At 45.8% G+C, this 142,196-nt stretch overlaps 5 protein-coding genes across 8 annotated transcripts; 3 read left to right on the top strand and 2 right to left on the bottom strand.

Annotated features, from left to right (window-relative positions):
- Positions 1-3,074: 3,074 nt before the first annotated feature.
- CTNNBIP1 (catenin beta interacting protein 1) lies at positions 3,075-53,023 on the bottom strand. 2 transcript variants are annotated; one of them, XM_061187119.1, is made up of 6 exons: positions 52,838-53,023; positions 29,688-29,918; positions 29,043-29,127; positions 19,750-19,868; positions 19,082-19,172; positions 3,075-3,244 (listed from the first exon to the last, which is right to left on the bottom strand). In XM_061187119.1, the coding sequence occupies exons 4-6, from the start codon at positions 19,843-19,845 to the stop codon at positions 3,186-3,188; spliced, it is 246 nt and encodes an 81-aa protein (XP_061043102.1). In that variant the 5' UTR covers positions 19,846-19,868; positions 29,043-29,127; positions 29,688-29,918; positions 52,838-53,023; the 3' UTR covers positions 3,075-3,185. The 2 variants fall into 2 exon arrangements, with proteins under 2 accessions (XP_061043102.1, XP_061043101.1); XM_061187118.1 differs by lacking the exon at positions 29,688-29,918.
- On the top strand, positions 46,202-46,803 carry LOC133088963 (large ribosomal subunit protein uL22-like). Its single transcript, XM_061187116.1, has one exon. It carries the CDS (start codon positions 46,231-46,233, stop codon positions 46,783-46,785), a length of 555 nt encoding a protein of 184 aa, XP_061043099.1. The 5' UTR covers positions 46,202-46,230; the 3' UTR covers positions 46,786-46,803.
- A 15,715-nt stretch (positions 53,024-68,738) lies between the features above and the next one.
- On the bottom strand, positions 68,739-78,339 carry LZIC (leucine zipper and CTNNBIP1 domain containing). The gene is made up of 8 exons (XM_061187115.1): positions 78,044-78,339; positions 77,570-77,729; positions 74,058-74,166; positions 72,853-72,988; positions 72,420-72,518; positions 70,674-70,769; positions 70,418-70,499; positions 68,739-69,920 (listed from the first exon to the last, which is right to left on the bottom strand). The coding sequence occupies exons 3-8, from the start codon at positions 74,156-74,158 to the stop codon at positions 69,862-69,864; spliced, it is 573 nt and encodes a 190-aa protein (XP_061043098.1). The 5' UTR covers positions 74,159-74,166; positions 77,570-77,729; positions 78,044-78,339; the 3' UTR covers positions 68,739-69,861.
- Positions 78,340-78,477: 138 nt separating this feature from the next.
- Positions 78,478-105,304, top strand: NMNAT1 (nicotinamide nucleotide adenylyltransferase 1). Of its 2 annotated transcripts, XM_061185000.1 has the most exons (6): positions 78,478-78,716; positions 89,535-89,667; positions 97,136-97,306; positions 99,381-99,564; positions 101,228-101,373; positions 102,103-105,304. In XM_061185000.1, exons 2-6 carry the CDS (start codon positions 89,658-89,660, stop codon positions 102,501-102,503), a joined length of 912 nt encoding a protein of 303 aa, XP_061040983.1. In that variant the 5' UTR covers positions 78,478-78,716; positions 89,535-89,657; the 3' UTR covers positions 102,504-105,304. The 2 variants fall into 2 exon arrangements, with proteins under 2 accessions (XP_061040983.1, XP_061040985.1); XM_061185002.1 differs by lacking the exon at positions 89,535-89,667.
- Positions 105,305-114,617: 9,313 nt separating this feature from the next.
- Positions 114,618-141,127, top strand: RBP7 (retinol binding protein 7). Of its 2 annotated transcripts, none has more exons than XM_061187113.1 (4): positions 114,618-114,748; positions 125,369-125,547; positions 125,667-125,768; positions 140,836-141,127. In XM_061187113.1, exons 1-4 carry the CDS (start codon positions 114,676-114,678, stop codon positions 140,923-140,925), a joined length of 444 nt encoding a protein of 147 aa, XP_061043096.1. In that variant the 5' UTR covers positions 114,618-114,675; the 3' UTR covers positions 140,926-141,127. The 2 variants fall into 2 exon arrangements, with proteins under 2 accessions (XP_061043096.1, XP_061043097.1); XM_061187114.1 differs by lacking the exon at positions 140,836-141,127 and adding an exon at positions 131,791-132,036 and having other exon boundaries at positions 114,623-114,748.
- The last annotated feature ends 1,069 nt before the right edge of the window (positions 141,128-142,196 follow it).

Raw genomic sequence — 142,196 nt, 5'->3', positions numbered from 1 at the left:
AGTGAGTTCCCCAGTCCTAGAGGGTATTCAAGCAAAGGCCAGACAAGCCCTTTCTGAGATGTTTCAGAGGGGACTCACACATCTGGCTACTACATGGACTGCCAGACAACCTCCAACATCTCTTCCAACCCTAAGATTTAATTTTGTCGATCGTGCCATCAGTCCCCATGTTCTATAAACCTCATAGCATTCAGCACCCAGTGAAACTCTTTGAAAAGGAAATAGAAGCAGTGAGTCCATGTAAGCAGAAAAAAAAAAATAAAGACCTAAAATGGGACGATGAAGGGTGGAGATGAAAAATTCTAGAAAATGCTTCCAAAGCAAAAATTCCTCAAGCAGAAATGACTTTAGCTTCCGAATTTGAATATACAGCCGAACACCAACGGATCTTGTTTCTGGGACGATGGACGGGACGGATGCTCTGTTTGGACTTTTGTTACAAGCATTCTAAGACCACTGCCATCACACAGGATGTTGGGGTGTCTAGGATGGACGGGGTGCTCAGTGTCTGCTTAGGAGCATGGAGGGAGGAGGCCACGTCTGAGGATTACTGACCTCAGCCCAACTAGGACAATACTGGGAACCTCCAGGTCAAAAATGGGGCTCATCCTTCCTATAGACGTGTCAGCTGGGGTGGGTAGATCTGGGAATTCTCCCAAACCCCCAGCTCCACTCGAGGTCATAGACAATTCAACTAGCAAACATGGTGTTTTCGCCCCTCCTTGGGGAGGGCGGGCCCCAGCAGCAGTGTCCACGTGATGTGGGGAAATCAGCTCACGAGCCAAACTATTAAAAATCTTTATTGTTAATTATTTTCTTCAACAGAAATATTTTTAGTTGAAATACGAAGCCAGAGCAACATTTCCACTTTTCTTCTGCAGAAGATGAGACAGATCAGGGCCATCGCAGTTACAAGAGGGAGGCCCATGACCCTGACAAGGACAGACTGAGGCAGGAACACACCATCAGCCAGGACTCGGACCCTTGACGGGAGCTACAGGTACAGGGAGGGGGCAGCCGGCAACACTGGCAATGACAGCTGATAACAGACGTTACCACCTGGGTGGTGGGGGGGAGACTGAACAAAACCCACCTTCCCCCAGGGGCTCAGCTGGAGCTGCAGGCCGCTGAGCTGGGAATGAGTACAGTCACACGTGTGTGCGTACACGCCCTGCCCCTCCTGGAGGAAGATGCTCTGGGGCCCCTGCTGGGGTCCACACAGTCCTCGTCCCCTGGGGATCAACGGCCTTTTCAGACTAATGGCCAGCTAACCAGGGCGGGGGGCCCGTGTGTGCAGGAGGATGGGGTGTCTGGGTCGTGTCAAGTCCTCCGCTGGGGCAAGGCTCAGAGGAAGCTCAGAGCACAGTGTGAACGGCCACGGGGCCATGGGGCTCCCGGGGGCTGGGGCCCGGGACACGCTGGCGTTCAGCTCCCTTGCTCCACAACAGCCCCCAGCCCTGAGAAGGGGGAAGTTTGGCTCTGGGCGTCTTCTCCTGGCTCTGGGCACCTGGGGCGAGAAGGAGGTCTCAGCCCTCTACTACCTCCGGGGTGGGGGTGGGAGGTCGCGGCGGGGCCATGGGGAGGCTTCCCCTCCCCAGGCCCGCATCTTCCTCCAACTCCCCACCCAGATTCCACTCCTGCGAGAGATGCAGGGAGCAGGACGGGCCACCTCCAGGGGGAAGAGGGCAGGTGGGAAGACTTGGGGCTCCTGCAGCCCTTCAAAGACCACTGCTCTGCAATGTCTTTCTGGGGGCGGGGTTGAGGGCCAGCCTGGTGGGACTCGCTCATTGAAGACCCAGCCAGCGGTCCCAGTGGGCACTTCATAAATAATGACACCGTCCCTTCCAGGCTGCCGTGGAGAGAGACCCTTCTGAAGGCAGTGCAGTGAAGGGCACGGCCTCGGATGAGAGAGCTCCCAGGGCTGGTCAGGACCCGCTGCGCTGGCAGCACACACCTCGGGAGGAGGCTGGGGGAGGTGGGAGGGTGCGTTTGGCGCCAAAGGCCTCCTGGGCCTTGTGAGCCAAGCTGGGGCCTTTGTGTGGGTTCTGGGCTCTCGCGCAGAGACCTCTGCTGTGTTTTGGGGTCTCAAAGCTGGGAGCAGCTCCTGCGCCTTATAGGAGGAGCCCTCCCTGATGAGGCCTCAGGAAGTAGAATGTGGAGGGAATGGCTCAGCGCGGGCAGGCTGGAGAGGCCCGGATGGCGCGTGTGAGCGATACCATTCTCACCAAGGGATGCTGGCTGCTTGCCAGCTCATGAAGCAATGCATGTAAATCCTGGCTAATGGTCACCTCTAAGCTCTGGGCTGCTCCTTCAGGACAACACAAACCTCCTTGGGGCCCTGTTTTCCGGCTGTGGGCCCTGCTTGGCGTCCTAGGGGTTCCCTTGCTGATGGAGCCTGGTGTGGTCATTAAAGCAAAAGCACTCTCTAGGTGGACCCCCGGGCTGGAGAGGGCCTGCACGCCGCAGGGGGGTGGGCAGCCCATGGCAACGGGAGTCAGGGGTGAGCCAATGGGAAACCAAACACACATATCGAAAGCCAATCAAATGCAAACACAAACAAAAACACGTCAAAGCAGCAGCAGCAAGCTCTTTGTGTAATAAATATTGCGAAGCGCACTTGGTTTCTTTCTTTCTTTCTTTTTTCAAGTCAAATGTAACAACCAACGTCCCAAACCCTGTTTTCAACATTCAAAAGAGAGGGGCTGTTGCCATCAGCAGAACACCTGCAGCCAATCAAAGAAAAAAAACCGTTTCCCATTAGCCAGCCAATCAAAATCCTTTTCCAGTTTAAGCAGCCAATCGGACCGCTTCACATTCCTAAAACGTGACCGAAATAAAGCACCAGAGCTCGGAGAGCTTCCTGAGAAGCCATACACCGAGGCGCAATTTTTTTTTTTTTTTTTTTAAATAAGAGTCAGAAATAAAAATAAAAAGGTTTGCGTTGGTCGAGATTTAAAAATAAAAAGGTTTCTTCCCGCAGCCAATCATGAGTCCGTCCCTTTAAGCCAATCGTAACTGCACCACTGGTCTCTCCCTCGAGGATGCTGAGTGGCCGTGGGGCGGGACGGGAAAGGGTGGGGTGGGGGGTCGGGGTAGGGAAGGTGACCCTCTGCCACTCAGCCGGTGAGGTCCACACAGATCTCCTGGCCTTTGCCAGCCTCCGGGGTATTCCAAGGGGTTTGCAGCTACTGCCTCCGGTCCTCCGTCTCCGACCTGGAAAACGCCATCACCACATCCTCTGCACCTGCAGACCAGGGCGAAAGAATTGCTGCTGGATGGTCCTCTGGCCCCGGGCTGCAACCTGGGACAAGGCGAGGAGGCTGCGGCCCCCGACGCAGTGTCAGTCAGTCCACTGTAGCGGGGTGCTTTCCGAGAACAAAATGCTTCTGGGGAAGCCCACCTCCCCTCTGGGCCTGGGCCTCCCCTACAGCCTGGCCAGGGTAGGCCAGCACCCCTGCTGCACGGCTGTGGGCTGCAGGCTGCAGGGGTGAGGCTCAGAGGCTTGCTCAAGGCTACACGGTGAAGACGTGAGCACGCCAAGAACCCAGGCTGCTGTCCTGGAGCAGGGCTCTGCTTGTGACCCTTGCTCCAAGGTCGCCAAAGCCGGGGGCCCTTGGGAACCTCTCTCTTCCTTCTTAAGACTCTTGTTTCGATCCCTTTGGAGGATCTTGCTCATAATTTCTAACAGCCAGTCCTCTTCGCCCAAACCCAACACCTGCTCAGGGGAGCGTGGCCAGGCCCATTTCCAGCCCGTGGTCGGCCCGGCTCCCATGGAGACAGATAATGGCCATAATCTTTTCGTTGTTATTTTTAATGGTGGATTTGAGGATTCTGGTCCAGGCACTCATGAAATCACTTCCTTTGTCTTGTTTTCCATAAGACAGGCTCTGACATGCAGCCAGAAAAGGCAGGAAGGAGGAGGGAAACAGCCTGAAATGCTGACCTGCCTCCCCCACCTGAAGCTGCTGGGCAGGAAGGACTGAGTGGCAGACCCTGCAGGGCAGGTGAGGTGACCCGCAGGTCCCACCCCACCTCCTGGGCCCGGACCCTGCCTGGGCCCTGCCACTTTCTCCCCTTTCCCCCTGGGGATCAAACCCGTGCCCCCTGCAGTGGAAACGCGGAGTCTTAACCACTGGACCACCAGGGAAGTCCCGCTCTCCCCTTTTTCTAAAGGATGGTTCTTGGTGGCACCCTGAACGTTAAGTAACAGTCAGTTGCCCATGGCCTTTCAGACAAGCTTCTCTTCTGTTCTGCTGGAGGAATTCTTCCCGGGGGGGTGGAGGGTCGGAGCAGCAGAAACAGGAAAGGCCACTGAGGGGGGCGCGGGCAGCGGGGCGAGGTGGAGCTGCTGACACGTGAAACGGAGTCAGGGAGAGGGCAGGGGTCCACCACGGCCGGCCCCCACCCCTGGGCGTGGTGTCGGCCACCTCCGTCCACGCCACAGGGAGTCACCCCTTCCCACTGGCAGCCTCGTCCTGACCTCCTTCCTAACTGCCCTGCCACACGGAGGAGGCATGCAGCCATGGGTGCTGTAGAAGGAGGGCCCGTCCACAAGGATGTAACATTACAGACGTGTCCTTCAGTTTGGCACCAGAGGGCCAAGGTACTACCCAGGGGAGTAACCCTGCCACACATGCCCCATCTGCCTTGACGGGGTTCTGCTGTAACCAGCACAACCTCTATTCCTGCAAAGGGGAACGAGCTTCTAGAAAGGAGCTCAAATCGTCCGACTTCTCGGGATTGGGCTCCTTTGCTTGGGAAGCCCTACCAATCCTTCCCCTGTCGTCCCGGGAACATTCTGTTCTCGCCTCAGTCCTCGGACCACGCAATATCACTGCAGGCAGAATTTTCCTAGCAACCACAGAATCCAAGGTTACATCATACCCTGCATGGCAGCTGAGCTGGTTACCTAACAGATGCCGGCTTTTCCCGAGTGCCGCCTCTCCAGCTCGCTAAGCAGGAGGGGGCTGGAGAGAGACCACGAAAGGGGACTTGTGAGCAAAAGATGCAATGAACAGGGACAGCCCACTCACTTCTCTCCTTGCCTGTCTCGTGGGCTTTCTCGAAGGGACCTTGGGCCTCTGTGCTGAGCTGCAGGCACAAAAATAGCACCAGCTGCCCCAGGAGGGAAGAGTGAGTATGCAGAGGGAATGGCCACTGGCTCCTTGGAGGAGCCCAGACTCAGGGGCTGCCCAGTGTGTGTAGCTGGGCTACACCCTGAGAGGTGGAGAAAGAAGTCACCTCCTCAAGGTCATGCAGGGACTCCAACGACTATTTAGCAAGACACCTGAGGCAGTGCTACACCACCAGCTGGTGGCCCCATCCCTGGCTGGGGTGGGGAAGGCTAGGAATCTGCAGCTCCCATTTATAGAGCCTCCCACTCTGCTGCTAGCTGGGTGCGGAAAGGGCCCACAGAGCTGCTGCCCATCCGTGCTCTGTTCTGTTCCTAAAGGACTTGCTGTTTTCCAGGCCTCACCAGCAGGGATCTGCTTTCCTTTGGGGCCCAAGAGGGGGCAGGCTCTTCCAGAGCATTGTCTGACCTGTCCTCATCACTGGTTGGCCTGGTACTCATCATTCAACAAGGGCCTGACCTGAGCCCCACAGGCCTCTAGGCGAGGATGCTGCACTTCCCTTTCCTCTTTTCCACGGAACTTGGGCCAGTTACCTAAGAGGGAGGGTGAGCTGCTTAGTTAGTTATTAAGATTCAAGCTCTTAGAGCTTGAGAGCCAGGAGGGGTCTCCAAGGTTAACCCTCATGGTCCCTCCTCCCTTAAAGGCTAGGATGTGGGGGCTCCCTCAGATGCTCACACTGTCCTGGAAACGCAGGGCTCACAACAGGAAGATGCTACAAGGAAGCCAGCAGGCCAAGCCCACTGCCTCTGTGCCGTCAGCTAGGTTTACTATCCCGTTTTACCAACAAGGCTGGTCCACCCCACTGGTACCTCTGCTGACGCTGTATGGACTTGGGTTCAGAGTTTGTCCTTTCTGTTTGTCCTTTCCCACCAGATGCCGTGAGCACAGCAGGGGAAAAGATGATCAGTCTCTCCTGTTCCACACTCTCTGACCCATTAAAAGATAAAGAAAGCCAAAAGCAGATGAAGACATTGCAAGGAAAAAGAACTACAGACCAGTCTCTCTTATGAATATAGATATTCATAATACCTATGATATGCAAAAATACTCACAAAATACTAGCAAACAGAATACATCAACATATAAAAAGGATTATATACTCTGACCAAGTGACATTTATCCAAGGAATGCAAGGTTGGTTTAATATCCAAAAATCAATTAATGTAATATATCCTATCAATAGAAAAAATGACAAAAACCATATAATCATCTGAATAGACACAAAAAACACATCTGACAAAATTCAATACCCCTTCATGATAAAAACATCCAACACACTAGGAATAAAAGGGAACTTCCTCAATCTGATAAAGGGCATTTATTAAAAACCCACAGTTATTATCATACTTAATGGTGAAAGATTGAAAGCTCTCCCCCTTCAAGATTAGGAACAAGAAAACAATGTCCACTCTCACCATTTCTATTCAATACTGTGTTGAAGGTTCTATCCAGGGCAATTTGGCAAGAAAAAGAAATAAAAGGCATCCAAATTGGAAAGAAAGAAGTATTGATAAAACTGTATTTGTAGATGACATGGATCTTACATATAGAAAATCCTAAGGAATCCACTAAAAGACTATTAGAACTAATAAACAAGTTAAAGTTGCAGGATATAAGGTCAATGTACAAAAATCATTTGTATTTCTATAAACTAGAAATGAATAATCGGAAAATGAAATTAAGAAAACAATTTCATTTACAGTAGCAGCAAAAATAATAAAATACTTAGGAATAAATTTAACAAATGAAGTATGAAATTTGTACTCTAAAGAGAACAAAACATCCATGTCTAAAACATCGCTGAACGAAATTCAACACAACTTCTATCAAATCCCCGCTGCCTTTCTTGCAGAAATTGACAACCTGCTCCTAAAATTCATATGGAAACGCAAAGGATCCAGAATAGCCAAAACAATCTTGAGAAAAAAGAACAAGGTTGGACCCACACTTTTGAATTTCAAAACTTACTACAAAGCTACAGTAAACAAGTTTGGGTGGAATTGGCATAGCTCAATGGAATAGAATTGAGAAGCCGGAAATAAACCCTCCCATTTATGGTCAATTAAGTTTTGACAAAGGTGCCGAGGGTTCAATGGGAAAGAACTGAACAAATGGTGCTGGGACAACTGGATATACTCACATGTAAAAGATGAAGTTGAACCCTTACCTTGCTTGCACCATAGACAAAAATTAACTCAAAATGGAGCAATGACCTAAATATAAGAGCTGAAATTATGAAACTCTTAGAAGAAAACACAGGAGTAAATCTTCATAGTCTTGGGTTAGGAAATGGTTTCTTAGATATGACACCCAAAGCGCCATCAACAAAAGAAAAAAATAAATAAATTGGGCTTTATCAAAGTTAAAAGCCTTTTTTTCTTTTTCTCTTTTTCTTCACAATTTGGCCACGCCACATGTGGGATCTTAGTTCCCCAACCAGGGATCAAACCCGCACCCCCTTCATTGGAAGTGCGGAGTCTTAACCACTGGACTGCCAGGGAAGCCCCCAAAGTTAAAAGCTTTTATGCTTTGAAAAACACTATCAAAAAAATTGAAAAGACAACCTACAGAATGGGAGAAAATATCTGCAAATCATATATCTGGTAAGGGACTCCTATCTAGAATATATAAATAACACAACTCAATAATAATAAAAAGTCTAACAACTCAATTTTTAAAATGGGCAAAGAACTCAAATAGACATTTCTCCAGAAAAGATATATGAATGGTCAACAAGGGCATGAAAAGATGCTCAACATCATTAGTCATTATGGAAATGCAAATCAAAACCACAGTGAGACACCACTTCATACCTAATGGACAGCTGGAATCAAAAAGACAGACCATAACAAGCATTAGCAAGGATGTGGAGAAATTTGAACCCTCAGACTTTGCTGGTGGAATGTCAAACGGTGCAGCCCCAAGCCTGCTCCACCTGCAGCCTTCCCCATCTCAGCCGATGGCACCTCCATCCCCTGGTTGCTCAGGTCAAAAACCCTGGGGTCTTCCCAATTCCCACTCTCACACACACACTCCACGTATAACACATCAGCAAATCCTGCTGACTATACTTTTAAAATGTATCCTGAATACATTACCATTTCCTCTACTACCACCCTGGTCCAAGCCACCACTGCCCCTCTCACTAGCCTCCTGTACCCTCTTTTCCTGGATCTCCCCTCTCTGGACCCCGAGGGTCCATTCTCCACATAGCAGTCAGAAGGAAGTTCTTAAAAATATGAGTCAGATCCTGCCACTCCTTTGCTCAAAACTCTCCAAAGGTGGTTTATTATAAGATTTCTCATCATACTCAAGGGAAACTCCAAACTCTACACCGTGGCTTCAAGACCCAACACGATCTGGCCCCTCACTGTCTTTTCACCCCTTTTTATATGCCTCCTCCCACCCCTCACTCCGCTCCAGCCACATGGGCTCCTGGCTGTCCTTCAGGCACAGGAACCTGCAACCCAGGACCTTTGCACCGGCGGCTTCCTTTGCCTCAATGCTCTTCCCCCCAAGTCTATCTCACAGCTCTCACACTTCATGCCAGTCTGTGTAAAATCACCTCCCCAGGCCCTCCCTGACCACAGCATCTAACATAGTGATACAGGACGAATCGTTATAGGTGAGGAGCCTGAAGCTCCTCAGAGAGATGAGGCAACTCGGTGAATCAGAGGCAGAGGGAGGACCCGACACAGACTCCGAAGACCACGCTACGCTACAAGTTTTGTGGTTTTCTATTAGGAAAAGGCGGTAACGGTCCTGCTCCAGTTACCCTGAGCACTGAGGCTGCGCAGCCCTCCCGCCAGAGACGGCAGTAATTCATCTGCTCCCATTAGAATGGAACCCAGACCCAGGACTTACAACGCAACACCAGAGCAGCCCTGGGGTATCTTGGAGAAAATTCAACATGGCATCCGGAAGGCCAACCTGGGAGGAGCCCAGACGCCCACCCCCTGCCCCCGCCTACTGTTCTGCCAGGTGCCCCCCTAGTCCCATGGCTCCCCTGCCATGGGGAGCAGGGCCAAGGCGCTGGCGAGGGCACAGCTCTCTGAACCAGGGCAGGGCACCGAGGGGGCCATCCCACCCCATGGCCCGTGCCAGCTCTGCCCCTTTAATGGAGTCCAGTCAAGTGACTGGGGAGAGAAAAATGACAAATATTCAGGAGCTTAGAAGAGGGAGGCTGGCCCCTAGCTGGGGGCGGGAGACAGACAATGGGGTCACTGGTCTGTTTGCAAGCTCAGGATGAATTCACACCAGCAGAATCACAAGCCCAGCCCAGGCTCCACACACCAGCACCACCCTCAGCCCATGTCCTGCTCACCGAAGGGAGCCAGCACGCTGCCATCGGGAAGCCAGCTCACTACAGGGTGCTGGGGCACAGGGGGCAGGGAGCAGTGTGGTCTGGAGAAAGGCCCAGGAATGAGAAAGAACAGGAAAGAGGAACAGGGAGATGGCTGCAGCCCTAAGGTGATGGACGGAGTCAGGGTACACCCGGCCTCTATTTCTCAGACCTGGCCGGGGACATCCTAGTGGAGCCCTTTGCCCTTTTCCAGGAAAGGCACAGACCCTGGAGCTCACGTGGAGCTGGGCCCGGTTCCAGGGCGGATGAGGACTGCTCCAGACACCACCACCTCTCCCTCTCCAGGAGGGACCCTGCGGAGAGAGAGACCAGGCAGCGGAAGGAAGGGATGAGGCCTCCTCGGGCAGCAGGGATGTGCTAAGCGTGCTGGTCCAGCCTACGTCCCAGCAAAGCGCCTGGCTGCGGGGCAACAGGCTGCGGAGAGCTCTTCCAGCTCCTGCAAAGTCCAGCCGGGAGGACTGGATGCTCATAGGTGGCTGGAGAGAGGCAACAGCCCTGAGAGTAAGCCCTCCCCAGGAAACCAACACAAGGTACAAAAGCCTGGGCCAGCTTCCAAAGCCGGCCAGCCCCAGTGCCCCACAGTTCAGGACACAGCCCGGCACAGAGGTCACCAGAGAAAAGGGGGGGACTCCCAGCACCAGCATCGGCCGCAGGTGGGGACACCCACGTCACCCGACTCAGGGTCATGGGCTCCTCCAAGGGCATCAGCCCCCCAGCCCCTCTGAAACCCTCACGCCCATCCCTGGCCGGAGCTGACCAGAACTACTTCATTCTGGGCTCAGGGATCTCATGACCTCCTGACCTAATGGGCCTAACACCTTCCCAATGAGGGTAAATGACTGGGGGCCTGGAAAACTCCGAAATATGACCCTGACACCCCAGAGTCTCCCAATTCCTGCTGGAGGTTAACTTTGGAAGTTAACTCTGGCAAAGTTAACTTCGCATAGGGACTTAACTTTGGCGAAAGTTCTTCAAAACCGTCCAGGGAACCCGACCTGCCAAGCCCGGGTTGTCCTCCACACACACGGCTGACCGGCTGGAGAGGAAACATGGCCACACGCACCAAAGCGTCCAGGGTGATTCCCATTCCCGACGTCTGCCCCTTGTCTGACCACATGATTTTCGGCTTTGATACTTCCTCTTTGCCCCCTGAGCTCACTATCTTGCCGTCCATACCAACCAGCATCTGCTACTCGGCTACCCGCCTACCCGAAAACTGCGTGGCTCAGCTACCGGCTCTGGGGAGATGAGCCAGGCAGCAAGGCTCCTGGAAAAACAGGTCCCAGACACTCCTGCAAGGGCAAAAGGCTCCACGGGGGTGAGACTCGGGCACCAACCTGGACTAGGTCTCCCCCCAGACAAGCCCAAACCTGCTTGGTGGCATGTGCTGCTTTTAGCAGCCGTGGCCTAGGAGCCCAGGGGTTCTATACAGCTCAGCTCTGCCGCCCAGAGTTCCCAGAGGATGGCTTTTACCCAGAGACAGCACGACACTGGTCGCCATGGGGACAGCACCCCGGATCCACCAAGGTCTCAGCAGCCAAAGCAGGCTCCACGCTTGGTGGCACCTACTGGGCTCCAGGCTGGCAACCACATCACCAGGCATTCCAGCTGCCAGAAGTGGAGGCATGTGGGCCCAGGGGTGAGGGGGCTCCTGGCAGAGGTCCTGGGCCTCCTGACAGACCAACGAGGGCCTCCCCAGGCTTGGGCTCCCTTGGTGGATCACGGTACCTGGGCCTGGGTCTGACCACTGCCTACCCGCGCGATACTGGGCAAGTCCCTGCACATCCACCTCCGTTTCCTCACCTGCAAAACACGTATCCTGCCCATCTGACTGACCCGGATAATGTCCGCAGCATAAAGCATCACAAACAGCGTCTTGTGGGGTCACCCCTCAGGGTTCTAGTACACCTGCTCTGCTCTAGTCCCACATGCCCCAAACCCACCTCACCCCCCATACCCCACTGAGCCCAGCACACACATCCTACCTCTGGGGCTTTCTAGGGGGGTTCCCTTCCCTCAGGGTCACTCATCCTGTGATCTGCACCCAAAATTCTTTACGTGTTTGCTCCTGTTTCCGTCTGCCCTGCTGGGCTGGCAGCTCGAGGCTGGGGGCAGTCGCCTGGCATCCAGATCAATGGGCTACTGTGACCGGGACTGTGCCATCGCTGGCCCAACTGGCCCTTGATGCTCTTCTCCGGGACAGAGGTCTGCCTCTTCTGGGTGTCAGGAGGTGGGAGCAGAGGTGCACAAGGGCTTGGAGGCCCCTGCTCTCAGCTCTCCACAATAGAACGCATCACGCTGGTGAAGGAGGGTCAAGGCAGCCCTTCACAGGCCAGAGCCCGAGGCCGAACTGAGCAACCGGCCCTGCTCTTCAGCTCTTACCCTTTCTTGGGGTTATTTTTTTAAATTAATTTTTATTGGAGTATAGTTGCTTTACAATGTTGTGTTAGTTTCTGCTGTACAGCAAAGTGAATCAGCCCTACGTATATATATCTCCCTTCTTTTTTAGATTTCCTTCCCATTTAGGTCACCGAAGAGTACGAGTAGAGTTCCCTGTGCTGTACAGTAGGTTCTCATTAGTTACCTGTTTTATACATGGTATCAATAGCGTATATATAGTGGTATATATGGTATCAGTAGTGTATATCCCAATCTCCCAATTCATCCCCCTCAACACGGGGTATTTTTTTTCTTTTCCTGTGACACAAGTTATCACGTACCAAGTCCTTCTGGTTGATTTTTCAGTCAGATTCAATGTATATGAGATTTTTGGGTTCAATTTTATTATTATTAGGTTACAGGTAATTCTCATGAAAGTGTTGATTAAAGTTTAAAAAGATTAGCTTCCCATCCCACTGACTGGAATTCTCCCGGGGCCTGACAGTAATTTCAGTCCAGAGTTGGTTACCACCTGGAGCCTCTGGGAGACGCCTCAGAGCCGCACGTGAGCAGATGGGGGTCCCGGGACCCCGGCAGCCGGTCCGCACAGAGGGGGAGCCTCGGTCTACACGGGGATCTGACAGACCCCACTCTGTGCCAGAGCTGGACCACGGGGAAACGTGAGACTGCGAGCACAGCACGGGCGCTGGCCCCTCGGGGCTCCTGACCTGACGTGATAACCAATACACGGAAGGAAAGATCCGCAGGCAGTTCAGGAGCCAGAGGAGGAAAGCGGGCCGACCCCGGAAGGGCAGAGAGGGCGACAGAGGAAGTGAAAGAGCAGAGGCCAGATGGTGTGGGAAAGGATTCCAGGAAGAATGCTGGCTGTGAAACGGAGATGGTGCCAGCACCCCACCCGAGGGCCGCTGAGAGGGTCAAGTGGGGTGACGAGCAGCGGGGTGAGCTTGCTTGGTCCCTGGAAGAGCAGTGCACTGGGTGGGCCCTCCCCTTGGGCCGCTGGCTCCCTGCTGGGTTGCCCATGACCACAGCTATTTTAACAAGGTTCTCAGTGTAACCCTGAGACCAAATGACCTATTTTAGGCTCGCTGGCAGCGGACCCGGAGCCCGCAGCCTTGGCTTCCGCAGGGGAAAGCCAGCAGAGCCCTGGGACCGCCCAGCTGGCTCAGGCTGGGGACCTTCCCTGGAAAGTCTCTTCGAGAAAGAGTGTGATCAGACGGAGGCTGGAACAGGCCTGGGGAGCCAGCGTGCCAGCACCGCAGCTCCAGGGCCAGGAGGAGGGGAAGAGAAAGGACGAGGGCTTCCTTAACAAAATGCGCCACATCAAGACAGGGTCCCTCCAGCCCCGGGACAGCTGGACAAGGGTCTATACGAAGCATGACTCGAGGATGGTAGTTCTGCAGGCGACTGGCCACAAGGAGGCCTTTGCCAAGTGCGCACCAGGGGCCTGGAACTGGCACTTGCCGCATCCGTCCCCGGTGTGGTGCTGGGGCAGGGAGAGACCTGGAGCTCAAACAGAACCAGCACGTTCAAAGGCATGTGGAGGTGAAAGGCCCAGAAAAAGAAGGCAGCAGGAAACCCTTCCAATTTTCTCATGCCCTCCTGAAATACCATGCTAACTGCCTACATCACACCTGCTCCTCGGGTAAAACACTGCTCTGCTTAAAAATGCACATGGCCTGTAAGCCACTCCTAGACGGTCTTTGTTTACCACACCCTGGACCCACATGACCCGTTCTATGACCTTGAGCATCTTACTCAACCTCTCAGGGCCTGTTTTCTCATCGTGAAAGTGGGTCTGTGACAGTGGCTGCCTCACAGGGCTGTCGTGAGGATTCTCTGGGATAACTTTATATGCTACTTGACATGGAACCTGGCACACAGGAGGAGCTCAATAAATTAAATTAATTATAATTAATAGCAAAAATGAAAAACAAATGTCGAGTAGTAAAGGATCAGGGGACTTCCCTGGTGGTCCAGTGGGTAAGACTCCTCACTCCCAATGCAGGGGGCCTGGGTTTGATCCCTGGTCGGGGAACTAGATCCCACATTCATGCTGCAACTAAGAGTTCGTGCACCACAACTAAAGATCCCGTGTGCCGCAACTAAGATTCCGTGTGCCGCAACTAAGACCCAGCGCAGCCACAAAAAAAAAAAGGTAAAGGATCGGTCAAAAAATGATAGCACAGCCACATGGCTGCATATCACACGACTGCTAAAATGTTTTCTTGAAAATCGTTTGAGGACATCGTAAAATTATCATAAGTAAAAAAATGGATGTTAAAATGGATATTACAACGTTTACACTGTATGGTCTCAACTCTGTAATGAAAATACATGCATATATTTTTTTAAAAAGCTGCTGGGAAATTAACGCAAGGGAATAGTGATTCTAGCTACACGGTAGGAGTCAATCCTCTAAGCTTTTCTGCTGTTTCTGTCTTTCCCAATGACTTTCCACAATGACTATGCATTCTTTTATAACCAGGAAAAACGATCGACATATGTTATGGAGAGAACAGCACTGACGACAAGAAAGGCACGAACTCAGCATTCTGTTGAGCCTGCTTTGGAAGCTACGGCTCTCCGCCCCCGAGCCTACAGCTGGGGCTTCTCAGCAAGGCGACCTTCCCAGAGAAGCACTGATTGCCTTTGGTTCAAAGTCAGTCCAGCGAGGATGTCGGGTCTGCTCGGCCACCCTGGGGACCAGGAGACAGCGCTCCACGTTCCTGCCTTTCCGGGGGACTATGGGCTCCCAGACCCAGAGCCTGGTCCACTCATTCACCCAAGAACACGCTAGCACTCTGGGGGGCCCAGCCCCACAAATACAAAGAGGGAAGCCACAATAAGGGCTCAGAGTTGGTCAAGAGATGGACCAGGAGACAGTGTGGGGAGTAGCAGGGCCGAGGTACACGTGTGCGGTGGGGATCACAGGAGGGCCTGGCCCTGCCTGTGGGAGGCAGGGGAGGGGGTGGGCTCAGGGCTGGGCTCCTGGCAGCCGAGAGGCAAATGCAGGGACGGAAAGGCGTGAACACACGAGGCCTGAGACGGGAGCTGAAAGCCATTCACTGTGGCTGTTTGTGGAGCATGAAGTCCTGGTGTCGGGTGGGCAGGGGTCCTGCTCATCAGGCTAAGGGGTTCGGATTTTATCCTCAAAGCAGTAGAGAGCCACTGAAAGACTTTAAGTCGGGGAGAGACCCGCTGATGTAGCCTTCGATATTCACTCTGGGTACAGGGTAGAAAGTGCACGGAGAGGGCAAGACGAGAAGTCGAGATGCCAGTTAGGGGCTGTTTGTGGTGATCGAGACAAGAATTAACACGGGCTCAGACCAAAATGGGGGTTCAAACCAAGATGGAGAAGACAAAGCAGATGTGAGGAGCATTAAGGCGGGAGAATCAAGAGGACTCGGTAACCTCCTAGATACCTGGGGAAGACAGGAGTCGGTGGTCGGTCCCCAGGACACTGGGTTCACGGGTGGCACATCCTCACGACAGAGAATACAGGCGGGAGCACAGATCCCGGGGCGGGGAGAGGTTACGACCCTGGACCTGCTGAATGTGGGGCGTGTGCAGCCAGACGGCCAGTAGAGAGCGCACATCAATCTGGGGGTCAGCAGGGGGTCTGGGCTGAGGGGGTGTATCTGGAAGGCGTCGACCAGAGCTCTGTTGGAGTCACGGGAGTATGTGTGACCTCCCAGGGAGAGTGTGTGACACTGAGAGGAGAGGACAGAATATGGAGAACACCAGCATGACCATGATGAGGGGAAAGGAGGCGCTGGGGGGGGAGGGCGGGAGGCAGTGAGCAGAGAGGCAGAAAATGGGGGAGGGGGGGAGAGAGAGAGAGGGGTCTCATGGAAGACAAGGGAGGGACAGGAGGGCTTCCAGAAGGAGGCTTTCGAGGGTGGTCTTGGAGGAGCACAGGCCAGGCAGGTCTACCCACTGTCCAGTGCAGTACTGGGGGGCCTCTGGGGCCCTCTCCTGGAACCATTTGGTGAGGCGCTATGGTGCAGGCCCGTGCACCAGGGTCTCCAGCACCTACCTGGACCCAGCAGATACTGAACACGTGTTCACCGAGGGAAGAATGGGATGCGGGGCGGCCGGGAGGCGTGGGTTGAGGGATGCCCAGCCTGCTGCTCTCCTACCTGGGTCTGGGGTGGGCAAGCAGTGCTCCCGGTACCAGACCCCTCCAGCCCCAGAGGGGAAGCGTGTGCCAGTCCAAGGTGGTGGGCAGGACCCCAGGACGGATGGCCAAGCACTGACCCATTGGTGGGGCGGCCTCAGGCCCCCTACTGAGGGCAGCTGGAACAGCATAGGTCAGAGTTGCGGGATCCAGCGGAGCAGAGCACAGGCATTTGCTGAGAGACAGTGCCGCCTAGTGGCAGGAGGCGCTCACATCAGCCTTCTATGGGACGGTCCTGCCCATCACCCCGAATGCTCGTAGGCCTTTCTGGGCCTTTCATGCTGGGGTCCTGAGCACTGGAAGCAATGATCCAGGGCTCTTGCCATCTGGGTGGCACCTGAGACTCTGACAGCAACATGCCCTGTGGCATCAGCTGAGGTCGGCTCTGCCAACGGGGAAGGTGGGCAGGCTAGAATTTTATCAAAGCCCCATTTGGCCCCATGGCGTGGGCAGAAATGTACGGTCCTGCTCTCAGGCTTGAACCTCCATAGTGGGAGAGACTGGACTGCTTGCTGTTTTGTTGGCACAAAGAAAATACTGTATGCCTGTGAGGCTTGTCGCTGGAGGTGACTGTGGGGCGAGGGGCAGACTGAAGGGCAGCCCAGCAGCAGAGAACCATCTCCCCAGAGATTCTCACCCGGCTCCAGGTTCACTCCCAGGAGCCTGCTTCCCGGAGAGAGAAGTACCCAAGGCCAGCCTGTCTGTCTGTGGACGCCCCACACCCAGGAGTGCCCGGATTCCAGGGCCACGAAATCACACCCACATGCCCACGGCTCACTCCTGACTGCTCAGCAGTTTCAGGCCAGGTGAGGTCACCGTGACCGCCTTAAATAACTCAGCAGAGCTCATTTTTATTTTCAGTTGTTGGTTTAGCTGAGCAAGACAAAAACAGTTCTCTTAAAAACACTTTTTAAAACTTCCCCTTTAAACAACAAAGTCCTACTGTATAGCACAGAGAACTATATTCAATATCCTATGATAAACCATAATGGAAAAGAATATTTTAAAAAAGAATGTATATATATGTATAACTAAATCACTTTGCTGTACAGTAGAAATTAACACAACATTGTAAATCAACTATACTTCAATTTAAAAAAAAAGAAAAAGAAAAATAGGAAACCAACACCTAAAACGAACACAACATTGTTAATCAACTATACTCCAATATAAAATAAAAAGTTAAAAAAAAAGAAAAAGGAAAAGAAAAATAGGAAACCAAAAAAACGTTCAGAATCTTAAAAAAACCTTCCCTTATTGTAAAAGAAATGTATGTGCAATGTTAAAAAAATTAGTTTTACAAAAAAATGTGTGACTTGGAAAGTCAAAGTCCCTTACGCGGTTCCACCCTCTATCAACATTTTCTATAAACAACCTGGTAAATATTTTTTCAGCTTCTTTTGTTCTATACACATACATTCGTGAGTGTGTGTATATGGGCGGGGGGTGGGGAGTGTATGTGGTGGTGTTTTCTATACTGACATACAGTTCTATAGCTTCTTTTGATTTTTTCCCACTAACAGCTTTCTACTTAGAGGCATTCTTACCCCTGCAGCTCAAATTCAGGGTAACCCAGTGACCCAAGACCAGGCTGGGAGAAAAGGTGATGCCCCAGGGACTCAGAAGCCTGAGGGTTTCAAGTGAATACGGTTCGGGAGCAGGGGAGAGGGACCCACACTAAAACCCAGATCAGCCCTGGAGGAGAAAAGACCTCTCCCAGAAGAAATATCCCAGGACGGGGTTGCGGGGGGGCAGACTCCACACCCCTCATCTCCTCCCCAGCGGTGGCTGACAGCACAGCTGGCGCAGACAGGCTGCGGCACGAGGGTGGCCCGGGCGAGTGGCTGTCCCCGGGAGCTGCTGGGGCCACGGGAACACCCTGCACATTTCTGCTGACTTGGGCGCACAGGCCGGGTCACGCCCAGCGTCAGAGCTCGGGAACCTGGCCCTGCGCCAGGGCAGAGCCCTGCGTGTGACATCCAGGAGAACAAGGGCAGCCTCAGGAAAAGCAGTCCCGTGTGCCAGGTCTGCTCGCCTCCCTGGCCTCAGGGGTCAGCAAACACGCCCATCAGCACTCTGCTTCTGGGGGCCCGCTCACACCAGACAGGCCACCGGCGGCACGATTTAACGGCCAAGAATTCCAAGCAACTGGAAATTGGTGGTCAGGGTCCTGGGCTACAGGGTCAGGATAAGGCTTCCAGAAAGGGAGAGCCCATTAAGTGCCCAGCAGCTTCCTGCGGCTCCAGGACAGACAGAGACAAACCCAGCCCTGCAATCGGGCTGCAGGTTTGCATCCTGGCCCCCCAGTAACTGGCTGCAGTGGCTTATTGCTTCTGAACCCCAGTTTCCTTGCCTGCTAAGTAGAAGTAATACAGCTGGCAGCTCGAGCCTGCTAGACAGTAAACACTCAGTGTTACCATTATTACAACTGGCTGAGGGTACTCAAAAGAGAAATAACTCCCTTGGGCACACGGAGACCTCCAGGGCCACTGGGGCCACCTCCCTGGGCACAGCCAGGAACACAGCAGCCACCGTGCAGCCCGCACCTAGACCCCTGCACACAAGGGTGGTTTCCTTGTCCTGAACAGGGTACTGGCTGGGGTGGGGGGGGCAGGGGGCAGGCAAAGGTTAAAGAAATGCAACCACCAGAGCCTCTGCAGCTATGGGGCCCCCAGACACCTCCATTTCTTCCTCTTCCTCCCCCGGGCCTAGAAAGGGATCCCCCCCATTACCTGGTTGGGTCCTTGGCTCCCAGCTGGGGAAGGAGAAGGGACCGCCTGGAGGCTCTGGAGGCTCCGCAGGCTCCACGTCTAGACGCTGCCGCCACCCGGGGCTCAGCTCTGTGGGTGAGGGAGCCGCAGCCCCGAAATCTCTCTCTCACGGACCACTCATCTGGAAGGGCTGGAGCTACGCTTTCTAAAGGAACCACAGCTTGCTGTCGCTGGCCACGCGGGCCCTCGACTCTGGACTCACCCTGGCCGATGGACTCACCCTGGCCGATGGACTCACCCTGGTCGATGGAGTGCTGGGGCAGCTGGCTGAGCTGGCTACTGACCACCCCCGCGTAGGTGCGCAGGAACTCCTCCTCGCTGGCCGTCAGCTGCAAGGGCGAGAGGGCCGGGTGAAGGGTGGCCCGCACCCGCTCCCTGGGCCTCTACTGTTGAGAACTGACCTTTTAGTTCCAGGGTGAGCACCTTCTCCCCTCTGCTCCCACCCCTGAAACTCGGTCCATGGGGCCCACAGGCCTTGCCACCGGGATCAGATCGGGGACGGGGATTCCAGCGTAGGGCAGGCCCTGCTTGGGGAGCCCCTCCCTCTCCTGCTGAGAAGGGCCACTGCACATCTGCTGCCCTCTCGGTGGCTGTCCTGCCGCCCGGTCACCCCTGGAAGAGAAGACTCTTGGGAGAGGGGAGGAAAGGAAGGTCAGGGCCTTTAGAACCCTCACCCACTTGGCCCAAACTTGGCACAGGGGGTGGGAAGACTGCCCCAGCAGGGCCTGCCGAACGGACATGCTGGTGTCTGTGCCTGGGAGCCTGAATTAGCCACAGCCAAGCCAGAGGCCTGGCATCCCCTTCCCCAGACCACAGCTGCTACAGAAGGGGGTTACAGCCCCTCTGCCCGCCTGCATCAGGCACCCTCCCTGGGGGGCCTGCTGCTCGACACCCCAAGGCACTCACGTTGGAGCCCATCTTCCTCAGCGTGAGCAGCACTCGGACCTTCTGCTGGATGTACGTCTCCTCCGGACTCTTCCCGGGGGCCCCCTCGCGGTTCATCCCCTGGCCAGCTCTGGGGGCTCCTGCAGGGCGAGGAGAAGCATGGGGTGGGGCGGTGTCAGGACGAGACATACCCGCACACAGGCACGAGTTGTCAGGCCGCCCATGTTGCATCAGGGGCTCGTTTCTGAGAGCCCAGAGCAGGTGGCGAGTTGCCCGTTCCTCCCTCGCGCCTGCTGGCCCGACAGCCAGACTGAGCAGGGGTCTCCCCGGAGCAGGCGCTGGTGGCCAGCCCCCTGTGTGTGTGGAGCTGTCAGGCCCAGGGGGCTGAGCTGACCCAGACTTCTGGCCAGCTATACCTTCCAGCCACCCCTCAGCAAGGCTCCTGCTATGAGCCCAGGAGATGTGCTGCATGAAACCCAAAGTGTCCCCGTCTTTCAAAGCCAGCAACTTCCATAAGGAGCAAAGTGACGTGATCAGAGGCAGCCGGCTGGGGCCTGTAGCTGCAGAAGCCATGGGATCAGTACCCAGCCCCCAAACACCAAGAAGCTCCCTCTGCAAAAGTCCCTGACGAGTTCAAGAGGCTGCCTCCTGGGCTGGGCTCCAAGGAGTCCCTCGATGGGGACAGCGAGCCCGGGGCTGCGGGCACAGACACCCGCCCGGGCTCACTGCCGCCACCCTCACAAGCCCACCCACCTGTCACAGGGTGGCTCCTGCACGCGGCAGCTGCGTCCAGGTGCAGCAGGGACCCGACCTGCAGAAAGGTCCCAGGAGAGAAGTCCCAGGGTTTCCTCCCTCCAGGAGGAGCTGGGGGGGGAGAAAGCCGGGCGTGGAGGGGTTTGGGTTACAAACTTGTAACTCCTGGATGAGTCAGAAATAACGCAGCAGCTGGTGGGGGTGGAGCCCTGGCAGCCCTGGTGCCAAGGAGCTGCGCTCGGAGGACCAAGGGAGCCGGGCTTGCGGGCCAAGGACACTCCTCACACCGTCCATCCCTCAGGGGCCAGCAAGCCTTGGACCAGCAGGCTCTCCCAGGTGAAGAGCAGACTCAGAAAGGTGCCAGAGCCCTGGGCAGCAGCCTCCCTGGAGGCTCCTGTCAACCGCTCAGTCCCCAGAAGCTAACAGGGGCTCCGGCCCTAAAAGCCTGCACAATAGGGCAAAACGCATATTGCGTAGCAATACGTAGCTGCAAAAAACGTAGCAGCTGTGCACTCAATGCAGTGCCGTCTCCTTACAGGGCCTTCCTTTCCACCACCAAAGCCCAGGCTCCCTCTTCTACTGTCTGCTCCCCTGCCACCTCCTCCTGGCTCAGAAAAGGGTCTAATTAACAACTAGTAACTCCACACCCTCTCCAGTATTTGTTGTTTGTAGATTTTCTGATGATGCCCATTCTACCTGGTGTGAGGTGATACCTCATTGTAGTTTTGATTTGCATTTCTCTAATAATTAGTGATGTTGAGCAGCTTTTCATGTGCTTCTTGCCCATCTGTATGTCTTCTTTGGAGAAATGTCTATTTAGGTCTTCTGCCCATTTTTGGATTGGGTTGTTTGTTTCTTTAATATTGAGCTGCATGAGCTGTTTATATATTTTGAAGATTAATCCTTTGTCTGTTGATTCGTTTGCAAATATTTTCTCCCATTCTGAGGGTTCTCTTTTCGTCTTGTTTATGGTTTCCTTTGCTATGCAAAAGCTTTTAAGTTTCGTTAGGTCCCATTTGTTTATTTTTGTTTTTATTTCCATTATTCTAGGAGGTGGATCAAAAAAGATCTTGCTGTGATTTATGTCAAAGAGTGTTCTTCTTATGTTTTCCTCTAAGAGTTTTATAGTGTCCGGTCTTACATTTAGGTCTCGAATCCATTTTGAGTTTATTTTTGTGTATGGTGTTAGGGAGTGTTCTAATTTCATTCTTTTACATGTAGCTGTCCAGTTCTCCCAGCACCACTTATTGAAGAGACTGTCTTTTCTCCATTGTATATATATCCTTGCCTCCTTTGTCATAGATTAGTTGACCATAGGTGCGTGGGTTTATCTCTGGGCTTTCTATCTTGTTCCATTGATCTATGTTTCTGTTTTTGTGCCAGTACCATATTGTCTTGATTACTGTAGCTTTGTAGTATAGTCTGAAGTCAGGGAGTCTGATTCCTCCAGCTCCGTTTTTTTCCCTCAAGACCGCTTTGGCTATTAGGGGTCTTTTGTGTCTCCATACAAATTTTAAGATTTTTTGTTCTAGTTCCGTAAAAAATGCCATTGGTAATTTGATAGGGATTGCATTGAATCTGTAGATTGCTTTGGGTAGTATAGTCATTTTCACAATACTGATTCTTCCATTCCAAGAACATGGTATATCTCTCCACCTGTTGATATCATCTTTAATTTCTTTCATCAGTGTCTTATAGTTTTCTGCATACAGGTCTTTTGTCTCCCTAGATAGGTTTATTCCTAGGTATTTTATTCTTTTTGTTGCAATGGTAAATGGGAGTGTTTCCTTAACTTCTCTTTCAGACTTTTCATCATTAGTGTATAGGAATGCAAGAGATTTCTGCGCATTAATTTTGTATCCTGCAACTTCACCAAATTCATTGATTAGCTCTAGTACTTTTCTGGTGGCATTTTTAGGATTCTCTACGTATAGTATCATGTCATCTGCAAACAGTGACAGTTTTACTTCTTCTTTTCCAATTTGTATTCCTTTTATTTATTTTTCTTCTCTGATTGCCGTGGCTAGGACTTCCAAAACTATGTTGAATAACAGTGGTGAGAGTGGACATCCTTGTCTTGCTCCTGATCTTAGAGGAAATGCTTTCAGTTTTTCACCATTGAGAATGATGTTTGCTGTGGGTTTGTCGTATATGGCCTTTATTATGTGGCGGTAGGTTCCCTCTATGCCCACTTTCTGGAGAGTTTTTATCATAAATGGGTGTTGAATTTTGTCAAAAGCTTTTTCTGCATCTATTGAGATGATCATATGGTTTTTATTCTTCAATTTGTTAATATGGTGTATCACACTGATTGATTTGCATATATTGAAGAATCCTTGCATCCCTGGGATAAATTCCACTTGATCATGGTGTATGATCCTTTGGATTCTGTTTGCTAGTATTTTGTTGAGGATTTTTGCATCTATATTTATCAGTGATATTGGTCTGTAATTTTCTTTTTTTGTAGTATCTTTGTCTGGTTTTGGTATCAGGGTGATGGTGGCCTCATAGAATGAGTTTGGGAGTGTTCCTTCCTCTGCAATTTTTTGGAAGAGTTTGAGAAGGATGGGTGTTAGCTCTTCTCTAAATGTTTGATAGAATTCACCTGTGAAGCCATCTGGTCCTGGACTTTTGTTTGTTGGAAGATTTTTAATCACAGTTTCAATTTCACTACTTGTGATTTGTCTGTTCATATTTTCTATTTCTTCCTGGTTCAGTCTTTGAAGGTTATACCTTTCTAAGAATTTGTCCATTTCTTCCAGGTTGTCCAATTTATTGTCATAGAGTTGCTTGTAATAGTCTCTTAGGATGCTTTGTATTTCTGCGGTGTCTGTTGTAACTTCTCCTTTTTCATTTCTAATTTTATTGATTTGAGTCCTCTCCCTCTTTTTCCTGATGAGTCTGGCTAATGATTTATCAATTTTGTTTATCTTCTCAAAGAACCAGCTTTTAGTTTTATTGATCTTTGCTATTGTTTTCTTTGTTTCTATTTCATTTATTTCTGCTCTGATCTTTGATTTCTTTCCTTCTGCTAACTTTGGGTTTTGTTTGTTCTTCTTTAGTTCTTTTAGGTGTAAGGTTAGATTGTTTACTTGAGATTTTTCTTGTTTCTTGAGGTAGAAACAAGGCTTGTAGAGCTATAAACTTCCCTCTTAGAACTGCTTTTGCTGCATCCCATAGGTTTTGTTTGGATCATCGTGTTTTCATTGTCATTTGTCTCTAGGTATTTTTTGATTTCCTCTTTGATTTCTTCAGTGATCTCTTGGTTATTTAGTAACGTATTGTTTAGCCTCCATGTGTTTGTGTTTTTTACGGTTTTTCCCCTGTAATTGATTTCTAATCTCATAGCGTTGTGGTCAGAAAAGATGCTTGATATGATTTCAATTTTCTTAAATTTACTGAGGCTTGATTTGTGACCCAAGATGTGATCTATCCTGGAGAATGTTCCGTGCACACTTGAGAAGAAAGTGTAATCTGCTGTTTTTGGATGGAATGTCCTATAAATATCAATTATATCTATCTGGTCTGTTGTGTCATTTAAAGCTTGTGTTTCCTTATTTATTTTCATTTTGGATGATCTGTCCATTGGTGTAAGTGAGGTGTTAAAGTCCCCCACTATTATTGTGTTACTGTCGATTTCCTCTTTTAGAGCTGTTAGCAGTTGCCTTATGTATTGAGGTGCTCCTATGTTGGGTGCATATATATTTATAATTGTTATATCTTCTTCTTGGATTGATCCCTTGATCATTATGTAGTGCCCTTCCTTGTCTCTTGTAGCATTCTTTATTTTAAAGTCTATTTTATCTGATATGACTATTGTTACTCCAGTTTTCTTTTGATTTCCATTTGCATGGAATATCTTTTTCCATCCCCTCACTTTCAGTCTGTATGTGTCCCTAGGTCTGAAGTGGGTCTCTTGTAGGCAGCATATAGATGGGTCTTGTTTTTGTATCCATTCAGCCAGCCTGTGTCTTTTGGTTGGAGCATTTAATCCATTCACGTTTAAGGTAATTATTGATATGTATGTTCCTATGACCATTGTCTTAATTGTTTTGGGTTTGTTTTTGTAGGTCCTTTTCTTCTCTTGTGTTTCCCACTTAGAGAAGTTCCTTTAGCATTTGTTGTAGAGCTGGTTTGGTGGTGCTGAATTCTCTTAGCTTTTGCTTGTCTGTAAAGCTTTTGATTTCTCCATCGAATCTGGATGAGATCCTTGCCGGGTAATCTTGGTTGTAGGTTCTTCCCTTTCATCACTTTAAGTATATCATGCCACTCCCTTCTGGCCTGTAGAGTTTCTGCTGAGAAATCAGCTGTTAACCTTATGGGAGTTCCCTTGTATGTTATTTGTCATTTTTCCCTTGCTACTTTCAATAATTTTTCTTTGTCTTTAATTTTTGCCAATTTGATGACTATGTGTCTCGGCGTGTTTCTCCTTGGGTTTATCCTGTATGGGACTCGCTGTGCTTCCTGGACTTGGGTGGCTATTTCCTTTCCCATGTTAGGGAAGTTTTCGACTATAATCTCTTCAAATATTTTCTCTGGTCGTTTCTCTCTCTCTTCTCCTTCTGGGACCCCTATAATGCGAATGTTGTTGCGGTTAATGTTGTCCCAGAGGTCTCTTAGGCTGTCTTCATTTCTTTTCATTCTTTTTTCTTTAGTCTGTTCCGCAGCAGTGAATTCCACCATTCTGTCTTCCAGGTCACTTATCCGTTCTTCTGCCTCAGTTATTCTGCTATTGATTCCTTCTAGTGTAGTTTTCATTTCAGTTATTGTATTGCTCATCTCTGTTTGTTTGTTCTTTAATTCTTCTAGGTCTTTGTTAAACATTTCGTGCATCTTCTCGATCTTTGCCTCCATTCTTTTTCCGAGGTCCTGGATCATCTTCACTATCATTATTCTGAATTCTTTTTCTGGAAGGTTGCCTATCTCCACTTCATTTAGTTGTTTTTCTGGGGTTTTATCTTGTTCCTTCATCTGGTACATAGCCCTCTGCCTTTTCATCTTGTCTATCTTTCTGTGAATGTGGTTTTTGTTCCACAGGCTGCAGGATTGTAGTTCTTCTTGCTTCTGCTGTCTGCCCTCCGGTGGATGAGGCTATCTAACCGGAATGATCTTTTTAAAAGCCAGAACGGATGACATTTCTCCCCACTCCAACCTACCCCAGGATATGCTTCACGCCCTTGCCAGGACCCCACACGGCCAGCCCTGCCTCTTGCTCCCACTCCTCCCCTCTGTCTCGCTGGCCCCCGGTCTGTTTCTAGGACCTGCCAAGAAGCTCCTCCCCAGCAGCTTTTGCACTGGGGTCCCCAGGCCTGGAACTGGCTTCTTTTCTGCTCGCTTAGATGCCTTCCTGGGGAGCCTTTCCTGACTGCATGACCGAAGCAGGTTGTGCGCCCCACCCAGGCCCTCTTGGGCACGTGGTCCGGTCACGTCCCAGTTTCTTTTTCTTTTGTTTTATTTTTAGGCCGCACCATGAGGCATGCAAATCTTAGTTCCCCAACCAGGGACTGAAACCGTGCCCCCTGCATTGGGAGCATGGAATCTTAACCACTGGACCACCAGGGAAGTCCCTCGTCCGCTTCCTAGAGCACCTGCCGGGGTGCTCGCTCACTGTCTTCCTGTGCCTGTTGGAGGGCCGGGGCCGTGGCTCCTTCTCTTGCCCCGTCTACCCGCAGCCCTGGCCCAGTTGGCTGAAGAGAGAACCCAGACAGCCTGTGGGGTCTGGGCTTCCACCCCCTACCATCTCCACATCACTTATGGTCAAATGCAAGTCCCTAATCCAGTCTCCATAACCAAATTTAGCTTTTCCAAAGACTCTCATTCCTGACTATTTTGTATGCCTTGGGCTGTCGTGTTCTCCAAGGCCATCTGAAATGCTCCATGAAGCCTTCAAACTGGGAATTAGGGCTTCCAGGGGTAAAAGTCTTCCGATTCTGTCCTGTGTCCAAGGGCTAATGGTCAGTTGGCCCTCTCCTTGTGGAAGACAAGGGACTGGCCACTAGGTGTCGCCACACACAAAAGAAACAGAGCTCCAGGGCCACACCCACCCGCTCCCCTACCCCCCCCCCGCTACTTCCCCCTCACCCCCACCCCCTCGGCCCCCAACACAAGCCCCCAAAAGGCCCTTCTGGTTCAAGGCTTCGTAGTGGTCCTACTGTCACAAACCACCCCCAGTCCTGGGTCCCAGAGCAAGCTCTATCCCCCCACTTAGGGGCCAGCTCTACCCAGGCAAGGATATGTCTCTGGTTTTGCTGTGCGTCCCAGGACCTCGGGATGCTGGCTTCACAGAGGTTGAGAGCCCCTTCCTCACTGTCCTTTCCTGACCAGCCAAGCTTCCTCCAACAGGGGTATGAGGGCTCAGAACCCACAGGAGTGAGTGTGTGTGGGTGCCCGTGTCAATCATTTTGCACGAGGTCTATTTCACAGAACTTTGCTCCTCCCAACAATCCTACCCTTGGCGCCCCGTACAGACCGGTGCTGTTCCACTGTAGCTCCACTATCCCCAGGGACCCACCACACTCACACTGTGATTACCAGGGTCCCTCACACACCCAGCCATGGGCCTGGGGTGTCGTTGGTGCCTGAATGGGTCTTTGGGGCCAGGTCACTCCCTGTTCACACTTCCCTGGCAGAGACCAGTTCTTAAACTGTTTCTCCTTGCCTTGGGAGGACTCCTGCCATTCCTAAAAATTCTAGTCTTCTAGGATTCTTCGAGCTCTAGTTTGAGCTGACTCCACCCTGCTGCTTGACAGAAAGAACACCCAGGGATGGGTCAGGACCGACTGCGGCGTAAACACGTGTTCCTGCCCTCCACACTCCAATCCTGATGGACGAGAACATCAGGACCTGTTTACATAATTCCGTCCTAAACAGAAGCTGCATCAAGGGTGCCAATGTGAAGGAAATAATTGAAGAGAATAAATCACAATCAACCCAAACAACAACGACCTTTCAGTCGCTGGTATGCTGCAAGTGTATTACAGTGTGTTTGAGTTTGGTGCCTATCCAAGTGAACATGCGGTTAAGTTTTCATCACAGTTTTGACACACATCAGATTAACTTCACTTGAGAATTCTTATTCTTCCCTGTAGGGATCAAGAACTGATCTCCACTAAAATGTGTTTAAATTACCTAAGTCCAAACTGCAAAGAATTTGGACACAATAATTATTCATTCAGTCCTCAGCTGTGAGAGCCGAAGGTAAGGTAACGCTGCTTCTCAGTTATGGCCTCCTGGCGACCCCATAAGATGGTGGCGCTTCCATCCTAAATCCTAAGAAAATCTCTCAGTGTTAACTGCCCAAGTCAGAGACAGACCTGCTTCCTCTCTTAAGATATAACATTCTGGAAGCTAAACAGGGAAAGGCATACATGAGCCAAAAAATGGAAAATGAAAAGAAACAGGCAACTATCAACTATGCAAACGAAAGGCGAGGGGAGAGGCTTGTGGCTAAGTGGATGTTGTGCCACAGATATCCACGGCTTACGCGAAAGTGGGCGTGATTCCAGAAAATTACACCTGATTGGGACAAATGCACTTCAGAGAAACTGAGGTCCATACATTCACTGCAGACACACAGATGCATTCACCCCCCCACACCCCTTCCACACACTTCTGTTGGTTCTGAGCTTGCATCTCTGTTGAAGGAAGGTTGGTAGGTAAAAGACAGTGAGGAAGGGGTTCCCAACCACTGGGAAGGATGCATACCAAGTTTCAAATGTGGCTCGTGGCCTGGGAGGCTGCACCGCATTTTCTGGGAGGCATCGAGGTCGTCGGTAAGATACCACGTTCCTGCCCAGAGATTAGAGGGACCTAATCTCTATGCACATGAGCTCCAGCTTGGAAACAGCTGATCTCACTTTGGAAGAACTGGGAGGTAGTGCAGGAAAGACCCAGAGAGCAGGACATGCAGAAGTCAGACCCATTCTGATAAACGACTTTGAAAGCTGGCCTCCCTTTGACAGGCGGGGGGCCGGGGTGGGGGGAACCCAAATACAGACACAGCCACCTGCACTCCTTTTTATTTATAAACTTAAAGCTAATGCTGTTTAACACCCACACTTATGTAAATTGGAATATACATTTATACCCAGGGTGGTCTACCACCTGCTTGTAAATGCTGCCTGACCTCAGGCTTGGCCAGACAACAGGGGGGGCCTATAGGTACACAAGCCACCCCATGGGTCCCAGCACTTGACTTTTGTCCATTTAAAAAAAAAAAAGTGATATATTTTAAATGTTCATGTTTTAAAGTGTTCATTTTCATCTGTACAATGTTTACATTGCATGAAAATACAATGCCATATAATTGTGTGATTCACAGAGCTTATATAAAATATTAATTCAGACCTTACACATCTTAACAGCCTAGAAGACATCAGCAGAAACACGACGCTCACTCTAAGAACCCACACAGCTGAAGCAATGAGCGTTATCAGGGACGATGAAGAAAGGATATGAGATGTGCTAGCTTCACGGTCAGCCCTAGAGCCGGTCCCCAAGGCCCTCTCCTCAACGCCGTGCTATGGCCACTGTACCAGACGTCCTTCCCCTGGGGTCCTTACCTGCTTCTGGAAATCACCTTCAGGAAAACACGTGCTCAACTGTGACGGGCAGGTTGTGGCCGGGGAGAAGGAGGAAGGTGCAGCCCTGTGGAAACACAGAACCCAGGTCACGGGAGGAGCCAGCAGGAGCCCACGGCCAGTGCTGTGGGATACAGGCGGATGGCAGGAAGCTCGTGGCCAAGGGCCCTGCACGGTCCAGAAATATCTGTATGTCTGGCCAGCCCAGGAACTTGCACCAGCACCCTGGGATAAGGTGCCGACTGCAGCTATGCACTGTCATTTCCAGCCAAAGCAGGTCACCACACACCCTCCTCCCCTTGGGTTAGTCACCGAGGCCGACTGAGAGCCATGCTGGGAGACGTCGAGGACCAGAGTGAATCACTTCCGGGCAGCTGATGGGCAAGTCCTGCACCTGCCCGAGAAGGCGTCCCACCCACCAAACAGCAGGACGAGCCAGGCCCAGCTACCTCGGCGCTCCGCCCACTTTGTGCTCAGACTTGCATGGTGTTTGTGTGCTTAGGGAACATCTGTAGTTGTATATGGAAACATAAGTTTACACACACACACACACACACACACACAACACAGATGCAGATAATTTACAACCTACTAGTCTGGCCACAGGTCTGCTTGCCCCAAACACACCTCTTCTAGGAATCAAAGAACATTCTCTTCTCTTCTTTGGCCTTCTACACACACCCTCGTCGTTTGGGTCCTCTGCAGGTTGACCGGGCAGGAGGGAGGCTGCTGATGGCGGGTGGAGGTGCCAGCGGGGGGGTCGGAGTCTCGCCTGCCCGTGGCAGCCCGGCCACCCCTCCACTGCGGCGCGTGGGCCTCGGAGCACTTGGTTTACAGGTGGACTCCTGGCTCTCAGCCCTGCGGTAAGGACAGATGTCTTTGGATAGTTGAGAAACCTATTCTAGGGGACCAAGGGGAGCTCTGCAACCCATCTGTCTTCAGCAATCTCTGCTACTCACTCACCCAAGAGGCTGAGGCAAATGTGCTTTCCAGAGGAAGTGAGATTTAGAAGCCTCCCCTACAGGGAGATGCTGCTCTGGCCCTGGGTCTCTGGTCTGCAGAGCCCTTTGACCAGTGATGGTCCTGGGATGGAAGAGCAGTCACCCGCCACTGCCACTCCCCCACCCTCAGCCTACCCTACGGGAAAGACATTTATAGCGATTAATTGCTCTTTTATTCCTCTAGACATCAAAGCACTGAAATACCAAGGATCCCTGGGGAACCTTCTACCCAAGTCCCCACATTCCTTCAAAAAGAGATGAAAAGAGACAACCTTCTCCCACTTCTGAGGGGGTTTAATCTCTCCAACTATCACAACAGCCAATTAGCCTCCTACTGTCTACAGGGCTCGGACTGTCCAAGAAGCAGAGAGGAACCTTGGCTTCATGACTTGAAGGAGAGGGCGCCTATGGTATGTGGTGGCTCCTGATGGGACCATCTGGGGACTCACACCAGCTGTTCCATTTGCCACCCGATGATCAGGTCAATGTTCCCTATTTACAGAGGAGGAAACCGAGGACCAAAGCTCCTGGGGCCCCAGAGCCGGTGGAGACAGTGAGCACGCTCCCGGAGCTGGACCCTGTTTCCAGTTCTACTCTGTCGATGGTCAGCTGTGCAACCTGAGGTCAGTCACTGCCCTCTGAGCCCTCCAGTTTGCCACTGGTCAAAAGGAAATCAGGACCTCTACCGTGTCCTCCCTCGGAGGATGCAAGGAGATGAGGGCTGGCTTCATGAGCATGAGGCCCGGGCCCCAGCACAGGTCCGAGCATTCATAAGGGCCCTACTCTTGGTTTAATGCTCTCCTGTCGCCGTCTTACAATTCTGAATAATTTTTTAACAAGGGGTCCTGCATCGGGTGCCACAAACTATCTAGCCAGTCCAGAATGAGGGAAAGGATGTCAAGCGCTCTCAACTGCCAAGGGGCCCGTAACCTCAAGTAGACATGACATGGACTCAAGAAAGATTTACTAAAATAAAACCTCTCTAGGTGAACACAGCCCTGTGTCAGGCTCAGGGAGCAGGAGATACAAAGGTGGGGCTGTGACACTAAGCCTGCCTTCCAGTAGGTACCAGAATGGCTGAGGAAACCACACTGCACAAGGCAAATGGAAAACAACACAAATTATACATAACAACGAACCAAAAAGATAGGTCAGGTTAAAAACACAAACACTTCCAAGAGTGCCAACTGCATGTAACGTGCCATGCCCAGCACCTCCCCCTGCACAGCTCAGAGGTGAGAGGAAAAAACCCAGGGCCTCGACCCAGTGTAGTAAGTGGCAGAGTAAGGGGATGTGCAAAGCTCTGTGACAACACAGAGGAAGGGGAGGGACCAGCTCCCAGCAGAAGACCCTGAAACTGGGTCTTGAAGGATGAATAGGAGTTTGCTGGTAGAGAAGATGGGGAAGGGCACTGCAGGCAGAGGGAACAGACATTCTTTGAACAAACAATTACTGAGCATCTTTTATTATATGCCAGCTTATTATATGCCAGGCCCTGTGCTGGGCATTGAGGATACACAGGCGAGCATGGGAAGGTCTGCTTGTGATGATGGCTCCCAGTGAGCAGGGGAGACAGGCATGAATCAAGTCACACCCAGGTAAACGGAGCCTCAGATGGTGATAAATGATGGGGGTCGGGGGTGGTAAGTGCAAGGTGCCCTAGGACGCGCAGCTGGGAATCTGACCTTGCCCTGTGGGCAGGCACCCTTGGAGGTGACTTCTGAGCTGTTACCCAGGTCAGGAGGAGCTGGGTTGGGACACACACACACACACACACACACACACACACACACACGTGTAAAGGTCCTCAAACAGGAAGAGACTGGGCCTTTGGGAAAACTGGAGGAAGAAGGTGTAGCTGAGGCCAGGGAGGCAGGTGAGGGGGCTCAAGGTGCTGGACCACATGGGTCTCAGGGGGGTGAGGAGAGGTTCAAGCGGGAGAGTAGGGTAACGCCTGAGACCCCTGTGGCTGTGGCGTGGAGGAGAGATGGGGAGGAGCTGGAGGGAAGGTCCCTGCTGGGCCAGGTGAGGGCCGGGGCTTGGGCTGCGGGGTGACGGAGAAGGGACGGTGAGGATGGGAGGGCTTGGGACACTTCGGCAGGTGGAACTGCGGGACAGGAGTAGTGTCGGAGCCTGGACTGCCACTGCGGCTGCGGGAGGGGGTGTGGGTGTGATGTGCCAGCTGCCGGTCTGCTGGTGACGGCCCTGAGGACAGGCCAATAGCTGGGGCTGGGCTCCCAGGGCCACAGAGAAGCCCCTGACTGGAAACAGGGCAGGCTCATCCTTCAGATGAAGTCGGTACCACCGTGCACATCCACAAAGTGTTCTGGAGACAGAGTCAGATCGTGGTGACTGACCAGATCCAGGAAACATCTGGAGCACTTCTAGGAGACGCTGCGCTGGATGGGGCCGGGGGCTGGGAGGGCACTTTGGGAAGAAGGAGCGACATGGGTGACGGCGAAGAACTGACATCCTGGCATGTCACGTACCAGCCGTGTGGCCTTGGGGAATGCATTCATTCATTCAATCAACAGACGTTCTGAGCACTTACTGGAACTGGGATACAGCAGTGCAAAAACAGGCAAAAGTCCCTACGTACATTCTAGGGAGAAGGGAGAACAGACAAAACGAAATAAACAAGAAGTAATCAGTGGGTAAATACCCTAGTAAGGAGGAAGGAGATAGGTACTGTGATAAAAAACCCGAGCTGGGTGAGGGGAAAAGGAGGTGTCAGTGGTCAGGTGAGCGGGTGAGCCAGGGGAAGCCTGGGGGAGCTGGACTGGGGCCCTGGGCGCAGCGGGAGGGACACCAGCGAGGGGAGGAGGGGGAGGGGAGCGGATCAAAGGAAGGATAAGGGTGGGGGTGGTGAGGAACAGGACCTCCTTCCATGTTCCACGTGCTGCCCGGAATCCTTGGTTTCTCAACCTCAGCACTAGTGACGTTCTGGACTGGATAGTTCTCTGTTGCGGTGACTGTGCCACCCATGGGAGGTTATTTAGCAGCATCCCTGGGCTCTACCAGCCAAAAGCACCTCCCCCTTGGTTGTGACAACAAAGAATGTCTCCAGACTTTGCCATGTGCTCCCTGGGGGGTAAAATCCCCCCCCCCAGGTGAGAACACTGCTTTAAAGAAACAGCTGACATATATTCTGGCTTGCTGCTGGCCGGGCGCTGTTCTGAACCCTCCACGTACATGAATCATTCAGTCTTTGCAACAAGCATCCCTATAAGGTTTTACAAATGAGGGCGCTAGTCTATGCTCACCCAGCTAGTCTGTCCTAGTCTGTTCTGGGGCAGGATTCGAACCCAGAATGTCCAGGCTCCCGCCCATGCTGCACTGCTCTCCAGTAAACAAGTAAGTGGACAGAAACGCGCTCAGCAGAGGGAGGCAGCCCTGAGCCTCATCTGCAGCCCGGGCTGCGAGTCCCACTTGGGGCAGCACCTCAGGTCCCCCAGCGACATCAAAGCTGGGGCACCAGAGAGAACTTCCACGAGCTCCACTCCCAGTAATTAAACCGCAACCTCCCAGACTCTAGGGCCTCGTGAGCAACCACCTTAATTAATAAATTCCACATTTCGGCCTCCTCCACCCAGAGCCAGGCTCGGCGTTCTTGAACCGCACTCCACCAGCAGGAGCAAAACAGGTGTAATGACGGCTCTGCCGCTCAGGCAGTTTGCAGGACGCAGCACCATTCTTAGGTGATGAGCTTGGGATAAGGAATTTGTCCTGAGGTCACCAACCCAAATTCCAACCTGCCCCAAAGCTCCTTCTTGCTCTGTGAAGCCAGGCGAAGTTGCAGAACAACAGTGATAATTACTGTGGTTGCTGGAGCATTCCTAGGGGCCAGGCACAATGTCAGGCCTGTTCAGCACACGGGGTCCTCACGACAAGCCTGCGAGGCAGGAATTAGTCCCATTTTATAGATGAGACAACCAAGGCTCAGAGAAGGTAAGTAACCTGCTCAAGGCTACGGAGCTAAAAGGTGACAAGCCTGGATTTGAAAATCCACGCTTTCTCTCCATCCTATCAGCCCCGTCCAGTTCAGAAGCTGATAGAAACATTAGCCATTTTAGTTTATTTTTTTGGCCACGCCCCATGGCATGTGGGATCTTAGTTCCCCAACTAGGGATCGAACCTGTGCCCCCTGCACTGGAAGCACGGAGTCCTAACCACTGGACCGCCGGGGAAGTCCCATCAGCCATTTTAACTGAAACTGAAATGAAAACCCACTTTACAGGGAAAAGGCAAGCCAGAGCCCAAAATAACTGCTAATCAGAAAATGAAATAAGGCAGTATAAGAACTAAATACAGGGAATGGTTCTTGATGGAATCCAGGGAGGGGAGAGGTGAGGGAGTCATAGGCCGCTATTGGGCAACTGGAGAAAATTTAATAGGGAGTATTTATTAGATATTAGTATTGTATCAATGTTATATGTGTTGAATGTGATGAATATATTGTGGTTACGTTGGAAAATATCCTGGTTCTTGAGAGATACAGGCTGAGTATTTAAGGGTGAAATGTCTCAATGCTTGCAACTTACTCTGAAATGGTTCTGGAAAAAAAGTGTGTGTATGAGTGTGTGTGTATATGTATGCATGTGTGTGAGTATATGTATGTGTATATGTGCGAGCATGTATATGTGTGTGTGTGTATATGTCAGTGCTGTATGTGTATATGTGTGTATGTGTATATATGTGTGTGTGTATTAGTGTGCATGTGTATATGTGTGTATGTGCGTGTGTGTATGTTTATATGTGTGTGAGCATGTATGTGTATATGTATGTGTTTGTGTTATTGTGTATGTGTATGTATATGTGTGTGTGTTTACGTATGTGTGTATATGCATGTGTGTGTTTATGTGTGTGTGTGTATATATGTGTATGTGTATATGTGTGTGTGTACGTGTGAGTGTGTATATGTGTTTGTGTTAGTATGTGTATATGCGTGTATGTGTTTATGTGTGTATGTGTATATGTGTGTGAGCGTGAATGTGTATATGCATGTGTTTGTGTTAGAGTGTGTGTCTGTGAGTGTTTATGTGTGCGTATGTGTATATATGTGTATGTGTGTATGTGTAAATGTGTGTGAGCGTGTATGTGTATATGCATGTGTTTGTGTTAGAGTGTGTGTGTGTGTTTATGTGCGTGTATGTGTATATGTGTATGTGTGTATGTGTATATGTGTGTGAGCGTGTGTGTATATGTGTGTGAGCATGTATGTGTATATGCATGTGTTTGTGTTAGAGTGTGTGTGTGAGTGTGTTTATGTGTGTCTGTGTGAGTCTGTCTGTGTGTGTGTGTGTGTATGCGGAAATGTGTGAGTATGTGTGAGTGTGAGTGTGAGTATGAACAGAGACACAGTGCGTGAGCAAATACGGCAAAGGTTAACACTGGTGAATCCAGGTAAAGGGCACAGGTGTGTTCACTGCACTATTCCAAGTTTTCTGTAGATTTGAAATCAAAATTAAAGGTCAGGAAAACGTTAAAAAGCCCCTGGGAAGTGGGGTCGCAGCAGGAGAGGCTGCAGTTGCTCTGGAGGCCCCAGGGCGGCCCTCATCCGGGGCGGAGCAGCTGGGAAGCCCAGACACCAACAGGCCCTCCTCCCCGGCCACAGGTCTGCTGCACAGGAGATTCTGGAACTCTCAACACCCACCCTCCCAACACCTCCTACCTCAGAGCTGCCACCTGCCCCTTCACAGCAACAGGGCACCTTCTCTTCCAGGTGTGAGCCGCTCTGATGAAGGCCCTTCGGTGAACTTCTCGAAGCATTAAAATCAAATCCACATGACATCATTCAAAACAGCCCAACATCCAGAGCACAGCCACCCTGCCTGGCTGCCCAGACAACAGGGGGAAAGGCATCAACACAGAAAACCACAGTCAGCCTGGGAAGGGGGCTTCGGGATGCACCCTTCTTTCCACGGCCTGACTCCCCTCGGAGAGAGCCTGGCAGCCACTCTTGCACATGGAGCGTCACACAAACCAGAGGACACAGGGGCAGGCACAGACCTGCACGCTGGACAGGAAGGGGCTCCCTCCACTGCACCCTCGGGCAGGGGCGGGCAGGCAGCCCCTGGCCATATACCACGGTCCCTGCTTGGCGCTGGTTCTCAGATGGGGGCATTTGGCAATGTCTGGAGAAAGGAGGATTTTTGATTGTCACAACTGGGAGGATGCTCCTGGGAAGAACTACCTACAGTGCACAGGACGCGCCCCATCCCCCCAGCCCCACGCCCATAGCGCCGAGGATGAGGAGCCCTGCCGGGTGGTCACCTTCGTTACCACTTGCACCAGGCTCCTTCAGCACCTCCGGCCTTCACATCTGCTGTACCCTCAGCCTAGAATGTTCCTCCCTATTTACTGTTCACTGTTCGATCGTTACCTTTTTGAAGCCTGTGTTTGCACATTCACCCAAATTTCCTCTACTCAAAGCACTGCCCAAGCACTGCACCTGGGTGTCTGTGCCTCTATCTCCACCTCCAAACTGGAAGCTCTCTGAGGGCAGGCCACAGGGTGGTTTAAGTCCTTTGTGGGCCCAGGCAGCCTTATTCTCACAGACATATTAAAATGGACCCAGGGACCTCCCTGGCAGTCCAGTGGTTAAGACTCCGAGCGCTCCCAATGCAGGGGGCCCGGGTGCGGTCCCTGGTCAGGGAACTAGATCCCGCATGCCGCAACTAAAGATCCTGCATGTCACAGCTAAGACCCGGTGCAGCCAAATAAATAAATAAATAAATAAATAATAAAATGGACCCATATCTCTCATTAAATAGAATTCTCATATAACTCCTATGAGTAGAGGGAGCGGATACTTTTTTTTTCAGGTCTCCAGTATTTTTGTGGACCCTCGAAAAGCTTGAAGACCGTAGGCTCTGTGCTGAGGAATCTGGTGGGTTCCTGCTGCTGTCAGTCACATCTGGAGTCCCATGCACAGTTAAATGAATGACCAGATTTCAGATTCACCTGGGAACCACGAAGGAAGCCCCCAGCCTCAGAATGTCCTCACCTCAGAGAACCTAAGACATCAAGGAACTGAAGGAGCCTGCATGTACAGACTATAAATGTTGATGTAACTGGATTGGTAAAAGCTGTCTGTTTAAAACTTCTGGGGACTTCCCTGGTGGTCCAGTGGTTAAGACTCTGCGCTTCCACTGCAGGGGGCCCGGGTTCGATCCCGGGTCAGGGAACTAAGATCCCGCATGCGGCGCGGCCAATAATAATAATAATAATAAAAACAAAAACTTCTGGTTAAAAAAAAATTTTATCCTGTGATTTTGGCCTGATTGGTAGAAAAGGTTACCCAGATCTCACTGTCTCTTCAAGTCCTTTTTACAGCTAAGCCAGAGTACCTGGCAGGCCTGCTCTGACAGCCTCTGCGGTTCAGCCAGCACAAGGCAAACAGGAAGGGAACGCAGAGCCGGGGGAAGTTTCCTCGGCTGCACTGGGACACTCCGATCCCGGGCGAAGTCCTAAAGCTCTGTAGTTCTAACCAAGGGACGTGCAGGTGGTGGTTTTATCCCTGCACAGTAGGGGGACAAGGACAGAAGGAAAGAAAGGCATCTTCTGACCTAATTTAAAAAGAGATTCTTTTTTCCTTCACAGAGAACAGCTGGAGCCCTGGAATCTGGCCAAGCCGGAGCCTGAGACCTGAAATCAGGAACCAGTGCGCCTACAAAATCCGGCTCCGGATTTTCCTCTGATTCAGTCTGACCTTTGGCCTCTTGCAGGTTCCAAGGGGGTGGGTAATGCAGACTCCAGAGCCCTTGTCTATTTATGAGTGGATGTAAGGGCAGGCACTCTCGGCTCTCGGCTCTCGAGCGGGTGCAAGCACCGCCTCCCACTCCTGGGCAGGCTCTCTCAAGCTGGACGACCTTCACCGCGGGCTGAGCACCTGCCAGTGTCAAAAGCTCACCTGTGCAGGCTGGTGGCAGAAGGACACTTTTTCTCTCCTGTGACCTAGATCAACATCTGAGATGCCCCCAGTGTGCTGACAACCTACCACCGCCCCCCCCCCAAAGGGAAAACTCAATTTGCATTGCTGGTCAGTCTTCTTAGGGATCGGGCTGAAGTCAAATTTGGGCCGGAAGGACCAGTTCCAAGCCTAATAATCCCAGGGAAGGAGCCTGGCCAGGTTTCACAGACCTTGGGTCACCTCCAGAGAAAGAGGCCAGAATGGAAATTTCAACCCACGGAAGCTCCATCAACCCCACTGCCCACAGCTATGCCAACTCTTGCAGGGTCACCATTTAAAACGTTAATTAAATTGGGAAATTTAAAAGTTGTTGTTTTTTGGTGGCGGGGCTGTTTTTTTTTTTTTAAAGAGGAAGGGGAAAAACTGGCACAGTGCTATTTATTTATCAGGAGCTACATAAGGTCCCTTCACTCAGAGCCACATGGGCTCGTTCACACCAGCCTCCTGCCGAAGGGGACAAGCCTTGTTCTCAGGAGCAGGCCCAGACAAGGCGGCCCAGGTCTTTTGATGCCTGCCAGCAGGCTGGGCTGCTCAAGAACCACCGCCCTCTCCAGCCCTTCTGCCTTTGCCCCCACTCTCCCTCCAACCCTTCCCTCCGTTGAAGTCTCCTATAATCGGTTCAAATAAAAAAGTTTCCCGGACCAGGCTCACTGCATCCCCTCAGAATGGGGCCAGAAAGACCTCCAGCTTCCTGTTGCGAGAATTAGGTCATGAAACCAATTGGGTTGCTTGCAGGGCGAGGGCTCAGTCTCCCTGGGGTGGCCTCCAAAGCCAGCCCCCTCCTCACTGCCCAGCTCTGGGGATGGCTGTCCTCAGGACCCAGCTGAGAGGCCCCAGGCCTGGCCTCCTGGGTGAAACGTCTTATAAACTCTTAAGAACATAAGTTTTAGAATTACTGCCTCCTCTTTCCTATAGGCTTTCAGCATACAGGTATGTGCTAATTTGCATAAAAATAAAGCTATGTTTGTTTACCTCGAAAACATCCATACTACTGTAATACACTGCAAGCATTCATTACACCCTCATGTCACATAAGCCACACTGTTTGTTTGTTTGGATAACTGCTTCTGCTCCGGGACACAGGCCGTGACCTTCCCTCTCCTTCCCCTCCAGCCACCTCAGAACAAAAAATAATCCAAGGAAGAAGGAAACCTCCCCCTAAGAGGCTGCTGAACACTCAGTTTCCTTCCTCCCTAAATGTTTAACAAGCTAATAATCAAAATAAAAAAGATTTTCAACAGAGGCAACTTCAGAATCTACATGTGTTCATTCCATTAACTTGCTGGGGAAGTAGCATGAAGATGAGAACTTCTGATGGGTCACAAAACTCATCCAGTCTGGAGACAAGGATGCCAGAGGCTGGAGGGGAAGGGAGGGATGATCAGGGAAAATGCACAGGCTCTGAGGAGATGGGAAAACACAGCGCCCCAAACAGCAGGAATCCACCCACAGTCACCTGCTCAGGGCCAGGGCCACTGTGGAAAAGCTCAGGAGAGTGGACAGAAATGGATGGGAGGCCTTAGGGGCCTGTGTGAAAGCTCTAAGAAAGAAACTACCCCCAATCCCAATGGGCTGGACACAAACACCCAGACCAGTGTAGGGGAGGAAAACTTTTCCCTTCTTCCCTTTAAGGTCTTTGGTTGGTCTAATAATTAAATTGACAGGAGACATTAACAAGAGAAAAACAAATTTAATTTCATACGTATGAGAGCCCCAAAGATATGTGGCTTGAAGAAGTGACCAGAGCAGGCATCTTTTATATCTTTTAGACAAAAAAACAATAAATTTGTGAAGAATTGACAAGACAAAGAAGTTTGGGCTTGGGGTAGTAAATTAGTGAGGAAGTAACAAGGTTTGTTTATACAGCCTTCTCAGCCTTGAATCTCCTGTCTCTGGTGATAAGGATGCCTTCTACCCCCTGGTACAGGGAAGGTACCTTTCACATGGGAGATTTATTTCCTGCTTTCAGGGAGATAAAGGAGGGTCAGAGCGCCCTTCTTGCACTGGTTGTTTCTCAAGAAACTATAATTCAAAATAATCAATATGCCAAAGTGGTATATTTTGGGGTGGCATATTCTGCTCCCCACCCACTCAGCACGCCCAGATAATCCAGTGCAGAAGCCAAAGCCCCATCATCCATTTGTAATGACATCCTCCACCCCCAAAGCCACGAAACCATTAGTCACCAAGTCACAGAGAGGGAGAAGAAGCTCCCAGCAAAACTGGCCTGTGAGCGCTCCCCTGGCAAAAAGACTTCTGGTTTTACAGGCCAGCTATTCAAATCCCCAGACTGTCAAATTTCATAAAATGAAACCCAGGACCTTTCACAAGCCCATATCCACAGAATGCAAGCAAAATCTGACCTCTTGCAAAAACTCTCAGCTGAGAGGAAAAAGCTTATATGGAGGTTAGGGAGAGAGAGAGGTTAGTTACACTACACATTAGTTTGATGGTATTCCTGAGGATTAAGACTTTAAGTCTCAGAGAACTAAACTTCCTTGCAAATTTACTTGGAGCACATGACACAATGTTAAAACAAAACAAAAACAGAAAATATAGGCACCAATGCACACTGGTTCTTACCTGCTTCTAGAAAAGTCATGTAAGTCTGCCAGAAAGATAGTCATAAGACTTCCAAGTCCAAAATAGAATAACTCACCCAAAAAAGAAGTTCCAGGACTTCCCTGGTGGCACAGTGGTTAAGAATCCGCATGCCAATGCAGGGGACACGGGTTCGATCCGGTCCGGAAGATCCCACATACCGCGGAGCAACTAAGCCCGTGCGCCACAACTACCGAGCCTGCACTCTAGAGCCCACGAGCCACAACTACTGAGCCCGTGCGCCACAACTACTGAAGCCTGTGCGCCTAGAGCCCGTGCTCCGCAGCAAGAGAGGCCACCGCAATGAGAAGCCTGCGCACCGCAATGAAGAGTAGCTCCCGCTTGCCACAACTAGAGAAAGCCCGCGCGCAGCAATGAAGACCCAATGCAGCCAAAAAAAAGAAGAAGAAGAAGTTCCTACGAGAAAGGGAAACAGAGAACTGTGCATGCTGTACAGAAGGAGAAAGAAACCGGGAATCAGGACAGTACCCCAGGAGAGCCAGGCAAAGCCAAGGGAACTGCAACCCAAACAAACTGCAGATGGAACAAAGCTGTTGTTGCTCTTTTCTCCTCACCTTCTTATTCCGAAAATTTTCAAAGTCACAGAAAAGCTGAAAGAACAGTGCAAGGAACATCCCAATACCCTGCCCCTAGAGTCACCAGCTGTTAACATTTTGTCACATTTGTCTCATGCCTCCCCGCACTGTGGGTAGATGTAGGTTTGTCTGCTGCTTCTTTTCCTGAGCGATTTGAAAGCAAGTTGTGGGCTTCCCTGGTGGTGTAGTGGTTAAGAATCCGCCTGCCAATGCAGGGGACACTGGTTTGAGCCCTGGTCCGGGAAGATCCCACATGCCACGGAGCAACTAAGCCCATGCGCCACAACTACTGAGCCTGCGCTCTAGAGCCGCAAGCCACAACTACTGAGCCCACATGCCACAACTACTGAAGCCCGTGCTCCTAGAGCCTCTGCTCCGCGACAAGAGAGGCCGCCGCAATAAGGAGGCCGCCGCAATGAGAAGCCCGCGCACCGCAATGAAGAGTAGCCCCCGCTCGCCGCAACTAGAGAAAGCCCGCGCACAGCAACGAAGACCCAATGCAGCCAAAAATAAATTTTTTTTAAAATTTTATTTATTTATTTATTTATGGCTGTGTTGGGTCTTCGTTGCTGTGCGAGGGCTTTCTCTAGTTGCGGCAAGTGGGGGCGACTCTTCATCGCGGTGCGCGGGCCTCTCACTATCGCGGCCTCTCTTGTTGCGGAGCACAGGCTCCAGACGCGCAGGCTCAGCAATTGTGGCTCACGGGCCTAGTCGCTCCGCGGCATGTGGGATCTTCCCAGACCAGGGCTCGAACCCGTGTCCCCTGCATTGGCAGGCAGATTCTCAACCACTGCGCCACCAGGGAAGCCCCAAAAATAAATTTATTAAAAAAAAAAAAAAAAGCAAGTTGCAGGTATCAAATACTTTGCATCTCCTAAGGCCATGCTCCGACATTATCCCAATACTATTTTCAGCCCCAAGGAATTTACTAGTGACCCAGCAGTGTTCTCTGATGTACAGCCCACATCCAAATTTCCCAACCACGCCCCTCACTTTGGCCTGCACCAGTTTTTAATCTAGGATCCAACTGAAGATCTCAACTTCACTAGGTTCCCAAGCTCTTTCCTCTCCCTTAGCCTAGAGTGTTCACTAGCTTTTCTTTGTCTATCACGACATTAACATTTTTTTAGAGTCCAGGACCATTGACTATTAGTCTGGTTGTCCTTAGAATTGGAGTTAAGGGTAAACATTTTGGTGAGAAACGATTGTAGCTGACGTTGTCCACGTCCCACTGGAGGCACACAATGCCAACCTGCCCCGCTTCTGGTGAGGCTGGGTTTGTGGATCACTCAGTTATGGAGCAAAGTTTTAAAAGTACAAAATAGTAAGTATATTAAAAGAAAACAGTGGGAGAAGGAAATAATACAAAATGAAATCTGTAAGTTACAAAATAAAAGATGTTAAAATCTGATTACATAAAAATCAAAACTCTACATGGATAAAACAATATAATCGAAAGAACAATGACAAATTGGGGAAATACGTGTAACAAATATCACAGCCATAGGACAAACTGCCTTAATATATAAAGAACACCTGTAGATCAACAAGAAGAAGACTGCCAACCCAAGAAAGAAATGGGCAAATGACATAACAGATTGCCCTTAATGATCTGAAATGATGCTCTATTTCCTTATCAGGAAATGCAAATTAAAACTATGATATACCACTTCTCACCTATCAGATTAGCAACAACTCAACTTCTGCCAAGGTAGGGGGGAAAACAGGTGTTCTTGCACAATTTTGGTGGGCACATAAAAGGTCACCATGTCCATGGAGGGCAACCTGGCAAAATACTAAACATTTACACACATGCACCCTTTGCTGTAGCAACTAAGACTGTAGGGATTTATCCTATAGACAGACAAAAGCATAAAGATACATGTAGGAAAATACTGCTTCTTAATAGCAATGAAAGAGAGGGAGTTCCCTGGTGCTCTAGTGGTTAAGATTCGGCACTTTCGGGACTTCCCTGGCGGTTCAGTGGCCAAGACTCCATGCTCCCAATGCAGGGAGCCTGAGTTCGATTCCTGGTCAGGGAACTAAGATCCTGCATGCATGTCGCAACTAAAGATCCCACATGCCACAACTAAGACCTGGAGCAGCCAAATAAACAAATTAAAAAAAAAAAGATTCGGTACTTTCACTGCTGTGGCCCAGGTTCAATCCCTGGTCGGGGAACTGAGCTCCTGCAGCCAGGAAAAAAAAAAAAAAATTGGGCTTCCTTGGTGGCGCAGTGGTTAAGAATCTGCCGGCCGGGGCTTCCCTGGTGGCGGAGTGGTTAAGAATCTGCCTGCCAATGCAGGGGACACGGGTTCGAGCCCTGGTCTGGGAAGATCCCACATGCCGTGGAGCAACTAGGCCCGTGAGCCACAACTGCTGAGCCTGCGCGTCTGGAGCCTGTGCTCCGCAACAAGACAGGCCACGACAGTGAGAGGCCCGCGCACCACGATGAAGAGTGGCCCCCGCTCGCCGCAACTAGAGAAAGCCCTCGCACAGAAACGAAGACCCAACACAGCCAAAAATAAATAAATAAAAATTAAAAAAAAAAATCATCCCCAGATTATCTTGGCAGCACCCACAGGCTCGTGTATTTAAACTGTCTTCCTCCACCCCCCGCTCCCCCCAGCCCCGCCGCATGAGAAACATAAAATTATAAATGGAAAATCATTCAAATGTCCTCTACCTGGAGAGAATGGAAGAAACCTAGAGGGTCCGAAACACATTTTAGTTCATATTCCTGCAGCAGAAGGACATACTGTGAGGACAAGGGTCAGGATGGATCGGTCAGAAGCCAGGGCTGCCTGGGGCAGGGGGCGGGGAGGCCTTGGTCTGGGCAGGGAGGTCAAGGCTAACCCATCTCTTTGGAAACTGGGCCCCTGGTTTGCCAGGTGATTTAGCCGGAAGAACAAGGGTGGGGCCCACACTGTGGAAGGTGTCTGAATCCAAAAGGGACCCTGACCCCTGAAGGAAGCCCCGCAGGACACACAGAACTGCAGAACGACAAGGCGGTAACTTCATCTGTTTTGGAGTTGTTATTCAGTTCAGGGACACGGACCACAGGATTCCAGCAGCAGGAAACATGTGGGTTGGATACTCAGGAGATACTCTGGCTGAAAAAGCCTTAATTGGAGCTGATCTCCAAAAGCCTCCCACCCAGCTCTCCACGTGGGAGAGGAGATGGAAGTGGGTCACATTCTCCCAGCTGAACCGGCATCACCGTGGGCTCCAACCACACATGAACAAGTCCAGGGGCACTGAGTGACCTGGTCTCCTCGCCAGGCCGGCCTTTTCCTCCTGATTAGATGCTGGATGGTTCTGAGGCCCTCCACACTGAAGGGGCAGCTGGTCAGCACCAGGAAGGCAGTGACACTGCAGCGGCTGGTGAAAGTAACATTGCCCGGGAGCGGAGCCCTGTCCTGGCACCTTCCTCTCACTCTGGATGTGGGCAGGCACCTCTGCCAGCCCTGTGCCCTCTCCACCCCAGCCCTGGCCTGAGGGCGAGTGGAAGAACACTGGGTGCTTTTGTAGAAACTGCTGGGCCTCCCTGACCGCGCTCTTTGGAGGGATCCCGAGGCCTGTGGCTGGGCAGACCTGGGGAAGAAAGAACCCTCCCCCACCACACTCTGCATAAACTGACCCCAACGGGGGCTCACAGACACAGGTGTCCCTGGCATCATGCCGAGAGCACTGATGCAGCCAGCCCCACAGCCTGCCTACTGCCGTATGCCTGCTTTCCAAAGTTGGCCAAGGGAGACCTGTCAGGCAGGGAGGGAACTCCGGAGAGACAAGCGCTGATGGTCTTCTCATAAGAAAGGCACTGGATTGATGGCATAACTTCAGAAAGCTGTGGGGACTTCCCTGGTGGCGCAGTGGTTAAGAATCCACCTGCCAATGCAGGGGACACGGGTTCGAGCCCTGCTCCGGGAAGATCCCACATGCCGCAGAGCAACTAAGCCCGTGCGCCACAACTACGGAGCCCACGTGCCACAACTACTGAAACCCGCGAACCTAGAGCCCATGCTCCGCAACAAGAGAAGCCACTGCAACAAGAAGCCCACGCACCGCAACGAAGAGTAGCCCCCGCTTGCCGCAACTAGAGAAAGCCCGCGCGCGGCAACGAAGACCCAACACAGCCAAAAATAAATAAATAAATAAATAAAATTTATTTTTTAAAAAAAACTGTGGAAAGAGCTCAATGCCATGATCATTCTTCCCTGACTTGAACTCGGGTAACAAAGGGTTCATAAGCCTTTAAGTGGAAACGTAGTTCTTACTAACTGGGACTGCCAAGGTGCTAATTGTTTCTACAGATGCCCACACTAGCACAGCTTTTGTTAAGTGTGACACACAAGGGCTCTAATCTACTAACTCTTCCCCTGCTCTTCTGGGAAGCCACACACAACCCTCCACCGTAATGTCCGTCCAGGGCAGGTACCCACGCGGCTGACGTGGACATCTGGAAATTATATCCTGACTCTCCTCCTGAGAGTTCAGAACACTCACCAACATGTTCTTGCTTTATTCACATGACTCCAACTAGATAATAAGCCTCTTGGCCCTAGCCTATAAGTTTTGTATGATAAGAGCTAATTCTACCCTGCTCACCACAGTATTCCCAGGGCCTACCATGGGGCCCAGATCCTAATAAAAGTTCAGTAAATATTTATTACTTCAATCAGTGAGTCATTAGAAGGAAGGAGGAAAGGAAGGACGAATGGAAGATAGTCATCACTTCTTGTTATCTCTGTGTTCTTGGTTTACATTACAAAGACATCACAGCCGGGATTAAAACCAAGCCCTATAACCCGCCTCTCTGCCCTGCCATCAATGGTCCTCGAACCTGTTAGGATGCACAGTTTACACGCCTGCTTCCAGAAGCTTCTACAGAACAACACGAACATGAAAAATGGAGAAACTTTCATGACCTTCAATCCTTAAGAAACTTCAGAAGGAAGGAAACGCTTTTTCCGGTCAGCGGCCTGAGGTGACCTCTCAAAATGGTTCGCTATTCACTTGACCCAGAAAACCCCACAAAATCATGCAAGTCGAGAGGTTCAAATCTTCGTGTTCACTTTAAGGACACTCGTGAAACAGCCCAGGCCATTAAGGGTATGCATATCCGAAAAGCCACCAGGTATCTGAAGGATGTCACTTTAAAGAAGCAGTGTGTGCCGTTCCGTCGGTACAGTGGTGGAGTTGGTAGGTGTGCCCAGGCCAAACAGTGGGGCTGGACGCAGGGTCGGTGGCCCAAAAAGAGTGCTGAATTTTTACTGCACATGCTCAAAAATGCAGAGAGTAATGCTGAACTTAAGGGCTTAGATGTAGATTCTCTGGTCATTGAGCACATCCAGGTGAACAAAGCCCCCAAGATGCGGCGCAGGACATACAGAGCTCACAGTCGGATCAACCCATACATGAGCTCTCCCTGCCACATTGAGATGATCCTTACTGAAAAAGAACAGATTGTTCCTAAACCAGAAGAGGAGGTTGCCCAGAAGAAAAAGATATCCCAGAAGAAATTGAAGAAACAAAAACTTATGGCCCGGGAATAAATGCTGCAAAAAATAAATGCTGCAAAAAATAAATGCAAATAAAAGTTTAAAAAAAAAAGAAGGAAGGAAACGATGTTTGTTCCAGCTATGCCCACCACAGAAGGACACCTTTCCCTCTGGGGACTGTTGTCGTCCCCCTGTAACAAGGCTCTGTGGAGGATCAGGACATAATAGGTCTTTAATAACAGACTATAACAGCAGTTGGGGCTCAGTGCCCTTTCATAAAAGAAGTTCAAAAGCACTTTGGCCCAAACATCATAATGCCCCTGGGAGCTATTAAGGCACAAGGATCATTATCCCCATTTACAATTGAGAAAAGTAAGGCAGAGGGAGGTTACTTAGTTTGCCCAAGGTCAGATGAGACAGGGAAAAGGCATAGGATTCAAACTCTTTGCAGCAGCCAGTGCGCTAACTCTGGCCACCCTCACAATGTCACCCACGCTGGGCTTAAGGGAGATGTCTTTTCTTCTCTGTTGTTTCTGCTGAAAGGCAGCATCTAATATGGTGCCCAGAACTCACACACAGGAGTCCCACCGACTGTGTCTGAATCTTGACTTTGTTCCCAACTATCTTCACTTCAAACAGCTTATTGTACTTAACCTTTCCAGGCCTCAGCTTCTGAATATGCAAAATGGTAATAATGCTACTTATCTCAGAAACTACAGTGAAGACTAAATGAGAAAAAGTATAGAAAATGTCATCATTCATTTTCTCATTTTCTAAATGAGTACATATCACTCTCTTAATTTAAAAAAAAAAAAAAAAAACAATAACAAGAGAAAAAGGTTGCATCCACTTTGGGTTTAGTTTTTGCAAGGAGACAGGCGACACCTAAAAAGCATTTCCGATTCGGCCACCGAAATGCACCAGAACCCTGAGAGTGACTTGCAGCACAAAAGTCCCATTTGATTCCTACCAACTCTCACTGGCCTCTCAAGGTTAGCAGAGCAGGTTGGCATCACGGACACTGACAGACAAGGGGACGCCTGAGTGAGGATGTGAAAGGCTGGCCAACTGCCCTCAGTCTGAAGGGGCCAACTTTGGATTCCTGGTGAGTTGAACTCCTGGGTTTGAAACGCCATTTCTGCTGAGCTTCCCAACTCCACTCAGCCCAGACTAAAGACAGCCAATGTTTTCTAGGTACCACCATACTTGGATCAAGTGATGTGCAGCAGTGTAGATCAAATAATGATACAGGAAGTGTTCAGAGGTGACAGTGTGGCCTGGTGGTACTCAGCAGGGGGCTGGAGGAGAAATGGGGATGGGGTCGGGGGGGAGGAAAGCTGCCCAGTCAATCTTGGTACACTTCCAACAAAGACACTGTGACAAATAACCTGAGAAAACCATCATTCAAAAAGAGTCATGTACCAGAATGTTCACTGCAGCTCTATTTACAGTAGCCAGGACGTGGAAGCAACCTAAGTGTCCATCATCGGATGAATGGATAAAGAAGATGTGGCACATATATACAATGGAATATTACTCAGCCATAAAAAGAAATGAAATGGAGTTATTTGTAGTGAGGTGGATGGAGTTAGAGTCTGTCATACAGAGTGAAGTAAGTCAGAAAGAGAAAAACAAATACAGTATGCTAACACATATATATGGAATCTAAAGAAAAAAAAAAAAAGGTCATGAAGAACCTAGCGGCAAGACGGGAATAAAGACACAGACCTACTAGAGAATGGACTTGAGGATATGGGGAGGGGGAGGGGTGAGATGTGACAGGGTGAGAGAGTGGCATGGACATATATACACTACCAAATGTAAAATAGATAGCTAGTGGGAAGCAACCGCATAGCACAGGGAGATCAGCTCGGTGCTTTGTGACCACCTAGAGGGGTGGGATAGGGAGGGTGGGAGGGAGGGAGATGCAAGAGGGAAGAGATATGGGAACATATGTATATGTATAACTGATACACTTTGTTATAAAGCAGAAACTAACACACCATTGTAAAGCAATTATACTCCAATAAAGATGTTAAAAAAAAAAAAAAAAAGACACTGTGACAGGAAATTCCCTGGCGGTCCAGCGGTTAGGACTCTTGTGCTCTCACTGCCGGGGGCCTGGTTCAATCCCTGGTCAGGGGACTAAGACCCTGAAAGCCGAGCGGTGCAGCCAAAAAAAACAAAACAAAACAAAATACTGTGAAGACACTGTGACGTACAGGTGTGTGGAGGTCCTTGATGCACATAAGAACAGCAGCAAAACTCCAAGGTTATGCCAGAGTCACTACCATGACAAGAAGATTTCCTTATGCAGAGAACATAGGACAAGCCGCTGTACAGGACAAGATTCTAAGAGCTGGTGATGCTCATTCATTCAGCTCAAGAAACACTGACCGATTACTTACATACTCAGGGGAGAAAGATGGCTTGATGGAATCTGCAGGACACACAGACACACACACCTGGACCTTCCTCAAGCTAGCCAATGGCTCCCATATCTCCTGGGCACCTAGGCCAGAGACATGAGAAACCTGAGGGGAACAAATGCAACACTGCTGCCCTCCAAAAGCCTTCCCAGGACAAGGAGAGCCTGCTCACTGCTCTTCCAAGTGTCCGGGTCTTTCTCCTAGGATGGACCCCCCCCAGGAAAGGTTCCTGTGCAGTGACTTCCCACTGTTCAGAATTGAAGAGTAAAATCTAAACTCCTCACCATGGCCACAGATCCAACTCCTACCAGCTCCTCACTCAGCAACTCCAGCCGCCATAGGCTTCTTGCTTCTACTGTCCTCTCTGCCCATCAGCTGGGTCTCCATTCAAAGTTACATCCTCAGAGCTCGCTAAAGTTATGACCCAGGCACTCTCCATCTCATTGCCTTGTTTTATTCTCCCTGCATCTCTTTTCACCATTCTACATTATTTTGTTCACTTGTATACTTGTTTACCATCTGTCTCTCCCACTAGAATGTAAACTTCATTAGATCACGCAACTTGGTGATCTTGTTCTTGGCTATAGCCCCAGCATCTACAACAGTGCCTGGCACACAGTAGGTGTTCAATAAGCCATTCAATTTAAGAAATATTTATTGAGTGCCTACAAAGTCTAACTGTAGACCAAAAAAAAAAAAAAAAAAGACAAAATCTCTGCCCTAAAAGAGCTTAAATTTTGATGGGAGATAAAAAGCAGATAAATAAATAATGGTGAAATAACAGCTACGACTTCAACCAAGCCATACCAAGGTGCTCAGTGCTGTTCTAAGCATCTAATAGGTATTACTTAATTTAAGCCTTCCAACAACTCCATGGAGGAAGTATTAATATTTATAGATGGGGAAACTGAGGCACAGAGAGGTTAAGTTACTTGCTGAAGGTCACAAAGCTCATGATGGCAGAACCATGATCCAAACCCAGATAGTCTTGGTAGGAAGTCCATGCTCTGATTAAGAGCTATGCTTCCTATCTGCCGAGTGTCGAGTAACTACTTGGTCAGCACCCTCAGCAGCTGTTCCTTGTAGGCAGAGCTGGAGAGAGAGGAGACCCATCAAGGAAGGGCTGTGAGCTCAGTGACACGGAGTCTGCTGGGTTGACCCCCATGGTGCACTCTGGTTGAGGAGGAATCTAATGAAAAGACATGGACAGGGTCAGGATTCCTGGGCTCTATTTCTAGGTGCTGTGAGACACCCAGGCAAGTCAACCGGTACTTGATGAGTGTACTTTCGGGGCAGGATCTAGATGCTGTGAGGGATGGAAAAGCTGAATCCAATAGAGACCCTGGCCTCAGAAAGCTTAGGGTCATGCAAGTGCACATGAAGCTGAAAGAGAGGTAGAAAGTGACGGGTGCCATCAGCAAATGTACAAACTGCTACGGGATTTCAAGAGAGTTACTCACTCTCTAGGGACCACAGGTGCCCAACTGTAAGAGGGGCCCGGCCCCACGGTCCTTTAGCTCGGACATGTTCTGACAGCACAGACTTGGAGCAGCGTGGAGATCAAGTTTTATTCTGGTTAATGGTTCAAGTTCATGGCCACTGAGCTGTTCTCCCACCCACCATGAGATCAGTCCCGATATCTTTGGGCAACATCTTACAGCAGAGGCAGGGCAATAACGCTCTCATTTAAATAATGCAGCCGGATGTGGGAATGAAGCCCAGTGTGTTCTGCCCTCCTCCACCTCGAACTGATTTTTAAGCCTACAAACCCTCTTCCCTCAAGGAGGTGGTGGGTGACGTTTCTGTGAGCACCTTGTTAGAACGTGGAGACGGCTCCCTATTCACCCTGTTCACATCAGTATCTCTAGAGTTTAGCACAGTACCTGGCCCACAGCAGGTGCTGAGCAAGGTTTGCTGAGCTAAACCTGAGCATGGTCAGGTCTAGAAATTCTCTGCCAGACGTATAAATCGAAGTCGGTGTTCCCTGAAGTTTTGCTTTAAAGCTCTCAGCCTCTCTCAGGGGGAGCAAACTGGTTTTACCTCTTCACTTCTGCTACCCCTACTCTGGTCCAAGCCACCATCATCTCTTGCCCGGCAGCGGCAATAGTCTGTCTCCCAATTAGTATCCCTGCTCTTACCCCTGCTCCTTACAATCCAGCCTCAATATAGTAGCCAGAATGATCTTTGAAAACAAATCAGATCTTATCACCTCTTTACTTAAAATCCTCCAGTGGTTTCTAACTGCACTTGGAATAAAATCCAAACTGGCTCTTCCCACCTTCACAGCACTTACCATGACTAAAATTATTTTGTCCACTTAACTTGTTTAATCCCTCCTCTTCAGAAGGTCAGCTACAGGAGGGCAGGGGCTGTGTCTCTCTTCACCACTGTAGCCCCCGGTGCTTGGAATGCTGCCTGACACATATACAAGGACCACTCACTCCACCAGGAAACCATGAATGACACACTGGCATTTAACAGCCAGCACCTTTATTTATAATTCAAAGTCCTGCTTTAAATCAAAGGAAACTTGGTCTCTCTGGACACTTTAATGGCCCAAGAGATCAGTATCACTTAGAGTCTAAAGCCAGGAACCAGAGCCCAGTAGTTGTAGCAGGAAGCTAAGAGCCAAGACACTTGGTAGCAGAACCACAGGACAAACTCTGACTTGCCTCCAGGTCCCTTGCCCACACACCCTGTGCCTCAATTTACCCAGCCGTCGGCCAGGCACACTTCCCTAAGTAGTGTGAGTGCCAGGAGACAAAGTAATTAACAGCTATAGTGTACTTAGATCCTCAGATAGGAGGTGCTGCCAGCCTCACATCTCATTATTCATAAAACTCTTCATCTGCGGCCAACACAGGCCTCCTGGGCCTTCCCAGGGGCTAACCTGACAGCAGGTACTGCTCAGACAAGTTCAGCACACACGAGAGAGGCAGGCATGTGGGGCCTAACAGAGGTTGGGTATCAGACCTAAGTGTCTCGGTTACCAGGTTCAAGAAAAAGGAAAGTGGTCGGGGTGGGGATGATGGGAAGGGGGCGAGAAGTGCAGTCTGGGGCTCTGAGTGGTTAATCTTGCAGGTTCACATACACACGCCTGCCATACAGGTGAGACCTATGCCTACAATGTGCACCGTCTAGGAACACTCACTAGGAGAAGTGGGATGGGGACACGACAGTTCAACCAGACTAGGGAGAGGAACCGTGGCCCAGTGACCAGACCTTGGCAGCATTTAGTTTGGGAAAATATGGGAGGGCTCTATACAGAGGGTCAGGATGCTGAGAGCAGGGCGCAGGTGAGGGAAGAGACAAGAGGGCACGGGCCCTGGACTGCCGATAGACGGTGACAACCCCGCCGACGCGGTGGGGTGAGCAACAGAGTGCATGGCTCGGACACCTGTGGAGGCGACCCCCGGGGTAAGGGGGGTTGAGGACCGCTGGATGGTGGTCTGCCGCGGGGGCGGGGGCGGCGAGCGGCAGGAGCAGCGAGGGCCAGGTGGGGCAGGAGGCCCGGCCCAGACCAGGGCGCCGTGCCGGGGGTCCGGCCGGTGGGTCCGAGCGGGGTCGGGGGCGCCCTCCACGGCCCCTCCCCGAGAGACAAAGGGCCGGCGGCTCCCCCGAGCCCCGGCGCGACGCGGGCCCAGGCGCTGCGGGCGAGGGCCGGCCTCGGCGCTTACCTGGGCCGCCCGACCCGGGCGGGCGGGCGGGCGGGGGCTGCGGGTCCGAGAGCGGCGCGCGGCGGCCTGTTCCGGGGCGCGCACAGCCCGAGCAGCCGCGGCGGCAGCAGCAGCAGCAGCAGCAACAGCAGCAGCAGCGGGAGCGACCGCCTCAACCTCCGCCTCCCGCTCAGTGAGTCACCGCGGCGGGGAGGGAGGGAGGCGCCAGGCCGCCGGGGGAGGGACCGGCGGAGGGGGCGGCATCTGGCTCCGCTCGGGCGGCGGAGGCGCGGCCACGGCAACGCCCCGGAGGGGGCCGCGCGCCGGGGGCGTGACCTGATGATGTGGCGGGCGTGGCCATGAACACCCTGCGGCTGTCATTGGTTAACTCAGCCAGAAGGCGGGGATTCCAGTTGAGTGGGGGGCTGCGGAGTGCTCGGGCACGCTCATCGGGTCCCTCGGAAGGGGGCGGGACCAGTGACCCCGGGGCGGAGCCACGAGATGGGCGGGTGGAACCCGGTCGCCGGTAGTGGCCGAGCGGCTCTCAGAGCAAAGGGGTGGAGCGGGTCGGGGGTTGGCAGGGGAGGAGGGGCGGGGGCTCGGATGCGGAGGCGGCCTGAGGGCGGAGCCCGGGCTAAGGATGGACCCGGCGTTGCGGTAAAGCAACTCTGCCTGTCCCTAGCTGCTCCAGAATCACAGTGATCCCGTAAAAATAATGGCCTCTCCCACGCACGGGTCTGTGTTTAAAAATGGGAGCAGCCAGATGAGGCGGAATCCTTGGTGAGACCGATTTACCCAGGACCCCTGAAAAATCTGAAATGGACGAGGTTGCAAAACATTTAGAGGCGTGGTCTTCCTGAGTCTTGGAGCTGGGAGTATTGCTACCTTTGAAGCAGTTAGGCCCACTCTTGAACTGGGGCCTAACCTGGATCCACCGAGCCCAGAGAGCCCAGGGATGGTCCTCTGTGGGTTAAACTTAGAATACCGTTTGTACTGGTAGTGAGTGCATTTTTCTGGGGAGAAGGGTGCCCTTGATTAAAATGTTTCTATAGAAAGGCTGACTATGTCTGCTAATCTGGCTCTGTCTGGAGAGAATATAGAGAGAAAAAGCCCCTTTTAGGCAAAATGAGAATTGCTCTGAACACCCACCTTCCCTTTTAAAGGGACGCGTGTCTTCAAGTGTGGTCTCACTTTCAACATTTAACTTAACAATTGCATGGGGTGACACTAACCACAGTTTAGAGGCCTTACTGCCCCGCTTTCCCCAGCCTTTTCACTCCTTTTCTGTCCCATCCTCTTCCAATCCCCTCACTTTTCTTTCCCTTCCCTATGCAAGGATACAAGATACTTTTTTTTTACTGTGTTTATATCCTCTAATGTCCATATTGCTCTTTTGATTTAATAACTGTTTTTAGTTACAATTGAGGAATACTTTAATTTTATCAAAAGTCACGAGATTATGAACTTTTAAAGGCCAGAAATAGATTTTAATGATGTCTGTATCTCCATCAGCTTCCAGACTACCATGCCCATAACAAGAGCTCGAGCAGTATTTCTCAATACAGTTACTAGCTTGTCCCTCAAGTTTCCCAGCGCATACCAATACAACAAACTTACATATTCAAGTTATTTTCATGTAAATATTGATGTTTAAACAAATGAATTGGGACTTCCCTGGTGGCACAGTGGTTGGGACTCCGAGCTCCCAGTGTAGGGGGCCAGAGGTTGGATCCCTGGTCGGGGAGCTAGATCCCACGTGCGTGCCGCAACTAAGAGTTCGCATGCCACAGCTAGGGAGCCGGCAAGCCGCAACTAAGGAGCCGCCTGCCACAACTAAGACCCAGCGCAACCAAAATAAATAAATAAATAAATATTTTTAAAAATAATAAACAAATGAATTAAGAGACTTCCCTGGTGGTCCAGCGGTTAAGACTCCGTGCTTCCACTGCAGGGAGCACGGGTTTGATCCCTCGTTGGGGAACTGAGACCAGGGAACTGAGATTCCCGCATGCGAGGAGGGAAAAAAGAAAGGTATATGCTTAAGGATAAATGTGGGAAAGGAATGCATAAAATGAAAAGGTGTCAGTGTGAAATAGTGGATGCTTTTCCTTTTTTCAAAATTTTCATAAATATATTGTTTTTATAGTTCAAAATTACAATAAGTTCATCAACATAGCCAGGCCCTTAACTACCCCATCAGCTCAGAGTTGGAAAATTCTGCATTTCTAGATAGCAGTATTACTGCAGGATTAACGCAGAATGAAACACTGAAGGCTTAGGAGGCAGGAAACATCTGTTAGTTCTGACAGCCCAGCACTGTCTCTGCCCTTTGGGGAACTGCTCCTCCCCACCCTCTAACCACCAGAGGTGCTGATGAGGTTACCAATTATAGTATTCTACCCTTTCCCCTCCACAAAAAAACAAACAAACAGGGGAGACATGAACCCAAGCTTGATCAATTTAAGTGCTGCGTTCTCTTGACCATTGGCTAAGAAGAGGATGTGACCTGAGCTGAGCCAACTGGAGTCCTTCTCTGAAACTTTCTGAATTGGAAATGAAGGTAGCTCTTTCTTTCCTGTTGGATCAAGAGCTGTAAGGATGTGACCTCAAAAATGTTAGCATCATCCTCCACCCATCCCATGGAAAATTCTGAAGGAATGAGGCAATGTTACTGGACAGACACAGAGACCAAGATTCGGAGGGAGGGAAAGTGAAAGGGAGAGAAACTATCATGGTGTGTTCCATGGTTTCAGTAGACCTTGCACCAATTCTGCACAAACCATCTCACACTTAATAGGTCCCGAAATCTGCCTTTCCTCTGTCAATAGCTGGCACCTCGCCACCAAGTTGCTTATACCAGAAACTTAAAAGAGTATCCTTGACACCACGCTCTCCTTTATCCCTCACGTTCAGTCCATGTTGTTTCCACCCTCAGACCATACCTTGAATCTCCCCACTTCCCACCCTCTCCACTATTCTGCTCCAGTTTAGCCCATCATCAGCCCTCACCATGACTCCAGCACTAACTTCCAGGCGTGCTCTCATTCAGGCTTTCCCTACCACCGTCAATCCATTGCCCACACAGCAGCTAGAGGGATCTTCTTAAAATGTACTGATCTTGTCACACCTCTGCTACTCAATGACTCCTCTTTGTTTTCCTGATGAAGTTCAAAATCTTTAGCATGGCTACAAGGCCTTGCATGATCTGGCTCCAGCCTGACCTTGAACTACCTTTGCCAACTGAGCTTCCACCACACACAGGCCCTCTCCCTATTCCTTGATCACAGGATACTTCTTTGTGCTTTGGTACATATGAGTACCATTTCTCTTCCTTTTACTGAAGTGTAGTTGATTTACAATGTTGTGTTAGTTTCTGGTGTACAGCACAATGATTCAGTTTTAACATATATATACATATTCTTTTCCATATTCTTTTCTTTTATGGTTTATTACAGCATATTGAATATCGTTCCCTGTGCTATACAGTAGGACCTTGTTGTTTATCTATTTTATATATAGTAGTTTGTATCTGCTAATCCCAAACTCAAGGAGACTTTTCTTGACCTATGCTAGGCCAGCCCCAGTCCCAACATGGCCATAAATTCCAGGAGGGCAAGGAGGTCACTGTGAACCACTCCCACCTAGCATAGTAGCTGGCATATGTAGATGCTCAACAAATACTGCATGAATAAATAAATGTGTAAAGACTGAACCCAGAACTTTCCCTCCCATTGATAGCCACTCCTATTTCCCCATCTCCACCCGCAACTCCAATGCTACCAACCCTCTTCTCACTCTTCACTCAATTAATTTATGATTCTATATTTTACCCTTTCAGCTTTGGGGAAGGCCTCTCTGTGCTCCCAGACATATATGTATCTTTAAATAGTTGCTTTCTGGAGGAAAAAAAAATCTCTATCCTCTGTACCAAAGGGATAACTCTAACAGTAAAATATTCAGGCCAAGTATGAAACAACAGTGGAGCCACAGCAGGCTGCAGGGAAGGAAAGCTATTTTGAAGTAGTTATGGCAACAGTGGTCCTCAAATTTTACCCTATAAGAGGGCCTCCTGCCTACAAGTTGAGCAGGTACAAGGTGAGAATGGGAGAGAAAGGAAAAGACTTTGTACTGAATAAAGAAGAGATTTTTTTTAGTAAAGAAAAAATAAGAACCAATTCTTTTTGTGTTTTGAAAACCAAATTTTAAACACTAATAACTTCCAATAATATAGAAAGTTCGAAAAATTGTCTTTTGCATCGGTACCTATGTTTGTCATCCTGTTTACATGTGATACAACTCTAACTTCTCTGAGGATAGACAGCGACGCGGAGGCTAAGCGCACAGCAGACAAAGCATGCCGCGGTCGTGTGCCATTCTCCTCTTTCGCCTTGGCAAGTGACTTGTCATTTAAGTTTACTTTGGAGATAATAAGGAATTATTAAACACAATGATGAAAGCATTTTGTAGAGCAGTGGATATACATATTTTGTGTCATGAGTGGGGTATGTGCAGCTTTGAACATCTGGCTCGCTGCCAACCTGTCCCTAGAGTGTTGGTTTCTGCAGCATCTGATACGTACATGCTCCCTACATCACGGAACCTTGTTTGTACTGTGCTTGGGAACAACATAAAGAAATAATTATTCATTTCTTTGGCTGAGTGTTTTGACAGACCAACATGTCTTTTTTTTTTTTTATGTATTTTTGGCTGCGTTGGGTCTTCATTGCTACGTGCAGGCTTTCTCTAGTTGCAGCGAGCGGGGGCTACTCTTCATTGCGGTGTGCGGGCTTCTCATTGCGGTGGCTTGTCTCATTGCGGAGCACAGGCTCTAGGCGCGTGGGCTTCAGGAGTTGTGGCTCGCAGGCTCTAGAGCGCAGGCTCAGTAGTTGTGGCGCACGGGCTTAGTTGTTCCGCAGCATGTGGGATCTTCCCAGACCAGGGCTCGAACCCTGTGTCCCCTGCCTTGGCAGGCGGATTCTTAACCACTGCGCCCGCAGGGAAGCCTGACCAACATGCCTAATAAGTGTACTTTGTGAGCCTCAAATGCTCACCTAGTAAAGACAAACCAACATAGGCCTCAATTTAGATCCAAATGTTCAGCCTATTAGCCTTTAAGCACAGTAGTCTGTTTATCACCTTTTTTTTCCCGGCTGGTTATCGTCTAATTAAGCATAAAAAATTACCATCCCTAAAAGCAAAGAGCCTCTACTCTCTGGGAATAAATGACAGAACAGCTATCTTTCCCCCCTGCACAAACCAATGCATTTCGTATCTGTAGATATTGAAATGTTACCAGTGTATTTAGGTGAGACTGAAAAGACCGTTCCTGACAAGCAATTCCTTCCTCACCCTACTGACGGACAGACTGCCCACCAGCTTACTGTTGCTAACAAGTAGCGGGGCCTGTTATTAAATATTTGTAGCTTTGCTCCTACCCTTCACTGTTCTAAGAGTAGAAATTTTCAAACCTACCTGAGAGTATAAACCCTCCTGTTCCACATTTATATGTTTAGCTATTTGCTATTTGTAAGACTGAGGTCGGGCTTTGCAGTAATGTGACAGACACTTAGATTTTGCATTTTGGTCCAGCAGAGGTTGCTCAATCTAAATGAACTTTGTGGCTTTGTTTTCTGCCCCCAGCTGGTTGTAAATAAGATGGGGCTCTTTTTTTATAGTTAATAAACACTAAAGGCTGAGGGCAGCAAATCTACACCCTGGTGCCAGCTAATGAAGAGCCTCACATGAAAGCTTATGCAAAGGGGACAGGCATAGTGCAAATGTCCTGGGATCCCAGATTATCCGCTATTCTCCCACATGCTGCATAACAGATACTAATGATTATTAATTATTTAAGCAAAGAACATGAGAGCCAACACAGGCGGCAAAAGGAAAAAAAAAGAAGCTGCACTCTAGAATCCTCTAGAGTCTGTTGAAATCATTTTAATTCACACAAGCTACAGAGCCAAGGGAAATAGACCAAGATACTTAACAGCTAAAGAATTTTTTAAAATCCTCTACCACTTTTTTCCCTTAAAAAAAAAAAAGGCAACTTAGGCTATATTTGTATACATTGCTGAAAAACTGGAATATGAAAATGAAATGGCTTCCACAGGCTGCCCTCTGTGACGGCATGTGCAGGCCAGGGAGTGACAGGAGGAGGCTCAGCCAGGTCTTCTTCGTAGGCTCCAATGAACCCTGAGGTTGTGAGTCCCAAGTCTCCCCTCGAGATGCATCTTTCTTGCTCATACACACTAAGGGCACTGGAAGTCTAACGCTTGAAGCTCCATCCACCTTGATTTTCTTTTCTTTGTGCTTTGTACTAAAACCTTTGTGAGATTTTCACTTCAAATTTCAAACGTCGTGTCATTCCTGGTAGGCTTTACTTTTTCTTTGTATATATCAGGATACCTAGAACGGTTTCTTCCTATTACATAAGCTGTGACACTATTTTAAAAAGTTAAGTGCTCAAAAAAGGCACAGTTTGATCTTATTTTTAAATTCTTAGACAATCTCCACTTGTTTGAAACTAATTGGTAGTTCTACAGTGCAACCTTTCCAAATTGTCAATCCCCTGGCAGCTAACGACATTTCCTCTTACAATCGGAGTTTTCATTTCTAATTCAGTAACATTTAGAGATCTAACGCTCATTATTACTGTAACTAACCTGGCTCTGTGACTAACAAGAGACTGTGTTTTCTTTGCAGGTGTCTTTTTCTGACCTTGTTCCAATATTCACACTACCTTCCTCTAAGTTCTTACAGGACCTTTCATTTGAACTGATTCAGAACTTCATCAACGTTTCACACGTGAACTATTATGTATCCCCTGGCTTTTGTTCAAGCATAGTCTCTTTAGCCAATCGCATGTCACTGTGCTAGGCAGGGGATAAAGCAGCAAATCAGACACATATTGTCCTTGCCCTCATGATGGATAAGACATACACCAATGAATTATACACCTGAATAATTCATTGCAATTATAGTTAAGTGCTAAAAGCTGAAACACAACGGACTCTGAGACCATATAATTGGGAACCCAACCTTGCATTAGAGTCAGGGAGAGTTTCCCTGGGAAAGTAATATTTAAGCTCACACTTAAGGTATAAGTAGGTGTTAACTAAGCAAAGAGTGGGGAGAAGAGGATAGCACACAGTGGGACCAGCCCATAAAAAGGCCACGAGGAAGAAAGAGAGGATGGTGAGATCAAACTATGGAGAGAGAAGGCTGGGTGGCTAGAGTGCAGAGTGATGGGGAAAGAGGTCAGGCCCCTATCATACAGGACTTCATAGGTCATGCTAAACATTCAGTATTTATCCCCAAAAGTAATGAGAACCACCAAAAGGTTTAAACAAGGATATGACATCGTTGGATTTGTATTTAAATAGATGACTATGGCTTTTGCAAGGAGAATGGACTAAAGTGGGATAAGAACGGCGTACTAGCAAGTGATTGCTGCATAAAAAAACCACCTCGAAACTCAGTGGCTTAACAAGCATTTGTGGTTTTTGTTCAGGGGTCTGCAAATTGCCTGGTGTGGGTATACTTCAGGCTGTGGGTTGACTGTGACTCTGTTGGGTTAGGCCGGGATCAACAGGGTTTAGCTGTAGATTGGGATTAAGTCTGCTCCATGTGTCCTCATTCTCCTTGAACCAGAGGCCACGAAGGGCACATTCCTCTTATGATGAATGGCAGAAGAGCAAGAGCACCGAGACAAACTGTGGAAGCACACTGAAGACCCCTCCAGGAATCATATCCATAAACATCCCATTTGTCAAATTCAGTGTAATTGCCAGGCCCAAAACAGCAGGATAAGGAAGTATAAAGTATATTCCACCTCAAGGGAGGAAGGTCTGAATAAATAATTGTTGAGTAATACTCCCATATATCAAAGCAGCTACCATCAAGGCATATTCCATTCTTGATGGAGAATAAATACATGGTAGAGTCTGTTGCTTTCTTCGTCCTAATCCATCTTGCTTTAGCCCCCAAACAATTGCTTTAATTTTCCCAAAGCCTTTACCGGATAGAATATAAAACTATAATATTATCAGCTTAGAATTATCAGCTTAGAATGGCACAGTAGGCATTCAATTTATGATGGATGAGTCTGGCACAGTGCTATGTACTCTCATCAATTTTTAGATTTAATTTATTGTTTTGGGGGGTGGGGGTTTTTGCATTTTTTTTTCTTTTCTTTTTTTAAAAATTTATTATTTGGGAGGAAAACAAATCTGTTTTCCCCCCAAAGTCCTGATTTATCTCACATTCTTGGGCTTAGCTTTAACTGGGATTCATTCTTTTCTTCCATTCTTGCAGTTATGAATGCATTCTCAGCCATAGTCCTGGGTCTTTAATAAGAAGCTAGTCTTGCTGTGGAGATCAATATTTTTGGTGGGTTGTGAGGCTGAGGGGAGAGTTCATGTAACTTGGAAGTAGCCCTGGGGAGTGAAAGTGAACTATTTCTAGCTGAATTCGAGTGGAGGCAATGCACTTGAAGAATCCAAAGGCTTTAGCAATATCTTAGATTGACTTTAATGAGTAGTTAGACTGAAATAGCTACAGGCTCCAGGGGGCAGACCAAACCTATTGAGAACCTCTCCTGGGAGAGAAAAAGGCGCTCCTATAGCTCACATCATGAAGTAGCGTCAGCCTCTTCCTTGCCCCCAGCACGGTGCTCAGCATGGGAGCATTTTTGCTCATCTTACTAATTGGTGGCTAAGTACAGACAGAACAGAAAGGGACACTTATTTTACTAATAAGTAGAAAAGCTTTCTCAGGAAAGCAGAAGGCATGCTCACAGAGAAAAGGAGGCAGGGAGTCCTTAAGCAAGCATACAGGTGACACTTGTGACTTTAAAAGAACTTTGAGCAGGCATTTCCATTTAATTTCTTTTCAGAGAAGACATATAGAAACAGCATGCTAAAGGGGCTGCAGTGTCTGCAAAAGATAAAGGGACTAGTTTTAATTTGCCTTCCATTTCTGCTGCTAATGACATCCTGCTGAGACAGACTATAATATTAACACACAAATTCCCACAAACCCAATAACATCCTTTCACTAGGATGTCTTGGGTTATTATCAGATCTCTTTAGCACAAGTTATGTCATTAAAGGAAATTTAAAAGTAAACTAATCTCACATCCAGGAAACGAAAAGACAGGAGAAACAGAATTGTAGGCTTTTCCCCACATTAGGTACTCCTAGTTAATATATTTTATGATCTTAATTTCCTGTTATTTCAAATATCTAGATATGAACACAAGCTTCCCTTTGTCAAACCAAACACAATGCCTCCATTTTATTTAGTATTCTTAAAATGTTTATTTTAAGATTTTAAATATTTTAATGAAATTGGCATTATTTAATTTTATACAGTTCCTTAAACTGTAGTTTCAAAGCCATTTAACCATTTAATAACTATTCTTCACAAAATATCTACATGAATATTTGGAAGGTGACTTGACAAAATGAGACCAAAATTAAGTATAAAAGAGTGGCACAATTAGGATTAGAAATGTAGTGACAGGGTTCAGGGGACACACCATCCCACGATATGGCACCTTGGCATATTGACTATTTTAAGCCGATGGAACTTGAGAAATGGCATGAGTAGTAAGGACTTTCAACCTTCCCTTGAAGCAGGTCACAAAACCCTCATGTGAGAGGTGCCCTCCCCAATACCTGGAAGGAAGGAACATCCTTACATTCGAAGAAGAGACAGAGAGGAATGGGAACAAACGGATCTGGCTGAGTTTCCCTCAGTTTCTTACACTTAGCTCACCTTTGTTCTATCTCATTTTCCCACAACTTTCCACCCTTCATCAAATCTAGCATACAAGCACTCAGATTTAACAGTTTCTCTGGGTCTTCATTTCCTTATGAAGGTTCCCATGTCACATAACACTTACACTAAATAAATGTGTATGCTCTTCTCTTGTTAATCTGCCTCTGTTATAGGGGTCCCAGTTAAGAACACAAAAAGAGGAAAGATATCTTTCCTCCTCTACAGGAGTATTCCCACTTTCTTTCCATTTAATATTCTCCAAAATGACTTAACAATATAAATATAGATGACTCTTGAACAACATGGGTTTGCATGTGTGGGTCAATTTATACCCAGATTTCTTTCACTAAATACATACTACAGTACTACACAACCTGTGGTTGTTTGAATCCATGGATGTGGAACCACAGATACCAAGGGCTGTCAAATTGTACGTGGATTTTCAACTGCACAGAGGGTGGGCACCCCCAACCCCCTTGTTGTTCAAGGGTCAACTGTATTTTAGTGAGATATGCATTTTACAATATTGATTTTATTTATTTTTTTATTTTTTGGCCACTTTGCGTGGCTTGAAGGATCTTAGTTCCCCGACCAGAGACTGAACCCAGGCACACAGCAGTGAAAGCACCAAGTCCTAACCACTGGACTGCCAGGGAATTTCCTACAAGATTGATTTTAAAATGAGGTAAAAAATTATAGATGAAAGAGATCATTTAGATCAAATTGTACAGATCAGAATTATTTCCAAGTGTAATCTTCCTTATAATATGTGAATACACATCTGAAATAATGTTTCTAAGGATCCAGCTAACTATGATGGAGTGACAGATTTGGAGGGAGAGGTAGGTCTATTTAAAACACAATTTTATCATTGTGAGATAAACCTCTTGGTGATGCAGCCAGATATCTAAACTTCTATTAACCATATAAACACTTAAGAGTCTTATTTTTTTAATAAAAGTACTCTATTCAATATCCATTTTAGAAAATTTAACCAAAAAGAGCCAAGTAATGTGTCTGGCGTATCTCAGCACTCAATAAATGCCTGATGAAAGAATAAATGACATCACAATCAGAAGAGGTAGCAGATAGAAGCTTTCCTTGCTTCCACATAGTAATTGTTGTTAAGATTTTTCTAAAACCCATTCTCTTCACTTTCAAGACCTAATCCCCACCAGGGAAAGTACATTTTGAGTTTTTCAAAGTAAAAGGGTCTAGTGTACACAATTTGTCCAGTGCCTTCATTGTAACAAAATTAACCTGGCACAATCAACCTCCCTCTCTGGCAAGAGCAGCACAGTGGGAGGTCGTAAGAGTACTGTGGGAGCAGTCAGGCTCCCAGAAGAGAGGCACACACATGAATGAGCACACACTCACATCCCTCATTTCTGCTCCAGGCTCACAAGTTAAAGACAGAGTTCACATTTTCCTTCCTGAGAATGGAAAGTAGATTTAGGTATGTCTCATGTACTCTTTTATTTGGACTCTTGCTCATGGTATTTTCTTGCAGAGGAATAAACCACTCATAGTTCTGGAAGACAGGATGAAAAGAAATGCCACGAGGCTGAGGTTAAGGGGCTGAGATTTTGCCTGTTTGCTCGAAAATTACAAATGGTCCTCTCCTGAGTAAATATGAAACAAAATATTTAAGCAAATGAGTATAAGCTCAGAGGTCTTGTTTGTTTTGGTGGTTCAAACGCAATGGAAGTTTATTTCTTGCTTCTATGAGTTTAAAGTGGACTTTCCTGATTGGTGGGTGACTCTCTTCCAAGCATTGATATAGGGTGCCAGATTTATTGCCTCCTACAGGCTGCTATCTTTTTTCTTAAATTTTATTTATTTTTATTGAAGTATAGTTGATTTACAAGCTCAGAGCTTTAAAAACCAAATCTAAGGTATAATTTACCAAGACCTAGAATAAACTTGATGTAAAATTTGAGGTGCTAACAAAGTTAAAAAAAAATTTTTTTTTAAGGGACTTCCATGGTGGTCCAGTGGTTAGGACTGGGCACTTCCACTGCAGGGGGGCACGGGTTTGATCCCTGGACGGGGAACTAAGATCCTGCATGCCGAGTGGTGTGGCCAAAAAAAAAAATTGTTTTTAAAGATGAAGTAATAAACACCACATTTTCTAAGAACATGGTCAACCATAGGATTAAGACAATCACTTACAACCTAATCCAGGCCAAATATTTACTTTTACCTAAATTACCTATTTTTTTTATTATCATCGAGGGTCACTGCCTCAGTTTTCAACTTGGCCTGGTTTACGAGTATTGCAGGAATAAGGCCAGGCCTAAAAGAATCAGGTTTTCATACAAGCCAAAAAAATCACTGAACTCTTCTTATAAGAAAGAAAAGCTCCATGTATATATATGACAATTTAGCAGCAACAAAAAAATAGTACTTGAACTACTAAGACATTTTAGAGTGAACAGACATAATTACGATAACAAACTCTTAAACCATGTATTGAAATTATGACTGAAACACAAAATCAGAGGTTTTTGTGGGAAGGCTTCAGAAGTTGTCACAGTTGCCAGAAGCTGAGGGCAGAGGACCTGTGACTGATGCATAATCTTAGAAAGGACTCTTACTAGCATTATCTTCCTCTTTTTTTTCTTTAATTAATTAATTTTTGGCTGCGTTGGGTCTCCGTTGCTGTGCACAGGCTTTCTCCAGTTGCAGCAAGCGGGGGCTACTCTTCTTTGTGGTGTGCGGGCTTCCCATTGCAGTGGCTTCTCTTGTTGCGGAGCACAGGCTCTAAGCACGCGGGCTTCAGTAGTTGTGGCACGTGGGCTCAGTAGTTGTGGCTCGCGGGCTCTAGAGCGCAGGCTCAGTATTTGTGGCGCGTGGGCTTAGTTGCTCTGCAGCATGTGGGATCTTCCCGGACCAGGGATCGAACCCGTGTCCCCTGCATTGGCAGGCAGACTTAAGCACTGAGCCACCAGGGAAGTCCCTGTCTTCCTCTTTCTTAACTCAAAAGAAAATTGGTGGCTCTCCTTGACCTCCTTTATAGAAAATATTTTTTACTTGTTTATTTTTAATTGTAGTCCATTGTCTGAGGCTGTAAGGAATGTGATGCTCTCAGAGGAAAACAACCAAGTGTTAGGAAGCTACCAACTGACAGCCTCAAACTGCTCAACTTTCCTGGTCCTCTGCTTGGAACAGCATGGACTTTGCATTGTAAGCTCTTAAGAATGTCAGTAACCCCTTGTGTCTGAGGTCCTTTCAGCGTTACAGTCTTTCCACCTTGCTATTTGTGTGAGCAGGGAGAAGGGCTTTCAAAAAGAAAATGAGTGAGGATGTCTAAAGGCCATATTCTAGGGTGATAGCTAGTAGAGCCATATTTCTAACCTGCTTTTTGCAACGTAATGAAAATATTAAGTACTAGTTTCCCCAGTTTCTAAATCTTTTTAATTCCAGGGCCACACAGACTGGAAGCAATTACAGCTTGTTCACGGGGGGTCTGTGGGAATGCTGACAGTTTTAATTTACATATTAATGCTGAAAAACAATTTGAGAGGCAAAGAAGAGTATTCTTTGGTCTTAGTAATGAAAAGACAAGAAAAAAAAAGTGGACAGGAAAGTGATTGAAAAGCTCTAGGCAAAAAAAAAAAGCTCTAGGCAAAATGGTCTGGGTTTATTTTTTCTGTAATAATTTCAAACTATCCACCAGTCACTGTAATAAGATACTATTCCAATGGTGGATTTGCACAGTCTTTTATTTTGCCTAAGATGACCATTCTTTGGCTGAGTGTCTTCAATAAAAGGCCTATCGACCAAAGTTAACAACCCATCTGTCCCAACTCCAACTCGTTCCTGGGAACAACTCATTCTATTGCTTGATTTCTTCCTCTACCTAACTTAACACTCACAGGATAAAAACAAAGCAAAACACTGAAAGAGAAATTGTTTTAAATTATTAGATTTCATTAAACAGCCAGGTTGGACACTGGATCATTGGAATTTATTTCTGCGGCAAACCCCAGTTCTTTGAAAAATGCAGGAATTCTTTTCATTAAAATATTAGCTTGACCCAAGGATGTCAAAAAGCTGCCTTAGCATTAGTTATTGCAGTTTGAGACCTCCCAAGAGGTCTAAAAAACTAGAAGATTAAATATAGCAAAATATGAACATAAACATAGTTTACAAGTCATTTAATAACTATAGTTGTATAGACTTTTCAAATTATTTTTCTAAATTACCAAATTTGTGAAAAATATATCATATGGCCCTTGAAAAAACTATTAAATGGTGGATTACCTCCAATGTAAAGCTTTCTACATAAAGAAAGAGAGGGGAATGCACGGTAATCCTATGTCATAGTTAGCTCCTGTGATCCCCACTGAACAGATGAGGAAAATGAGGCTCAAAAATATTGTCACTGGGGCTTCCCTGCTGGCGCAGTGGTTGAGAGTCTGCCTGCCGGTGCAGGGGACACGGGTTCGAGCCCTGGTCTGGGAGGCTCCCACATGCCGCGGAGCAACTAGGCCCGTGAGCCACAACTGCTGAGCCTGCGCGTCTGGAGCCTGTGCCCCGCAACAAGAGAGGCCGCGATAGCGAGAGGCCCGCGCACCGCGATGAGGAGTGGCGCCCGCTTGCCGCAACTGGAGAGGGCCCTCGCGCAGAAACGGGGACCCAACGCAGCCAAAAATAAATTAATAAATTAATAAATTTTTTTAAAAAAATTTAAAAATAGATGTTAAAATTAAGTAATTTAAAAAAATATATATTGTCACCTACCAAAGGTCACACGGCCATGACTGACAGTGTCTTGCTAGGCACTGCAAACTTGGTCACTTTGAAACGAAGGTTAATTTTTTTTTTTTTTAATTATTTATTTTATTTATTTATTTATTTTATGCCTGTGCTGGGTCTTCGTTTCTGCGCGAGGGCTTTCTCTAGTTGCGGCAAGTGGGGGCCACTCTTCATCACAGTGCGCGGGCCTCTCACTATCGCGGCCTCTCTTGTTGCGGGGCACAGGCTCCAGACGCGCAGGCTCCGTAATTGTGGTTCACGGGCCTAGTTGCTCCGCGGCATGTGGGATCTTCCCAGACCAGGGCTCGAATCCGTGTCCCCTGCACTGGCAGGCCGATTCTCAACCACTGCGCCACCAGGGAAGCCCACGAAGGTTAATTTTAAATTAAGTACTAGTCATCACTTACAAAATGAATATATTAATGTGATTAATGACAAAATATTTCACTGAGGTTAGTCTTACAGAAAGTTTAAGGGAAACCAAAGTTAAGGACTCCAGATTCATTTAGGCCTCTTTCAAATATAAAATATTCTTAATTTTCCTTGTCTTACTGCTACTGGAAGGGAATCTTGCTATGAATTAAAACAAAACAAAACAAAACCCAAACAGCAATTCTGTTCCTAGGTATATACCCAAAAGAATTGAAAAGGGGTATTTAAACAAATACTTAGGCACAAACGTTCATAACGGCAGCACTATTCACAATAGCCAAAAAGTGGAAAAAATCCAAATGTTCATCAAGAGATAAATGGATAAACACCAAGTGGTATCCATGCAAGGGAATATTTTCAGCCATTAAAATGAACGAAGTACTGATACACACTACAATGTGGATTAAACTAAAAAGTATTACACCAAGTGAAAGAAGCCAGACACAAGAGGTCACATACTATATGATTCCATTTATATGAAATGTCCTGAATAGGTAAATCCACAGAGACAGAGAGTAGATTAGTGGTTGCTAGAGGACTGGAAGGAGGAGGGAATGACTGCTTAAGAAGTATGGGGTCTCCTTTGGGGGGATGAAAATGTTTTGCAACTAGATAATGGTGGTCATTGCACAACACTGTGAATGTACTGAATGCCACTGAATTGCACACTTTAAAATGATGAATTTTAAATGGTCATGTGAATTTCACTTTGGTTTAAAAAAACACACAGAATAATGAAATAATGGCGATTGACCAGAAAGCCCTAGATGAATAACAGGTAATTTGCTTTTTCTTAGTTTGTCACAATTTAATGAGTTTGTGACCATCATAAACCAATATATAAAAAATTACCCATTAAAAGTTTCAAATAAGGCATTAATGTAGCTGAGGTCCCCTAATTTGTCCAGTTGGCAGAGCACCTAGTAGAGTTTACAGTACACAAGAAGCTTTAAAAATGTTTTTAATTTGTATAAAGTCTAAAGAAAAAGAATATTGAGAAAAATGTGAAAGAATATAAAGTGGCCAGAGCCTAGGAAATAAGCTGACGTACATGCATATGGGAAAAATCTATATATCTGAGCATGCAGAGAGATGTAAACACTCAGGAGAGAAACCGGCTTCTTCTCATAACTTATTTTGTGTTTCTCCCAAAACTGAAGAGTAAATAGTAGTTTACAGTCACCACCCTCTGGGTTTCAGCAAAGAGGTCACACACAGGGAGGGCCTCGAGCTGCCACTTCCAATTGCTTCCCTGGTGAAACAACGCAGGAGGTTAAGTTACTTCAGGAGACTCTCAACAGGGCTCCCATTGTTCCAAGCTCAAAACTCAGAGATACAATGGGCACCATTCATACTGAGAGCTTACGGGCTGGGGAATGGTCCCTCAGTGACAACTTTTTTTGGGACATTGGATTTTCATAAACACGGACTTGCACCGATATGTGTGAATTATTTTTTAAAAGCAGCACAAAATAAAGAAATAAAACTCAATGGACACTAAACTGACAGGACACCTAAGTCTTATCCCCAGCTCTGTCTCTAATGTGACTTTAAGAAAGTCACTTGCTCTTTCTGAGCCTTACTTTCCTTGTTTGTAAAATGAAAATGATTCTAAGATCACTTAGAACTCTAAAGTTCTGTGAACACATATGAGGTCTGTTGATGTTGCTACGTTATTTACTCCAACAAGTGGGGATAAATTATAAGCAGAAAAGAATCGTCAGTTCACATCTTTTCATTTACTACCAGCACTTAAAAACAAGGAGGCTCAATAAAGACAGGCAGAGACACTATTTTGTTTTCTCTTAAACGGACAAACCATAATGAATAAGGTCCAGTGAGCCCCTCCATCCCAACAAGTCCAGGATCACGGAAGTGGGTATCCCTACACAAAGCACAATGATGAAGGGCATAAACAAAAGCCTTAAGTACGTTTTTCTGTCACATTTTCTTAGGTTATTAATACATTTCATGAATCTCTTGACTTCTTTGCCATGACTCAAAATCGTCGGAAGAAAAATGCCATTCACAACAAGAATGCGATCAATGTCCCAAGTTTTCACACCATGTCATTTTTTTGTTTTTTCAACCTCAAAACTTGCCAAAGCAAGAACTTTGTCGCCAGAGCCTAAGGAGAAAGACACATAATAAACAGAAATGTCATTTCAAATGCATTTATAGTTCCAGGTAAAGAGAGGAAAATCTATCACATAGATGATAAAACAGAAAATGAAACGAGCTTTTATTATCAGCACATTATCCCTGACCCTCCCCACTGCCACTACAGTTTCCTTCCCTGCACAAACAACTCAGCCACATAGGGCAATTTACTGGTTACAAATACTTACTTTAATTCAGGTACGAAATAGAACATGTAACATTTTAGTTTACTTTTATATTTACATTTAGCTGACAAATATTTTTAAAGCATTAGGCTATATTAACTTGATTATTTTTAATCAAATAGTATTGCAAAACAAACCCATTAAAAAGAGGTTTTTAAAGAAAACAATTCTGGTTTCACCTCTAAACTCAAGAAAAGGCCATCATTTTATCTCACCCGTGCCATCTGTCAATCTAGAGCAGTAATTCATGTCCAGCTTTCAGAAATACAAGGGTACTCACCAAGGTCTGTAGAGACTTTCTCAAACTGGCTGAGTATAGCACCTGCGTTTGCTGACAAGAAGGCCTCGTCATCTGCAGTCAGCTAAATGAACAGAACAAAGCCCAAAGGACTGAGTTCAAATGTGAACAAAGTGGCTCTAGGAATCACTGTTAAGAATCTCTTAGGACCACAAACTAAATCACAGATCAAGAAGTTCTATACCAAATACTTCCCACTTTTTCTTTATACCTAATATATTAAATTAAATACAAGTACCTTCTCTCCAAGTTTCCTGAGAGCTGTTAGTATCTCCACTTTCTGCTGAGTATACAGGTCTCTTTCCAGCTTTCCTACCATGAGATCTCTATCCATCTGTAATAGATGAATGCAAAGCATATGGTATTTAAGTTAAAAGCATTCTTTGCATAAAATGAAGCTTTTCAGATGTACTTTTTTAAGAAAAGGTCCTCTACCAATTAATATTATAAAGAACTATAGAAACAACTCAAGGCAAACATGATAGAAATGTTATTACACAGTTCTAATAAATCTTGATACTAATCATAACCATTGTCTTAGTTATAAACTCTACTGAGAAATTAGTAGGTCAATAGCTTCTTTAAAGAGGAGCTATCCTCTAAGAACTCTATTTCATTAAACTGAAGTGTGGTCTAAAGGCCTGAATGAGACAACTGGTAACAGATCTCCTGGAACTTTGGTTAAATATCACCTCTACCACCTTAAACATTGATAGCATGTACTATGCTTTGGTACTATTCTATGTGCTTTACACATTTTACTCCATTTAAACCTCATAACAACCATAAGAGGTAGGGACTATCATTATTGCCTTTTTACAAATGGGGAAACAGGCACAAAAAGAGGTTGAAGAAGGACTTCCCTGGTGGTCCAGTAGTAAAGAATCTGCCTTCCAATGCAGGGGACGCGGGTTCGATCCCTGGTCGGGGAACTAAGATCCCACATGCCGCGTGGTGCGGCCGAAGAAAGAAAAAAGAAAAAGTAAGAAAAGAAAATAAAAGAGGTTGAAGAAAATAACTCCCCCAACATCACATACGTCCATAGTAGAACAGGGGTACAAATCCAGACTCCATGCTCTTAACCACTATGCTATTAAATTACCAATGGCTGCAAATAACTTATTAATGTCTTAACTATATTCAAGTCTATAAACAGACTTCCTCAAGTGTCAGGTTTATAAAGATGTTTGAAATTCTTAGATGGGAAAGGCCGCACATGCATAAAGCATGGCTGCTAATGAATGCTAGATGGGATTTCAATTCAGAGCTCCAGAAATAAATAGTAAAACTTTAAATGTGGAGTCGTAGCAGAAGCAGTCAGTAGCAATTTAAACTGTCATATGCTGGTTAAACCTCTACATTCGTTATCAACAACAACTGCTCAAAGGACTAATTCTGTCAGAAACCTAGTTGTGGGTTGTGGCTCTAAAGTCAACTGATCAGTTTTTTGAAATAGACTATTTTTTAGAGCAGTTTTAGGTTCACAGTAAATTGAGCAAATGGTAGAGAGATTCCTCATACACCCCTTGCCCCCATTCATGCATAGTATCCCCATTATAAACATCCCCACCAGAGTGGTACATTTGTTCCAACCGATGAACCTACACTGACACATCATAATCACCCAAAGTCCATACTTTACATTAGGGTTCACTCTTTTTTTCCTAATTTAATTTAATTAGTTTATTTTTAAATTTTATTTATTTATTTATTTGGCTCCACCAGGTCTTCGTTGCGGCGTGCGGGCTCTTTTAGTTGCGGCACGCAGGATCTAGTTCCTTAACCAGGGATCGAACCCGGGCCCCTTGCGTTGGGAGCGCAGAGTATTAACCACTGGACCGCCAGGGAAGTCCCTAGGGTTCACTCTTGGTGTTGTACATTTTCAAATGACCAATTTTTAAACTTCAGAATAACATAATGAGCAAATTCTTGGGCTGAGAAAAGAAATACATACAGGGACTGGATCAATTCAAAGAAACTTTACCTCTGCTAACCTTGTCCGAAGCTGACCTGGTTGTTTCTTTGCAAACAATCTGATGACCTCTGGGGTTTTAAAGGCCTGGCTGATAGCTGCCTGGATAGCCTAGAAATACAAGAAGGTGAAAACTAACCAAAATAGTCCAACAAATCAGATATTACAATATTTGATTGATGGGTCTTCAATTCTTAATAGGTCTTCTTTGTTCATCAAACAGTGTTACAACTTTAGTATCCATTTGCTATTTCTATGCATGTCACTGGAGTCAAATATATAACTAGATGAAGATCTGGAAGCAAATGCTGTTTTATCCATAAGTAGACATTCCTCTAGAAGTTAAATCCCAAAAAGGGTACATTTTCTATCTTAAATATACTTACTGGAAAAAAACAACAACAAAAACCAAACTGTGTCACCAACGTAAGTAAATTATGCTTACCAGTTGCATTCCACTTAGTTCATCAACCAAAGTCATATTTCCAGACATAATTTTCTTCAGTGAATCATTAAATTCACTTAGTTGCTCCAGAGTTTCTTTTTTGGTTTCTTCATATTCATCTGTATCAAGTTCCTCTCTGAAGTACAATGAACATAATATAGAAAAATATAGAGTTCCAAGAGAAAAAAACAATCTTAGTATTTATACGCTAAGACTTCAGATACATATATATACAAAAAATATCCTGGGGAAAAAAGGCTGAAAGGAAATATCAAAATACTAATGATGGATGTGTTCACATATTAGTATGGGCGTTTTCCTGCAATTCTGACAATTAAACTTTCTTTTTTTTTTTTAAACCAAAATGAGACATACTTAACAAACAAACCACATAATAACTTCCTTTTAAGCAGTCTCTGAATCAATGGTATAACCTTGGGCAAGATATTTAACTAGCCAAGTCTCAGTTTTTTTATCTATTGTATAAGCTGCAGATAATGATAGTACCTACTTTATAGCGTTGCTATGAGCATTAAATGAAATATGGAAAGTACTTGGCATATAAAAGGTACTTAATAAATAGCTGTTATTATTACCATCATTATCGTTAATGGTGGGTAAAATTTTATGCACCTTGAAATACAACAGCAATGCAGTACTTGCCATCTGAGTACTCCAAACAAGCCATTTATTAAACATTAACTACAAAACAGCTCCCATTTATCGAGTGCCTGCTTTGGGCCAAGCATTGTGTTGTTCCCTTCATCTGCAATATTTACAATAATCTTTCAAGGTTGTTAAAAAGGCAATGAACAGTCTTAGTCCTTTGAGCAGTTAAGGCTGAAGACACACCAGAAGTTCAAGCAGTACCTTCTCAGCTTGATACCAGGCAGGGCTACTTTAAATACTGAAGACAAGGTGGGTGTTATTATTTCCATTTCACACTCAAGGAAATGGAAACTTAAGGTGGTTAAATATTTAGCCCAAGTTCACACTCACTTTGTAATTAATCTAAATACTTTCATATCCCAGCCTTTTTAACTCCAAAGCCAGTACTGAGTTTATTTCTCCAGCAGACAAAGCACTGTGAAGAACACTACAGGGGAAACCAAAATCACACATGGGCCTGCACACATGGAGCTTATAATCTAGCTGCAGAAAAAAAAGCCATTTTACAGTATAGCAGCACACAATTATACTATTACCTGCATTCCTCCAGGTCCTGTAATTGCTGCATTAGTCTATCCAACTGTTCTTCTAAGTTCTGCTTTAATTTGCTTGTCTCTGTCTTTCCTCTGGAAGCCATTTTACTCTCTAAGTAGAACAATAAAGCAATTTAAAGTAGGCTATACTCAAAAAAAAAAAAAAAGTGGTGGGGACTTCCCTGGCAGTACAGTAGTTAAGACTCTGCGCTTACCCTGCAGGGGCCGCTGGTTCGATCCCTGGTCTAGGAACTAAGATCCCGCACGCTGCGTGGCACAGCCAAAAAAAAAAGTGGCTATACTCTTTCTGAGCTACAGGTGTGGGGAAGATAGCTGTGCAAAAAAAAAACCCATCTCAATTTATACATAAAAGTTTAAACGCATATAGTAGTAACACCCCACAAAAATGCCTGGGAGTCTTCTTAATTGAACTGACAAATTAATTAGAAGTTTTAACTATTAGTCTATCTTACTTTAAACATATTTGATAGATGAAAATACAGATTTATAAAGAAACAGATCAGGCGTGACTCTGCTTTACAAGATTCATTTTGACATTCTTTTTCATTCTTAATAAGTACACTCCAGGACTCAGAATACTCCTAGTATTATCTTATCGGTCTTTATGTGCATTTACCTAATGACTTGTGGGCATGAACAACTTTTGATATGAATTTCTTCTTTGGAAATGTGCCCATTTTTCTACTGGATTATCTTTCTCTTACTGATTTATATAACATAGATATAAAATCTTTGCAATTATGTTGCAAATATTATCTTGTCTCCTGACTTTAAATTTTATTTATGGCATTTTTTGTTATGGTAAATTATTAATTTTAATGGCCAAACCTATCTTCTCCTCTATGTCTTCTTAGTTTTGTGTCCCATGAAAGCAGGCCCTGACCATCTCAAGATTTTTTAAAATATACTATTTTGTTTTTGTTTTTGGCTGCACTGCGGGGCTTGTGGGATCTTAGTTCCCTGACCAGGGATTGAACCCGGGCCCACGGCAGTGAGAGCGCCAAGTCCTAACCACTGGACTGCCAAGGAATTCCCCAAAATATACTATTTTTTTGTTAATGCTGTGAAGTAGGGATCTAACTTTTATTTTCTTTCAAATGGATACCCAACTGCCCCAACACTGTTTACTAGTCAGTATTTATTTATGCTACCTTTAACTGAGACTCAATAAAAACAGACTCAAGTTTGTTTCATTGATAATATTCTGGTCCTAAGGCATTACTTTACTATTTTAATTATTATAGCTTTAGAGCTGGTGTATACTGATGACTGATAAGGAGTTGGCTCTATTATTGTTTTTTCCCCCCAAATTCTTGACTATTCTTGTACATTTTCCCTTCTAGATGAATTTAAGAATCAGTTTGACAAATTCCCAAAAAAATTCAATTGAAATTTTTTTTTAAATTTAATTAATTAATTTATTTATTTTTGGCTTCATTGGGTCTTCGTTGTTGTGCGCGGGCTTTCTCTAGTTGCGGTGAGGGGGGGCTACTCTTCGTTGCAGTGCGTGGGCTTCTCATTGCGGTGGCTTCTCTTGTTGTGGAGCATGGGCTCTAGGCATGCGGGCTCCAGTAGCTGTGGTGCACGGGCTTAGCTGCTCCGCGGCATGTGGGATCTTCCCGGACCAGGGCTTGAACCCGTGTCCCCTGCACTGGCAGGCGAATTCTTAACCACTGTACCACCAGGGAAGTCCCTCAATTGAAATTTTGACAGGGGTTACATTAAAATTAATATGGAGAAAATCTGTATCCTTGAAATTTGAAACTTCCAATCAAGCAATGTATCTTTCCACTTATCAAAGCTTTCTTTTATGATCTCTAGTTTAAAAAAAGTATTATTTTATTCACAAAGGCTTTAAACATTTGGTTGCTCCGCACCACGTGGGATCTTCTGGACCAGGGATCGAACCCGTGTCCCCTGCACTAGCAGGCAGGTTCTTAACCACTGTGCCACCAGGGAAGTCCCTAGCCACCATTTCTTACAGGCAAGACTCCAGCCTCCATGACCTTCCCTGAGTTCCAAAGGGCGGATTCCGAACAGTTGCTAATCAAGGGAGGAGTAGCCAAGAAACCACCTGAGGCAAGATTAAAGGGACGAGAGAAGCAGCTCAACCTTCTCTTTTTTCTTTTTTTTTAAAAAGACTGGCTAGAACTGTGTTCCTGAGGCTGTTTTTTTTTTTTTTTTAATTTTAAAAAAAATTTTACTTTTTTTTTTGGCTGCGTTGGGTCTTTGTTGCTGTGCACCGGCATACTCTAGTTGTGGCAAGCGGGGGCTACTCTTCAATGCGGTGCGTGGGCTTATTGCGATGGCTTCTCTTGTTGCGGAGCACGGGCTCTAGGCGCGCAGGCTCTAGAGCGCAGGCTCAGTAGTTGCGCCATGTGGGATCTTCCGGACCAGGGATCGAACCTGTGTCCCCTGCATTGGCAGGCAGATTCTTAACCACTGCGCCACCAGGGAAGTCCTCATCCTTCTCTTTTTTTTTTTTTTTTTTTTTTTAATTAATAGCTACTTTATTTATTTATTTATTTATTTTTAGCTGTGTTGGGTCTTCGTTTCGTGCGAGGGCTTTCTCTAGTTGCGGCAAGCGGGGGCCACTCTTCATCGTGGTGCGGGGGCCACTCTTCATCGCAGTGCGCGGGCCTCTCACTATCGTGTCCCCTCCTGTTGCGGGGCACAGGCTCCAGACGCGCAGGCTCAGCAGTTGTGGCTCACGGGCCCAGTTGCTCCGCGGCATGTGGGATCTTCCCAGACCAGGGCTTGAACCCGTGTCCCCTGCATTAGCAGGCAGATTCTCAACCACTGCGCCACCAGGGAAGCCCCATCCTTCTCTTTTGAGCCTGCATTTTCTTCTACCTATCAAGGCCAAGTCATCCATTCTTCAAGGTCAAGTTTCACCTTCTCCGTAATGCCTTCCTTGGTTCCCTCCCAATCACTTCATTGTGAGTTATTTAAGAGTAAGGATTTTACATTTTCTTTATACACCAGCGTCTAGCACAATGTTGGGCAGATAGAAGGTACTGGATAAATAACTGGGAAATGAATAATGGGAATTGATTGCTTTTTCCACTGCATTCTACATCTTAGTCTCCATTTAACACTATGTCTGCCTTGAATTATATGTGATTTCATTATAGCTTGTTGTTTATTTGTCTGTCTTCCTCTCCAGACTGTAAACTGAGAGCAGAAAATGGGTCTGATTCCTTTCTTAGCCTCTTCAAGCACTTAATACAGACTACATATTCGATAACTGAATGAACTGTATAAAGGCACAACGTACTGTAAGGAGGTAAAGCTATTCTAAATGAATTTCAGGGAAGATGAAGACGCTTTAAAAACCTTACCCTCATGCTACATTATTTGAGATTTATCCCAGAAAGATTAACTCGCGGGCACCACCTAGTATTCAATAAAGGTGTTGCACCTTTTTACCGAAACTGCAAAATTACTCTCAAAAACTGTAATTTTTGAGAATTAAGGTACTCATTCATGCTCACCTGTCTCTTAGTCCTCTGAACTCTGCTCAGTGCTGACCGGTCTCAAATTGCATAAACCTCCAATTCTTGAAGTTCCAAGTGTCTTAAACTTGAGGAAAGCGAAACTGTTCATCAGGACTGTAAGAGGCTCAAAGTTCAAACCACCTGGGGGTGGAGCTGGCTGGGAAAAGGGAAACCATTAACAAGTGGTTTTATTTACTATATATAAACGTATACCTAAAGCAGTCCTAATGACTGCCACTTGGGCAGCCTGCAACTGAAAACACACCCTCTCTTTCTAGGACGACATCATAGGGGCGGGAGGGGGTGTGGAGGAGGAGGAGGAGAAACCCGTTTTCTCTTTCGACTGTGCCTCTGGCAGTCCTTCTGAGGTTTTTTCTAGTGAGGCCCAGAGTGTTACTCAGGAAAACCCCGCACCCGGATCTGCCTTGAAGGAAGTTGTCATATCCAAAAGTACGGAAAAGGAGCGCATACATTTTCCCGGCTGGAAGTGAGGAGCGTCTGGACCTCAACCATCCGGACGCGGTCAGGGAGCAGCCCCGATCACAGCCCCAAATCCCATCTCCCACCGGGGGACATGAAGCTCCCGCATTTGGGTCCTGCGGCGGCCGGCTCGACTAGGCCCGACTGCCACCAGAGGTCGCGGGGAATCCGCTGCCCCCGAAACTCTTCCGCTTTTCCCAGACCAGAAACCGAACCACCTCCTCAGGCCCTCGGGGTCCCTTCTCCGCCTCCACCCACCACTCTGTCCCAGAGTTCGGAGCCAGGGGCCCCGCCTACCTGAGGGGCCCCGCTCGGCGGACGCGTACAAGAGGAGCACTTCCGTCAGACGCACGCACTTCCGGCCTCCTGGAGCCAATGAAGGCGCGGTCGCGGGTGTTACCCTCATTAGCATCCGGGCTGCGGAACGTCTCTCGGAGGGCTCGGGCCCGTCCGCCCTGAGGAGGGGCTGAGTCCCCTCCCCGAGCTCTTGAAAAACCCGCCTGTGGTGGAGTCAGCTCAGGACTGCTTAGGGTCTTTGAGGGTCAGGTACAACTGTCCCTGAAGCTAGGTCACATTCAAGTTTGGAACAGGGAGTCTTGCCCCTTCATTCTTTCTGTTTCTCTCTGTGGAACCGAAAACCTCGGTAAATTTGCCTTTGGAACAGGTGAGTTCACCCTGGAAAAAAAAAATCCTTTTCTAGAGGCTTCTTGGGCTTGGCGGGGCACTTCTCTTTTTTCTGAAATCCTTAATTTCCAAATCTATAAAAGACTAGATCCACGTTCCTGGAAGCGGGACACTCGAGTGAGTGGAGACTTGAGAAGGAGACTGCTAGCTGTTGGCAACAGTCTACAAGTTACCCAGAAATTAGGTGGAAACCATTTTCAGATGTTCCCAGCCCATCTCCTTGAAGTCATTAGTCCACAAGACGACATCAGGGTTTCCGGCGAAATTGTTTCTCAGATGTTGTCTTTAAAGTTAATTCTATTTCAGCTGCCCAGGACAAACTTCCAAGATTACTGTAGAACTCCACCAGAATGAATTATTTGTCCAATCATAGAATTTCTTAATTTATCACCGTAAATTGTTTCTCAGAGTTACAATTTGCATGTGAAACCACTTTTCTAAGTCCAACTTAGAGAAGACTGTTGACACACCAGTTGGAATGGTTCCAATAGCCTATCTTGCAAAACGCTTCAGATTCACAGAATTTCCTTTGTAAAAGTAAGTGGCTGTCATGTTAATATAATTAGCTCTAATTTTTGACATGTGAATATGTGTGGAAGTGTCAACGTTTTTGTGTAATATCGAACTCTCAGTGACAAATAGTTAGGGCCAGTGCCACACAAAACAAAACGGGAAAATATACTTCTTTCATCATTTGAAGAACTTGCTGAATAAACATTTTCTCACTGTGTTCATCCCCTAATTTTGATGATGATAATAAGGTGTTCTATTTAGGCATTTATGTTGGTTTTAGTGTGTACAGTCTTAGAAGTGGTGGAGGAAAGGCCTCACCATAACGTGCGTTGTATTTGCCAGCTGTTTCTCGGTGACAATCTGATTCAGCGGTTCTATGCTGAGAGTATTCTTACATACCTTTGAGTTCTGTTTAGAGCTAATGGATAATGAAAATGTATTCCTAGTGCATAGACAAGAGAAATTGGTTTGGGTTCCAGTTCTCAAACAAAAATAGAATCCAAGCCTGGAGGGGGAATAGGGAGGGAAGAGAAGATGTTGGGAAAAGAGGAATGAATATTAGGTAGGTAGTCACAGGAGAGAGCATTGGGGAAGATGCTCAGAACTGGGAGTCATAACTGGAAAACCAGATAAATACTACTTGGCAGCTGGCAAGGTTTAGGACACCTCAACTTGGACTTGGGATGGGAGTCCAGAGAGCACTAGTTGCTCCAACTAGGTAGGGAAAATGCAGGGGCAGATGAAACTTGAGTGGCTAATAAGAAGTACCATGAGCCAAAGGCGCTCTGAATGCGTGGACCTCTTTCTGATGTCTACCAGTAGATAACGTACCATTGTAAATCTTGTGTAACGGTTAAGAGCATGAACTTTTAGAGTCAAGGTTGTTACACAAGCTGTGAGATCTTGAGCAAGTTAATCAACCTCTTTCAGCTTAAGTTTCCTCATGTGTTAGGAAGAAAAAAAGAGATAATAACAGTACCTACTTCGTTGTAAGGATCACATGAGTTCTTAGTATATTGCTTGGCAGGAAGAACTCAATGAATGTTACTGTTATAGTTGTCACCATCGTTATAGTTACATTAGCATAACTGGATATTTATTTATGAGAAACAAGTCCATCCAAAGAGAATGTATTGCCATTCAGTGAAGAGCACAGGAGAGAAAATAAGGATTCCATAGCAGGAACCCTGAAGCTTTCTGCCCTTCTGTTGTCAGTTTCCCCCACCCCAGGCAACCACTGATCTGTCTTCTGTCATTATAGATTAAATTCTTTTCTAGAATTTCATATAACTGGAATCATATAGCATGTTCTTTTTTGTATCTGGCTTCTTTCACTCAAAATAACGTCTCTGAGATTCATCCATGTTATTTGTATCAGTAGTTTCTTCCTTTTTATTGCTCAGTAGTATTCCATTATTTGAGTGTAATAATAATAAACTTCATTCATTCATTCATTTCTTGATTAACATTTGAGTTATTTCCAGCTTTTGGCTATTACGTATAAAGCCAAACCATACAATTCTTTGTGTAGACGTATGTTTTCATTTCTCCCCATTATTTTTAAGCTATCCTCTTAGTTTGTACCTAAAATCCTTTCTTTGTGGCCTCCTTAAGGACCTTTCTCCATCAATTATTAGCTTTCTTGCAGGTTCTGTGGCTTCCTAATTGTGTTTTTCCCTCAACCAACCAACATTCTAATTCTATTCTTCAAAAAAAACTCAAATCAAATAAACAGCCTTCTTTTAACCATGATATCCCCTTTAAGGTAGTCTTTAGTGTCTCTGGGTTTTACTGCCAGGTTCTAGTCTCTCTCTTTTTCTGTCTACCTACTAGATCTCCCTACTCGGATGTCCTGTCTATACCTCAAGTTCAGCAGCACCTTTAAAACCGTAGTGTGTCTCTTTATGCCTTCCCTCCATACCTCCCAACCTGTGCGTCCCCTAATAATCTCTTTGTTGACTCTCGGCACACCATCTAAGTGGTCACTTAAGTCAGAAATCTCCCTTCACCTCCTTCCCTCCTCCATTCACTCAGCTCATCTACTTGTAAACCCTTGACACCATCCCTCCTGTTATTACCCTTCATTATCTCTCACCTGGACCAGTGGAGCTTTACAAACTTTAAGAATGCATACAAATCACCTGGGGATCTTGTTAAGATGCAAATTTTGATTCAGTAGACCTAGGGTAGGGCCGGTGGTTGTGTATTTCTAACCGATTCCCCGGTGATGCCCACACTGCTGTTACTTTCTGTCTCACTCACTCTCTTGGTAATGTCATCCAGTCTCACGACTTTAAATACCATCTATATGCAGATGACCCCAAATCTAGTAAATCTCTCGTCCTGTCCCCTGAACTGGGCTCTGTTCTGTGTTACCTACTTAACCCCACTATTTGCATATTTAATAGACATCCCAAACTTAACTTCTTTATAAACTGAACTACTGATCTTCTCCCCTAAACCTATTCCATGGCCATCTTTCTCTTCTCAATTAAAGGTAACTCTAGTTTTTTAGTTGCTTAAGCCAAAACTTTTTGGATTCATTCTTGACTCCTCTTTCTGTCGCAGCACACATTCCATCCATCAGCAAATCACATTGGCTCTACCTTTATAATATATCTAGAATCAAATGACTTCTCACCACTTCCGCTGCTACCACCCTGGTCCATGTCAGCATCAGCTCTTACCCAGGTTACAGCAGTAGCTTCGTATCTGGTCTCCTTTCTTCCACCCTATTTCCCACTACATTCTGTTGTCAGCTTTAGCAGCCAGAGAGATCCTTTGAAAATATGTTTGGTCATGTCACTCCTCTGCTCAGAACCCTGCAGTGGCTCCCTTTTACCGCTGATGACATCTACCAATACTCCTTCCCTCTGTTAACTCCTGCTCAGCCCTTCTGATCTTGCTGGAGACCCTGGAACAGGACAGGCATGCTTCTGCCTCAGGGCTTTTGCATTGTTTCCTTTGCTTAGAACATTTTTCCTTCAGGTGTCTGCATGGCTCACTCCCTTGTCTCCTTTAATTCTTTGCTCAAATGTCACATGGTGAGACCTTTCCTGACCACCCTATTTAGAATTCCAACACTCCTTATCCTCTTGCCTTGCTTTGTTTTACTCATAGCCCCATTATTTAATATGCCATTATACGTATGTATTTTTTAAAAATAAATTTTTTATTTGTTTGTTTTTATTTTTGGCTGTTCGGTCTTCGTTGCTGCGTGCGGGCTTTCTCTAGTTGCGGTGAGCGGTGGCTTCTCTTGTTGCGGAGCACGGGCTCTAGGCACGTGGGCTTCAGTAGTTGTGGCTCACGGGCTCAGTAGTTGTGGCTCACGGGCCCTAGAGCGCAGGCTCGGTAGTTGTGGCGCACAGGCTTCATTGCTCACGGCATGTGGGATCTTCCCGGACCAGGGCTCAACCCTGCGTACCTTAGAAAAAATTATAGTAAAGTAGAAAAAGGAAGAGAATTCTTTGTGGAATTTTTTGACCTTTCTCCAATGAAATGTTTAACTATGACATATGTCTAATTAGGAATTCCATTTTTACATATCTTTATTTTTAATATAAGTAGAAAATATATATTGAAGACTAATGGTATATTGAATATACCCAAGCTTTCAGATTAGATGAGCATTTAGAAATTCAATATTTAATTCAATGCAATTAGTAATTAGAAAGTTTTCACTTCTAGGGTTTAGCAGCTGTGGAAAAAGTAGGGTGAAGACTAACTTTAAATTTGTTTTTTAAATTTTAAATGGAGAGTAGTGGGCTTCCCTGGTGCCACAGTGGTTAAGAATCCGCCTGCCAACGCAGGGGACACGGGTTCGAGCCCTGGTCCAGGAAGATCCCACAAGCCGCCAAGCGACTAAGCCCGTGCGCCACAACTACTGAGCCTGCGCTCTAGAGCCCCTGACCCACATCTACTGAAGCCCACACACCTAGAGCCCATGCTCCACAACAAGAGAAGCCACCACAATGATAAGCCCGCGCACCGCAATGAAGAGTAGCCCCCACTCGCCACAACTAGAGAAAGCCCGCGGGCAGCAACGAAGACCCAACGCAGCCAAAAATAAATAAATAAATAAATAAATAAATTTATTTTTTTAAAAAATGGAGAGTAGTGAATGTCAAACATCAAATATTTTTTTTCTTATAGTAAATTTAATGAGTGTAATGCTTAATGTTTTTATTTTCTCAAACTTCCTTTGACATTCTCCCAGAAAGTTGCTCATAGGTGCACATGCCCAGCATTTTGCTTACAAATTCAGAGACTTTGTACCTCTGAAGCCCAGGTCCCAGGTTGAGAACCGCTAAAACAAAGCATCCCCCACGAAGTTGCTCAGCAAGTTTTCCACTCGGAGCGAACATGGGTTATAGCAGAAAGTGTTGTCAGTCTGTGAGGGACGATTGCTGATCATGGCTGTCTAAGTTATGAGGGGCTAAAAAATAACAGTTTTAGAATTTTATACTTTTCACCTGTGTGGAGAAAGAGCATGCTTTGTGTTTCATACGATATCGATAGCATAAAATAAATGTTTCTTAATGAAATGAACTCTGGTGACATGGTTTTGGAGGAAATGATAAAAGCATAAAAGTGCATGAAAATTCAGTTTTATAGGTTATGGGTTAAGGTGCTGGTTAAATTATGCTTCGAGTTATGCTTATCAATTAAGAAACAGAATTTCGTTTTCCGGTGTTATGTTAAGAATGTTGCATAATTTCAAGGCACAGAAGTACCAAGCAGGGACTTCCCTGGTGGCGCAGTGGGTTAGACTCCACGCTCCCAATGCTGGGGGCCTGGGTTCGATCCCTGGTCAGGGAACTAGGTCCCACATGCATACTGCAACTAAGAGTTCACATGCCACAACTAAGGGACCCATGTGCCACAACTAAGGAGCCCTGGAGCCACAACTAAGGAGCACATGTGCTGCAACTAAGGAGCCCGCGAGCCTGCCTGCTGCAACTAAGACCCGGAGCAACCAAATGAATAAATGAATAAATTAATTAATTTTAAAAAAAAGAAGTACCAAGCAGGCTTGGTCTTAAGAAGCAGCCTCTTGCATTTAGAAAGAGTCAGTTAAAAATTTCCAACTAGTGAAAAATGGTTGGATTCTGTATGTATTTTGAAGGTGGAGCCATTAGGACTTCCTGATGGGGTGTGGGGAAAGAAAAACAATGCATTTAGGATGATTTGAGGCACTTGACTGTAGCAGCTCGAAGGATGGGGTTGTCATCAGCTGAGATCTTCAAGTAGATCAGGTTTGGGGGTGAGGGGCAAGATAGTTCAGAAAAAAAGAAACTTCTGATAAAAATCCTATCTTGAGATAAGTTGACATTCATCTGACATGTTAATATTTGGTTAATGAGGTCTAGAGAATGTAAAAGGCTGTGTTATTTTTAGTTTCTGTTAACCATAGTAATAGAATTATTTCAGGGGATTTCACTGTTAACCTATAAGTTACTTGCATTTCTAACTCCTAAGTTTTAGTGCTATGTCTGGAATGTGGAAGGTGCTCAGAAAATGTCAGTGTGGTGGATGGATAGTGTGTTGGTGGGTAACTTCCCCTGCAGCAAGTATCACCTGAACAGAGAAGCAGATGGAAAACAATCATTCCCATTTGTGAAGATCTGTGTCTGTCATAGATGTGTTGGGAGATGTTTGTATTAAACTTGTTCCTTCTGCCAAGAGATACTGTTCTTCCCCTCAAGAAATGGCATTATCTCCACTTACTAAAGACTTTGAGAGCATCTGTGAGTATCTAGCTCCTACTTAAAATCCCTCAGAATCTGTGCATACACACAGAACAAGTCAAAAGACAAAGCATCATGCAGGTCAGTTGGCTATTTTCTCTAGACAGCAGTTGACTGTCATGATGCAAGAGATTGGTGTAGCCCAGGTAGGGGAGATCGTGATGATTTTTACTCTAAAATCTCCCACTGCACTTTTAAAGAAGTGATAGATTGACCTTGTTCAAATATACAGTCTGGATCACTGTGTTCTTTTGAAACTAGACCTTTGTTCATTACTGAGATCTATATTTTTCTTTTTCCTTCTCAATACTTTTATAGCGGCCATCCAGCTGATGCTACTAACTTCATTGAAACAGAAAAGGAGGTTCAGAAAGTCAAAGTACTAATGATCTTGAAAGTATCTAATAGGAGATCCTTACTGGGGCTGAATTTGGTTGTGATGTCGACCCAGTGATTTTGGTTGAACGATTCCTTTTTATCCATTGTCAGTGCTCATTAATGTTGTCACCTGACAAATTTCTTCCCAGTGACTGGTTTTGATGTGCTTCTTGTTCTCGTGGCTCTGATGTTCAGCTGACCACTTCATCTAGGAGTAGCAGGGTGGAGATGGTCACGTGTTTGCTGGCAGTAGTCAGATGACAAGGCTGCTGGAAAAGGCTCAACCTGCCAAGACATGTGTCTAAGGCAGGGGACCAGCAGGGCTCAAATGTCACCTTCAGACTGTTGATTTAGCATCTGGCCTTGGACAGGTTACACTGGCTAGCCAAGTCAGCCCCAGGCTTGAGCAAAGCACTGTAGAATAAAGAATGGGATCTAATTAAATGGAGTGGAAATAATGTGAGAAGGATGGCTTTTTATATCCCATTCTAACCCTCTCTGCTTTTTCTTTGCTTTTAAAACTCTGTAGCTTCTTGGAGCTCCTGCTTTAAGAGGAGCTATACATTCCCCTTGCAATGTAACAATCCTAGCTGAGCATTTACTTCCCTTGAAGGACTGGTAAGCCTTTAAATAGGTACGGGTTACTTGGGAAGTTTTTGCTTACCTGTAGAAACCACGCTGCTTACTGAAAGCATCACAGACAAGTAGTAAAGTTCAGGAGTCATTTTTTCCTATATTTGGGAGGAAGAAAGCACTGTTAGGAATACTTGTCTTTTAATTGCAATACGTATTTTAAATGTTTTTGCTGAAAGGATTTAAACAAAGGCACCAACTTAGCAGGAGATGGAAAGCTTGCTGCTCAATGTGCCAACCCCGTCCAGCAGTTCCTTCCACTGTTGATTAATGTCTTAACTTTTTTTTTTTAAATTCTAGTAAAGCAGACTTCACCCCACAAAAAGAAAAATCTCTCATGGAATTTTTAAACGTTCCCTGTTGAAATGTTTTAACTGTGATGTGTCTACTTAGGAGTTCTATCTCTCCATCTCTATTCTTAGTGTAAGTAGAAAATAAATGTTGAAGACTAATGGTGCATTGTATATAGCCAAGCTTTCAGGTTAAGATGAGCCTTTGGAAATTCAGTATTTACAAACGTACACAGTCGGTTGCCAAAAATGTTAACACTACGGTGCAGACTCCTTCACTGAAGGACCCCACCCCAAATACAGAAAACATCCTCTTCAGTGCCTGTGGGACCGGTTCCATGTGAGTAAGCAGCACGGTAAAACCTAAAAGGACAGCAGAACGGCATCAGTTTACTGGGTTGAATTATCTCAGAAATATATTCCTTTTTTTTTTTTATTGAAGTATAGTTGATTTACAATGTCTTGTTAATTTCTACTGTACAGCAAAGTGAGTCAGTTATACATATATTTGTTTCATGTTCTTTTCCATTATGGTTTTTTTTTTATTAATTTATTTTTATTATTTATTTATTTATTTTTGGCTGTGTTGGGTCTTTGTTGCTGCGCGCGGGCTTTCTCTAGTTGCGGCGAGCGGGGGAGCTACTCTTCATTGCGGTGCGCGGGCTTCTCATTGCGGTGGCTTCTCTTGTTGCGGAGCACGGGCTCTAGGCGAGCGGGCTTCCGTAGTTGTGGCACGTGGGCTCAGTAGTTATGGCTCGTGGGCTCTAGAGCGCAGGCTCAGTAGTTGTGGCGCACGGGCTTAGTTGCTCCGCGGCATGTGGAATCTTCCTGGACCAGGGCTCGAACCCGTGTCCCCTGCATTGGCAGGCGGATTCTTAACCACTGGACCACCAGGGAAGTCCGTCCATTATGGTTTATCACAGGATATTGATTATAGTTCCTTGTTGTTGATCCATCCTATATGTAATAGTTTGCATCTGCTAATCCCAAACTCCCAATCCTTCCCTCCCCCACTCCCCCTTCTTCTTGGCAACCACAAGTCTGTCCTGTATGTCTGTGAGTCTGTTTCTGTTTTGTAGATATACTCATTTGTGTCGTATTTTAGATTCCACATATAAGTGATATCATATAGTATTTGTCTTTCTTTTTCTGGCTTACCTCGCTTAGTATGATAATCTCTAGGTCCATCCATGTTGCTGCAAAATGGCATTATTTCATTCAGAAATGTATTGTTGAATGCAGACCCTAAATAGAAGGTGTTTCCTCGTGTATCTACTGTGGAACAAAAGTGCTCAAAACCTAGCCAGGCTAAGGTTTTCCTTTGATCGAGGTCATGTGCTTACTATCGGCAATGCTAGTGATAATAACTGTGACAGTTTTTTTTTTTAATTCCCCTATTATTTCATTTAAACCTTACAGCAAAACTGTGAAGCAGGTATTTTTATCTCCATTTTAGAAATGAGGGCAAGGAAGGTCAGAGAGAAGAAGTAGCTCCTGCTGTTGTGGGATGACTGTTTGGCCTCCCACCAGGGAATTCTCTGGAGACTCTTTCTAGAACCATGTTAGGGCACCCAATAACTTTTTTCATTCTATAAAAATTTAGACATAGTCTTAATTTAAAGTACACATCACTCTTAAAAGTACATACAAAGGAAAATATAACTAAAATATATTAGTTTAAGGTATTCCTAAAACTTCAGCACATTTCAGAGTCCAACTCTTCTGTATCATTTTTTGACTTCAATTAGTTGGGGTCCCTGTTTTCTACCTATATCATCTCCTTAGTAACTATTTATTGAATGAGTGGATAAATCTGATATTTTTATAACTGTAAAGAATTTTATAACATCAAAACAAAACACTAGTATTTAATTTAATTTGGGTTCATATTCAAGTTGTAGGATGACTAAAAGAGATACTAAGGAACTTTTTCAGAATTCACTTCAGGGACTTCCCTGGCGGTCCAGTGGTTAAGATTCTGCTCTTCCACTGCAGTGGGGCACGGGTTCGATCCCTGGTTGGGGAACTAAGATCCCTCATGTCGTGCGGCATGGCCAAAAACCAAAAGCAAAAAAAGAATTCCCTTCACCTGAATTCTAAATGTGAATTTCTTCTTAGGTTTCAGTCTTTGAGCTCTTGAAGAGCAAGAAGTCCTATCTTACCCGTTTTTATTCTAGTAGTGTCTGGCAAATAGTAGACACTTAATAAGTGCTTGACAGAATGACTGCACACTTACCAATTGTGAAGAAAGTAAAGATGATATTACCAACCAGGTTGGTGAGGAGAGGTTGACTGCAGTATCGAGAAGATCTGGGCCTAAAAATCAATACCCTGGGTCATACATTAATTGATTACTTATTAGAAGAAATCCACGCTGTTAATGTAACACCAGAAGGCACTGACCCTTGAATTCTAATTGTGGCATTAGGTTCATTTGGCTCCAGGCAACTCACTCCTCTTAACCTTGGTTCCTTTACTGTGACTGCAAATTAATTAATGCTAGCATTAATAAAATTATTATTAAGAGTTATTAATATCTTAATTGGTGGACAAATAATGTTTACCATTTTTCTAATTCATGTTAATTTGATATTTTGGTGAAAAAACATTTTGTGGAAATTCTGGCCTTCTGGAGTAAGGAAATATGCCCTACCACACACAAACCTCTTATAGTAGAAGCTGGCAAGTTTGAATTAGGCTAATTGCAAGGAGTGTCACGGTTTCCATTCCTTCCCCATCACTTAAGTTTTCAGATTTTTTTTTAGAATTTTCACGTTTTTAGAACTGCAGTTTATTTTGAATGTATCAAATTGCATTTGCCTCGTTTGCCCGAAAAAGGTATTAACTGACTTTTTCGGCCAAAACTAATTTCCAACATAGAATCTGAAATAACAGATCAAGTCATAATCTGGTTGAGTGTGCCTGTGTCACCCTCAGCCTTGCAGACGTTAGCTAATGCTAGGCTGTTGGGACTGCTCTCTAGGGAATTCATAAATTGAAACGTCGGTGCTCTCATTGTTTCCCATTTGACGACTTCTTATGCTAGAAGAAATAACTGTTGATTAAAAGTTAAACTCAATCTGCCCAAATCCCAGCTCTCCTCACTGTACTGAGATTTTTGACTCTTCAAAGAGGTGAAGCAGGTGACTACCATTGATAATAGGGGCAAAACAATGGGGCAGGCTGCAATTAAACACGTAACAGGAATGGCAGAGGGCACCCGAACCATCTCCACAGGTAAGACGTGCATGCTGAGCTGCCAGGGGAGGGGGCTGGCTGGAGAAGGAACTTACCTCAGCAGAACATAGAACTGGAGGGTCAGAATGGTGATCCCAAACAGGAACACTGTCGCTTGGCTGCATGGGACACAGTGAGTTACATTATACATTACTTTTTTTTTTTTTTTTTTTTATACATTACTTTTTTAGTGATAAAATGCCTTCAAGAAACCAAATTCAAGTTCTGTTTCATGATAATGTTACATCAAACCACAGAAATAAAAGTTTTAAACATAGCAAAGATGAACTGAGATCCATCCCATTACAGCAAAATTATGTCTAATAATACTTCAGTAAGAATAATAGTTACCATATATTGAGCTCCTACTATATCACTGTGATTACTGGTCTCTAAGGAATCTTGAGAACCTTGGTTTCTTGTTTATTTGTTTATTTATTTAGTTATTTATTTGTGGCTGTGCTGGGTCTTAGTTGCGGCATGTGAGATCTTTAGTTGCAGCGTGTGAACTCTTAGTTGCAGCATGTGGGATCTAGTTCCCTGACCAGGATCGAACCTGGGCACCCTGCATTGGGAGCATGGAGCCTTAGCCACTGGACCACCAGGGAAGTCCCTGAGAACCTTCGTTTCTTTACCATGGCTGTAAGTTAATGCCATAAGACAACCCACAAGCAATAGTAAGAATTATTAATATTCATAATTAGTAGACAAATGTGTCACATTTTTTATTCACTTTCTCATTTAATATGCACACAATCCTATGAAATGGGACTGTGGTTTCCCATTTTATAAATGAGGAAACTGAGGCTCAGAAGCATTAAATGTCTAGTCTGAGGGCAAACACCTAGTAGTAGTGAGCAATAGAGCTACAGCAGAGGGAGAGCTACAGCATGGTTAGGACGCTATGGCCCTGTACTGTGCTCGCTCTCCCTCCAGCCAGGTGGTTCACACTGAGTGAGTTAACATACCTACCACAACTTACATAACCAAATGAGGTCTGTGGTTGCTGCTCAATTTTGAAATTCTTTTGAGATTACACGTACATAGTTTCCACACATACAGGAAAATCTTCTTCCTTAACTAATAGTTCTATCTTGTCACTGTAAACTGTTATTCACCTTCATTATTTTATTAATTGGATTTAGCACTGAATGACTTTAGGGTATTTGTAGAAATTAAATCTCCCCTCCAAAGACAAAGATTTACCCCCAGTGAAGGTACTCAAAACAAAAAGCAATTTCAAAATATACCCCCAGACTAAAGCAATGGCACATTGTTAGAACTAGAATATGGTTACATGTTTAAGGTTACTATTTTAAAAGGAATAGTGTCCCTTTAGAGGTGTAAATCTGAGACGTTGTCAAGTCAGTTGCATTAACAGTCGGTCAAAATAGATTTAATTATATTGAGCATTCTGAAGTGTGACAAGAGAAGCCAAACAGTTTTTTTTTTAAGCTAATGTTTTAAAAACTGACTTAATGTTTACAAAATGTTTCATTAATGTTTACACATCAATGTTTTTGAAACTTAAAGTCAGTGATTTTAAAGTTGAAAGTAAATTTTACTTCAACCTCAGGACAGCCTCAGGAAGCAATGAACTTTTTGCCACAGTGGGCTGGGGAGGGACACTTACAGCCTGAGCTGATGAGATCTTGGCAGCCAGCAGTGCAAGCGATAGGCTGTGTGAGCCAGACAGAAATGAATCATGGTGGCCCTGGTCCTTGAGCACCTGCAGCAAGGCAAGGAAGACCCAGAGCAGTCCCGTTAGAGCTTCCAAACCTCTTCTACACTCATTCTTCACCTGCCGAGGCCCCCTTCCCTCCACACGAACCCTTCGGGGATACGGAGGAAGTACTCTCCAATGGAGAGGGTCAGATCCTTGTTCTTTGAAAGCCACTCTAAGCTATGATAGATAGAAGCTCGCTGTAACCTAATTCTTCTATGGCTTTGAGGATCTAAAGTCTAAAGCTGGCTGTGTTAACAGTGAATTAATAGAACTGAGCTGGATATTTGAGACAGGTCATGAATGTGAAAAGAGAGAAAGCTTCCTTTAAGCTGAGAGATCAGCTTCCCCCAGCCCTTTCCCCACCCCTTCCCTTGGGGAGGACCTGGAAACCTGAGCTCACCCCCAAGGTCAGGGAGGGGCTTCAAGCTCTTTGTTCCATCCTTCCCTGCACAGCCAGCAGCTCCCTAGGGGATCTGTACCTCCTGCTCTCAAGCTTTCTGTTCTTCCAGCTCACAGCTTAGTCTCCCTGGGGAGTGGCACCTGAAACTTGAGGTGGGTGGGGTTGGAACTGACGCTGGACTCCAGCTGAATCAAGCCCCTCCACCACGGTCCTTGAGAGCATGCTCAGTAGCTGGCCAGATACCCTGATTTCCCTGTGGGCCCAGGGCCACCCCATAATACCACAGGTACTTTGCATGGGAATTGGGGGGCAGATAAGGAGTGGAAGGGGGGGAAGAAGCCCCAAGTGAATCCTGGTATCATCCTTGGGGTGATAATTGAAAGGTAGGACATTTAAATCACTCTAACCAGTGAACTCATTTTTTTAATGCTGTGTGGAGCATTATTGACCCTTCTCTCCTTTATTTCCTATTAACAATTAGCAGTGTCCCTGTGATCCCTGCCACTGTTTGGAGTAGACCTCAAGTATTTATTGAATAAATGTTTCCTAATTTCCATTCCCACTGACTGTACTTAAATTGAAGCTTTCATTACTTTGTAACTGGCCTTCCTATCTTGTTTTGCCCCTTCCAATTAATCCAATAGCATCACCATCATCAGTATTATCACTTTCCTCACAAATAACAGCTACCATTTATTTTAACACTGCACCAGGCACTTTCATCAGCACTTTGCCGTATCATATCATGATCTCTATTTTACAGATGAGGAAACTTAAGACACAGAATTAAGTGGTCAGGTCAAGATCATACAACCATATAAGGATTTTAAACACTCATGTCACCTTATTTTTCTAGAGCATTGTTTTTCTAGAGCCCTGTTGTCACTCCATTGCTCAGAAACCTTCGAAGTTTCCTGTTGTCTAAGGAACTGAAGTTCACATTCCGCAACTCCTCAGCCAGAAGGGCTCATTTCCAATCTACACAGCTCCAATTTATCTCGAATTTTTCTTTTTTGGTGAGAGAGAACCTAGGAGTCAGGAAACCTAAATTCTAGCCCTGGTTCTGCCACTCACTAACTTTGTCTCATGCGAGCATAAAATCTGAGCAAAAGTAAGTTGGTCAAACTAGCAATTGGGTCTGAACACAATTGGGCTACAAATAAATGGTCCTGATACAGGTCTTTTGAGTGTCGGCAAGACTTACAGGTACACAGTGAGATGTTTTATAGCCTTAATTTCCAACTCATTCTCAACTTATTATTTCTTCGAGATGTTTGTAATAGTGAAAAATTAGATAAATCTAAATGACCAATGATAGACGGCTAACTGGAAAAACTAAATATCTAACAATAGATTATTATTTGGAACAAACTAAATGTCTTTGGCCATTTTTTGTTCTTTTATGGTGAGAATTAAATTATAATGTGCATGAAAAGTAGTTTGTAAGTTAGAAAGTATCATATAAATGTTAGTTTCCTTTTTTCTTTTTTTGGCCGTGCCATGCGGCTTGTGGGATCGTAGTTCCCTGACCAGGGATTGAACCCATGCCCTTGGCAGTGAGAGGTCAGAGTCCTAACCACTGGACCGCCAGGGAATTCCCAAATGTTGGTTTCTTTATTGTCATTCGTTATGTTTCAACTTTAATTATAAAAATACTTCAAGCTCTGCAGGTGATTCCCTAAAAGTTCCCAAAACACTTTGAGCAATTTGGCATCCAGGGAACTCCTGAAAGTATTTTATTTATTGATAGTTAATAGGGAGTGTTTATTAAAGAAATAATTAGAACTGAGTGCTTTGAGTTGGAGATGGGTTCACTGAGTCACAGCACAATGAATGAAAAAGACCCCCACTATGACACATCATTATGGCATTTCAGAGCATTGGGGATAAAAAGAACATGCTTCAGATCTTCCAAAAAGACAAAGCAGGTTACATGGAAAGGAACAAGAATCAGAATAGCACCAGACTTTCAACAGCAGTGTTCGGTGCCAGAAAACAATGAAGAATGCATTCATAATTTTAAAAGAAAATTCCAGCCTAGAATTCTCTCAGTTAAGGAAGAATAAAGACAGATTTATTTTATCTCCCATTTGCCCTTTATTATGAAGCTATTTGAGGATATGCTCCAGAAAAATTAGGAAGTAAAACAAGAAAGACAATGACATGGTTCTAAGAAATAGGGGATCTCCCTTAGGAGAGAGATGAAATGTCATATTTCAGAATGACAGATGCACAATGGGTTAGAGATTTTCAGCCCAGATTAGAGAAAGAATTTCAGGAAAAAAGCCTCCATGAAAAAACAGATTCAGTAGAGTAATAATAGTTGATTGAACCATTTGAAGTTGATTTTTTTTGAAGATCAAAAAGAGTTGAGGGACTTCCCTGGTGGCGCAGTGGTTAAGAATCCACCTGCCAATGCAGGGGACACGGGTTCAATCCCTGGCCCGGGAAGATCCCATATGCCACGGAGCACCTAAGCCCGTGTGCCACAACTCCTGAGCCTGTGCTCTAGAGCCCGTGAGCCACAACTACTGAAGCCTCTGCGCCTAGAGCCTGTGCTCCGCAACAAGAGAAGCCACAGCAACGAGAAGCCCGTGCACCGCAACGAAGAGTAGCCCCCGCTCGCTGCAACTAGAGAAAGCCCGCACGTAGCAATGAAGACCCAACGCAGCCAAAAATAAATAAATAAATAATTTTTTTAAAAAAGGAGTTGAATTACAGCAACATGATACGCAACATAAATAATTGCTATATTCATAGTGTGTTCGTTACTTGCCAAAAGCAGCTTTATGTAGCATATGTGTATTGTCTCATTTAATTCTCACAATAATCATGAGGTAGGTAATATTATTTTCTCTGTTTTAAGACAGAAAAACTGGGGCAAAAGGAAGGTTAGGCTAGGGTTAGGTTGCCCAAGGTCATCCAGCTCATGTAAGTATTGGAGCTGTGGTTTGAACCTGGACAGCCTGATTTCAGAGCAGGGGTTCGTAACTGTTACGCTGTATAGGCAGGAGGTTGGAGGATACTTTTTTGTGGACGCTGACCCGTCCCAGGAGAAAGACCTGTAATACAGCCAAGTTACCGTACAATGAAGCCCACTGTGCAAAAGCCCTACCTACCCACTTAGAACTTCCTATCAGCTCTTCGAAGGAAATTTAAAATATATCATTAATACTGGTAGAGAAATAAGAGAGCGTAATGCATTGGTGAAGCAAGAACAGAATACCATAAAAAGGAACATTCAGAGGACAAAGGTCTAAAAAATTGAGTATTGGGAATTCCCTGGCAGTCCAGTGGTTAGGACTCAGCATGTTCACTGACGAGGGCCCAGGTTCGATTCCTCGTCGGGGAACTAAGATACTGAAAGCCTCGAGATGTGGCCAAAAAAAAAAAAAACACTGAGTATAATAGCAGAAATGAAAACCTCAATAGGTGGATTGGAGGATGAATTTGAGGATATTTAGAAATTAGAGCATGAAGGTAAGAGATGGAAAAGAGAAGAGAAAGGATAAGAAAATTGGAAGACCAGTCCCGGTGCTTCAGCTCTAACTCTCAGGCATTTCCAAAGAGAACAGAGAAAATGGAAGGTAGAAAATCATCTGTGAAATAACTCAAGGACATTTTATAGAACTGCAGGTTATGAGTTCTGAGATTGAAAGGGCCTGCTCAGGGCCCAGCACAATAGATGAAAATAGAGCCACACTAGAGGACATCACTGTAAAATTTCAGAACATTTGCGGACAGAGATCTCGTAAGCTTCAAGGGAGAGATAATATAAGCCACGTTAAGAGGATCAGAATTACTGGAAGTGACTTTGGATTTCTCACTGTTAGCACTGAAGTCTAGAAGCAATGCCTTCAGAATTGTGGGAGAAGGTGATTTTCAACATAGACTAGAGATTCTCTTTCTCTCTCTCCCCGCCTATACATAATCTATGAGGATTAACTCTCATACACCCTCACAACTCTCTCCCAAACTTCCCAAATGTATAGCCTGAGGGTAATGGGGGTGTATGAGCTAATCTTCTTTGATCATGAGAGAAAGTAAATAGACACTCTTTGCATAAATTAAGAAATAGCATTATAAGCACATAATATAGAATTACAATAGATTCGACCAGAAGAAATAGCTGAAAAAGTTAAAAGTGGTCGCCTCTTAGGGATTTGGTTGGAGGGGTTGGTGGGTGAGATATGGCCAATGACTGTTGCTTCCATTATGGGCCTTTTGTCACCCTATGATTTCAAATCTATATACGTGAATTCGTGTAATTAAAAAATTTTTTTTTTAATTTATTTATTTTTTGGCTGCGTTGGGTCTTCATTGCTGCCCACGGGCTTTCTATAGTTGCAGTGAGCGGGGGCTACTCTAAGTTGTGGTGCGCGGGCTTCTCATTGTGGTGGCTTCTCTTGTTGCGGAGCACGGGCTCTAGGTGCGTGGGCTTCAGTAGTTGCGGCACGTGGGCTCAGTAGTTGTGGTTCGTGGGCTCTAGGCACGTGGACTTAAGTAGTTGCGGCACACAGGTTCAGTAGTTGTGGCTCACGGGCTCTAGAGCGCAGACTCAGTAGTTGTGGCGCACGGGCTTAGTTGCTCTACGGCATGTGGGATCCTCCCAGACCAGGGCTCGAACCTGCATTGGCAGGCGGATTCTTAACCGCTGCGCCACCAGGGAAGCCCTAATAAAAAATTTTTAATAAAATTTTAAAATCAGTTGATTTGCATTACTTCATTAGGGTTATGGAAGGATCAAATGGAATAATTGATATGAAAAAGAGTTTGTCTGTTGTAAACTGTTGTTCCGTTGAAAGTGATAATATGACCATGTTGACTAAGAGGCAAAATACGGTTTTGAAGGATGGGTTGTTGCGGAGTTATATTTGGTGGATGATAATGTCATTGTATCTGTTAACCACGGCCACAATAGTGCAGTCGCAAAACAAACATTCTCTTTGCTCATGAGTCTAGGCTCAGCTTGTGGGTTCGCTGATCTGATCCAGCCTCAGCTGATCTCACCTGGACTTGCTCGTGCATCTAAGCAGATTGTCTGGGGTTTGGATGGTCTAGGATGGCCTCAACCACATAGCTGATGGTTAGCTGTCTGTCAGCAGGAGCTCTGTCCTGCAAGTTCTGTCATCCTCCGGCAGGCTAGCCTGGGTTTGTTTTCATGTCAGGGGCAGGAGTCCAAAAGAGAGTGGGAGTGTACAACACCTCGAAGGCCTAGGCTCAGAATGGGAACACCTTCCCATGTGCCACATTGTTTGGGCCAAAGCAAGTCACAAAGGGTACGAAGGAGGTTCCATCCCTTTATGGTAAGAGCTGCAAATTCACATTGAAAAGGAAGGGTGGAGAAAAGGGGCCATTTTTGCAATTCACCCAGCATAGTCACTGAAGCCAACTATTTATTCCACCTATTTGGAATGAGAACATGGAAAGACATCAAAGACCTGTAACTGAACTTACTTTCTTTTTCCTTTGTAGACAATAAGAGAGATGTCAGAGTTTTCCATTTAGATCGACAATTTCAAATTCTCAGCATGGAAAACTCAGAGAAGACAGAAGTGGTTCTCCTTGCTTGTGGTTCCTTTAATCCTATCACCAATATGCACCTCAGGCTGTTTGAGCTGGCCAAGGACTACATGAATGGAACAGGTAGGAACAGTAACCAAAAGCAATGATGGGGTTCAGGATGCACTACCCTACAATACAGCACTTTGGCATATTGGATATTTTAAGCGGAAGGACTTTGATAAAACAGCAGAAGCAGGAAGGTCACTCTGACCTCCTCCCTCCACCCCTCTTCCCTGAAGCAGATCGTAAAACGTTCATGTGAGAGGTGCTTTCCCTAAACCAGGAGAAAAGGAGCATCCTTATCTCTGAAGACAAAGGGAATTCAAACAAACATTCTTTGCTAAATTCCCCTGAGTTTTCTACACTTACCTTGTACTCTTTGCCCTATCATATTTCGCCATGACTGTCTACCCTTCATCCAACCTAGCATAAAAATACAGTAAGTCCCCTATATAGAACAAGTTCCGTTCCAAGAGTGAGTTCATAAGCCCAATTTGTTTGTAAGTTCAACAGAGTTAGCCTAGGTACCCAACTAGCACAATCGGCTATATAGTACTGTACTGTAATAGGTTTATAATACTTTTCACACAAATAATACATAAAAAACAAGCAAACACAAAAAAATAAAACATTTTTAATCTTACAGTACAGTACCTTGAAAAGTACAGTAGTACAGTACAACAGCTGGTATACAGGGGCTGGCATCAAGTGAACAGGCAAGAAGAGTTACTGACTCGAGGAGGGAGAGGAGGTGGGAGATGGTAGAGCTGAAGGATGGTCAGCAATAGGAGGTGGAGAGCAAGCTGCAATTTCACTCACACCTGACATTGATGGCACAGGTTCTGGTTCCTTGGTTCCTTGTTGGATTCAATTCCATCTACCGTCTTGAGAAAACAATCCAGTGATGTCTGGGTAGTAGCTCTTTTTTTCTCATCGTAGATGACATGGTAGCACTGGATTGCATTCTGAACGGCTGCCGCAAGCTTCATGTACCGTTCTATGTTCGGGTCCTGTGCCTCAAAAACTAACAGTGCCGCCTCAAATAAAGAAAATCCCCTTGCCATTTCCTGCGTCGTGAATCTCTTCAGTTCTTCAGTTACTTCTTCTTCCTCTTGTCTCTCTTCATCCTTTCTGTGGGCCTCCAATTCCATCACAGCTTCATTAGTAAGCTCCTTGTGTTGCACAGCAAGGAGTTCAGTGAAGTCGTCCTCTTGCAAATCTAGCTATAAATAAAGATACTATACTACTGTACCCTTACAGTACTCTACAGTAAAGTACACAAAAGCACAACCACTTGTAGAGGATGCGGTGCACGTGACAATGTACACCAGACATGTTAACTAACATGTGACTGGACATGCGAACACATGTTTGCATCTTTGAAAGTTCGCAACTCGAAGGTTCATATGTAGGGGACTTACTGTACTTAGGTTTAACTGTTTCTTGGAGTCTTCATTTCCTTATGAAGGCTCCCGTGTCTCATAATAAATCTTACATTAAGTAAATTTGTATGCTTTTCTCCTGTTAATCTATCTTTGTCAGTTTCACACCCCGCCAGGGACCCTAAGAGGGTCGAGGAAAACTTTTTCTCCCCTACATACACACAGATTTATTTTGTTTTGTTACATAAGTGATCATGCTGTGTGCTGATAGGTGGATGGGTGTCCAAACTCAATAATAATCAGGGAACTAAAATAAAAAATGAGATATATTCTGCCCATCACATTGACACAAGTTTTTAAACTTGATAATGTCAAATATCAGGTGTTGGGAAGGAATGGGCTCTTGCGTATACAAATAGATAAAGGCTTTTTACAAGGCAGTTTGGCAATATCAATCAAAATTTAAACTGCTGAGGAATGGGGAGTCAGTGTTTGATGGGTACAAAAATTTCACTTGGGGAAGTTGAAAGAGTTCTGGAGGTGGACGGTGGTGATGGTCGTACAACATGTCACAGTACTGTACACTTAAAATAGCTTAAATGGTAAATTTTATGTATATTTTACCACAATTAAAAATAAATAAATAAACCTGAATCCCTGTGAAAAAAGGAGGAGGGGGAGGAAATCTGTGATTATGAAACCATATTGATGATATTTCCTGTGCATAAAATCTAATTTATAATACCTCATATCAAATCTAATTCTTTACCCAGGAAAATATGAGGTTATCAAAGGCATAATTTCTCCCGTTGGCGATGCATATAAGAAGAAAGGACTCATCTCTGCCCATCACCGAGTTATCATGGCAGAACTCGCCACCAGGAACTCAAAATGGTTGGAAGTTGATACATGGGAAAGTCTTCAACAGGATTGGATAGAGACTGCCACGGTGCTAAGGTATTCATGGTGCAGTCAGCTTTGCCGTGCCATTCCTGTGTGAGGTTATCACACGGTAACAGGACATGGGTGGTGCTCAGCCTTTATGGCTGTCACTGTGTTTTGAGATGTTTGCACGCTTGTTAACTGTATATCCCTGTTAAAGAATAGAGGAAGCACACCTGGCCTGTCTATGCCCCAAGTGAGAAAGGTAAAGTTGTAAGATGATGTTACTGTGGTCAGTCTTCTTAAGTATAAAAGAGAGAGGCAGGTAATTTAAGGAAGAGAAGCCGTGATGCTTGATCACAGAGAGAGCTGGTTTTGGGAGCTGCTTCCCTGACAGCATATGGGGGTTGTCACAAATCGCCGTGCTCAGAACTCTGAAACAGCTCCAGTTTAAGGGTTCAGAAACCAGAGTGAGTAACATCTAATGATTACTGAATGTTCTCTTGAGTATAAAACACCAGGACTTTCGGAAAAACCTGTCTAATGTCTATTCTTAGAGTTCGAACCTTCTGGTTCTAACCATATCAGTTAGGGTTACGATAGGAAATAGAAACCCCTCTGAGCATTTTAAGCAGAAAGGGATTTTAGGTGCTCATGCAGAAATGTTGAAAGGGCTGGAGGAGTAGAAGTGGTGGCTTGTTTCAAGGTCATGCCTCCTTAGCTGCAGTTGGAGTTCAGGAAACTGTTCCTGCTTCTGCCAACGATGCTGCTCTTGAACTGTCCCAGTCTATAGCGTCTGGCCACCACGCTGACATGGTAAGAGATTACTTGTCGGGGTCCAGTATATACTTGTTTGGTTTTTTTGTTTGTTTGTTTTTTTAATATTTTTTATAGGAATTTTTTAAAATTAATTTATTATTTATTTATTTGTTTTTGGGTGTGTTGGGTCTTTGTTTCTGTGCAAGGGCTTTCTCTAGTTGTGGTGAGTGGGGGCCACTCTTCATCGCGGTGCGCGGGCCTCTCACTGTCGTGGCCTCTCTTGTTGCGGAGCATAGGCTCCAGACGCGCAGGCTCAGTAGTTGTGGCTCACGGGTCTAATTGCTCCGCGGCACGCGGGATCTTCCCAGACCAGGGCTCAAACCCGTGTCCCCTGCACTGGCAGGCAGATTCTCAACCACTGTGCCACCAGGGAAGCCCTACTTGTTTGTTTTTTATGTATTATTTGTGTGAAAAGTATTATAAACCTATTACAGTACAGTACTATATAGCCGATTGTGTTAGCTGGGTACCTAGGCTAACTTTGTTGGACTTACGAACAACAAAGTCCAACTTTGTTGGACTTACGAACGTGCTCTCGGAACAGACCTCATTGGTATTTAGGGGACTTACTTTCTGTAATCAATGTTAACGCTTGTTTTTATGACACAGACACATACAGCTTAGAATAGTAATAGCTACCATTTGCTGTGCTCCCAGGATTTTCCTTGCTTTCCATTCTTGACAGCCAGAGCCCAGGGCTGCCATATCCTGGCCAGCATCCGTTCTGACCCAGCAGTACTATGTATTCGAAGGCATCCATTCTGAGTAGTTGGGCATTGTCTGTACCTGTGGTTAAATGTGTTTAATAGCTCCCAACCTTTAACATTGCGTCAGAGGCTCTTAGGCATCTCCAGAGGGATGACATTTCAGTTGAGCATTGTGAGAAAGAGAAATGTTCTGTTGCTTTGTTGCTTTATAGACACCACCAAGAGAAGCTGGAGGCCAGTAGCTGTGACCACCAGCAGGACTCCCCTGTACTGGAAAGGCCTGGACGGAAGCGGAAGTGGGCTGAACAAAGACAAGATTTTAGTCAAAAGAAATCACTAGAGCAAACAAAAACAAAAGGTCTGTGTGTTTTGCCAGGACTTACCAATGATAGCTGATAAGACTCTAGGGCTGAGCAAGCCCCCCTTGTATTTACTTTCCTATTCAATATGTGTGGGTGCCTGGAAAATGCCCCTTGTTCGTTTTCTCTTCTTTTTTTTTTTTCCCTTTGGCTGCACTGCACAGCTTGCAGGATCTCAGTTCCCCGACCAGGGATTGAACTCAGGCCATGGCAGTGGAAGCCCGGAATCCTAACCACCAGGCCACCAGGGAACTCCCCACCCCTTGTTAGTTTTATGATGGGAGGAAGGGAGAGTGAGAGGCACCCTGAGCTTATTTCTCCTGCAGGAGGTAGACCTTAACTTTTGAGGGATCCTGGATCTCTTTTTAGAGAATCTAAATCTGATAGAAACTATGACCCCTCTAGCCAGAAGAACACACATACACATTCATTTTGATGCAGGGAGTTATTAAAAAGGCAAACCCTGGGACTTCCTTGGTGGCGCAGTGGTTAAGACTCCGCACTCCTAATGCAGGGGGCCTGGGTTCGATCCCTGGTCCGGGAACTAGATCCCAGATGCATGCTGCAACTAAGAGTTTGGATGCCACAACGAAGGAGCCTGCAAGCTGCAGCTAAGGAGCCCACCTGCCACAACTAAGACCCAACACAACCAAATAAATAAATAAATAAAAAATTTTTTTTTTAAAAAAAAGGCAAACCCTGAAGCTCTGTTTTCTTCTTCTTCCCAGGTGTGCCAAAGGTGAAGTTGCTGTGTGGAGCAGATTTCTTGGAGTCTTTTGGTGTGCCCAATCTGTGGAAGCGTGAGGATATCACCAAAATCGTGGGAGACTATGGGCTTATATGTATTACTCGGGCTGGAAATGATGCTCAGAAATTCATCTATGAATCCGACGTGCTGTGGAAACACCAGAACAACATTCACCTGGTGAATGAGTGGATCACCAATGACATCTCATCCACAAAGATCCGGCGAGCCCTCAGAAGAGGACAGAGCATTCGCTACTTGGTACCAGACCTTGTCCAGGAATATATTGCGAAGCATAGTTTGTATAGCTCCGAGAGTGAGGAGAGGAATGTTGGGGTGATCCTAGCTCCTTTGCAGAGAAAAACTGCAGAAGCTGACACATAAGAAATTCTCCAGCATGGTATTGTGGACTTCCCTTTTGGGAATTTGAAACAGTGTGGGTGTTAGTAAATGAGGGAAGGAATTGTGATCCTCTTTAATAAATTAAAGTTTAAAAGGTTGGTAAAAATCAGTAGTAATTTAAAATCAGGTTTATCTTTTTATCAGAAGTTACTAAGATGAATGATTTCAATTTTTTTTTTTTTAGGAATATACAAATCCCTTTATCTTTAAAACAAGAGATTAGTAGCAGAGCTAATTGTAGAAAAACATTATAGAAGAGCATTCAATATACAAATCCTTTTATCTTTATATTATTTTTTTTATAAATTTATTTTATTTATTTATCTTTGGCTGCATTTTGGCTGCGTTGGGTCTTCGTTGCTGTGCACGGGCTTTCTCTAGCTGCATCGAGCCAGGCCTGCTCTTCGTTGAGGTGCGCAGGCTTCTCATTGCGGTGGCTTCTCTTGTTGCAGAGCAGGGGCTCTAGGCGCGCGGGCTTCGGTAGTTGTGGCACGTGGGCTTCAGTAGTTGTGGCTTGCGGGCTCTAGAGCGTAGGCTTCAGTAGTTGTGGCGCACGGGCTTAGTTGCTCCGTGGCATGTGGGATCTTCCCGGGCCAGGGCTCGAACCCGTGTCCCCTGCATTGGTAGGCGGATTCTTTTTTTTTTTTTTTTTTTTATAAAAAAGTTTTACCTGATCTTTATTACCAGGATAACATGAAATAAAAAGCTCTTAAGCATTTATACACAGAAAAAAATCAATAGGGAGACTGGTAGGACTCAGTATCCGTAGTAGCTAAAATAGGAAAAGGCCAGGGACTTTATCAATGGAGTCGTAAAACAGACTTAGCCAAAACTGCAAGCTAGGCAACAAGCAGTTTCACTTCAGAGACTTTATTGCAGGGCCCCAGTTTCCTTATCTGAAAATAAATGATTATAAGTAACAGTTATCTGAAGGGAGAATTCTGGGAGAATTAAACTATCCCCTACAAGACCCAATGAGCATACTTAGGTATTAAGACCTGATTGCTTAGGGTGTGAAAGTTCACAGCACAGTCTACTCCAGGACCTTCCTTAAAGGTTTAAAAACCTCAAACAAAAGTTCTTAATACAAGAACCAATGTTTAAAGCATAAAATCCTTACTTGGAGTGTTCAGCCCAGTTGATTATCAAAAGCTATTTATAAAATGCTTCAATACTGATGATATTAAAACTACCAAAACTCTGTAATGATCACAGAGATTTGGCCTCCCAGGTTAGAGTCCAAAGTCATTCTGACTCCTGATAACATTGCAGAGATGTCAGTCAGATGCTTCTTAACCTAACAATGTGGCATCTGCTGTCTATGTTTTCCGTCAATCATAATCTCCAACCATCTTCTTAATGTGTGACAATTTGCTCTTCAACTGCTTGCAGTAATTCCTCTTACTTTTGTAATCTGCAGATCCCTTAACTTGTTTCAGTCTATTGTATTCAGCAGCAGCAGCCATGTACTCTTCACTTTCTTCTCTATAGTCATCCAGTTCTTTACTGATCTCATCAAGTTCTGCTTGTAAGCTCTTGTATTCCTGCAGGCCAGTGTCAAAATTCCTCTTGCAGAGTTGTCTTTGTTGATCTGAAGTGATGGGTGGATATTCCCTGATCAGTCCTCCTCCAGCTCATCGCAGGACTCGCCACCCGTCGTGTAGTCTGTTTCATAGTGGTGTTGCTCTGATCTCCTCGACTTTCCTCGGTAGGCGGATTCTTAACCACTGCGCCACCAGGGAAGTCCCCCCTTTATCTTTAAAACAAGAGATTAGTAGCAGAACTAATTGTAGAAGAACATTGTAGAAGAACATTCAATCAAACTAACTACAAAAAGAATTCAGAAAAGACATCCTGGCTTTACCACAGAAAGAGAAGTAAAGTATGAAAAGTAAAGAGACCATTTAAGATCCTAATTTTAGTTACGAAAGGAATGAACATTTTATGCATGCCTTTCTTCCTGGGCAGCCCTCACTCAGGGTGGCCAAAGAATTCTTAAAATAGTGATCTTGTTGCCAACAGACACATGAAAGAATGCTCAACATCATTAATCATTAGAGAAATGCAAATCAAAACTACAATGAGATATCATCTCACACCGGTCAGATTGGCCATGATCAAAAAATCTAGAAACAGTAAATGCTGGAGAGGGTGTGGAGGAAAGGGAACACTCTTGCACTGTTGGTGGGAATGTAAATTGATACAGCCACTATGGAGAACAGTATGGAGGTTCCTTAAAAAACTACAAATAGAATTACCATACGACCCAGCAATCCCACTACTGGGCATATACCCTGAGAAAACCATAGTTCAAAAAGAGTCATGTACCAAAATGTTCATTGCAGCTCTATTTACAATAGCCAGGACATGGAAGCAACCTAAGTGTCCATCATCGGATGAATGGATAAAGAAGATGTGGCACATATATACACTGGAATATTACTCAGCCATAAAAAGAAATGAAATGGAGGTATTTGTAATGAGGTGGATGGAGTTAGAGTCTGTCATACAGAGTGAAGTAAGTCAGAAAGAGAAAAACAAATACAGTATGCTAACACATGTATATGAAATCTAAGGGAAAAAAAAAAAAAGGCCATGAAGAACCTAGTGGCAAGACGGGAATAAAGACACAGACCTGCTAGAGAATGGACTTGAGGATATGGGGAGGGGGAAGGGTGAGATGTGACAGGGTGAGAGAGTGTCATGGACATATATACACTACCAAATGTACAATAGATAGCTAGTGGGAAGCAGCCGCATAGCACAGGGAGATCAGGTTTGTGACCACCTAGAGGGGTGGGATGGGGAGGGTGGGAGGGAGGGAGATGCAAGAGGGAAGAGATATGGGAACATATGTATATGTATAACTGATTCACTTTGTTATAAAGCAGAAACTAACACACCATTGTAAAGCAATTATACTTCAATAAAGATGTTTAAAAAAAAAAAATAGTGATCTTGTAAAATGCATCACTGATCAGTCATCTCCAGCTGTGCAAAATACCGGCTGTGAAGTCCTGGCAGAAACTACGCCAGTAGTTGGTTCTCTCCGGCACACATCAGAAGGCCAGTGAAGCTTTGCTAGGCACGCTTGCCTGAAGCCCCACCTGTAGAGGCAGGGGGACGGGTCCGAGCCCTGGAATGTTTAGAACGGTACACGGGTGTTTCTGATGCCCATGAGAGGCAGGGAGCCTCTGCCTTCCCCATGTTATGCACAGATTCTCTTAGCACAGCCCTGGCCATCTGCCATCTCTGTATAGAGGGGATGTCGTGCTACCTGAAACAGAGAGAACCACAGAGAATGAGAGATCTCGCTCAAGGATTTTGTGAGGTGTGAATGCTCTTAGCCTTTACTGGTAGCGTAATCAGATGGTGAAAGGACATGAGAAATGCCGCCCTGGACCAGCCCAGCAGTCCCTCTTTTTTTTTGTGGCTGCCTTGGGTCTTTGTTGCTGTGCACGGGCTTTCTCTAGTTGCAGCGAGCGGGGGCTACTCTTCATTGTGGTGCGCGGGCTTCTCATTGCGGTGGCTTCTCTTGTTGCGGAGCACGGGCTCTAGGCGTGCAGGCTTCAGTAGTTGTGGTGCGTGGGCTCAGTAGTTGTGGCATGCAGCCTCAGTAGTTGCGGCACACAGGCTCTAGAGCACAGGCTCAGTAGTTGTGCTGCACGGGCTTAGTTGCTCCGTGGCATGTAGGATCTTCCCGGACCAGGGCTCGAACCCATGTACCCTGCATTGGCAGGCAGATTCTCAACCACTGCACCACCAGGAAAGCCCCCCAGCAGTTCCTTTAGCTCAGAATTTTGGTTCCTGATGAATGGCTTGTGGAAGAAAGCTGCACAGCCTCAATCTAAAACTCTCGAGTTTCTGAAGACCCCTGCTGTTTCTATTCCAGCCCACTGTGAACCTGCCATTTGTGGATTTAAGCAGAAAAAGAGTCTGTTTTCTTATACTTTTTTTCTTCTTGTCCTTTTGTAGGAACTTTACCCAAAGTAGAACACTCAAATAATAATTGAAGTCATAACGTTATGTTAAAAACACAAACTTGTTATATGGTTTGCTACTGATTAAAATTTTATGGAAGTTTTACCAATTAATAAAGCAAAAAGACCAGAAATAGCTTTTTCTAGAATAGTTTTATGGTTCATGAAAATCACTCTGTGATAGAAAGAGGACTAAAGGTAAATTTCTAATGAAAGTAGAATAGGGACTTCCCTGGTGGCACAGTGGTTAAGAATCCACCTGCCAGTGCAGGGGACACGGGTTCGAGCCCTGGTCTGGGAAGATCCCACATGCCGCAGAGCAACTAAGCCCATGCGCCACAACTACTGAGCCCTCGTGCCACAACTGTTGAAGCCCGTGTGCCCTAGAGCCCGTGCTCCGCAACAAGAGAAGCCACCGCAGTGAGAAGCCCGTGCACGGCAGTGAAGAGTAGCCCCCGCTCGCCGCAACTAGAGAAAGCCCGCGTGCAGCAACAAAGACCCGATGCAGCCCCCCAAAATAATAATAATAATTTTAAAAGAAGAAAGTAGAATAATTTACCTTTACATGCCTACATCTAATAATTTACATTTCATACCTACACCACTCTAAAGGATTTATACCTCTGCAGAAGAAAAAAATGTACTTATACCTGTGCAGTTGGCTAGTAAGATCTGAAGCCACCATTTAAAAAAGGAAAATGTTAAATAAAGTTGGCAAATGTGAATTCTACAGCTCGTGGCTTATTCTTATAAAGTCAACGTGCCGACTTCTCAAAGATGGAGGAGCGCAAAGCCTGGCACCCAATAGCTTCAGTCTCATATCTGCTGAACGAATGGAAGGTTATAATCTCAGATTGTAGAGATGAGACTCATTATTCCGCTCCTCAGCTTTTTGGAGTTTAAGAATTGTAGCAGTACTGAAAAATTACAATCTAGAAACAGATGAAGTTATCAAAATTTACCTTTGATTTCTTCTCCTGGAAAACTACACTTAGTTTATATGAACTGCGTGTGAACTGCAGGAAGTTTCCAGTGCTAGAAACTTCTTTTCTACTTCGATGCCTTCAGTCTGCTTAGCTGTGAATATATTGACCTCAGGGCCCACTGGGTAAGGCATGTGGGGACCCTCCCAGGAGACCTGGTAACAGTGAAATGATCCTGTTGTTGTGCTATTTATGGATCAACAACTTTGTACATGGAAGGAGCTGCTTGCCTTTTTGTCCCAGTATCAGGATGCTGCTAATGCCACAAAGTAATAACGTAGTTTAGGGTAACCTTAAGGACAGAACTTCCTCTTTGGATAATGAAATAGGACAATGAATTTCACAAGGGAATAAATATCAGTAACTCTTGTGGCTTCTGTTGAGGAAGAGGGAAAAAATGCCATTGTTTGTTCCCTACCATACCTTTTTCATACTTGGCTCTTGAAATGTGAATTTAAGAGTTTAGGAAATGTGTAGAGCTGGTGTTTTGTTTGATGCTGGTGTTTTTTATGTGTTGTACTCCCTTACCCCTTACATTGTCTAATTTGAAGCAGCAAAACAACGTTCAGTAGAAGTCCTTTACTGCAGCTTCATTCAGTTGAGCCTACAGCATATGGGGAGATTTGTGCTGTTGTTTGCCTGGTTAGTGGACAAGTGTGAACAGCACTTGTTGGCAGTTCCTTGGAACTGGGGCACTGAATGCCTAGTCCGATTGAGCCAAGGGGGTGATTTAGCTTCATATCCTGCGTCAAAGGATGCTCTTCCTTTTTCTGCCCCCTTGAGTATCTCACTACAGGGTAGAAGGAAGCCTCCCCCCAAGGTCAGCATGCACAGCAGTGGTGGGGCTGCTGTCATCCTTACCCCACCCTCTCCAAGTCACTTCTCTGGGAGCCCAGAAATTGCTATATTATGAAATGGGCTCCTTTAACATTTATTTCTGGGTGCCACGGGATCATCCATTCCTCCACCATTCTCATAATTGCTCCCAAAGGCCTCTTGGTCTAAAATGTTCACCATAGCATCCAGCTAACTATGAGAATGCGTAGACAGTATCCATCTCTAAAATCTGTACCTAGTTCACCAGTGGTGCTGTTTGAACTTAATAATGTCAGCACGTATTGAGCACTTAATAATTGTGCCCGGCATGTGCTAACATGTGCCTTATATCATAAGGGAAATGGGCACAATTAGGTGACTGGTGTAAATGGCAAAACTGAAGATTGAACAAGCAGTTTGTCTTCAGAACCTGTGCTCTTAACCTCTTTACTCCTTGTGTAATGTATTACTTTTCAAAGAATGAGGTTTTAGCCAAATCTTGAAATTTGCATCCACCCAAAGTAGATAAATACAAATAAATAAAACTTTCAACAGTATGGTAGTCTGATGGTGATGTCTGATGTGTTCATTCCATACAGATGGACTAAGCTGAACTCGCCCAGTGTTAGCATTTCCTTGGAACTGGGGCAATGAATGCCCAGTCAGAGAAAGGAGGGGTATGAGCCGCAGTTCACTCTTAACCAACAAAAAGAGGAAGAAGGGCGCCCAGCTGCCTATGCTGGTACCAGAACGTCACCCTGCAGCACTGTTGCCTGTGAGTCAGCGGAAGAAGCTTCTGCCTGGGAGGCGGGTTTCTAGCTCCAGGCATGTCAGTCAGCCGATGGGGTGGTGGGGGGGGCAGTCACTTGTTTCTCAGATTCCCTTTCTGTAAACAAAAGTGATGATTTTTTTTTTTTTTTTGGCCACACCGCAAGGCTTGTGGGATCCTAGTTCCCGGAGCAGGGATCGAACCTGTGTCCCCTGCATTGGAAGCATGGATTCTTAACCACTGGACCACCAGGGAGACCCCCAAAACAATGATTTTTGAGGCCCCTTCCGGCTCTGAAATGTTGTAGCCCTGATGGAGCGTTGCCACTCACACTGGCTTCTCACCACTCTGAGCTGCCACGTGTCCCCACCCTTCTGCATGACCAGGAAGTAGTTCTCGGAACACTCATCACTTGAGGTGCTAAAGGGAGCATCCTTCAGGACCTGTCACCAGCCTCTGTCGCCAGGCTGCTGGCAGTTAGGGAGGGTGGGCAGAGAAATGCTGCATTTGGAGCATCAGCAGGGAACTCTCCAGAGCCGCTCCTGAAGGCTTCCTCAAAATGAGTGCCCGGGGGTCCTGTAGTCAGGAAACCAGGACAGAGGGTGTTCCAGGTGGAACTCCTTATACTACCAATTATTTGTCGTTTATCTGAAATTTGAGGAGTCCTGTTTCTGGTCTGGTTTTTTGCCAACTCCAGCAACCTTAGGCAGGAGGAACAACCTAAGAGGAGGTATGGAGAAGAGCAGGCGTGTGACCATGGGCTTTAGCAAGGAAGCCAGCCTGACCGAGGCCAGGCGTGTGGGGTGGGATGTGGCGGCTCATAGGAGGGGAGCTTGGAAGGGTCCAGGTGGGGTTTCAGGCCTGCTGCAGTGGAGCCGGCGCATGGTGGCAATTCCCATTCTCTGTTGTGGCTCCTCCTGAGGGACGATGGCCCTCCTCCTGCTGAAGGAACTTCATTGCTGGGATTCTGATCCATTTCTGCCTCAAGCTTCTTACAGGTCTGAATGATACAGCAGACAGTGTGTCCCAAATCAAGTTAAACTGCCTGATAAGTTTTTCCAAACCAGTGAGTATCATGACGACAATTACATTTTAAAACATTAGGGAAATTTTCAAACATAAGATTAGTGATAAAAGTATAATGAACCCCTGTGTATCCAGGTCTTATCCCTGGAACTGCACCGAGCTCCCTGATGGTGTTGCCTCCTTGCGTTAGGGAGGGGAGGTATGGGTAGGGTGAAGTTTACTACTGTCCACGCCATTCTTTGCTGGACCAGTATCAGACTCCATCACGTGTCCCTCATCATTCCCATCCATTACTGTCTAGGAGAAGCAGTGCTTGTACACCAGATTAGGACCTCATCTTGGCTCTAATTTTATGGTTTACTTTGCCAGTATCAAATAGAAGGAAAGAAAGGGCTCAAATTTGGCAGATAACTTTCTCTTTCCTTTCCAGAGATAACTTTGCTCTCAGTCTAGAAGAAAGATCTTGAAATTGCGGAGGAGAAAATGATTCCTCCTCCCATGGGCAAGTCCAGTCTTATGTCCACTTCAACTAAAATTCAACCCTCTCCCTAATAGATGGCCCTTGCTCAAGCTGGCCAAAAGCCATACCAACCAGCACAACTGCTAGAACTATTATTAGTTATTTCTGTGACTTTCATTTTCAGGCCAACATTTAGAACAATCAGATTTTAAGGATAGGAAGGAAATGTGATTTCTCCATGTCCTGTTCCTTTAGTCATCTGGAATTTAAACAGGTTTCATGCTCCAGAAATCTGGTCAGAGTTCTTCGTTCTGTGCCCTTTACGTGGCAAAGTATATCTAATCCCAGGACTTGATATCATCCTGTCATGTTCCACCAAAGGATTCAATGTTTCATACTTATGAGAATCAATAGCCTCATCTGAGCAAGGCAGTGAGTGCCACTATGGTTTCCTCAATAAAAATGGTATTTCTCCTTTGGAAAGGTCATAGCCATTCATTCAACAAACATTTATTAAGCACTTGCCAGGCACTGTACTAGGCACTGGGGATACTATAGAGGTGAATAAGATGAACATGGTCTCTGCCCTTGACATTTTAATGAAAAAGGTAGTCAGTAAACAAAGCGAGAAAAGATAATTATGGATTATGATAATTATGAAGGATATAAGCAGAGATGTGATACAGAGTAAATGTAGATCAGAAGGCTGTTCTGAGAAGGTGACTCAGATTTTTGAAGAGATCCAAATATTTCTCTGTTCAACTTCTAAACTAATGGAAAAATAAGACAAAAGAAACAATAAGTGGAGAACCAAAATAGCACCTTTTTTGCCACACCTCGAGGCTTGCGGGATCTTAGTTCCCCAACCAGGGGTCAAACCAGGGCCCCGGCAGTGAAAGTGCCGAGTCCTAACCACTGGACCACCAGGGAATTCCCAAAATAGCACCCTTATGACTGATAAAATCCAGGTTAGAAGTTGTAGCTTAGTGTGAGGGTCAAAAGAGGGATTGGTAACTGTGACAGATGGTGTTTTCCAAGATGGCTATTATGAGAATCTCCCATCTCACATGCTCCTTTTTTTTTTTTTTTTAATTAATTTGTTTTTGGCTGCATTGGGTCTTCATTGCTGCACGCGGGCTTTCTCTAGTTGCGGCGAGCAGGGGCTACTCTTCGTTGCGGTGCGCGGGCTTCTCATTGCGGTGGCTTCTCTTGCTGCGGAGCATGGGCTCTAGGTGCACAGGCTTCAGTAGTTGGCGGCACGTAGGCTCAGTAGTTGTGGCTCACAGGCTCTAGAGCACAGGCTTAGTAGTTGTGGTGCATGGGCTTAGCTGCTCCGCGGCATGTGGGATCTTCCCGGACCAGGGCTCGAACCCATGTTCCCAGCATTGGCAGGTGTATTCTTAACCACTGCGCCACCAGGGAGGGAAGTCCCCATCACGTGCTCCTTTTACAGTGTGACACTGAGGGATGAGGTCCATGTTCCCTCCCTTTGAATCAGAGTGGGCCTTGGACTCTGGTGGAAGTGATGTTATATGACTTCTCAGACTAGGTCAAGATGGTACAGCATCTTCCTGGTTCTCTTGGAATGCTCCCTCTTAGAGCCCAGCTATCCCTGCTTGAGGGAGCCCAAGCAGCCCATGGAGAGGCCCACATGGAAAGGAACCTGGCCCCCAGCCCACAGGCCTGGCTGGGCTCCCAGCCAACAGATAGCCATGAGATGGATCCATTTGGGAAGTGGCTTCTCTAGCCCTCCCAACTGGAGTCAAGGTACCCCAGCTAATGCCACATGCAGCTGAGATGAGCCATGCCCTGTGAGCCCTCCCCAGATTGCAGATTTGTGAGCCAATTAATGACCTGTATTATTTTAAGCCATTGAGCTGGGAGAGGCAAGAATAAATGATATACTAACTCCCCCAATCTAGGCAGTCTATCTGAGAGAAAGTTCAGGTCTGTGAAATAGACACACCCTCAAGTCCATGTCAAAAGGGAGAAGAAAATACTGAGATACCCTGTGTTTACAATATTTGATAGACTAACTCTACCTAGTGGATAAAATTCTTCAATGGCTGTTGTCCGTAGGGCAAGCAACTCATTCCAGTTTTCCTAGAACTTTTCCAGTTTTAGTAATGAAAGTTCCATGCCCTGGGACTCCTTCAGTCTTGGGGAAACCACAATGGGTGGTCACCCTAGTTTCCCCCAACCAGGTAATTCATTCCACCTCCATGAGGAAGAAATAGGGTTGGAAAAAAACAAACAAACAGGATGTTTAGGGAAAATTCTTCTCCCTGAAGAGCATGGTTAAAAATGACTGTTTCCCTAATAGTGACTTTTGAACTGGAAGCCAGAGGAGCTAACCATGCGAAAACCAGGAGGAAAAACCTCCCAGGAAGAGGGAACACTGTATACAAAGACTGCGAAGAAAGAAAGGGTTTGACCTCTGCACAGAATCACCACCACAACAAAACTGGTATGATTGGAGTTGCTGAGTCGAGGGAGACAGAGTGTAATGATGTAGGAGAAGTATCCAGAAACCAAATCAGCAATGGCTTTATGAACCATGGGAGGAAGTGCAATTTCCTCTTACGAAAAGTGGGACAACACTGAAGCATTTTAAGCTTGAGAGTGAGAAGATCTGAATTACATTTCTCAAAAGCTTGCCTGACTGCAGGATGGAGAATGGGTTGGTGGGATCAGGAGTTGAAGCAGCAAGTCCAGGGAAGAGGCAAGACAGGATGGTGGCTTGCGTTAGGTTGGAAGAACCAACAGGATTTGCTGATGGATTGGATATGGGTGAGCAGAGAAGGGAGAAATCCAGTGTCTAAATGGGCTTTGGGCTTAAGCAACCGGGTGACTAGTGGTACAATTTATGGAGATGAGGAAAGCCAAGGAATAATTTTGTTTTATGCTTTCTGCCTTGGATATGTTACATTCGAATGCCTTTAAGTCATCCAAGGGGAGACATCGAGAGGCATCTTAAGCAGTGAGAGGTGACACATGAGCTCTGGAGTCAGGCTGCCTGAGATCGAATCCAGACTCTTCCACCAACTGTATGAACTTGGGCAAGTTACTTAACCTCTCTTTGTCTCAGGTTTTGTCTCTGTCAAATGGAGATACTAAAGTAACTATTGGAGAGGTAGGATTTTGTGATAAATGATAATACACATAGTAATCACTCAATAAATGTTGGCTATTAATATACTTGAGTCTGGAGCTCACGGGAGAGATCAGAAATGGACAGATAAGCTGTACACCTGAAACTAACACAACATTGTAAATCAACTCTACTCCAATAAAAAAATTTTTTTAAATAGAAAAAAAAGAAAAGAAATGGACAGATAAGTCTTGGAGCCAGCCTATAGAGAGGGTGTTTGTGGCTATATTATAGGTTAGCCCACATTCCCAACACCTTACTCTTTGGCCTTTCTGTACTGACAAGGCTAAAGACTAGATACTAGATTCCCCAGGCTCCCTTGCAGTTAAAAGTAGCATAAGACACAGTTTGGGCCAATGAAGGTAAACAGAACTCTGATGAAGGGATAATGACAGGTGGTGCTCTACCCCTTCTTTCCCACCTTGAATGTGGATGTTCTGGCTGGAAACCCAGCAGCCAACTCATCCCAGTGAGGTAACCGGCAGGAATCACAGAGCCAGGAGAAGCAGAGAGGTGCCACTTCCGTGACAATGGAGCTGCTGTATCATCACCCGCAACTGCTTATCCCAGGACTGCTTGATAGGTAAGGAAAATAACCCCCTATTTATTGAGACCACTAGAGTTGAATTTATTGGCATATTATTTGCAGCTGACACAGTAATCAATGCCATGCCTTTGAAGGAGATCCCTTGGTTAGTAACGTGTAGGCAGAGAAAACAGTGTGGCCGTGATCACGGTTTGGAGTTAAAGCAGAGAGGAGGAAACCCGAGGGAAAACTGAGCTATCTCCAAAAGGGAGGTAGCAGAAATCCAGGAGCGCGTGGCGAAGGAGGCTTCGAGTGGGGAGGGCTCCCCGCACAGCTCCTCCCGGCGCGGTCCCCGCGCGGTCCCGCCCCCGTCCCGCCTCCCCGGCCACACATTTACCTCCCGAGTCCCCACCGCCCACCGCCAGTGCCGCCCCAGCCCCGCCATGCCCGCCGACCTCAGCGGCACCTGGAACCTGCTCAGCAGCGATAACTTGGAGGGCTACATGCTGGCCTTAGGTAGGGCCGGGGGGGCCGTGCGGGGGCCTCGGGCTCCGGCCGCGCGTCCGGCTCAGGGCGGAGGAGGCCGGGCTGGCCTGTGGGTCAGTCTCCCTGTCTCCCCTCACCCTCGTCCGTCCGTCCTTCCGTCCCCCCGTCTGCCTGAGGATCCGCCGGTTCCCCCGCCTCCCCACCCCCGTCCATCCTCCGTCTCGCTGTCCGTCCGTCTGACCGTCGGTCTCCCACCCCCGTCCGTCTGCCAGTCCTCCAGTCGGTCTGCCTGTCCCCCATCCTTCGGTCTCCCCCATCCCCTTGCCCCCCACCCGCCTGCCCATGTCCCGGTCCCTCCCGTCCTTCCTCCTGTCCGCCGTCCGCCCACCCGCTCCCCGTCCTTCTTTCTCCCCCGTCCGCGAGTCTCTCTGCCTGTCCTTCTGTCTGTCCGCCGGCCCCGTGCGTCTCTACCCCGCGGCCGAGGCTCCTGTCCTATCGCGGACTTCCAAGGAGGCGGGGGCGCGGGTGGCATGGGCCCACCTCGCTGGGAGGCTCGGGGACACGATGGGGGTCCACCGGGTCAGGGGGCGCCCCGGCCCGAAGCCCCTCCCGGGAGAACCTCGCTGCGCAGCCGCTTTAACGCGAGGCTCCGGGCGGCGGCTCTGGGATTCCCCGAGTCCAGTGGCCGTCCCGGGGAGGTCCCGGCCGGCAGCACAGCATCACCTGGATCTGGTCCGGGACGCGGATTCCCGGGCCCCAGAGGACCTTCCCCAGCCGGTCTCCGGCCGCGCCCGCGCCCCCAGGTGACTCTGGTGCCCGGTGGAGTTCGGGAGCTACGTTTGAAATCTTTACTTTTCTGGCTTCTCCTTCCCTCGAGGGCTTGAGGGGGGTCAAGAAACCCAGACCCCTTCGAGGCCACTACCCCGTCCCCCCCACCCCGGGGCCCAATTCCAGCCGGGAGGACTGTGGGTGGGCGCCTGGAGGGGTCGCTTCCACCGCCCCGTGCCCGGCTTGGGCTCCGGCGCTCTAGGCTCGGAGGGAAGGGAACGCGGGGGCCTCCAGGGTGCGTAGGGGGGCGGCGGGGCCCCGGCCAATGACCTTTGCTTCCCAGAGGGCCTCAAGAGTTTATTTCCTGCCGGGACTGTAGAACGCCTCCCTTCCGTACCGATTCTTAGTTCGTCCTGCCCTTAGTTTAATTCTTCAGACTTGATGGTTCTGAGCACCTACTGTGTGCCAAGCACTTGCGCCTAAATGACACCCATCAGGGGCGCTATTGACAGTTGGGCCAGAGTTGCTGGGAGTCTAGGGGGCTGGGGGCTGCTCTGGCTCCGCCTCCTCATTATCTGACTTGGCCTCAGTTTCTCCATCCGTTTCTCCCGCTCAAACTGAGAGCAGGGGGGTCCATTTTTTTTTCTTTTTTCTTTTAATTGTGCTATAATAAATATAACATAAAATCGGCCATTTTAACCACTTTGAAACGTACGGTTCTGAGGCTCCCGTGTGTTTTTAAGATCTCCCAGCCGATGGTAAGATTCTCCCCTCCCTTTCTCGCACTACGTAGGGAAGTCTGGAACTTCTCAAGCTAAATCTGATTCATACTGACACAAAACCTCATACGCAAGGAAAAAGTATTCTTCCTCTACCCATCTTAGGTTCATTGGCTGGAGCCCTGTAAATTAGACTAAAAAAGACAGAGTAGGGACTTCCCTGGTGGCCCAGTGGTTAAGAATCCGCCGGCCAATGCCGGGGAGATGGGTGTGAGCCCTGGTCCAGGAAGATCCCACAAGCCGCGGAGCAGCTAAGCCCCGTGCACCACAACTACTGAGCCTGCGCTCTAGAGCCCGCGTGCCACAACTACTGAAGCCCACGTGCCACAACTACTGAAGCCCGAGTGCCTAGAGCCCGTGCTCCGCAACAAGGGAAACCACCACAATGAGAAGCACGAGCACTGCAACGAAGACCCAACGCAGCCAAAAATTAATTAATTAATTAATTTTAAAAAAAAGAGTAACAAGACACAAACAAAGAGAAGTTTGTTAGCACATGCACGGTGAATACACACAGGAACATTCCGTGATAAGCATCTCAGAGTGGTTAGAACTTGGTTATGTGGCATCTTAGCAAAGAGTAATTTTGTAGAGAAGTGACAAGACAAAGAAAAGGGCTTTGACTTTCTAGGGGTGGCAAATTGTGGGAAGATAAATACATGGAGGAACTAATGGAAAATGAGAACTAGTTAGTAAAGTTTATTATGTAAATTGTGATGCCATCTCTAGGCTGATACAACCTGGTACAGAGAGAGGAGGGGACACATTTACACAATTATGTCCTGCTTCTGGGGGAAGGGCAGAGAGTTTTTCTTCTATCTGCTTCCCAATCGTCTTCATTTCAAAATAGTCAGTATGACAAAGTGGCATATCTGAGGGTGGCATATTCTACTACCCTTCACCGGAATCTCATTTCCTCTCTTTCCCATTCATAAGAAGGAATTAATGATGATTTTTCCCAAAGGCAGTAAATCCTGATAATGTTCTTATCTCCTCACCCCCAAATTAGTGGCGACATGTGACCATAAGTGCTTTCTTCCCTGGTTTCTCTGGCTAGTATCTGGCTTCTTATGGAGGATAAAGTGCTAAAGATCGGGGGATGGCTTTGAATTTTGCCTTGCTATGCTTTGTCTTTAACCATTTCCATGGCTGGCATTTATTTATTTATTTATTTGGCTGCGTTGGGTCCGTTGTGGCATGCGGGATCTTTCGTTGTGGTGCGGGCTCTTCGTTGCAGCACACAGGCGTCTCTCTAGTTGTGGCATGCAGGGTTTCTCTCTCTAGTTGTGGCGCACAGGCTCCAGAGGGCCTGGGCTTTGTAGTTTGCAGCAGGGGGGCCTCTCTAGCTGAGGCGCTCGAACTCAGTAGTTGCGGCGTGCGGGCTTACTTGCCCCGTGGCATGTGGGATCTTAGTTCACCGACCAGGGATCGACGCACGTCCCCAGCATTGGAAGGTGGATTCTTTACCACTGGACCACCAGGGAAGGCCCTCCATGGCTTTTAGAGCAAATTTCTTAGAGAAGAAAACAGGGAATGGAGTCAGAGTCAACATTTCAAGTGTGCAAAGACATCTTTTGTTAAGCCTGTCACGTACCGCAAAGCAGCCTTCTGAGTGTTGTAATTAGTGTTTTTCAAATGTGTATTCATGGAATCCTTCACCTGTCCCCAGTACTGTCCTGCTTTTCTTTACGCTCTGCTATGACCCCTTGTTTGATACTTTCTTTTTCGTGATTTCAGTAGAAGCTTATCAATTATCTGCCACTGTATTAGATCCTAGAGGCCAACAGAAGCTATCTGTTTACATTAGCTATATTCATTTATCATCCAACCCATTTCACAAAGGATTAAGCCATAGAGTATTGAGTCAATATCCTGCCTCACTACTCCTTTTTTTACATTTGGTTCAGGTTCCAGAAAGATACTAGATCCAGACAACACATGAACTCTTATTTGCAATCTGTTTCCCAAAAGAAATATAAGTGTGCTAAGGATGCTGGAGTAGGGGCTAGTTAGTATAACAGAGCACCAAACTGGAAACCCAGATAACTAGCCGTTGATTGTTGGTAATAGAATCAAAGTCATATAACCTCTGAGTTCATTTAGATTCCCCATCTGTTAGAGGTGGTTGGATCAGATTTGATATTCTAAAGAGTGTCTAAAATACAAACCAAGGGATCTCTTAGTGTTACCTGAAAACTGGGTTTGCCTCTTGGTGGGTGACCAAGCCAAAGATCAGGAGAAGAAAGGATTTATTATTTCTTGCAGCAAGTAAGGACAACACTGCGGATCTTTCCCAAAGCAGTGTCTCCCTGAATAGCAAAATTGGTGACGTTTTAAGCTAAGGGTATATGCATATTCATGAAGGGGTTTGAGCAGAGGAGAATTCAGCATAGAATTGGGCAGAGTCCAAGCTTTAGTTGATTCACCTCAGGAGGGTCCACACCATCATTCCGTCCTCCACCTGGGTGGGGGCCTTAGTTCCTGTGGAACTAAGACTGTATCAGATTGTTCTGTATATTCCTTGAGGAGGAATTGTTACCAAACTCAGGTTCAGCTTCTCCTGCTCAAAAGCCAATACTAAAGAGGCAACTGTTGGTAGAAAGGGAAGTTGCTTTAATCAGAAAAGCTGGCAATCTGGTGAGAACGTGGACTCATGTCCCAAAACCAACTCCAAAGATTATGCTCAGCCATGAAAGTTTTTAAAGGGAAAAAGGGGGAAGAAATCTCAGGTAATTATTAAGGTAGGAGGTCAGATTCTTCATCATTTTTCCATTGCTTGCAAACCTGCTGACTTCTCCTGATCTTCCTTTGGATGCTATTTTGCCTGTGTGGTCTGCCTGTAGATTTGCTCAGGGAGTTGCTGGGGGTAGAAAACTAGTCATTCTTTACTTAATTCTTCATTCCTACTTCTTTTAATCTAGGGAAAGAATCAACAGGTTAGGCAAGGCATTGTGAACATTTAGTAGAGCATAAGTCAGGAGTTAGGTTAAATGTTACCTAGTGATCTCATTGTCATAATTAAGGTTTAAGGGGAACAGAAATAGGCAAGCAGGAAAGGGACAAAATAGCTGCTTACAGAAGTAGGACTCTGTTTCATTGCTGAGCTATTTTTTCTTGACTGCTTTTCCTTTGTTCCTGAATTACTAAGACCTGCTCAAGGGCACTCATTATGGCCAGGCTTAGATCACAAAATGGCTAGGCCATGGGACTTCCCTGGCGGTCCAGTGATTAAGACTCTGTGCTTCCAATGCAGGGGACGTGGGTTCAATCCCTGGGGAACTAAGACCCCACATACCATATGGCATGGCCAAAAACTAAAATAAAATAAAATAAAAATAAAAGGCAACACCAAAAAAATAAAAATAAAAATGGCAAGGCTAAAAATGGTTTCTCTTATGTCAAGAAAGCCATGCCTGGTTCTCTTTCTCTGGGGGACCCCCTAACCTATCTGCTTACATTAGCATTTTATACAATAGCTGAAATCAGCCTGAAACCTATTGCCAGTTGCCAAAAACCTGGGAAGAAAGTGATTTGGCACACATGGCTATTTGTGTGGCAAACACTCTTTTCTGCCTTCCACGTGTAAAAACATAGACTCCAGGGTCAATGCATTTTTCCTGGGCAAAACAGGAGCTCAGATCCAGATGATTGTAGGGTCTTGTTACTCAAGGACCAGCAGAACTCCTTAGAATGCAGACACTTGTGCCTCATCCCAGATCCTGGATCTATGGAATCAGAATCTGCATTCAACCAGATTCTTAGGTGATTCTGAAACTGAGTAGAATCCTGTGGGACCCTCATGGGTACAAATCCTTTCTGTGTCCCTCCTTTCTTATTTGTAGGAAGTAGGCTTCATTCAGTTTCCTTGACCTTCCCTGAGTTCCAAAGATCAGATTCAAGTTGCTTATCAGGGAAAGGAGGGAATGCAGAAACAAAGGAGGAGCAGTCAAGAAACAATAGTGCAGCCTTGGGGCAGGGTCCTTGTTCCTCCTCAAGAAACATACATAACAATACCTTTGAGTTCTTATGCAGGAACTAAGGTCTCCACCCAGGTGGAGGATGGTAACTTCAGACTGAGCACAAGATTCCTAGAACACCCCCCTGAAAGTCTGCACACAGTGGAAGATAGCAAAGACGCTGACCCCCTCCCCAAATAATTCTCCCTTTAAAAATGTTTATGGTTGGTTTTTTTTTTTTTAATAAATTTATTTATTTATTTTTGGCTGCACTTGGTCTTCATTGCTGCACACGGGCTTTCTCTAGTTGCGGCGAGCAGGGGCTACTCTTCGTTGTGGTGTGCAGTCTTCCCATTGCGGTGGCTTCTATTGTTGCGGAGCACGGGCTCTAGGCACACAGGCTTCAGTGGTTGTGGCACGCGGGCTCAGTAGTTGTGGCTCACGACCTCTAGAGTGCAAGTTCACTCTAGTTGTGAGTAGTTGTGGTGCACGGGCTTAGTTGCTCTGCGGCATGTGGGATCTTCCCGGACCAGGGCTCGAACCCGTGTCCCCTGCATTGGCAGGCAGATTCTTAACCACTGCGCCACGAGGGAAGTCCCGCAGCATCTCTTTTGAGGGGGAAAATTACTCCTTTCTGATTAGGGCTGATCCTGCAACTCCCCAGCATGGCTCTGATACTGCTCTTTCCTAGCTTCTGCCAAATTGCAGGGAGAAGAAAGGCAATTTGTCCTTTGGACATTGAAGAAAGTTTGCTTGGGTTCTAAAGTCTGGAGGAGCTAGCTCTGGATCTGGCAGTTCTTGGTGGACCCCACAATAGCAAAGGAAGACCCAAGGTGTGACGCTCTAGGCAGGAAAGAACGCTGTGCTAATGCCTGCAAGGGCTTGACCGGTCTTGTCTGGACTCCCCTTTAATCTCATGAACATGAGAAGGCAGGGATGTTACCAGCTTGTCCAAGGTCACCACATAAACTGGATTTAAAACCAGTATCTCTTGGCTCCAAGACCCACATTGCCTCAAGATTAGAAGTGGCTTTGGGATGAAGGGTTAATGTGAACAGATGAAGTTTAGAAAAGTATATGTTGTGTTGGCCTCTTTGAGATCCTGCCCTAAAACGTGTATGCTCACACACATCCTTGTAATAGGATGTGCATCGTTTAGATCGTCTCTTCCTCCTGCTGGAATGTCTTATTTCCTACTTAAAAATCTAATGGTGTGGAAAAGCATGGTTTGACCTAGACAAAAGCCTTATGAGCACTAAAGCCATTTGGCCACTGAGGTCATGGTAAGTGTAGACCTGGCAGAAAATGACCAGAACTTAAGCTAATTTAAATTTTGATCTTTAAAAAGGCCAGCCTTGCAACTGCAAATCTGTTAAGTGACAATCTTACAATGTGGTAGTGAAACCGAGTGGGGCCTGCGCACGGAGGCCTTCTTTGGTCCACCATTTCTTCTTCATTTTTAAAAATATTTATTTATTTATTTGGCTGTGTCGGGTCTTAGTTGCGGCATGCAGGATCTTTTGTTGCGGCACAGGCTTCTCTAGTGGCGGCGTGCGGGCTCCTCTGTAGTTGTGGTGCGTGGGCTTAGATGCCCCACAGCATGTGGGATCTTACTTCCCCAACCAGGAATCAAACCCGAGTCCCCTGCATTGGAAGGCAGGTTCTTAACCACTGGACCACCAGGGAAGTCCCTGTCCACCGGTTTTTTTAATTAATTAATTAATTTATTTATTTTTGGCTGTGTTGGGTCTTCGTTGCTGCACGCGGGCTTTTTCTAGTTGCGGCAAGCGGGGGCTACTCTTCGTTGCGGTGCGCGGGCTTCTCATTGCGGTGGCTTCTCTTGTTGCGGAGCACGGGCTCTAGGCACGCGGGCTTCAGTAGTTGTGGCTCACGGGCTTAGTTGCTCTGCGGCATGTGGGATCTTCCCGGACCAGGGCTCGAACCCATGTCCCCTGCATTGGCAGGTGGATTCTTAACCACTGTGCCACCAGGGAAGCCCTCTTGTTTGTTTTTGTTCCACACACAGAATAAGGTTTAAGGAAAGTCAGTGATAACTATTTTAAATTTGGCTTGGTCATTTTAATAATCGGATAAATATTTTAAGAGTTTAGCCTCAATGTTTAAACATTGCTGAAAACAAGTAAAGACTGGATCATTTGCATTCCATGATAAAAACTTGCGTTCTAGGTTAAAAAAACTTAAAAAAAATTTTATTGAAGTATAGTTGATTTACAATGTTGTGTTGATTTCTGCTGTAAAACAGTGATTGAGTTATACGTATGTATTCTTTTTCATATTCTTTTCCATTATGGTTTATCACAGGTTATTGAATATAGTTCCCTGTGCTGTACAGTAGGACCTTGTTGTTTATCCATTCTATATATAATAGCTTGCATCTGCTAATCCCAAACTCCCAATCCTTCCCTCCCCCATTCCACCCCTCTTGCCAGCCACAAGAGGGGTGTGAGTCTATGTCTGTGAGTCTGTTTCTGTTTCATAGATATTTATATTTTAGATTCCACATATAAGTGATATCATATGGTATTTGTCTTTCTCTTTCTGACTTACTTCACTTAGTATGATAATCTCTAGGTCCATCCATGTTGCTGCAAATGGCATTATTTCATTCTAAAACATTTATACTATCATTGAGCTTAGAAATGGGTGGGACTGGGAATTCCTTGGCAGTCCAGTGGTTAGGACTCCGTGCTGTCACTGCCCGGGTTCAATCCCTGGTCACGGAACCAGGATCCCGCAAGCCGCGTGGTGAGGCCAAAAAAAGAGAAAAAATTTTTAAGAAGACAAAAGAAATGGGTGGGGGCTAATGAGATGCTGAAGGACCCCTACTCAGGGCTTGGCCACGTTTTCTAGGCTGGAAATGGAAGTATGAGGCACCCGGCACTGAGAAGCACAGCTAACCCCTAGTGGCAGTCGTGTCAGGAAAAACCGAATCTGTTAGGGAAACAAATTAAAACGGGTCAACTCTGGGACCAAGCTACCTGCAATGAGGTACGTAAGTCTCTGAAATGAAGATTCCTAAAACTTTATTCTACATAATAGGACAATCCCTAAATAGGAGCACCATGCCCTGTGACTCATAGAATTGTCCAGGGTCACGGGCCAGCATATAGCTGTGGCTGCCTTCACCTGCTCTAAACATTCCGGTGGCTCCCATCGGACTCCATCTTGCTCTGGGTTAAAGTCCGATGGTCCTTATTGTCCCCTCGCACCTCATCTCTAGGTCCCCTCCTCCTCCTCATTCTCCCTCATTCTGCTCCGGCCACCCCAGGCTCCTGGGTGTTCCTGAGACCATCTGGCACGCCCTTCCTGGGATCCTTGTGACCTCTGTCTTACACTTCTTTCCCCCCAAATCTGCACAGCTTACAGCTCACTTCGTCATCTCCCTCAGCTCTGGCTGAAATGGCACTTGGCTTCCCTATTTAAAATAGCAACCCTGTGTCCTCAAGTCCATTCTCTACATCTGCGTCTTTATTCCTGTCCTGCCCCTAACTGGGACGAAGTGAGAGACTGACATGGACTTATATATACTACCAAATGTAAAATAGATAGCTAGTGGGAAGCAGCCGCATAGCACAGGGAGATCAGCTCGGTGCTTTGTGACCACCTAGAGGGGTGAGATAGGGAGGGTGGGAGGGAGATGCAAGAGGGAGGAGATTTGGGGATATATGTATATGTATAGCTGATTCACTTTGTTATAAAGCAGAAACTAACACACCATTGTAAAACAATTATACTCCAATAAAGATGTTTAAAATAAATAAATAAATAAAATAAAATAAAATAGCAACCCTTACCTCTACTACATAATGGGTTGAAAGCCACTGAATGGGAGCTGTCTATACCAAAACGCTGATCGTCTCAGCATTCCGTGTTTTGGTGTGTGACTCTTTTTTAAAGCTTATTAAAGATTTCCCAATGTATAGTAGTATTTGCATGATTACAATGTTTTTTGAGGTGCTTTTTTCCCTCTTTTTTCGTTTTAATTTTTTTTCTTTTTTTTCTTGTTTTAATTTTTAAAATTAAAAAAATTTTTTTAATTATTAATTTTCTGTTTGGCTGCGCCACACCGCTTGCCGGATCTTAGTTCCCCGACCAGGGATCGAACCCAGGCTCTTGGCAGTGAAAGCGCCGAGTCTTAACCACTGGACTGCCAGGGAATTCCCTGTTTGTTTTTCTTTTTTGTTAGAGGTGCTTTGTTTTGTTTTTTTTGCCAGTGTTCAGAAACTGTTCAAATGCTGTCTTAATTGGAAGTGTAAATGTATAAAGCAGAAAAAGGCAGCATCGCTGTGACTGAGGCTGGATTGTGGCCTGAGCCCAGCCCCCTTGGCTTCCTCGTCCTCTTGTCAACCTCTGAGGGGATTCCCAGAACTGTCTCTGCCATGCCCAGCTTCAAATCCATCACCTAACACACAGCCAGCCAAATGGACTTTTCCTGAAAGCTGTTCAAGATTTTTTTTTTTTAATGTTAACTCCTTGTGTCTGCAATTCCAGCAGGGGTTCTATGTCTGAATATTATGTCTAACTTAATAATATGATTTTTAGAAATTTTTGGAACTGTATGGAGAAATGGAGTAGAGTTACCTCAAATCTTTATAAGAGAGCTTGAACATCAGAACAGTGCTTTCTTTTTTTTTTATAAATTTATTTATTTATGGCTGTGTTGGGTCTTCGTTTCTGTGCGAGGGCTTTCTCTAGTTGCGGCAAGTGGGGCCACTCTTCATCGCGGTGCGCAGGCCTCTCACTATCGCGGCCTCTCTCGTTGCGGAGCACAGGCTCCGGACGCACAGGCTCAGTAGTTGTGGCACACGGGCTTAGTTGCTCCGCGGCATGTGGGATCTTCCCAGACCAGGGCTCAAACCCGTGTCCTCTGCATTGGCAGGCAGATTCTCAACCACTGCGCCACCAGGGAAGCCCCTGTTCAAGATTTTTAATCAGCCTCTGGAAGGAGATTTGCCAGGATAGCTGACCCTGTAGATCCACTTTTGTCAGGAAACGACGCTGAAATTGTAAAAGCAACACTAGCCATCAAATGCAATGATTTTGAGGACAGCTGCCAAGTTCTTAGCTTTTGCATCTCAAGGAAATGTTGAAATGTCTTCTTTTCTTTCTAAAAAATTATTTTTAAGATATTGACTTTGCCACTCGTAAGATAGCCAAGCTGCTGAAACCACAGAAAGTGATTGAGCAGAATGGGGATTCTTTTACCATCCACACGAACAGCAGCTTCAGGAACTACCTTGTGAAATTTAAAGTTGGAGAAGAATTTGATGAGGATAACAAAGGCCTGGATAACAGAAAATGCAAGGTAAAAATTAAAGTAATGACACAGGCTTTTAGTTTTGCAAGGTTACCTTGGCACCTTCCCTAGTAATACCTGAGGATGTTGCTAGAGCAAACCAGTATTTTCTCCCATCCCTCATGCAGAGCTTGGTCATCTGGGACAATGACAGACTCACCTGTGTGCAGAAGGGGGAAAAGAAGAACAGAGGCTGGACCCATTGGATTGAAGGAGACCAACTCCACCTGGTACTCACCCTGTTTTGTCTTTTTTTAAATTTTATTGAAGTATAGTTGATTTACAATGTGTTAATTTCTGCTGTGCAGCAAAGTGACTCAGTTATATATATTCTTTTTTATATTCTTTTCTATTGTGGTTTATCCCAGGACATTGAGTATAGTTCCCTGTGCCATACAGTAGGACCTTGTGGTCCATCCATTCTATATGTAATAGTTTGCATCTACTAACCGCAAACTCCCAGTCCATCCCTTCCCTCCCCCCCACCCTTGGCAACCACAAGTCTGGTCTCTATGTCTGTGAGTCTGTTTGTGCTTCATAAATAGGTTCATTTGTGTCATATTTTAGATTCCACGTTATGAGTGATATCATGATATTTCTTTTTCTCTGTCTGACTTACTTCACTTAGTATGATAATCTGTAGTTGCATCCATGTTGCTGCAAATGGCATTATTTTGTTCTTTTTTATGGCTGAGTAGTATTCCATTGTGTGTGTGTGTGTGTGTGTGTGTGTGTGTGTGTGTGTATCATATCTTCTTTATCCATTCATCTGTCAGTGGACATTTAGATTGTTTCCATGTCTTGGCTATTGTGAATAATGCTGCTATGAACATAGGGGTGCATGTATCTTTTTGAATTATAGTTTTGTCTGGGTATATGCTGAGGAGTAGGATTGCTGGATCATATGGTAATTCTTTTTTTTTTGTATTTATTAATTTATTATTATTATTATTTTTATACAGCAGGTTCTTATTATCCATTTTATACATATCAGTGTATACATGTCAATCCCAGTCTCCCAATTCATTTCACCCCACCCCCACCCCCACCCCCACTTTCCCCCCTTGGTGTCCATACGTTTGTTCTCTACATCTGTGTCTCTATTTCTGCCTTGCAAACCAGTTCAACTGTACTATTTTTCTAGATTCCACATATATGCGTTAATATATATTTGTTTTTCTCTTTCTCACTTGCTTCACAGTCTCTAGGCCCATCCACATCTCTACAAATGACCCAGTTTTGTTCCTTTTCATGGCTGAGTTATATTCCATTGTATATATGTACCACATCTCCTTTATCCATTCATCTGTCGATGGGCATTTAGGTTGCTTCCATGACCTGGCTATTGTAAACTGCTGCAGTGAACATTGGGGTGCATGTGTCTTTTTGAATTATGGTTTTCTCTGGGTATATGCCCAGTAGTGGGATCGCTGAGTCATATGATAATTCTATTTTTAGTTTTTTTAAGGAACCTGCATACTGTTCTCCATAGTGGCTGCACCAATTGACATTCCCACCAATAGTGTAAGAGGGTTCCCTTTTCTCCACACCCTTTCCAGCATATGTTGTTTTTAGACTTCTTAATGATGGTCATTCTGACTGGTGTGAGCTGGTACCTCACTGTAGTTTTGATTTGCATTTCTCTAATAATTAGTGATGTTGAGCATCTTTTCATGTGCTTCTTGGCCATCTGTATGTCTTCTTTGGAGAAATGTATATTTAGGTCTCTGCCCATTATTTTGATTGGGTTGTTTGTATTTTCTTGTTGAGTGTTCTTATTTTTGATGAGATTATTAAAGAAAATGTTAAACAGGAAACCATGACCAGCAATCCTACCATCCCAACTCACTGTTTTCAATTTGGTATCTTACCATCCAGTCTGTTAGAATATTCTGCCTTTTCATTCAAGAGGAAAACATATCCCAGGTTTCTAAGTAATTTCCCTACTGAATTCATCATGTATAAATTGAATACATATAATAACATAGCAAACTGGCTGCATAATATTCCATCAGGTTCATGAACTCTCATATTAGTAAAGCATTTTCTTAATTTCAATGTCCAGGAATATTTCAGGGTGTTTTCAGCTATTTCTTAAATTCACATAAACAGACTTCTTTGCATGCATGGATTTATTCCCTTGGGAAGAATTCACAGAGAGGATCAGTGTTGTCAGAGACATCATTGCCTCCTGCTACTTTGTTGCCTTACTCGCTTCCAAAAGGGTATATCAATTTCTTATGCCACCAGCACTTGAAGACCATACAAATTATAGCTCAACCTAATCAATAATTTCTAAATATAATCTAGAGGGTATAAAGTTGTACATCAAGGCTTAATTATGGCTTTTAAAATGAGAATTTCTTCCTGCCATACAGGTATGTTACAATGGCTTATTTTTTTTTAATTAATTAATTAATTAATTACGGCTGCATTGGGTCTTCGTTGCTGCGTGCAGGCTTTCTCTAGTTGCGGTGAGCGACTACTCTTTGTTGCGGTGCGCAGGCTTCTTGTTGCGGTGGCTCCTCTTGTTGTGGAGCACGGGCTTTCGGCGCACGGGCTTCAGTAGCTGTGGCACGTGGGCTCAGCAGTTGTGGCTCGCGGGCTCTAGAGCGCAGGCTCAGTAGTTGTGGTGCACGGGCTTAGTTGCTCCGCGGCATGTGGGATCTTCCCAGACCAGGGCTCGAACCCAAGTTCCCTGCATTGGCAGGTGGATTCTTAACCACTGCACCACCAGGGAAGCCCCGGCTTACATTTTTTGAGTGATGATTTTGTGTGTGATTACTTAGCTAAATCCTTTGAGTGCATTTTCTCACTTAGTCTTCAAGACAATCCTGTGAAAGGGACACTATTTTTCCCATTTACAAATGAAGAGATTGAGCTTTTGAAATTCCCCAAGGTTGCAGAGTAGAGATTCAAATCTAAGTCTGACAAGAATGTGTGCTTTCAACTCTATGTTTTTTTAAGTCTCAACGTACATGTGAAATCTAGGTGAGATCCATGAAAACAAAATGAGAGCACTCATCTTAAAGTTGGATATGGGTGGTATTTGAGAGTCTGGGGAGTCTTTGATTACAAAGACACTGAAGATATTTTGATTCTTAGATTGACAAATCTCACACTCTTCTAGCAATAAAAACAAAGTTAAGAAACTTGCCATCACAAAAATGTAACATGAAACTACAAAGAAAACACAAATTTGTTTGAGGATTCAGATTAGTTGGCTGTAAGAAGTAATGTTCAAACTGCATGCATCCTTCTTTGGCATAGCCAAGAACTCTGCCTAAGCAGAGGATAGAAGGACCCTTGCTCTAAGGATACTCTTGGGATGATTCTTACAAGCTGTGATACAATAAAAATAAATATTTGAACAATCCCATTCACCATTGCAACAAAAAGAATAAAATATCTAGGAATAAACCTACCTAAGGAGGTAAAAGACCTGCACTCAGAAGACTGTAAGACACTGATGAAAGAAATCAAAGATGACACAAACAGATGGAGAGATATACCATGTTCTTGGAATGGAAGAGTCAATATTGTGAAAATGACTATACTACCCAAAGCAATCTACAGATTCAATGCAATCCCTATCAAATTACCAATGGCATTTTTTACAGAACTAGAACAAAAAATCTTAAAATTTGTATGGAGACACAAAAGACCCCGAATAGCCAAAGTGGTCTTGAGGGACAAAAACGGAGCTGGAGGAATCAGACTCCCTGACTTCAGACTATACTACAAAGCTACAGTAATCAAGACAATATGGTACTGGCACAAAAACAGAAATATAGATATATGGAACAGGATAGAAAGCCCAGAGATAAACCCATGCACCTATGGTCAACTAATCTATGACAAAGGAGGCAAGGATATACAATGGAGAAAAGACAGTCTCTTCAATAAGTGGTGTTGGGAAAACTGGACAGCTACATGTAAAAGAATGAAATTAGAACACTCCCTAACACCATACACAAAAATGAACTCAAAATGGATTAGAGACCTAAATGTAAGACTGGACACTATAAAACTCTTAGCGGAAGACATAGGAAGAACACTCTATGACATAAATCACAGCAAGATCCTTTTTGACCCACCTCCTAGAGAAATGGAAGTAAAAACAAAAATAAACAAATGGGGCCTAATGAAACTTAAAAGCTTTGGCAAAGCAAAGGAAACTACAAACAAGATGAAAAGACAACCCTCAGAATGGGAGAAAATATTTGCAAATGAATCAACGGACAAAGGATTAATCTCCAAAATATATAAACAGCTCATGCAGCTCAATATTAAAAAAACAAACAAGCCAATCCGAAAATGGGCAGAAGACCTAAATAGACATTTCTCCAAAGAAGACATACAGATGGCCAAGAAGCACATGAAAAGCTGCTCAACATCACTAATTATTAGAGAAATGCAAATCAAAACTACAGTGAGGTATCACCTCACACCAGTTAGAATGGGCATCATCAGAAAATCTACCAATAACAAATGCTGGAGAGGGTGTGGAGAAAAGGGAACCCTCTTGCACTGTTGGTGGGAATGTAAATTGATACAGCCACTATGGAGAACAGTATGGAGTATTTTTAGTTAAAAAACTAAAAACAGAATTACCATATGACCCAGCAATCACACTACTGGCATACACCCAGAGAAACCATAATTCAAAAAGACGCATGCACCCCAATGTTCATTGCAGCACTATTTACAATAGCCAGGTCATGGAAGCAACCTAAATGCCCATTGACAGACGAATGGATAAAGAAGATGTGGTACGTATATACAATGGAATATTACTCAGCCATAAAAAGGAACGAAATTGGGTCATTTGTAGAGACATGGATGGATCTAGAGACTGTCATACAGAGTGAAGTAAGTCAGAAAGAGAAAAACAAATATATATTAACACATATATGTGGAACCTAGAAAAATGGTACAGATGAACCGGTCTGCAAGGCAGAAATTGAGACACAGATGTAGAGAACAAACGTATGGACACCAAGGGGGGAAAGTGGCGGGGGTGGGGGTGATGAACTGGGAGATTGGGATTGACATGTATACAGTAAGATGTATAAAATGGATGACTAATAAGAACCTGCTGTATAAAAAAATAAATAAGATAAAATTCAAAAATTCAAAAAAAATAGAGTATACAAAAATAAATAAATAAATAAATATTTGGTCTTTGTACCTGGTTCCTAAAACCCCTGGAATATCAGAGTAATGAGGGTGTCTTCTGTGTGCTAATGAGATGACTGGTGGCTGGGGACCCTAGATAGCTTCAGGATGGGGGCTGGTCCCAAGAAAGATCAAGGCAGGATTAGGAGGCTGGAACTCTCATCACAGCCCCAGAGCTTGGGTGAGGGAAGAGCATCTGGAGATTAAGTTAATGACCAATGGCCAGTGATTTAAGCTATCATGCCTGTGTGATGAAACCTCCATAAAAACCCCTACATAAGGGGGTTCAGAGAGCTTCCTGGTTGGTAAAGACATAGAAGTGCTGGAAGGGTAGCCCTCCTGGAGCTCTGCCCGCCCTGCCAAATGCCCCCCCGCCCCACTCCCAGCGATACCTTCTCCTATGCATATCTTCCGTTTGGCTCTTCCTGAGTTGCATCCTTTACAATAAACCTGTAGGTGCAAGTAAAGAGTGTTTCTGTGAGGCATTCTAGCAAAGTATTGAACCTGAGGAGGGGATTGTGGGAATCCCCAATTTACAGTTGTTCGGTCAGAAGTATGGGTGGCCTGGGACTTGTGACTGATGTCTGAAATAAGGGCAATCTCATGAGACTAAGCCCTTGACCTGTGGGGTCTGCACTAGCTCTGGTCCTCAGTGTCAGAACTGAATTAAATTCTTAGCCATCCAGCAGTGGATAAGAGTCCGTGCTCCCAGTGCAGTGGGCGTGGGTTCGATCCCTGGTCAGGGAACTAGATCTCACATGCATACCGCAACTAAGGAGCCCTCCTGTCACAACTAAGGAGCCCACATGCTGCAACTAAGGAGCCTGCCTGCCGCAACTAAGACCTGGTGCAACTAAATAAATAAAAATTTTTTTAAAAAGAGAAAGAAAGATACAAGTAAAAGTGAAAATTAAAAAAAAGAAAAATTCTTGACCATCCAGTTTGGCGTCAGAGGGTTGGAGACATGGGATTGGAAAAGACACCACGTACCTGGTGTCAGAAGTGTTGTGACTAATAGTAATAGACCACATGCCAACTCATCTTCTTTCGTCTTCCCTTCCTCCCTGCCCCTAGGAAATGTTCTGTGAAGGCCAAGTGTGCAAACAAACGTTCCAGAGAGCTTGATCTGTATCCAACCGCAGAGTCCACATGTGGCAGTAGCTTAATGCTGAATTATATTCCAGAATAAACAGGTGTTGATCTGTCCTGGTTTGGTGGATGGGGCCTTGTGGTCGGAAAGATGTCACACATCCTGTACCAGAAGCCATTTGGATTGTGAGAAAAGTTCTCAGCTTCAGTAAACCTGTCCAATGATTATGACTCTTTTCCTTCTAAATTTAGCATATCTCCTTATTTTCAGAAATATTTGGAAGCCTTCTAGGCACACCACTGACACACCAATGAACAAGTTTTAATTCCCGTCTTCCAGGTCTAGTGAGGAAAATGGAGGAAACAAACAGTCTGAACAGTGGTGAGAATTATAGGCAGCTGTGAGAGCTCAGGAGGGGCAAACCTGACATCTGGGGATGGGCAAGTGGTGGCAGGGGTCTGGGGTATTTCTGGAGGTGCTCCTTAAGCTGGGACCTGAAGCATAGGTAAGCAGGAAGCGTTCTAGGCAAAAGTTGGAGGGATGTTTGAAGAACTGAAAAGATTGCTATAGCTGCAACTTAGGGTGTATTGGGTGGGGGGTGGGGGGGAGAGACGGTGGGGGAAACTGACATGACAGTCAGGGGCCCTACCATGAAGAATCTTGAATGCTAGGGTAAAGAGGTGAGATTTTTGTCCCCAAGGTAATAGGAAGATGGTGATGGGTATTAAGCAGATATGCACAATTAGGTTGGCTCAGAGGAAGTAACTCTGAATGCAGAGGGAAGAAAGATTGTGGCTGGGGGATGCAAATCAGGAGGCAGTTTGGAAAGCCCGGTGGAAATCACAGTGTGAGGTGACATTATTCGGGATCGCCTGGAGCCCAGGTCTCAAATACGGGAAAAGGACTCCTGGGACTGGAGAGAAGTAACCAGTTATTAAGGAGGCAGAATCTATAGTCCAAGGTGATGGATGAGATCTAGGGATGCTGGCAGGGGGAAGAATCAAGGGAGGTGCTCTCTTTTGTTTCAGGCTGCTATAGGAAGGGTGAGGCCCATCCGAAAGAAGGTAACACAAGCAGAAGAAGGAAGTGGAGTCAGAACTTCAGATTCTGAGGTGCCTGTGCCGGGTGAAAGCCAGGCTGCCAGGAGACAATGGATAGATGGGTCCGGAGACACGCACAAGTTGTTGAGCATATAAACTACACATATGGATGAGACTGTCTGGGACATTATGTTTAAAGTGAGAAGAGAGAAACCCGAGGTACAAACCCCACAGCCCCAGGACCAGAGGGGCTGGAAAAACAGGGAGGCATCAGGAAAGCAAAGGAAGGAAACATTCAGGCTTGAGGGAGTGTTCAGTGCTCTCTGAGATGCCCAAGTTATCCATAAGGCGAGGTGCAGGATTTTGCCATCTTGGTGAGGATGGTTTAGAAGCACATCTGGTACTGAAGCAGCATGCGAAGGGTTTTGGAACCAGCAGAGGTGAAGGGGTACAGTCAGTGAGAAGCAGAAGGGACGTGGTGGTAGTTTCAGGGAGTCTTGGAGGGGAGCAACTTGGCGAGAAGGATGGAATTTATGGACCATAGAGTCTATGCCAGATGATAAGGCAAGTCAGGGAAGGACTCACGGCCACTGAGTACTCACCACGTGCTAGGCTCTAAGCTGGGCTTTAAGGATTCCGTGGACAACAGCAGAGGAAAGGTCTGTGCCTGTAGGAGCTTACCATCTGCTGGTGATGACAGAAACCTATAGGAAGTCTGAGTATCAGATATAGCTCTTGTTTTAAGTGTGGACGAAAAATGTGGCCTGCCATATCAGTAAACCAAGGATGTTGGAGCCATCAAGCCACCAGCCACTGCGGCAGCCTCCAACTTTGCACCCTGAGGGGACCCAGGATGGAGAAAAATAGGATACTGGCCTTAGATAGCTAAGGTGCATATCAAAGGAATTATTTCAATGGGCCCAGACTCTTGCATCTTCCCATACATAGAAAAGTGCTAAATTCATTAACTTGAGATGTCTGTTTTGTTTTTTAATATTTATTTATTTTATTTATTTTTATTTATTTTTTGACTGCGTTGGGTCTTAGTTGCAGCACTCGAGCTCTTCTTTTTGGCACGCGGGCTTCTCTCTAGTTGTGGTGCACCGGCTCTGGAGTGTGTGGGCTCTGTAGTTTGAGGCATGCGGGCTGAGTAGTTGCAGCGCACGGGCTTAGTTGCTCCACGGCATGTGGGATCTTCCCGGACCAGGTCTCAAACCTGCGTCCCCTGCATTGGAAGGCGGATTCTTTACCACTGGACCACCAGGGAAGTCCCTGTTTTTTTCTTTAACAGTAATCTTTTGATGTTCTGACTACCCGGTTTTTGTTGCAAAAACTCCTAAATATTCTGGCTCCTGCCTTACCTCTTTGGAGCTATCTGAGAGGCTGGCTCCGGGCTTAAGTCCTCAGTAAGTCTGCTGAATAAAACATAATTCTCAGCTTTTAGGTTGTGCTTTTTTTTTTTTTCTGTCGACATAAATAACAGAAACCAAGTTATTAGTTTGACCTTAGAAGTGGTGACTTTGGAGTCAAATGAAGTCAGAAGACAGTTGTTGATCCAATTACATATCGTGATCCCACCGAAAAGAAAGAACACGAGATTGTTTCAGGATAGAATCAGGCAGTATGTGGATTGGCTGAGGTTGCAGACCCAGTCAGATTTGAGGATTATGTAGTGAGTAACCCAAATTGGAGGCTGTGGGCTGTGAGACCACCCCTTTTTAGAAATCTCCTAACATAACAGCATTGCTTTGGGGCAATTTGAAACAATAGGCTCCGGTGGGAAGGCAAAGTTTTATCAGCATTTATTAATTTATCCAAATATGGGGGGACTTCTCTGGCGGTCCAGTAGGTTAGGACTCGGCACTTTCACTGCCGTGGCCCCGGGTTCAGTCCCTGGTCTGGGAACTAAGATCCCACAAGCGGTGCAGTGAGGCCAAAAAACAAAACAAAACAAAACAGAAGAAAACAAACATGAAGGACCTGCTTTCCCCAGGACCATGCTAATTCCTGGAACTTAGCAGTGAAAAAAGTGAAAAATTGTTCCCTTCATGAAACAAAGGGAGGCGATAGATAATATATATGTTACACATACAGTAGTTAAGTGCTATCAAAAAAAAAAAAAATAGGGAAGGGGAATAGAGACAACAGGATGTTGCTGGTGCCCTTTTAAGCAAGATGGTTAAGAAAATCTCAGGAAAGTGTGATATTTAGTCAGAGTCATAAAAACAAGGAAATAAGCTTTGTGGAGAGCTGGGGGGCAAGAGAACCAGTGCAAAGGGCCTGAAGTGAAAGGATGTCTGACATTCTGGAGGTACAGCCAGGAGGCAGAGGGAGCAGGGCTGAGAGTGGGAGGAGATGAGGTTGGCCTTTCGCAGAGCCAGGGGACTTTGAGCAGTCTTATCTGTTAGACCGCTGCTCAGCAGTATCTGGAACTATCCACTTCAGTTCAGGGTATAGAGCATTTATTTATTTATGTATTTATTCAGTCCTTCGAACCCAGTTATGAGACTCTCAGGTTCCAGGAAAAGAGCATCACTTTCAGAGAAGCTGTGAACCCTTCTACCTCCACCTGCAGGCTCACCAGCTCCAGAATGGCTGGCTCTCCTCCATTCCTTCCTTATATGACTTGACTTAAAGCTGCAACAAGTAATAAGCAGTAGTTCTCTGCCTTTTTTTTTTTTTTTTTAATTTTCTTTGGCTGCGTTGGCTCTTTGTTTCCGCCCGCAGGCCTTTTCTAGTTGCAGTGAGCAGGGGCTACTCTTCCTTGCAGTGCTCGGGCTTCTCATCGCGGTGGCTTCTCTTGTTTCGGAGCACAGGCTCTGGGTGCGTGGGCTTCAGTAGTTGTGGCATGCAGGCTCAGTAGTTGTGGCACGCGGGCTTAGTTGCTCCGCAGCATGTGGGATCTTCCCAGACCAGGGCTCCAACCCGTGTCCCCTGCATTGGCAGGCGGATTCTTAACCACTGCACCACCGGGGAAGACCCTAGTTCTCTGCCTTTCTCCTTGTTTTCTCCTTCTCCTTCCTCTCACCTTATGACTGGGAAGCATTTCTTTTTAAAAAACATTCCCCACTTAGGCAACCTACCAAATCAAGACAGGAGTGGTTTTAGTTTGAACCTTCATCCCGTTACCCCTGCAGATGTCTGTTTCTTCAGGCATTTTATTAAAAGTTTTAAGCGTTAGAAATTAAAATTCTTCTCGTTCTCCAAGGAAAAGACTGGTATACAGCTTCCTATGATGCTATTTTGGCTCCAGTTATGAAGAGTTCAGAAACGAGCCTCCACGACGGAGTGTTTGTTTCAATCAGGAGACGTCCACCGGGGGAGAGCTATGCGGATTTTTCTGGGCGGCCCTGGGAGCAGCTGCTACGCGTCCCTGGGAGGAAGGGGCGGGTCGCCGTGTCCACGCGGAGCGCGCTGCGCGCGCTGCAGGAGCCTCATGTGTGGGAGGGTGACGCGCTGAGGCTGTTTGTTCCCCAAAGTTACTGCTGGCCATCCTGTGAGAGCAGCAATGAAATAGATGAAACAGAATAAAATAGGGGATTCCTCCGGACGCGAGCTCTGCCAGCCTGGGAAGCAGAGGAAGCCTTCTGGAAAGACAGGAGCTTTCCAGGGAATGGCGCGCGCTTCAGAGCTGGCACCGTCTGCGCCACCCAAACACGGGGAAGGGGCCGCACAGCCCGGGAAAGAGGGGGAACCCCCCACCCCGCCTCACCGTCCCCCCCCCGCCACGCCCTGCCCCAGATTTGAAGTTAAGGGAAGTTGGGGTGGAGTGACCCCTCTTGGGTAGTCCCGGATGCTGCGAAGGCTGCGGAGGAGCGCGGGGACCCGACGCGCCCCCTTCTGGACGAGCCTTGCATCCTCTTCTCGCGGGGCCCTCTGGGGAAGGAGGGAGGGCCCTTGCTCTTTTTCTTTTCTTTTCGTTTCCTTTCTTTTTCTTTTCTTTTCTCTCCTTTTCTTTCTTTTTATAGTTTTTAAAAAATTATGGTAAACTATATGTAACAAAATTTACCATTTTAACCATTTTTAAGAGTGCAGTTCAGTGGCATGAAGTACAGTCACATTGCTGTGCAGCCATCACCACCATCCATCTCCAGAATTTTTTCATTTTCCCAAACTGAAACTCTGTCGCCATGAAACAACTCTCCATTCCTCTTCCTCCCAGCCGGTGGCAACCTCCATTCTACCTTCTGTTTCTATGAATTTGAGTATTCACCTGTGTGGGATCGTATAGTTGTCCTTTTGAGTGTGGCAAATTTTACGCAGCATAGGTCTTCAAGGTTCATCCATGCTGTAGCCTGTGTTAGAATTTCCTTCCCTTTAAAGGCTAATACTCCATTGTATTGTATGGATGGACCACATTTTGTGTATCCATTCATCTGGCAATGGACGTTTGAGTTGCTTCCACCTTTTGGCTATTGTGAATAATGCTGCTGTGAACACAGGTGTACAAATATCCATTCGAGTCCCTGCTTTCAATTCTTTTGAGTATATACACAAGTGGAATTTCTGGGTCACGTGGTAATCCTGTGTTTAACTTTTTGAGGAACTGCCAACTGTGTACCACAGCAACTGTGCCATTTCACCAACAGTGCACAAGTGTTCCAATTTCTCCACATTCTTACCAACATGTGTTTTCTGGCTTTTCAATAATAGCCATCCTAATGGGTGCATTTTTAAAAATTGTGGTAATTTACACATAACAAAGTTTACCACTTGAGCTATTTTAAAATGTACAATTCAGTGGCAGTAAGTACAGTCACAGTGTTGTATAACCATCACCACTGTCTAATTTTGGAACTTTTTTATTACCTCAGATGGAAACCCCTTACCCATTAGCAGTCAACCCCTTCCCCACAGCCCCTGGAAACCATTAATCTACTTTCTATCCCTATGCAATGGCCTATTCTGGATTTTTTATATAAATCGAGTTGTACAGTAAGTGGCCTTCTGTGTTCCCATTACAGTTCCCTCAAGTTCAATAACTTGCTGGAATGACTCACAGAGCTTTACTTCCTGTTACTGGTTTATCATAAAGGATACAATTCAGGGACAGCCAAAGGAAGAGATGCATAAGGCAAGGGTGGGGGGACATGGAGTTTCCATGTCCTCTCTGGGTCCTCCACCCTCCCAGCATCTCGACGTGTTCACCAATTTGGAAGCTCTCCTGAGCCTCATTGTTCAAGGGTTTTTATAGAGCTCAGTCTCCAGTCTCCCTTCTTCTCCCAGAGGCTGGTAGGCCAGACAGAGGGTTCCCACCCTCTAATAAAGTGCTTGGTCTTTCTGGTGACCAGTCCCCATTCTGAGGCTATCTGGAGGGGGGAACACCCTAAGTTGCCTCATTAGGACAAACTCAAGCGTGATCTACAGTCGCCCCTTATGAATGACAAAGACACTCCTGTCACTCAGGAAACTCCAAGAGGTTTTGGACCTCTGTGCCAGGAATCAAAGACAAAGACCAAATATATATTTTTAATTATGCCTCACTGCTTTAATTTCAGTTTGGAAAGACATTTTGGCATGGTTCCGTAAAAACAAGTGAGAAAATATAATATGCGAAGGATCCCTCTGTCATTTTAAAATGCAAGAGGCCATCTTCATGGTGATTTACTATAGTTAACTATTAGACGCATTTTATCACAGTTGCTTGGATTGAATTCAATTCAGCAGACATTTGGAGAGGTTCACCAAGTAGTACTAGGTCCTGAAAATATGAAACAAAAGTCATAAAAAGTCAATGATAAATTCCATATAAATGATTCTAACATTAAGCAGTGAATTGTAACAAAAAAAAAAATTTTTTTTTTTAAGGTCATACCCAAAGCAGTAGTTCATTATAAGGATAAATTTTTTATTTTATTTTATTTTTTTTAATTTTTTAAAAAAAATATTTATTTATTTATGGCTGTGCTGGGTCTTCGTTTCTGTGGGAGGGCTTTCTCTAGTTGCGGCGAGCGGGGGCCACTCTTCATCGCGGTGCGCGGGCCTCTCACTGTCGCAGCCTCTCTTGTTGCCGAGCACAGGCTCCAGATGCGCAGGCTCAGTAATTGTGGCTCACGGGCCCAGCCGCTCCGCGGCATGTGGGATCTTCCCATACCAGGGCTCGAACCCGTGTCCCCTGCCTTGGCAGGCAGATTCTCAACCACTGCGCCACCAGGGAAGCCCTGTAAAGATAAATTTTGCATAAGTGTAATGAATAGTTTCTTGAATTGTTTGGTAACCCAATTAAGAAAGAGAGGGACTTCCCTGGTGTCTCAGTGGTTAAGAATCCGCCTGCCAATGCAGGGGACGTGGGTTCGAGCCCTGGTCTGGGAAGATCCCACATGCCGCGGAGCAACTAAGCCCATGCACCACAACTACTGAGCCTGCGCTCTAGAGCCCGCAAGGCACAACTACTGAGCCCACACACCACAACTACTTAAGCCCGCGCGCCTAGAGTCTGTGCTCCGCAAAAAGAGAAGCCACTGCAATGAGAAGCCCGCGCACCGCAACAAAGAGTAGCCCCCGCTCGCCACAACTGGAGAAAGCCCGCTTGCTCGGAGCAACGAAGCCAAAAATAAATAAATAAATAAATAAAAATAATTAATTAATTAATTAATTAATTTTAAAAAAAGAAAGGAAGTGAGTCCAGACATAGAAAGGACTTGTGGTTGCCCTGAGGGAAGGGGGTGGAGGAGGGATGGATTGGGAGTTTGGGATTAGCAGATTGCAAACTATTATATATAGAACGGATAAACAACAAGGTTCTACTATATAGCATGGGGAACTATATGCAATATCCTGTGATAAACCATAATGAAAAAAATATGAAAAAGAATGTATGTGTTTATAACTGAATCACTTTGCTGTACAGCAGAAATTAACACAACATTGTAAATCAACTATACTTGAATAAAATAAATGTTAAAAAAAGAAAGGGAGTGAGTCAAAAGATTTAAATTTCTGGCTAGTTTACATAAAATACTGACACTGATGGAGTTAATATGAAACATAACACACCATGATGAAGGCAAAACCAAACTGGTGATTGTGAGTCCTCAATTCAGAGTGTTACTGTTAATCACAGCATAAGAAAACTAATGATGCTCTGAAATCTCCCAGTTCATCTCTGAAACGTCATAGAAATAGCCCCAAGGGACTTCCCTGGCAGTCCAGTGGTTAAGACTCTGGGCTTCCACTGCCGGGGGTGTGGGTTTGATCCCTGATCAGGGAAATAAGATCCCGCAGGCCAAAGAAAAAGAAACAGCCCCAAGTTTAAAAACAGTCCTAAAATTTACATATCCTTACCAATAATGTAATATCCTTACTATAATGAGTTGTGAAGCTAAAAGAAACTTTCCTAAGCTGTCAGTAATAAAAAGTAGATTTAGGTCAACCACGATAGAGGAAAGATTAGTTTACTTTTTAAAATCTCTCTAAAAAATTATATTATGAAATTATCATATGAAGAGACAATGAGTATGTTGCAGATAAAATTTATTTAAGGGCAGTTAATCAAACTTATTTTTCTGATTTTTAAAATTCACATTTGAGACTAATTTTGTATTCTTTTTCTTAAAGAAGACCTCCCAAATTGTTTATGTTTTAGGTACTACAAAACCTAGATCCATCCCTGGTGCTGGTATTATCTAAAATAGCAACTTAAGACTATTTACTTAGTCACTTATTTCTCAGGAGAAGCTGCCATTTATCTCTTCTTTTTTTTTTTGGCCATGCCACACAACATGTGGGATCTTAGTTCCCCGACCAGGGATCGATCCCAAGCCCCTGCATTGAAAGAGCCGATTGGTAACCACTGGACCGCTGGGGAAGTCCCTGTCATTTAACTTTCTAACTAGCGGGGTGGATAATGGGATTTTTATTTTGCTCAGGGGGATTCAATTTGGTTCTGCTGAAGTTAACTCCACCCCAGCTCTAGAAGTGAAACATGTGACCCAGACTAAATCAATTATAATGTGCTTGTTTGTTTGTTTTGGTTGCATGTTGTCCAAGTGGTCTAATGTGAGCGGGTTTCAGGATTCTAGCTGGGAAGGATGGGAAAAGACAATCTCTTCCTTACAAGGCTTGGATGAGGAAGTATAACCCATCCTGGGGGCCACCAGCACACCGTGAAGGAAGCCCTCCAGAGGAGCACGCAGCTACTGCAGAAAACAGAGAGAGAATCAAGAACCTTGGGTCCACTGTCAAGTCTCTGGAACGAGCCTGACCTGAAAATCTGCTTCTGGACTTTGCAGTTATGTAAATCAATAAATTCCATTTATGGGTGGAGCCAATTTCTCCTGGACTCTTTGCTTCAGTTTATTTATTTATTTATTTATTTAGGCCACCCTGCGCAGCTTGTGGAATCTTAGTTCCCAGATCAGGGATTGAACCCCGGCCACTGCAGTGAAAGCGCCGAGTCCTAACCACTCGACTCCCAGGGAATTCCCATTTTCCTCAGTTTATATTACTTACCCAGATATTGATAATGATAAAAATACACATATGTTCTCAATACAGAAACATGGTGAGGAATGCAAATATGACCAAATAAATAAATGAAATCCATCAATCCAGGACTTCCACTCTGTATGTCAATGTTTATTTTTATTTATTTTTAAATTAAAAAAATTTTTTTTGTTTTTTAAAATTTATTTTATTTATTATTATTTTTGGCTGCGTTGGGTCTTTGTTGCTGCGCGCGGGCTTTCTCTAGTTGCAGCGAGCGGAGGCTACTCTTCTTTGTGGTGCGCACGCTTCTCATTGCAGTGGCTTCTCTTGCTGCGGAGCACGGGCTCTAAGCACCCGGGCTTCAGTAGTTGTGGTGCACGGGCTTAGTTGCTCCGCGGCATGTGGGATCTTCCCGGACCAGGGATCGAACCCATGTGCCCTGCATTGGCAGGCAGATTCTTAACCACTGCACCACAGGGAAGTCTCCCAACTCCTTTTTTTAAACAAAAATTTAAAAAATCTTTTTCTGAACCCCTTGAATCTGGTGTGACTGACTTACTCCCATGTGAGGTGGTTTCTTCCATCATGTTCCTTTCTTATGCTCACTGACACATTTATCAATTCTTTTCTAAGAGGAGAGAGAGAGGAGGAAAGTAGGAGACTTATGATGAAAATATAGCCAAGAGGTAGGTAGTTTTCTCCAGATAATACTTTTCACTTAATGAGGAAATATAGAAAATGAGTTCGTGAGTAGTTCGTCTGATTAAAAACATAGTAAATCTTATTTTTATTCAAATGCAACTGTTCATTAGGTTTTAAAAATTAAAGGAAACTCTTCTAATATTACATTTTAAGTACATATAACATTAATAGAATTTTTTTAACAAAAAGAGACGGAGTCAGTTCATTTGGCTATAAAATGA

This window comes from Eubalaena glacialis, chromosome 3 (genome assembly GCF_028564815.1).
Source record: "Eubalaena glacialis isolate mEubGla1 chromosome 3, mEubGla1.1.hap2.+ XY, whole genome shotgun sequence".
NCBI lineage: Eukaryota > Metazoa > Chordata > Mammalia > Artiodactyla > Balaenidae > Eubalaena > Eubalaena glacialis.
This window is presented reverse-complemented; position numbering and strand designations above follow the sequence as displayed.

What these genes read in the sequence shown, in the direction of transcription:
- CTNNBIP1 (XM_061187119.1), bottom strand. Translation starts at nt 19,845, where the DNA reads ATGAACCGCGAGGGGGCCCCCGGGAAGAGTCCGGAGGAGACGTACATC. An exon ending in TGAGGAAGATGGGCTCCAAC is followed by an intron (nt 19,173 to 19,749) that starts GTGAGTGCCTTG and finishes TCGCCCTTGCAG; the next exon opens with CTGACGGCCAGCGAGGAGGA. An exon ending in CCAGCACTCCATCGACCAGG is followed by an intron (nt 3,245 to 19,081) that starts GTGAGTCCATCG and finishes CCTGGTCTGCAG; the next exon opens with GTGCAGAGGATGTGGTGATG.
- LOC133088963 (XM_061187116.1), top strand. Translation starts at nt 46,231, where the DNA reads ATGGTTCGCTATTCACTTGACCCAGAAAACCCCACAAAATCATGCAAG.
- LZIC (XM_061187115.1), bottom strand. Translation starts at nt 74,158, where the DNA reads ATGGCTTCCAGAGGAAAGACAGAGACAAGCAAATTAAAGCAGAACTTA. An exon ending in AACTAAGTGGAATGCAACTG is followed by an intron (nt 72,519 to 72,852) that starts GTAAGCATAATT and finishes TTGTATTTCTAG; the next exon opens with GCTATCCAGGCAGCTATCAG. An exon ending in TTCGGACAAGGTTAGCAGAG is followed by an intron (nt 70,770 to 72,419) that starts GTAAAGTTTCTT and finishes CATCTATTACAG; the next exon opens with ATGGATAGAGATCTCATGGT.
- NMNAT1 (XM_061185000.1), top strand. An exon ending in GGACTACATGAATGGAACAG is followed by an intron (nt 97,307 to 99,380) that starts GTAGGAACAGTA and finishes TTCTTTACCCAG; the next exon opens with GAAAATATGAGGTTATCAAA. An exon ending in AGAGCAAACAAAAACAAAAG is followed by an intron (nt 101,374 to 102,102) that starts GTCTGTGTGTTT and finishes TCTTCTTCCCAG; the next exon opens with GTGTGCCAAAGGTGAAGTTG.
- RBP7 (XM_061187113.1), top strand. Translation starts at nt 114,676, where the DNA reads ATGCCCGCCGACCTCAGCGGCACCTGGAACCTGCTCAGCAGCGATAAC. An exon ending in GGGCTACATGCTGGCCTTAG is followed by an intron (nt 114,749 to 125,368) that starts GTAGGGCCGGGG and finishes ATTATTTTTAAG; the next exon opens with ATATTGACTTTGCCACTCGT. An exon ending in TGGATAACAGAAAATGCAAG is followed by an intron (nt 125,548 to 125,666) that starts GTAAAAATTAAA and finishes TCCCTCATGCAG; the next exon opens with AGCTTGGTCATCTGGGACAA.